This window comes from Colletotrichum fioriniae (genome assembly GCF_027942845.1).
Source record: "Colletotrichum fioriniae strain IMI 355084 chromosome Unknown scaffold_14, whole genome shotgun sequence".
NCBI classification, from domain to species: Eukaryota; Fungi; Ascomycota; class Sordariomycetes; order Glomerellales; family Glomerellaceae; genus Colletotrichum; species Colletotrichum fioriniae.
In genome coordinates this window covers 1237474-1360804 of record NW_027076850.1, presented here as the reverse complement: position 1 = coordinate 1360804, position 123331 = coordinate 1237474, and the positions used below count along the sequence as shown (strand labels likewise).

At 53.5% G+C, this 123331-nt stretch overlaps 21 protein-coding genes and 1 non-coding gene across 22 annotated transcripts; 10 read left to right on the top strand and 12 right to left on the bottom strand.

The window, feature by feature from the left end:
* Positions 1–19777: 19777 nt before the first annotated feature.
* On the bottom strand, positions 19778–21242 carry ETR1 (mitochondrial 2-enoyl thioester reductase; the record flags this gene model as incomplete). Its single annotated transcript, XM_053197071.2, has 3 exons — positions 19778–19839; positions 19932–20956; positions 21037–21242. 3 exons carry the CDS (start codon positions 21240–21242, stop codon positions 19778–19780), a joined length of 1293 nt encoding a protein of 430 aa, XP_053045560.2.
* Positions 21243–22780: 1538 nt separating this feature from the next.
* N0V96_010481 (uncharacterized protein) lies at positions 22781–23479 on the bottom strand (the record flags this gene model as incomplete). Its single annotated transcript, XM_065758965.1, has 1 exon — positions 22781–23479. The coding sequence occupies one exon, from the start codon at positions 23477–23479 to the stop codon at positions 22781–22783; it is 699 nt and encodes a 232-aa protein (XP_065612488.1).
* Positions 23480–33899: 10420 nt separating this feature from the next.
* Positions 33900–38551, bottom strand: N0V96_010480 (uncharacterized protein; the record flags this gene model as incomplete). Its single annotated transcript, XM_065758964.1, has 2 exons — positions 33900–38271; positions 38394–38551. The coding sequence occupies 2 exons, from the start codon at positions 38549–38551 to the stop codon at positions 33900–33902; spliced, it is 4530 nt and encodes a 1509-aa protein (XP_065612487.1).
* An 800-nt stretch (positions 38552–39351) lies between these two features.
* On the top strand, positions 39352–39983 carry UBC35 (Ubiquitin-conjugating enzyme E2 35; the record flags this gene model as incomplete). Its single annotated transcript, XM_053197068.2, has 4 exons — positions 39352–39404; positions 39465–39553; positions 39607–39738; positions 39805–39983. The coding sequence occupies 4 exons, from the start codon at positions 39352–39354 to the stop codon at positions 39981–39983; spliced, it is 453 nt and encodes a 150-aa protein (XP_053045557.1).
* A 520-nt stretch (positions 39984–40503) lies between these two features.
* Positions 40504–40584, top strand: N0V96_010478. Its single transcript has one exon. It is a non-coding gene; the product is annotated as a tRNA-Gly (tRNA).
* Positions 40585–45813: 5229 nt separating this feature from the next.
* On the bottom strand, positions 45814–47186 carry GPI2 (glycosylphosphatidylinositol anchor biosynthesis; the record flags this gene model as incomplete). The annotated part of the gene is made up of 2 exons (XM_065758963.1): positions 45814–47103; positions 47127–47186. 2 exons carry the CDS (start codon positions 47184–47186, stop codon positions 45814–45816), a joined length of 1350 nt encoding a protein of 449 aa, XP_065612486.1.
* Positions 47187–54638: 7452 nt separating this feature from the next.
* Positions 54639–55268, top strand: N0V96_010476 (uncharacterized protein; the record flags this gene model as incomplete). The annotated part of the gene is made up of 2 exons (XM_065758962.1): positions 54639–55180; positions 55229–55268. 2 exons carry the CDS (start codon positions 54639–54641, stop codon positions 55266–55268), a joined length of 582 nt encoding a protein of 193 aa, XP_065612485.1.
* Positions 55269–57547: 2279 nt separating this feature from the next.
* On the bottom strand, positions 57548–58228 carry N0V96_010475 (uncharacterized protein; the record flags this gene model as incomplete). Its single annotated transcript, XM_053197064.2, has 1 exon — positions 57548–58228. One exon carries the CDS (start codon positions 58226–58228, stop codon positions 57548–57550), a length of 681 nt encoding a protein of 226 aa, XP_053045553.2.
* A 5936-nt stretch (positions 58229–64164) lies between these two features.
* FUM1 (fumarase fum1) lies at positions 64165–65633 on the bottom strand (the record flags this gene model as incomplete). The annotated part of the gene is made up of 2 exons (XM_053197063.2): positions 64165–64354; positions 64411–65633. The coding sequence occupies 2 exons, from the start codon at positions 65631–65633 to the stop codon at positions 64165–64167; spliced, it is 1413 nt and encodes a 470-aa protein (XP_053045552.2).
* A 2054-nt stretch (positions 65634–67687) lies between these two features.
* Positions 67688–69873, top strand: N0V96_010473 (uncharacterized protein; the record flags this gene model as incomplete). Its single annotated transcript, XM_053197062.2, has 2 exons — positions 67688–69484; positions 69550–69873. The coding sequence occupies 2 exons, from the start codon at positions 67688–67690 to the stop codon at positions 69871–69873; spliced, it is 2121 nt and encodes a 706-aa protein (XP_053045551.2).
* Positions 69874–72351: 2478 nt separating this feature from the next.
* Positions 72352–79668, bottom strand: MYO1_2 (class II myosin; the record flags this gene model as incomplete). Its single annotated transcript, XM_065758961.1, has 4 exons — positions 72352–72813; positions 72872–78533; positions 78556–79148; positions 79207–79668. The coding sequence occupies 4 exons, from the start codon at positions 79666–79668 to the stop codon at positions 72352–72354; spliced, it is 7179 nt and encodes a 2392-aa protein (XP_065612484.1).
* Positions 79669–81085: 1417 nt separating this feature from the next.
* N0V96_010471 (uncharacterized protein) lies at positions 81086–84814 on the top strand (the record flags this gene model as incomplete). The annotated part of the gene is made up of 5 exons (XM_065758960.1): positions 81086–81752; positions 81812–83542; positions 83596–84200; positions 84254–84515; positions 84606–84814. The coding sequence occupies 5 exons, from the start codon at positions 81086–81088 to the stop codon at positions 84812–84814; spliced, it is 3474 nt and encodes a 1157-aa protein (XP_065612483.1).
* A 1051-nt stretch (positions 84815–85865) lies between these two features.
* RTA3_3 (Envelope glycoprotein gp160) lies at positions 85866–87121 on the bottom strand (the record flags this gene model as incomplete). Its single annotated transcript, XM_065758959.1, has 2 exons — positions 85866–86498; positions 86555–87121. The coding sequence occupies 2 exons, from the start codon at positions 87119–87121 to the stop codon at positions 85866–85868; spliced, it is 1200 nt and encodes a 399-aa protein (XP_065612482.1).
* A 1284-nt stretch (positions 87122–88405) lies between these two features.
* TGL1 (cholesterol esterase) lies at positions 88406–90571 on the bottom strand (the record flags this gene model as incomplete). The annotated part of the gene is made up of 3 exons (XM_065758958.1): positions 88406–89851; positions 89907–90202; positions 90271–90571. The coding sequence occupies 3 exons, from the start codon at positions 90569–90571 to the stop codon at positions 88406–88408; spliced, it is 2043 nt and encodes a 680-aa protein (XP_065612481.1).
* Positions 90572–91598: 1027 nt separating this feature from the next.
* On the top strand, positions 91599–92049 carry N0V96_010468 (uncharacterized protein; the record flags this gene model as incomplete). Its single annotated transcript, XM_053197057.1, has 2 exons — positions 91599–91623; positions 91682–92049. The coding sequence occupies 2 exons, from the start codon at positions 91599–91601 to the stop codon at positions 92047–92049; spliced, it is 393 nt and encodes a 130-aa protein (XP_053045546.1).
* A 3694-nt stretch (positions 92050–95743) lies between these two features.
* N0V96_010467 (uncharacterized protein) lies at positions 95744–96974 on the top strand (the record flags this gene model as incomplete). The annotated part of the gene is made up of 2 exons (XM_053197056.1): positions 95744–95827; positions 96123–96974. The coding sequence occupies 2 exons, from the start codon at positions 95744–95746 to the stop codon at positions 96972–96974; spliced, it is 936 nt and encodes a 311-aa protein (XP_053045545.1).
* A 1654-nt stretch (positions 96975–98628) lies between these two features.
* Positions 98629–99830, bottom strand: N0V96_010466 (uncharacterized protein; the record flags this gene model as incomplete). The annotated part of the gene is made up of 2 exons (XM_065758957.1): positions 98629–99770; positions 99827–99830. 2 exons carry the CDS (start codon positions 99828–99830, stop codon positions 98629–98631), a joined length of 1146 nt encoding a protein of 381 aa, XP_065612480.1.
* Positions 99831–100899: 1069 nt separating this feature from the next.
* Positions 100900–104519, bottom strand: N0V96_010465 (uncharacterized protein; the record flags this gene model as incomplete). Its single annotated transcript, XM_053197054.2, has 6 exons — positions 100900–101181; positions 101406–101860; positions 101934–102001; positions 102599–103785; positions 103839–103932; positions 103999–104519. The coding sequence occupies 6 exons, from the start codon at positions 104517–104519 to the stop codon at positions 100900–100902; spliced, it is 2607 nt and encodes an 868-aa protein (XP_053045543.2).
* Positions 104520–104989: 470 nt separating this feature from the next.
* On the top strand, positions 104990–106583 carry mtg1 (Mitochondrial GTPase 1; the record flags this gene model as incomplete). The annotated part of the gene is made up of 2 exons (XM_053197052.2): positions 104990–105001; positions 105366–106583. 2 exons carry the CDS (start codon positions 104990–104992, stop codon positions 106581–106583), a joined length of 1230 nt encoding a protein of 409 aa, XP_053045541.2.
* Positions 106584–107133: 550 nt separating this feature from the next.
* Positions 107134–109206, bottom strand: CTI6 (Histone deacetylase complex subunit; the record flags this gene model as incomplete). The annotated part of the gene is made up of 4 exons (XM_065758956.1): positions 107134–107825; positions 107877–108115; positions 108163–108456; positions 108632–109206. The coding sequence occupies 4 exons, from the start codon at positions 109204–109206 to the stop codon at positions 107134–107136; spliced, it is 1800 nt and encodes a 599-aa protein (XP_065612479.1).
* A 2354-nt stretch (positions 109207–111560) lies between these two features.
* N0V96_010462 (uncharacterized protein) lies at positions 111561–113535 on the top strand (the record flags this gene model as incomplete). The annotated part of the gene is made up of 2 exons (XM_053197050.2): positions 111561–112320; positions 112643–113535. The coding sequence occupies 2 exons, from the start codon at positions 111561–111563 to the stop codon at positions 113533–113535; spliced, it is 1653 nt and encodes a 550-aa protein (XP_053045539.2).
* A 4852-nt stretch (positions 113536–118387) lies between these two features.
* N0V96_010461 (uncharacterized protein) lies at positions 118388–121890 on the top strand (the record flags this gene model as incomplete). Its single annotated transcript, XM_065758955.1, has 2 exons — positions 118388–118393; positions 118465–121890. 2 exons carry the CDS (start codon positions 118388–118390, stop codon positions 121888–121890), a joined length of 3432 nt encoding a protein of 1143 aa, XP_065612478.1.
* Positions 121891–123331: the final 1441 nt, after the last annotated feature.

Here is a 123331-nt window from a genome sequence, read left to right as displayed (position 1 = left end):
CCCTCCAACAGCAGCCGATTCCGAATCATTTTGGCAAACGAACAGAGTAATGAATGCATCGGCTAGGTCAGCACCGACCCCCATCCCCCCTCCCAATTGCTCAGCCACCCGTCATTGGGGAAAGCTGCTGCTGGCAGCCCCCACCAAGAACGTTTGCTACAGAGCAGAAGAGAGAGAAAGAGAGAGAGAGACGATGAGTGCACCCCACCCGACGCCTCCAGATCTCCACAATCGTCACCTCATCTTCATCCTGCTTTTGCCAGGGAAAGGCCAGTCAAAGGTGTAGACCACTACGGATACCTCGACTCGAGTGTGTTTGCCGTACATCCACAGACAGAGCTCATCACCTAGAATGAGCTCTCTCTTCAGCCGATATCTTTCGGCTAGCTTGTGGGATTGATCATTTCTTTTTTCTCCTCGCTCTGACGTGTACATCATGACAAGAAGGAGCTCGTGACACTCCCATCTTTCTTGGTCCACGTGAGTGGTAGGTAGCGGAAGAACGGGCCCAAGGAAGAGGACGGTAACGAGGGGGAGGCGTACAAAGTACACGCTCTCTCTCGCGCGCGTACCATAGCGTAGCTCAACCTCACTAAGGCTTAAAAAGCTGAAAGGTCGGTACCCGTTGTGCTCGAGACAACACTAGGCATCTGGGCAGGCCCGGGAAGCCGTTGGCCGCCGTTTTGCCCTGCGTGGTGTCCCTCGTTTCCAACGAACCAGCCACCTCTTGGCTTGGTGCCTGCGCCATTGATTCTCGCCTTGTCACCACCTCTGTGGAAGACGAACGACATGAGGAACATAGCGATGCAGACAGACGACGCAAATGCAAGAGCCAGCAACAAGAGGAATGTCGCGATTGCTGTGGCTCGCAAGGGGTGCGCGCGCCAAAAGGCACCAGGCTGCACCTCCGCGTGAGACCCCGGTCAACAGCGCGAAGACTCGACCATAGACGGCAGAACCATGAACGTGTCTCTGGGAGCTTTCCCAAGGTATCCAATGTTCAACCAGCCTCCCGGAGCTTGAACCAGGTTGGGTAGCACTCACCCTGCCCTGCCCAACCCCGGCTGGTTTGGTCTGGCTGCCCACCTTTGTCCCCTCACCCTCTCTCCAACTTTCCTCTCCCCCAACTTCAACAAGCAAAAAAATAAAATTCAAGATAAAATAAATTCAAAGTGGTGCAAAAGGGAATAGCGTCGTAGTAAGCTGGTCGGGAGGTCCCACTCATGTGAATGGAGCCTGCAACGGCCCCGGTCATTGGTGAAACAGGAGCCACCCTGCCAATCTCACAGACTTTTTGGAGTCCTGACCTGGTCAAGCTTGCGACAGCGTTGCCATCTTCTGGAAGCCACGGGAATCCTAGGAAACTCATCTTGTCGACGCCAACCATGCGCGTAGCTCAAACCCTATCCACGTTTGACCTCTTCTGCAACTCCCGCTTGAGAGCTTCAGTCGAGGTCCGTGGTGACCGCCTGTCACGACTCGCCGTCCAAGCATGTAGCCGAGTGACGAGTCTTCCGGCAGCTAGGGCCAGCAAGCGTTCAAGCTGAGGCAGACACCCTTATGCGCGACCAACGGACTTGAGTAATTGAAATGGGGACAAGGGGGATAAGAAAAAACGCAGAAGGAAGCGACTTTTTTTTCGATACCATGACAACAAAAGGAAAGGATGTGTAGAATAATGAAAAGGCGAGACTTACGTGATCAGGCTCCTGCTTGTAGCCACCTGAGGGCTGCCTGTTCTGCGCCATGGCTCTGACAGTCATGAGTTGATATTGATGTTTCTGTGCGTCTTGGTTAGCATCTGTCATCTGTAGCTAGTGAACCTTGAACCAGGCTCTTCCAGGCCTCCCTGGAATCAGAACAGACTCCAATTCATCCCAACGGGGATGTTCGATGTCCCTTACCAGCCAGGCTGGCATGATATGAGATCGCCGAGAGATGGCCCATCCTGATGCCCAACCTTCGCTGAATTCCCCGCACCTCTTGGTGCAAGGTTTTTCCATCAAGTCATCACGGCCGATGGACGCGTGGGTAAGGAAACAGGAATATCCGTGGGAAGAAAGGGAGGTTGGCCAGCGCTTTGCTGGCGAGGAACCGACTGGGAGATGCCTGTTGTCCGCGTACGTACTCACTTTTTTTTTGTTGGCTTAGGTAGACTGTTCTAAATGTCGCGATCGCTGCGTTCCGTGAACTTCAGTTCGTTGCTGGTGCGGGCGTAAGTTGAGCAAAGATTGAACCCGTGATCTTGGGCAGGTGTGTCCGAGGTTGGCGATGTTGTGAAACAAAGGTATCCCAGCTTGCTGCAAATCGACTCAAGTCAGCATCTTAAGTGTTTTGTTTTCCCAACTTTGATCGGAGCAAATTCATGCGACCGCGTCAAGAACACGCGACCGGGTCCCGCGAGAGCCCCAATAAAATGGTGACCCCCCTCTCCCCTGACGGCAATCACACAAGGAGAGAGGCCCAAGGGGGATGCGATGAGTCGTGCAGGCAATGTTCATGCGCAGACTGCAACATGGGACGTTACCGAAATTGAAACAAAGACGCGCTTGGGCGTAGTGTAAACCCCATGCGGACAGGCGCCGAACAGCAACGCCTTCAGATGATGCATCTCGAAATGCAATTTCGGAGCCCATCGGAAATACGACTATTCGTAAAGGCTGGACAAGATTCGACACCGTGGCGGGGAGCACGGAGAGCAAAGGAAAGACGGAGATTAAAGGCGAGAAATCACAAACCTTTTGGATGGAGATTGGGACGTGTTGGAAACGCGTTGACGGGTTGCTGTCTTTGATGACCCGTATGAGCAATGACGAGGAGCGTCTGCGCCTGTATTTGGATAAGGCTGGCTGAGCGAGGGCTACGAGTGGATTCTGGTGGTTCTGCAGCGTCTGCTTAGTGTGTGAGTGTGTGTGTGTGAGTGAGTATAAGTGTGCGTATGTGAGTGTCTGTGTGTGTAGTGTACACTTGTGCAGGGGAGGGCAACCCAGTGATGCACGGAATTTGAGGCTGGCGCAGCTTGGGTGTCCTGACCTGGAACGAATGCGGGAGAAGAAGGCTCTGACAGCGGGGTCCCGAGGAAGAAGTCGACGGTTCTTCTAGTCCTTCTGACGGTAGGTAGCGTATCCGTAAGGGGCTTGATTAGTGTATCTGCTTCCTTGCTCAAATGGAGCTATGCCTCAACGCTGGCTCGGTCTGTTTGGGTGGTGTGTGACGGTCTCCCAATTCTCCGGGGATGGACCAGGGAGCTGGTCGAACGTTGTTCGCCGGGGCCGTGCGGTCGAAATCTGGGATGTGTCTGCAGGCCTTCCTGTGTCCCGCTACTGGGGGACCTGACTTGTGTGTGGTTGTTCTAGTATATCTGTATTCTGAATTAGTTCATGCAGGCCAGCCTTGCAAAGGCCACAGGTGCTGGCAGCGGCGTCTTTCCCTCTCGCAAGGGGAACCAAAATGTACATCTGTCAGGCAACTGGGGAACGTACTTGGAAGGTGTTTCTGGGAATTGCCTGGTCAGGGGGTTCTCGTGCTGAGGAGTGGCTCAAGCTGATTTATGACGCAACGCAGACCCTGAAGGAATAGCGTAGGGTTGCTAAGACGCTTGTCAGGCACTGCGAGGAACGAACGGCTTGCTGGGTGTGACTGGGAGGCGTGTGAAGCAAGGGAAAGCAGAGTCAAGAGGCAGACGGCGTCATGGAGAGAACGCCGGATATTTAGGCAGAGCCAGGGAGACTCGAGTGATTGGCAATGGGCCCTCAGAGGAAGAAGAAAAAAGAGTAAAAAATAGGACCAGCGATAACGCCAATTCCCAAGTAGGTCGACGTCCCTTCAGTTGGCCACTCGGCACATTGATTAAGGAGAAGCTGGGGTGGGATGGGCTGCGTCCAGGGGAAGTCCATTGGATGATGTCGCGGCCCCCCAAGAGAAAATGTGGACGAAAGAATCCCGGCTAAATGAATCGGGTGGGCAGGTGTACGAAGTACTGCGTAAGGGGAGCCAGCGAGAAGAGAGGTGTGGACGGAACCGGTCCCCCGGTGGGAGGGTACGAAATACCTAAAGAGACAGGCCAGAGGAGCGAATGCTGAAGAATATCGACGTGATGTGCAGAGCCTAGACCGAAGTTCATCCTCACCGCTCCGACAGCGGCAGATACACCCTGATGAACATCCACAGTATGAACACGGGTGGCAGAGTGCGTACCGTAGGTCCATCGATACCTAGGATCCGAGATGCCTGTTAGCGAGCCTAGAAGAGCCAGGGTAGGAACTGACAGGCGCCCCGTAGAGAGACGGTGGCTCACTTGCCATGAGAATAAGCTTCTTCGGCATCCATAGCTGAAGTGGCAATGTCAGTATTAGTTTGCGACTTTGCTAAGGTAGCCTAAGGTAGCTTCAACGTCGAAGCCGTCCGGGGGAATGGCTGCGCTTCTGAGCCAGATCTAGAAGCCCGAAATCCCCTGCCGCCTACGAGGAATGGGACGGTATGACCAAGGTAAGCAAAGTGCTACCTCAAGGTAGTTTGGTGGACCGTTGCCTGTCAAACAAAAAAAAAACACCGGTCACGGTTAGCATTGAACGATCCTTGCCCACACACGAAAATGCCTAGTCGACCCGAGCGTCTCACCCTGGGTTTTGGGGGTTGGGGGTTGAGCGGGAGGCAAGGGGGTCAAAAACGGTGCCAACCTCAAAGAACCACGAGGTTGCTTGGACTCCTCGTGCTGTTGCTTGATGTGCCGCCTTGGAGTGTGCGCAGTCGACGTTGCTAAATCGCGACACGACGACAATTCTATAGAACGCACGGTGTAGTTCTAAGTCACGGCCGCTCCGAGAGAGACAATATTCCCAAGCCGCTCCAGTTATGATCGAGCTCGAACGTCAGAAGCTCTCTTAGACCAATAAAGTGATAAAGCGACTGGCTCGAAGTGCTCCTTCAGTGACCGCTCAGAACGCTTGGTGTCACAGGGTCAAGTTCGATTATGCATCAAGTACGATGCGAGAAAGACGCCGCTTTTTCCACTGTTAATTGGATGCAATACGCGCTGTGTGCAATATTCTGCATCCATCTGCCGCGTTTGTGGCAATGTCTTGTCTGATCTTGTTGCTATATCTGCAAGACGGCCCGGACTCTTGGGTTCTCAGGTCGCAGTTACACTGCGCAGGCATAGAGGTGTGTCGTTGTGTGCGCGGTCTCTCTTCTCCCCCCGCGGGGTCTATTCGCCATGACACTAGATAGCTGGGGTCCTCCCTGGTTGCAGGTCGCGCAAACGCTGGACAGCTGGTGTTCGAGAATGTGAGCGGCAAATTGGATGGGATGAATTGCTGTAGAATCTTGGGTTGGCGACACAAAGCGCGCAGGGATAATCGTGGAAGCCCTAGGTTTGATCTCTTGCCTGTTGCACGATTGTCATAATCAACATCGTATTGACCTTCCCAAAATAAACCGCGAGAGGTGGGCGGGTGCAACGGGGATGTGCGCTGGATATGGACAACTCCTAAGAGTCCAAAGAGGAGTGCAATACCTAGTGCCTGGACAAAAAGACGCAAGCTGAGGGGAGGATCGTCGTTCCGTGTTGGATTAATCGCGAAGTAGCGGAGGGGTGACATCGGTCAAGAGAGGCGCGGTTTTGGCTCGCGCTCCTCCAGTCCGCTTCCTCGTTGACATGCCACATTTCGCTAGGGCCCGCCCACATCGATCTGCCAGCGCATATTGCGCAACATCAACGACGGGCGGCTAGCGAAGCAGACGGACCGTCTCGAGAATATTGCGTGGGTGGCGTGAGTTGGCTCATGACAAGCATCAGGGTAGACGAGTTCTACAGTACCATACTCGGTAGAGAACGAGACTACTTAGATAGGGAAAGGGGCCACGATAGAATCTGAAGTGTGGGAGCTTGGAGGGGACGCCATGGCGCCGTCCGGATCTGTAACTCGGGCGAGAAACAGCACGACTCACATTGGGGAATGGTGTGTGGAGAAATCGAGTCGAGGTCCCCTGAAGACCCGGCCTGGAGGCTGGAGACGAACAAGCTATGTTTCAGTAGAAGGACTGGCTCGTCGGGTCGTCCTTCTTTCCGTTTCGTCTCGACTCGTCTAGAAGAAGAAGAAGAGGGCAGGCCACGTCGGTCCAGGGATATGTCTTGCTTGTTGGTGTGCGTTGCACTAGTATGGGAAGACAGATATGCGACGAGACTATGACGAGTTCGAACTGTCGGCCGGGGCGAACAAAGTTTAGACGGCGACTTGTTGATGCTGCCATAGTGTTTGAGGATAGCCTCGCTAAAAAGACGAGGAGACCGGGTTCTCGCGATGCCGCCAAGGTGGTTAAGGCAGTGTCGCAAGTACAATTGCCGGGTGTGAAAATGCAGGAGCAATAAGCTGCTGGTGTCGATGGTGGTGGTAGTGGTGGTGGTGATTGTGATGATGATGATGATGATGACGATGGTGTCGTTGAATTCGGGAAATTGACGTTGAAGTTGGAGTGAACGTTGGTCAGACTAATTGTTGTAAGGTTGTCATGCAGGGAAGGCGACGGGGGTCGGCGGGAAGACAGGGCAGGGAAGCAGAGGCGCGATGGCAAAGGTAGTGTAGTGTACGAAGTAAGTACTCGGTAGGCAACGGGAGGCAAGGCAGGACGATGCATCTCACGAGCCAGGAGCCAGGAGGTGGAAGCTACCCATTCCGTAGTGTACAAAGTAGGAAGTAGGGGATGGGGATACTCTCCATAGGGCAACACCAGGCAACCTGGAAGGGACAGGAGCGTGGGAAGGTAAGGTACATACATACCTTCCTTACCTTACGGATACCTTCCTGCGTGTAGTGTACGAAGTACGAAGTACTGGGCTGCGGGCTGCAGGCACACGATCGTAGGTGGTTGCTCACCTCAGGGCTGCCAGGATTGGGAAGTCACGATGGTACTGGACCATGCCCCAAGCACGTGGAGATGTTGTTGCCAAGCGGGGGGTTGTGAACATGGACGCACAAAGTTGCCAGAGCTAAGGCTGCCGGGGTTATCTTCAACCTCATGTCATTCAACTTCATGTCATTGATTCGTATACGCAAAAAGAGCCCTGACCGAGGCATCTACTGTACTTCAGCGATGTCTCATTCGCACTTGATCGTATCTCAACGTTGCCATGGAGCATCACATCGGCCCAGTCTATTCACACACTTGAGGACCGACTTAATTATGTTTTTTTCTGCCAATAATCGCCTGTGACGAAATTGCATTGGTCAGTTCCAACCTGCCAATTCCAATCAACCGGCCATGTCTTCCGCTTTATGACGCAAAGTAATTACCGAGTACTCTGCTCTGGTAAAAGCACAACCATGTTTGCTTTGCGCCTGCACATCCAATCCAATTTTCGACAGATCCGAGGCACGATGACGATTTTCCCATGTTCTGAGGGTGCAGCGCAAATGAATTTGTCAACGTTATGTATGGTACATCCTACAGTCCCTTCAGTTTGCTTCATGCGCCCCTAGCCAAAGTGGCTGGCGTGGCGGTAATTCTGCCATACCAACTGGACATGTATCTCTTTTTCCGACATGTCGCCAATAAAAGTCACCGAGAGAGAGAGAGAGAGAGAGAGAGAGAGAGAGAGAGAGAGAGTGAGAGCGCATAGTTTCCCGAAGCACAATCCATCAATGCGAATATGATCCAAACGTCTTCCCTTTGAGCAGATATTCTGACCTGCCCATACCCATATCTGAGCCACCCTGCTGGTTTTCCATGTCTTCAGGCTTGCAACGGTTGACGTTTCTCGGCGGTGCGATGCAATGCGGGAGGCAAGGATAACGGCACCGTCGAGTTGGTTCCTGGGCCATGGTGGAATGGGATGGAGCACACCACAGGGGGGGGCATTCAAGCGCGTGCGGGAGCACCTGCGACCTGGGGAGACGACGGGCCAGGAGTCAAACTTGGGACAAGGACCAAGGGCAGTGGTGCAGACTGCAGATTACATATGGCAAGGGAATGCCAAAGGGTGTCGTGATCCCTGCGCTTCCCTACCACAGCCTGGGTATGAAGTACCTTGCTCTTGGGATGCTGATCTTGAGAGTGGCTGCAGCCCGCGTTTTCCAGGCACAGTGGCACTTGGGCTCCCCAGAGTCCATCGCCAGTGGCCCAGCCTTCTTGCCCTGGCAGGCGCGCCAGTCGGGAACCCAGGCTGGCAAGCCAGGGCGGGGGCTTGTAGATGTTGGCCGTGTTGACCGGGTCTGAACGGTACCATCCCACCTTCCATCCCATGCTCGTTGGCCTAATTCTTAGGGTATCAGGGTACCTGGCGGCAGCTGTCCCACGGTCCTGGAGGAGAGAGACCCCAGCCGCAGTGAGGATAACTTCTGCTTTACCTCGGGCTTGAATCCTAGCCAACCGGCCCGCCATGCTGTGCCGTGGCTAGGCAAGTTACTAACACCAACAAGCGCACTAGGTCATGGTGTTGGCATTTACTCAGAGCTACGGACTCCTCGACGCGAGGAGGATGTCTCTTGGTAGACATTTTGCTCGACAACAGTATGAATATCCCGCACGAAGTCTGGCTATCCGTACCCGTAGAATCGAGTTCATGGATCTGGTAGGGAAGGAGAAAACGGAACGAGCTAAACGCCCCTTTAAGCCGTTTTGTGTTCTGGTTCACTTGGTGGTTCGAAGTCCTGAAGTATCCAGGCGTGCCAGGTACGGGAAAGGATACAGGGACTGGGTTTGTGTGCAGGCCCAACGGTTCGTGAGCCGGTTCGAAAACTGACAGGAGATAGCGGGGCCAGCTAACATAGCGTGCTGCAACTTGGGAACGCCGCCTAAGATAATCACTTTTCGAACCTTGGCTTGTCTGGGTGCTCGGGTAGCAAACAACTCGTCTTTTTACTGCTAATCAATAACTCGAGTCCTGACTGATTGCAGCAGAAACGGCCCACTCGAGGACCACAGCATGTTCTAAAGCGAATAATTAGCGTCGCATTGGCGACGGAATTCGCCGCGCCGCGCAACTGGCTACTCGTGTCATCCCGACGGCTTCTTGAAAATTCGATCCCTCAAGCAAGTCTACCAATGAACGCTACTGCGAGATGCTGGTAGAATAAGTCTTTGCTAACAAAGGTAGTCCAGCAAGTACCACAAACCTGATTTCAGCTTTACGAAATCATAGGTACCAGCGAAAGGACACCTCAGCACGCGCCGTGGCATATTGGGCACTTACCTAACTAGTGTTGGATGAAGGAAACCTGCTGCAAAGTGCTGAAGGCGGTGACACTGGACCAATGAGCGTTGAGACGAAACCTTCTACCGACACGCGGCGGAAACCCAATAAGCGATCGCCCATGGCAGTATGTGAATACGGGAGTAGGCGGTGCGCCGGCGCCAGTGACAGGCTGAGAAATTTGGGGGCGGACTTCGAAATGTCCGTCAAATTCAAAAACCATCGGGCCAGGAAGACGCACAGTCTCTGTCAGTGTTGCCAAGCGTTTCCGCTTCGACGTTAGTGAAATTTGGCAGCCCAGTGTTGGACCGCTCATTCATATCGGCCACGCTCTCAATTGGGGCATAGCTAGCTTCGAGAAGCTGTGGGCGAGTCGTTGGGTGCGGGAAACGTTGCACTTCGGGTAAAGGTTCTTTCGTCACCCACGCATACGGGGTGTATCGTTGACATTGTTCTCCTTCTCGGTAATGGCGAAATCAGTCTGGCTTCAGACGGTTCGACGCCAGGCCGTCGTTTAGATTGGACGTACGTAATGCCGCCTGCGGCCTGGCATTTGGATCAGTCGCTGATGCTGATGGGGGCTTGTGACCTATGTGTTGATGTACCAGAAACTCTATTGCGGCGGCGGCGGTGGTGTACGGAGAACACAGAGAAGCCGGAGATCGACATTGTTCCAGCCACATTGGCCCCTTCCTCCAGCCCGTAACCGTCATCCCCTCGATATCGAGGTTCTCTTTCTATCTCGAACTAGGGTTGAGGAACGAGATACCTTATGCGTGCGCCGTATGCGAAGGTCCCCTGAAGAAACAGGGCTTCCTGGAAGTGGCTGGTGAATGAATGTCGACGCTCCACGAGGCGACAGGATGTGGTGCCGGCAACAAAGACATATCTTCCCAACTTGGAGTAGTCTGTACTGCGTTGCGTCGGGTCAGTCGCGATTGGTTTGATTGGTTATACAAAGTCCTTCATTCCCCTCCTGTGCCACCCACCAACGTCGAGGTACGTAGCTTCTCGTAACAGGTCTGCCTGCGTTTGGTGGTTGCATTGCATCAAGAGATGGTCAGTCAGTCAAGTGCACCTATTTTTGTTCTGCAAAAGCTGGGATTTGAACCATCCTATCCAGCCCAAAGTTTGGCGTCTCATTGTTCCTCACCAACAGGGGCTATTTATAAGCTCCCGTATTGTGATCTCTTCAGCACGGCGTCTGATACAACGCAACAGAATGCTGAGGACAAATCTCGCTTCTTGACGTCAAAAATAGTGCAAATCTTCAGTTGGGCGCTCTTCGTATCCCTATCAACTAGTGGAAGAGGGAACATGAGTCTGATGGTAGTGAGTTGGAAGTTCGGACGGATGCCGCGCCGCGGAAGTCACCCGGGTATTCCATAATGGAAACCTGAATCCTGACGGGGTCCGAAGAGGGGAGCGAAAGCGAAAGGGACGGACGTAACCTCTGAAGTCGAAGGCGGAAGCCCAATGTCAAACACCATCGGAGCTGGGTCCTCGCCAGGTTCGACGCGTCATTGGCGGTTTATTGCAACCGAGCTCGATGTTGTGGCTCCAGCCAACCGTGAGCTTTCTTTTTCCCAGCAGCAGTGCGTACAGCCACCATATGCATGGTTGTTTTGGTTTCTGAATGCCAGAGGCGAGTTTGTCGACTCGTCCCAACCTCTACCCAGCTTCGTCGAATATAATGTGATGTAACGATTGAAGTTTAGCGAAAAGACGAACTGTGAAAACCGGATGCAGCAGGCAAGATACAGACGAGGTGCGGGCTGTTGGAAATGGGTGGGGATGTGAATACTACCTAGTGTTTGGGTAGGCCCGTACAGTAAGGTGCGCTCGTATGGAGGATGCATATGCATGCAGACGACGTCCCTGCGTGCTCAATAATTGTCAAAGGTCCATTCAGTCGGGCCTCGCTTGACATTTGACTCACTGTCATCCGGTTGTAACGGATTGCGGTCGGCAGGAATCATATGGCATCACGGTGCTGGCGTGCTTGATTTTGGGTACCTCAAGTCGTGAATTGGGTGATGGTGACGGGTGAGAAACAAGGAGGCCCGATTGTGGCTGAGGACGAGGCTGGTGCGTTCAATGTTCGCATGCAAGGCGCACCTGCCAATCCATCACGTCGCCAAACCGCGACTACTTCTTCGGGTGGAAAGAACATTTACCATCTTCCTTCCAGATCCCGTGTCCTCCCTTGAGAGGAAGGCATGTGCGGTCTTTCCCTCTGAGAATCAGGCAGGTAAGGTAGGGACGCAGGGTATCTAAGCCCAGGATGATGCCTTAGGTTCATCGTTTGCCTTCCCTTGGTGACAATCCTCGACATCTCGAACCTGTTGTGATTGTCGCTTTTGACATTCAACATTACCATGTCGGAGAATTTGGCTTCCCGTTTATGGAACGACCCGTGGCGGCCCTTGTCAGAGCTAGACTATACGAACGGTGGAATTACACTTGAGATTACCTACCACCACGATAATACTCTTCCATCAAGCCGTCCACCAGCGCTTCGACACGACAACAAGCCACTGCCGAGACACGATTGCGGAAGCGAAAACTTCATGAAGTCCATCTTTGGACCGCCAACATTGCTAAAAGCCACTGTAGTGGAGTGGGGTCGTTGCCGGTACAAAGAACGCCCGGTCGTCTGTACCTGACCTGCAATTTCTTCGGCCCTCTCTCTCCAGCGCCACACAATGTCCTGGGCTCCGCCTTGGTGTTCGCTAAACAGTCGGTCAGGGAATTCCTTACCCGCGCCCCAACCGTCTTTGCAACCCAACTGAGTGGCGCGAAACCGGTCCTGCCACTGCGTCTCTGGGCTGGGACCGTTGGTACTGGCCAGGGGTGTGGTGGGCTGAGCTGTGGGCAGCACTGGCACGCCTGGGAAGTGGGCGTGGCTGCCGCGGGTGGGCGTCCAAGGGGCGCCGTCCGGCATGGGCTACCCGTTTGGACGGTGAAGAGGGAGCACCAGGCTAGACCAGGGCCGGCTTCTCCAACGTCGCTGACAGCCCAGAAAAACCTGGCAAGCCTGGCAGACCCCGCGAAGCTTGAGCGAAACGGGTCTCACTTGACATTGTCAAGGCGAGCGGGTTTCCTGGACATTGAGCTTAAACAGACTAGGTATCCGTACGCATACGGTGGTCATTACGACCCGGACAGGTTTGATGACCTCGCCCGGCTCAGCCAGATACTTGGAATGCGATCAACATCGGCCTGGAGAACGTGAAGGAACGCTCACCGACCTCCAATTCGACAAGCTGGGGGAGGATGATGACCCTGGAGGTTCTTAAGCTACCCTGAGCTCTAGGAGCTACCTGGTCGAGTACCCGCTCACAGGGCATCCGGGCCTAGGAATCCCAGGATCCCAAGGGCCAACTCGAGCCTTGCGGGTATACTGCAACATTTGGCAACGTCTAAACATTCTTTCAACGTCAATCTCCACGTTCGAGGCAGTTGTGTATCCATTCCTGCCAGCGATCGCATCTGACGCTGACCGCAGTCTGCGCAGTATGTCGACGGCGACATGTCGGGCAGCGGGCTTCTGTCCCTCATCGTCTCGGGAATTGCAATTTCCTTGCTCATCATACCACGGCAACGCCGTCACAAGAAACATTGCAGGAAGAGCGAATACCACTAGCGTTGCGAGCGGACGTTCGGATTACTACCCACAGAGGTCACAGTGCCATCAAAGATCCACAGAAGCGCAACAATGCTCAGGGCTCGGCGGCCCCTCCAATCACGCCAAAGGCACTGCACCCCCCCTTGGACGCGGCACGCAGTCGATGACAAGTCCATCTATCCGTATGCTATCAGCATAGGTAACCTCGTCGACGCTGGCGCATTCCAGGGAGACATGGATATTCCCTTCACATTATAGACAAAAGCTGTCAACGGCCACAACGTTTTTCTGCAACGCCATTCCTGCCACGTTAGCTGCCAGCCCAGCGGGAGTTCCACCAGTCAACGCCAGAAAACGGCGGCCAGCCCGGCTAGCAAGTATTGCCTTTTCCGGTATCGTCACGCTTCGGCTCAACGGTGCGGAGCAGCTCGCGGCGATGCTGTCGGCCTGCTCGACCTCTCCATATCGTCTCCAACTCACTGGACAGGATTTGTGCCGGTTGACGCGTGTGCCAGGATCTGATGGGGCCCTACGTGGAGCCTTTTATCGGCAAAGGAGGACCAGGGCTATTCATGGTCCTTTCAAATCTCATTTCGTCCCAGTGGGGCTTCTGCACACTCGGGAACTTCGAGATGTGCAGCATGTCAGTGCGCACGCATTGCAGGCACCACAAGACTTGTCGGCACCAGGCTGCGCTGCACGGCCAGGGAGGTGGACGACCGCAGGAATCAGGGGAGGGGACGAACCAGGGCTGTCTACCCTTGTCCCTCCCTCCCCCGTGTGTCCCTTTGCAGCCATTCACAGACGACTGCAGTCCTCGTACCGAACCAGTCGTCTCTCCATGAACTGGTCGCGCGAATCCTTGCAAGCCACGCCGCTCCCAGACTCTAGAGCCAACCCTGAAAATTGACGACATTCGGTCAACGTCACGTTTGTCAAACCATTCGAGCCATGTAGGTTCTCGACTCAAATTTGACTTCACATCAAGTTGTTTCTGCGCCCTCGAACAAGTGCACAAATTACGTTTGATTAACCATCGTATGTCGAGCGGTTGCCCATAGTCGTCTCATAAGAAAAGGCGAATCTCAAGATATCTTCAGAACGCCTCATGGTCCTTTGTCTTCAGCCACCCCTGTTTGACACCGTCCAACTGCCTGAATGCAGCGAGGCCTCAGTGACGTAAAGTATTTCCTGGTGAATAACGTCTAGGCATGAATCTGTCTGCGCTGTTTTGACCCTGACGAACGCATACTGCATGGTTAAGAGACACCTTGCCAATATACGCCAAAGCGACTGATAGTAGGCTCTCTCAAGCTACCATAGTAAAGCCAGCCAGATATAACTATCTCGACCGTTCACGGTAGCTAGTTTGTCACTCAGATCGAGCCTGGTCCAAGCCCTCGACGATTTGATTCCGACAAACGTCGGTCGACAACTTGGATCCAGAATTTGATAGACGTCATGTAGGTATAATGAGATGTGATGAATGTTTTGGAAAGCAAACGCAACTAGCCCTTTGTCATATAATCAGCCTCGGATGAGGTGAATGATCGGGAGGCGGTCTGGCACCTCGAACGTAATGCACCTGTGTCCATTTGTTGCCAGTGAATCTACTTTCTCGACGACTGCCTCAGCGACTTACAACCATGGCAACTGTCGTGAGAATCTCGCACATCCCTCGGTCAACACTCTGTAAGACAACCTCCACGAGACATGTCAGACATTCGGCGATTATTTCACGGTTTCTCTGATGCCACATGCGCTTAATCCTTCACATGACATGATACGGACGTCGGCGGGGTGGCAATTCGCCTCCAGGTAGACCAACAGCGGCCGTCTGAGACATTTCGACCGTTCATGGGGTATTGGCTCATTTGCTTTCTTATTTTGAACGTCTCGCGCGGGAGCTCGGAAGGGATGTGGCCATATGCGTGGGTCCTTTACGTTTTCCCAATCGTTCATGCAATGCCATTTTGGCAAGCATACGGATACCTACTCCAGTCTCCGCGAGCGTGCGCGCATGTCTCGAAGGTTTTCGAAGTATGTAGGTTTGGGACGTTGCGGCGGTTATCTTGGATGGAACCGACTCACCGCCTCCGCTAGTCCACGACTCAAGACTCGCCTTCACCGCCCAAAGGCGCAGCCGCGCGGTGTCTAGGCCGGTCTTTGGACTACCAACGAAGTTCGGGCGGTAAAAGTTGTTATGGATATGTTTTGTTGGAGCAGACGAGATATTGGCTTCACTCGAATTGCTCACTGCGTGGCGTGCTTCACCATGGTTCCAACGCGTTTAGAGCTGTTGGGGTGGATATGAGATGATTATCACACGATTGAGGCTGTTTACTCTCGGGCATTGCGATCAGCCATTCTACAGACGTCGAGTAAGAGCAGTAAAGTTGGTGTCGTGAAGGCCGGCGTCAAGAAGAGGCCATGTCTTCATGTTTCGTATACCGACTATTCTTGCTGCTGGCCTCGTCAGAGAACTCTGCTGTCGAGTCGCAAGGCGGCTCAAATATTGAGACGGAAGTTAAACTACTTATTGAAGAGACGCTTTTATTTCACAGGCCTGAAAGCTTTCCTGATACTAATAGTGATGAGCACGACTTGAGAGCAGTATCGCCCCCAGAAGACGGACGAATATGAAGTCCTCGATACTTTGCTTCGATCCTCTGCATCACCTGGTCGACTCGGTTGATCTACTCTTCATACCAGCTCTCGACCGACACGATCGCGGCTGAACCAAACCAAGGTCCTGGTCGCGGAAGCCTGATCATCACAAGCCATCACTGAATATGCTTCACTTCGCCTTGCACAACTAGTACTGCTCATATCTTCCAAGACGCGACCTCAACTTGAAGTTATCCGCAATCCGAGCAGGGGAGGCGCGAAGCAATGACAGTTCAAAGAAATCGCGTCCAACTTCCTGGCAAGACCCCCCCGGTCATACAAAAATCCCACCAGCCGGTCGGATGGAACTCAACCACTCAAACCCGCCGCCGTTCTCCGCCGTTGAAGAGCATCAGCAGGCTCCAGGCTCACCCCCTGACATATTTGCTTTGCCTACCGGATGAGGTTTAGAAAGGGTGAGGAAGTAGAGAATGGAGGAGACAGTGAAGGTCTTGGAAAGCAAACCCGTGGATACTTCCCCTTTGCAACTTCCCCCTGCATCATGCAGTGGTATCGGCGACAGGCATCATTCCACTATATTTAGAGGCCATGCGGGCAGGTCCAAGGTGCGAGAGAGAGAGGAGAGTGCAAGGTTTCAACACCGGTGCCGTTCAGGGAATAATTCATGGTTGGTATTTTTTCCTTGGCATGGATATCCATGCCGGTTCTGGATTGAGGTCTCCAAAGCATGGGGGCAAGGTTGGGCAAGTAAGCAAAAGCCGCCGTAAACCTGGCCACAGCCTGGGCACTCCTTACACTCTCTCTTTCTCCAATCTCCACGTGGGGGCGCCTTTTTCTTCCCTTTCTCCTCTACGAATGCACCAGTATCCCGACTGCTGTCTCGATAAAGCAAGTCTCCGGGATAAAGCTATTTTATCATACCTGCCGCCGGGGCCTGGGCGTTCGAGAACCGTCCCGCCGTTGGACCCGTCGAGGAATGACCCGGCACCAAATCTTGTGAAGGGGTTCATTGGGAGTGGAAACGGGCTTGGGTAGTACCGTATCTTCGTATATACATGAATGAATGTCCAGTGGTACCTTATTCGAGAAGACTCGAGGCAAGCCTATAACTATAGGACCTAGGTACCTATAGCAGAGGGAACGCTATTGAAACCCTTGATGGGCAGAAAGCCATTTGTGTGGAACAGTCCCGGTTCGGGTAACCAAGACTGCGACCTTTTCGGCGTGGAGAGGGCGGCGCACGCGGTTGACAATGACACCTCGATGTGTGTCGATGCTACTCTACGTCAATAGAAGGACTGGAGGGAATATCTCCCTCCATGCCTCCGTACGAAGCGGTAGAGGACGCGGCGCTAGAGAGAGAGAGAGGAGAGAGCACGAGTTGGAGAAGTACAAGTGAACAGGGACCCGGGAGTCGGGGGGCAAGCTTGGGAAGAGGCGGCAGGGGAGGTGGGAGGGAATTCTGAGGTGGATACTGGGCAGGAAGTTTGCTTGGGTGCTTCAGAGGGAGGAGACATGGAAAAAAGGGGTCCTGGGGCTATTCTCGGGGCGAGGTTGAGGCCTGGTCGGCGGTGAGGTGACGATGACATGGGGGACGACGCGGTTCGTGGTTCTTTGAGCGGGGCGAAGCGCACGCGTTTGGCAGGGTCCCTGGCTGGGTTGAGAGACGCGTCTAGGTCTTGGAAGGGTGAGTTTGGCGATTGCTCGCGAGGTGTGAGTTGCGACCCATGGTTTGGGTTAAGGAAAGAAAGTAGAGTGAAGGTGGAGAAGTTTAGCCAAGTCCCTGAGCCTGTGAACGAGTTGCTGGTTTTGCTTTTGGGGAAAGGAAGTAGACTTGCCAGGGTACACATCGTGACAACTGCTCCTTGATGTTGAATCTCTCAAGCCTTGAACGTTTTCAAGGCTCAGGTAGAGTCTGAATCAAACAAACGAGTTGCAAACAATTCTATTACTGTATTGATCTCGCGCTGGGCAATTCGACGAAAGTTCGTTAATACCATGCCTGTGATGAAGTTCCCATTGATGCAGGTTGATCAGAGACGACGTGGCTGCTCTGTTGCCGAAGATGATCCTGACCCGAATCTCCCGTTTCCATGTTCACGAGGGCCAAGATCTGGATGACTTCCTGTAAGTTAATGGCCTCTCTACTGAGCTGCTAGATACACTGCTTGCTGAGTTCATGCGGCTGGAGACCATCCTTCTCGCTGCTCTTCATAAATGGCGTTTTTGTGTTGGTGGCCATTTTCAAGGACCAGAGTTCTCTATGGGGGGGCATTTTGCTCTCAGTTTTGGAAGCCAGACGAAAATGCTGGTTTGCAGAATTGCCAGGATCTCTCGTATCACACCATGAACATCGCCTAATGCGTGACGTTGGCCTTTGATACGGCTCGGGCTATTGCTAAGTGAACGAGATCCTTCAACGTATTGCTTGTCATGGCTTCTATAAAGAGTACTGCTCGCATTTCTCTGCGTTTGAAGCAATCGGTGATATTATGTCCTGCTTTCACATAGCGCAAACAACCCATTCAATTTGCATCAATGCTAGACCAGCTGCGATAATCATTGGCCGACTCTAATCGTTCACTGGCAGTTTTCTTCAAATTCTTCTCTTTACTTCCCACGTCGTTGCTTCCGGTTTCAGCTAGTCCTCCACGGTGGCACGTTCTCGTTAGTATTGAAGATGTCCACTCTCTTCTGGATTCCATTCATCATCGTGGACTGTTTCGGCCTGTTCCTCCCCCCAGTAGATGCCGTCCATTCTGCTCGATAGCCAATCGTCCTTTCGCCGCTCTGGCTCGCGTCGTATTGCGAATGTCTGTCTCTTAAGCACCATGCGCTGCTTGTGCTTCTATTGCAAGAGTGACTAAATGAAAATGGCTACACAGCTGAAGGCAAGGTCAAATTACTCTCGTAGTGCCCGCATCTCCAACTTTTTTTTTTGGGCCCGGGAGACGAGATTCTGCCGATCGATGATGGTGTTATTGTGATTGTTCAGTATGGTATGGCCCAAGCGAGCGAGTAACTGATGTAAGATGAATACCATCGATACCAGACTAATGCTATTACGACGGAACGATCTGTAGACTTTAGACTGAAGGGCTTCGACCCATAATCCTCATAACCATGAAATGATACAGATGAATCCTGCTTGATTTCAATCCTGAATGTGCCAGCAGGTACTCATATAGGAGATCCGGATATCTGATATTCCAACCCTATGTAAAACCTAGCATCTGCCCCTCCATTGATGTGAAGAGCATCCGTATATTCCAGGCTATCGACTAGACAGTCTACAAGATAATTGCTTCACCAACACAGCTATATCTTCTCATTACAAGAAACTTTACACACGTGAGTTTCGTTTCTCCATCTTCAACGAAGATATCCCTATCCATGGTAACTTAAGCAAGAGGGGTCCTTTACGTCAAAAAGGTTGCAAGCTTTTCAAACCCAGGCCCCGTGAAACATCCACCTAGCCCGCTCATACTCTATCGTGGCTCGATGGCGTGACTGAAATCATATCAGGAATCATTATCTAGTGTATCGCTCCAATCGGCCTTCTCATAGTGTCCAAAGGGGCACTAAGATCGAAATCTCAGGGTCCAAAGTAAACGTCTACATCCCACCATCACGGAAATCGAGACATTGCAGACGAGAGGGACTCGGTACTGGAGTAGGATTTCTGATACGAACCCAAGTATTGACTCAAATAGACGCAGACAAGTCAACATCTTGAATAGGGAACTCGAAAAGCAAAAAAAAAAAAAAAAGAAAAGCATGATTACAGTCGCCTCGTTGTCTGTACTACCCTTTTCCATCGTCTTCTGCGTATAGTCCCAAAGAAGACATCCCCCCCTTCGGCAGGGGAAAAACAAAACGCACCTTGACTGGCGGCAAGTACTAAGTAGAGTTCATATGGCTACTTCATATACTCGCGTGCCATACACCGCCAAATCACAAATACCTATTAAGTGTATTTAATAAGCTGTGGGCAACATCAAAGGGGCAAAATTCTGTGCGTGAAATCCAATCCTCCGTAGAGCGGGATGATTTCCGTTTATATATCAAAAGTAACGCCATATTGAGAAACCCCAACGTCGACCCTACCCATCAAAAGATACTCCTAGTCACACTCGTGGTAGATCCGAGAGTAAAGAATTACTATGAGTACAGATACCTCCATCTCTGATGCTGTTCCAGTAACATCACGTATTTCAATTCCCATATTCACGGCAATGATAACGATACTCGAGGCTGTAAGTCGTGAACGTGGATCGTCAAAGCTGGCCTCACTAATTGGTCTCCCGTCGTGAGCCACGCCCGTATTCAATCTATTCGTATGATATTTCCTCTCGCTGAACACCGCCAGTCATCCAGGCTTCATCTAGAACCTCTATCCCATATCCTACAACACTTCAAACCTCACCCACCGCACCTCTCATGTCTCCCCAAAAACAAAAACCCCCTTCCCCTTCCTAAACCCACCAAGCGTCCCCTGAACAGCACTCTGCAAAACCCCCTCCTCAGTACCCCAGCTCCAAGGAACCTCCTCAACAGGGACATCCCTAAACCTGCCCTCCCTAATCATCCCCAACACGTCCTCAATCGCAAACTTCCTCCCCGTCGGGTCCCTCTCGTTCCACTTACTCAACCAGAACCCGACAAACCTCACATCCTTGAAGATCAATAACCCCGTAGGCAACATGACGGGTTGCCTCGCCATTCCGCCATACGAAACCATCGTCCCGCTCTCCCCCAGACTCCGCGCCACCGCCGTCGCAGACTTGCCGCCCACGCAGTTCAACCCGAGCCCGACCTGCTCCCTCCCGCCCCGCGTCAGCTCCGCAAGCCGATCGCGCCACTCCCTCGCCAGAAACTCCTTCTCCGTCACCACGACGGTGGCGCCAAGTCCCGTCAACTCCTCCTTTAGCGCCTCCGTCTCGGCAGCCGTCTCCCGCTCCCGGATGACGTTGATACTCCTCAACCCCCACAACTTGCCCAACTGCACCGCCGCTCTCCCGACACCGCTATTCGCCCCATTCTGAATGAACCACCCGCCGCTACCCGGATCAAGAGCCTTCATTCCCCCGTCCCCGCCCGCGCGAATCTCCCCCGGCCCATAGGTCCTCAGAATCCGGTACGCCGTGCACGGGTTCACGCTGACGGTGGCAACCTGCGTAGGCGTCAACCCCTCCTTGCTAACCTTCATCACATCTTTCGCCTCCGCCACGGCGTGCGTGCGCCACGTCCCAAACGAGCTGGCGTTGGGAATCACCCAGTCGCCCTTGGCCAGCCCGGAATCCTTGGATCCCACGGACACGACCTCGAAGACGCCCTCGTTTCCCGGGATCGCAGAGGGTTCAGGGGTGCCGATAAGTTGTGTAAAGGGGGGCTTGGCGCCGTATGTGCCCTGAATGGTGTTAATGTCGGCCGGGTTGATGGGCGCCGCGAGGGCGCGGAGGAGGACTGCGGAGGAGGGGATCGAGGGGGAGATGGAGTGTGTGTGTAGTCTGTTATCACAAGCGTCAGTTTGGTCCGTTCGACTAGAGGCAAAGTTGCGGGAAGGATGAGAGGCTGCTGGACGACATACTGCAAAACGTCGCTGGGCTCGCCCTCCTTGGAGAACACAAGCGCCTTGGCCTGGGTATACCCGTACGGACCGGACTTGTATCGTCGCGCAACACGGGGGATGAGGTACTGCGCCGCCGCCGCCTGTCGGCCCGCAGCCGGTCGCAACGCCGAGGTCAGCGGCCGAAGCGCCGTCGCGGCAGTGTTTGTGCGCAAGCTCGTTGCCATTGTTGTGTGATTGTTTCAGTTGTAAACAATAAGTCGGCAATTGGCACAATGACGCAGTGTGGTGGTTGTGGGAAAGTGACGTTAAAGCGCGGGACACCAAAAAAAAACAACCGTAGCTCCAAGCTTCAGGTCCCGGCTCTGGCTCGGCAAACGGGCGACCGGTAGCTGGAGCTCCTTCTCATAATGACGTCCACAGGTCCCTCCCATTACGACCGACGAATCAGCCCACTAGCGCCGTCCCCTGGAAAAGTGCACGCCGCACGCCGCACGGGAAGGGGGTGGTGGTCCCCGCCGTTTCCGCGATTGGCTCGAGCTTCCCACCACTACACAGCAGCTCCGGCAAAGGGGACGGACGCCGTTCAGGGCTTCAAAACATGGACGGCGGCGGCTCCGGGTATTCAACGGACTCACGGGGAATACGGCATGGTAGTGTACGACAGATGGTCCGGCAGCACGCTATTCCGCACAGGTACAAGCGAGCTTCCAGCGGACCGTCGAGAATGCATGGTGACATGTTCTAGCGATCTGCTTTGCTGCAGCATCGTTCTCCAGCAGAAAAAAACTAGCCATGGCCTTGCTAGGCTCTTCTGCGCGCTAAAACAACCTGCAGATGCAAGTCTCTCGCCACATGATGCGTTCAAGGGGCCATAGCGTCAGGTTCGGATGACGCGGGGTCCATCTGCTATCATCTTCTTTTCTCACCAAGTTTCGCTTCGTTGTCTGAGACGTTACGAGCCGACTGATATCCTCACCTATTCAAAACGTGGCGAACATCAATGTAGGTCGTAAAATGTAGTCTCTATTACTGCTGCGGTTGCCACATAAGCACCAGCGGCACCAGGATGCACTTGGCCAACTGCTCCGTGATATGGCGTTTTCAGCCATCGTGGCTAAGCCCAAAGCATCTTCGCCAATTGATAGTTGCATAGGTATTGCCTCGTGCCATGTGAAAGCTGACGCGAGCTCGAGTTTTTCCTCGTTCCTCCATCGGTCGTCAGTCTCGCCACCGTTTCTTAACCCCCACAAGCTTCTCCATCAAACCCGTAAACACAAACATGTACATTGGAAGGTAAGTCGTAGAGTAGGAAAGGGTTTGACCAATAAGCCCACAAGGAAAAGAGATTCGGGGTCCATGGTGCCTGTATCTTCCAGACAGCGCAATGAGATGAAGAGAAACACACAAAACAAAGAAAGTGTAAACAACGTATGTCAGAATGAGCCCGCGGCGCGAGCTGGGTATCTTGTATAACTTCTTCCAATCTTGCCTCTGCTCCTTTTCACATCTGCTCCGTTCCATCTCCGCCTCTTTGTCCCCCAGCTCTGGCTCGAAATGAAGTTCAACTTGAGAAAAACGCTAGGAAATCGTATTGGTGCATCCGCTCGGATTCGGTCGTTCGCTCGTCGGCGCATATAAGGTGGTTTTAGTTTTCTTTTTCTTTCGTATTCGACAAAGAAGCCGGTTCCCGACTCCAAAAACCAGCAGCTCTGTAGATATTAGTCATGACTAGTGTCGGGGTAGGTCCGCATCTAGTCAGTCATTATTTAATGTTCTTGAACAAGTCGTCTCCGAGACTGCCTCCGTCTCCTATATCCAGCCTGGCCTGAAGGGCGCTTAGCTCGGGAATCATGGGCGGCGGAGGTCCTTGGACCTGAGGTGCGGGTGCTTGTGCCTGCGGCTGAGGAATCTGAGGCTTGCTTTGCGTTTGGCTGCTGGTCTCGCTGACGTTGGGGTGCTCGTAGACGACACTGGATCGTTTTTGTGGCGGAGAGGATTCGCTGGTCCTCAGCCTCTTGAACCAGCCGCTGCTTCGTTTCGATTTCTTCTCGTCGATGATGCTGCCCTGACTTCGGCTCATGGGACGGTTGTGGGCGGACTGGGTTTCGCCTTCTGCATATGCTTGGTTCAGTAATGTCCGGCTGAAGAGACGACGGATGCTGCCTTGTCTGCTTGACGCTGCTGGAGAGAGTGGTGTGTCATCCGAGAATCCTTTCGTACCATTGGTGGTGGCAGGCGAGCCTGGCACTGCTGCCGTATGACCATTTGTCTTGTTCTCGGCCTTTTCCTTGACGGCGGAACCGGAGTCCTTGGTTTCGCTCACACGCGGGGTCTGGGGAGGCGTGGGGACCTCCTGGACGGGGCTGGGGAGCGGCGGGGGGATGTTGGTTCCCTCGGTCAAGGAGCCGAACTTGAAGTCCAGCTTGGGGAGCTCAAATCGTTTCGAACCGGTGGAAGGCATGGTGGGCGATGGTGCGGATCAGAAGGTTTGTGTCATGAATTGACTTTGTTGATGCAAAGGCGAGGTTGGGCCAGGATGGGTCCGTTTGAAAGGCGAGGTTTGCAAATGGCAATTGTAGGATCCGCCAGCAGCCAGCTCGACAAACGAACGCGTGACAGGCAGTGCGTGCGGTTCGCCCCGTGGCGTGTGTTGTTGGACGGAGCAGCAGGGGGAGTCGAATCGGACCCAGTGCGAGTGCGGGTTGTGGTCTGGTGGGACAGCGTAGACGTGGTGGACGAGAAGGGAGCGAGTGCGACGCAAGAGAGTCTGGGAGGGAGCAGTGGTATCCGTAGGTAAGGATCCGCTGATCTGGTGGGTTTTGTATGGAAAACGGAGCCGAATTGTGAACGGTTCTGAGTGAGTGAATGTCGAGGTTGGTGACAGGACGGGCAGCATGCAGGGTATGCTTCAGAGCGAGATTGGGTATTCGTCTTGTGCGGTGGCGCACGAAAGGAGCAGGCGGAATGGTGGACAGGCGATGCAGTGTACAGTACCAGGTACTCGTATAAATGCAGGGTTCGCAGTACGGAGTACCTTACGAAGCCCGGTAAGGTAGTGTACGGAGTAAGGTAGGTGGTGCAGCAGGTTCGGGCTATGTATTGCCGCCGTGCTGGGATTCGAATTGGGTCTCTAGGTATCGGTACCACGAGCTTGAAGGCGGTCGTATCGAGCCACGATGGTGTTTGAATTGGCCTTGAATCGTAGCCATAGGCTGAGCAGTAGTGAGCGCGAAGACTGAAAACTCCTAGGCAAATCGAGATGACACAAAACAGCGGTGCTGGCTCTACTTGAAGTCGAATCGAGTTGGGCTCCAAGGACGTGGGGAGCTGCAGTGGCCAGAGACGAAACGACACGAGACGGCGATTGAGAAAGAAAGTAAGGCCAAGAGAGGAAGAGAGGCCCGGGGACGGTGGAGTAGAAGAATGGAACGGCAAGTCGGGGGTCAAATGGGAATTGGATGGGCAGTCTTAGACAGTAATTAGTAGACTGGACGATTGATTGCCTTTGGTTCGTTCCCTACCGGTATGCTTGCCCAGTGCTTCTTCTGCTTGGTGCTTGGTGCTTGGTGCTGGCGTGGGCGTTGGATGGCGGGATTGTGCAATGGGATTGGACTGTCCCGGGCTGGGATGGGTGAATGAATGGATGGATAGGTTGGATTGGATTTGAGATGTCCTGCAGGGGTCCAGCACTTTGCGTGTTTGTCAGTGACCAGGACTGCCAGGTCGTTCCCCGACGGGTGGGATGGCGTCGCACTCACCCTGGGGCCCCTAGAAGTGTCCGGGTACGCAAGTGCGGTCGTCTGACAAGGATGCGCCTGCCAACTTGGTGTTTTCGTCTTTTCTTCCGCTGTTCCTTTCCTTCCCCCTCTGCTACCTCAAGTGATCAAAGCCCGCACGAAGTAGAATTGCGGATTATTCCACGCATCGTCCGGATAGATCCCCTTTGCTTTTTTGTTCTTCTTCTGCTCCCTTGGAGTTTCCCTCATAGACAAATGAACCCTGGAGCCCCATTGCTTCAGGTTGGTATTCTGATCTTTTCGGGAAGCGACCTGAACCTAGCATTCCGCATTGCTGGGATGGCAGTTTGAGATGCCAGATTGAGGCGCCGGGCTGGACCTTTATCAACATCTGTGCCCCCCCATTCTGGATAGCTCTGGCACTCTGCTTGTTTACTTACATAAGACAGACGTCCGTCCTTCCAACCGTGCGAAGATTGACCACATTACGGCAGGCAAGAAAAGGTGAAGAGCACAGGTGCAGCTTGTCAGCTTTCAACCTAAGCCTCTAAGGTACCTTAAGGTAGGTAAAGGTAGCTAAGGCACAAGATGAAAACGGGGACCGAGAGCCCATGTGAAAGATGGAAGTAGCACTGACATTGACAATTGCACCTTCGCCTGCCTGCCTGCCTGCCTGCCATTTCTAATGCACCAACCGTGCCTGCCTCTCTCTCTCTCTCTCTCTCTTCCTTCCGCGGCAACATCCACTGCCCGTGGGATCTTGCCCGTCATGCCCCCGTCCGTCGCTTCCCCTCCTCTATCGCGCCTCCCAGCTTGGATGCCACTGCCTGCTGCATGAACATTGCTTACCTAAGTGCATATTTCCCGACATGCAACACGTAATCTTAGAGTTCGCATTATCGACTTCTCCAATCCCCAAACGTTGTTACCCTATTTACCACTGGAAATTCATCTCATTCGACTGGACGTCAAACATTCAGCATGATCGGCGCTGTCTCTCGAGTCACAGAGCCTGTCATTGGCAGCAGGGGCTTTCTTTGCTCTTCCAGGTCTGCCCAGTAGTGTATGTGATTTGGAACTGCAAGCTCTCAACTGCCCGTACCTTACTTCGTACACAGTAGTGCCATACTCTCGACTGTGCCGTCCATGGTTGTTACACTCTTACGGTCTTACCCTCAGCGCTGCGGCAAAGACGTGGAAAGCTTGGCTTCACAGCCACTGATATGCAAGAGACACACGATCCAAGATGCACCAAGTCGACGCCTGCAGGAAATTGTCCGTGAACCTGCACTAGCACAACTTGCACTACACCCTCCTAGCTGCACTACACGCTGCACACTGCTGCAAACCATACATATCACGACCAAAGGTCTGTTGGATGCATATCGGCGCGTCTCAACAGCTTCGCCTGGCACGCAGTAATCCCATCCGCCACTCCCTTCTACTCTAATACGACGTGCAGATTCACGTCGCCCACATCGGATTGTCATCTACACGAGCATTCCTCGGAACAACGCTACAGTCATTTGCCAAACATTTGCGTTCCTCTGTCTCGACTTTGCTGGGTCCGGCGAATGTCAAACCATGTCTTCCAAGTTTTCTCTCTCGGCCATTTCTGACTCCCATGTCCACGCCGCCCGCCGCCTAATATCATGATTTGGGTCCGTTCCTGAGCTAGCAGATCACACCCAACCAGCACCGCCAAAGAGATGTCCTCTTCTGTCTACCATCCTGGCAATCCGGCCACGAGCAGGCCTTCGTTTGAAGCTCCATACCTTCCCTACAGAGACGTGACCCCGTCTCAATTGGTCCGGTATGCTCGACGGTCCGGCAGACCAAGCAAACGCTCAAGGCGCCGTTGCGCCGAGCCGTGTCGCCAATAATCCCGTTTCAGCACTCGAAGTCAACCGGGGTTCATCTGCCGCAAATGGGGACACTCAAGGGAAGCTGCATTACAGCTCGCCGCCTTTTCCTACAAACGTCAAACGCCCCCCTCCGCCCTCCCGCTTCTAATCCGGTTTTCAGTCTTTGGTTCAGCGAGGCCGCCTACGGATACCGTCGACGGCATGGCTATTCGGCTAGGTATCGGAGCTTTTTTCATGTGGCGATCGTCGCAAGCCTTAAGACGACAACGCTATTCAAATTTCATGCGGCGGTCACGGCCTTGGTACGCGAGAGATCGTCATCCAGCACGAGTCAACGACACCTATAGACCATCACCTTACGCGATGCTTACTGGCTACTCTGCCCTAACCCAGTCTCCCGTACGGTCATTTATCGTGTTATCGACTTCTCGGTCAAGCGAGAAACATTGGATTCCCAAACGGGAAACCGGCTCCATTCCGAATCTCCTTGCATGCAGGCAGGCCGCTAGCACCAATCCCCACGACCATGGCCCACGATCCTTGATCCTTGAGCGCGTGGTGGTCCCTGGCCGCCCCCATCCAACGAGAAACCAGACCAGGCAACCCCTATTTCGCGTTTTCCCGTCTTCTTTTCATCAAAGATTCAAAGGTCCCGCGCACAAGAAGCTTTTTCTGCTCTAGCCCAAGACCAGGGACGAGAGATTAGAATTGGGCGAGAAAATTCGAACTTTCCCACTTGATCGCATATCCGTATCGTGGCTTATCAATGGATAGTGCCTATCAAGGATACGGACAGTTTCATGCAGCCCACCCTAAGAGCCTGGCACGCATCACGAGGCAAGAGAGTTCGTCCCCGCTGCCTGGGTCTGCAAGCAAGGGCGTTGAAACATTTCATGGAAACACATTCCCTTTTGTCGGTACGAATATGCAGGTACTTCTGACTTTTGTTTCCTCCAGGCTGTATCCGTATCAGCCGCGCTTATCGTCAAAACGTGGCATTTCCATCATAGGTCTGTCGTGGGTTTCTTGAATCTTGGCTCTGTTGACCTCTTTGGGTCTTTTTAATATCCGATTCTTCGCAAGCAGACGAGCGACGATGTCACACCGTTGTCCACTTTGGCTAGAAATGTCAGAGCGTTTGCGCCGAACGTGGCTCCGGCGCGCTGATACACCCAGAAACGATCAGGCATGACCCCATTTCTCCTACCCTGGTTCGAACGGTGCTTGCGTATCATGGTTCGCGCATCACCCGGCGTCAGGCACGGAGCCCAAAAAGATTTCCAGGTGCACACGAAAAAGAAAAGGAAAGCACATTCTGCTGACTCGATCGAGAACTGCCCGCTGCTACCTTCAAGATTACACATGACGGTGACGGTGCCGGCGGGGCATTTTTCGGAACGGTGGGAGTTCGGGACCTCACCCCAGCCGGAAGAGCAGAGAATATCCATGGACGAGGAAGTATACGGACTCTCACCGAGGTCCGAACCTCAGACCCTTTTGCCGTCATGGGCCCGAGTTGCATCTTGGCTTCGCACTGGCCATCGGCGGGCCGGCACGGAACCTATCGGACGACGATTGGTCTTCGAGACGCGGAGGCAAAGCTGGCTATGCGCCAATCCTCGACGGTGTTGTTGTCCGCGGCCCAATGCACAAGCGTCAGCACTCTCACCTGCATGATGTTTTGTATTATTGTGAACGAAGAGTCGTGGCCTCGGAAAACCAAGCGCCGCTCGTTGCTTTCCGTGCACAATTGTAGGTATGGCGGAACTTAGAAGCACATGCCGCGAGAGGCTACATTCAAGCTCCAGATCGTGATTCTTTACCCTAGCACGACAAATGGAGAACAGAGCTACCACAAGATGCAGGATTCGCAGTGTATTCTTTCCTCTGCAGAGAAAGAATACGATCCGGCTAACATGGCACTCAAATACATACATACGGACAGTCAGACTCCAGAGCGGCGCAGGACGATCTTGTCCAATGCCAATGCAATAACACTTTTGTCGTCACAACAAATCTTTGCAGTTGTGGCCGTAAGAACCGCAGCAGCAACTCACATTTACACCAATATGGGTCGTGGTGGCCGCCGCTTGGGGCCGCTGCAAGGCTACCTGGGCATCACGATGCCCTCTATCTGTCACATACGACCATACCCATTGGAAAACTCGGGATCCCGTCCGCTCTCCCATAGATAAGCCAATGAGGGCCGGATTAGTAGTTGGGTCGGTGACGACCAGCGAATACCTGGTGTTGTATGTTTTTGATCTTTTGTTTATGCTGCTTTTTTGTGTTTGAGGTGGGCGACGTGAGGGATCGATCTGGGGTGGATATCTAATGTCGGGCGGGATGGACCGGTTGAAATCGGAAGACTTGGTTCAGGGCGAGGTAAATGGCGTGTCCAGGGTAAGAAGCTGACCCGTTGACATCGCGGTGGCTGTTGTTGTGTCTGTTCAGGGCCCATACTGCCTCCATGGTACCTCGGCTTGGTGGTAAGCCCAGTTCATGAACAGACTCTTGTGCACAAAGATACCAGCAAGGAGACTTTGAGCGTTTACAGCGAACCGGGGCTCGCGGTTTCGTCGTCATTGTTCAGGCACAGTGCAAGAATAGGTCAGAGGTGCCGTGATCGTAGGGCTGAAGAGCAGACGGCAGCCTCAGCGAAGACGGGTTACAGTATTGAGGGCTTGTATCACAAAATCCAAACCATGAGACTTTATATTCTAGGAGTCGCCCAGTTGTAAAGGATTAAAACGCCTCTCCAATTTGATTCTCAGATGGTCTATAAAGTGTTGATAGGCTCAGGGGCTTGATCTTATCGTGGCGCTTGGCGTCTGCAGGCCTACTCCCTGGCGCCGTGAGGTATGTCATGTTGTATTGTTGTAATAATATTCGATGCGGAAACCTCTTCGTATAGTCTTTCGGCTAGATTGTCGTCGCTGTAGAAGACGTCCGATATGTCGGCCTTCTATGCGATGGCCTCAAGATGTACAGCTATCTGGAGATGCTTCACTCAGTAATACGTACTGGATTGGCACAGTTCGTTGAGGAGGAAGCTGACAGATTCGGATTTTGTGGAAAGCAACAGGGTATTGCTTGGAAGAGTACTATTTAACCGAAAAATCCTTGGAGGAGTTTTGACCTTCACTTTTAACCAGCCGAATATCGTCTGGGGCTCTACGCTAGAAGGGTAAAAGTGCTGGCTACGGCTAGTGTTTTCATGACGTACCTTGTGATACTTTGAGATATCATGAAATTCTGACCAGGAAGGTGATTACAAGACGGCCGGTCCGCACGTTGAGCAGTCATGGGGGCTAAGGCGTGGGATGCGATGGCACTACGGTAGAGCATCTCTCTTTCTCATCTCGATAGAGAAACCTATGGAAATATGGAATTAATAGTGAAACTACCGTAGGGCAGCCTAAAATATTGAGAGACATGGATAGTATTTTCCATAGATCATTGCCACATCCTTTCACTATGCTACGTGGAGATGAAACGTGGTGCCATCTGGGGGAAGAATAGGTAGGATGTTTCTTATCGAAACCATGAGTCTGTGACTCTTTCTGTGCCAGAAATTATTCACTCCCCGCCGTCTTGTATACGCAGGCACCCAAAAACGAAGCCTCGGAATGAGAGAAAGTGACTGGAGTGAACCTCCTCCCGAGCTGCCCAGCCCATCGTCACCACCACATTTCTCTCAAAACACAAAAAGAACTTTATACGCACGCAATCTCAGCATTACTTAATAGAATACGATAGAATAAGACTATTGAAAAAAAAAAGATCTCTAGAAAATTTCTCCTAAAAGTTCGGGCTCAGGGTGTTGAACCATGGCCCTATGAAAACCCCACCCCCCTAGGGGAATTTTCTGCTCGGTATTTTACCGCTAGGCTAAGGCGTTCCCGGGCGTCCCCGGGGCTGGTGAAAGTGACGGAGGAGAAGTTGTAGATAAAGGGTCTGATAGGTGGGCGGTGGGCGGTGTGGCGGAGGTTTGGCTATCCAGGTGACTGTGAAGTGGGTGGTGATTCAGGCCCTCGATTGCGGCTTCAATCGTCTCACCCACCCCTGTGGACTTCTTTATTTCTAGGTTGGCTGAGCGTACCCACTGTTAACGTGACGATGGACGTGAAATTCCCTTCCCCTTTCACCTCATGGTCACCATTCTCTTTTTGTTTTACTTTTGCTTCCTTTCTCGTCTAGGTCATATCCCTTTTTGCCCCGAACAAGGAAGAACCCAGAAGATGCAGTGTAATAATATTCGTCTCACTACTTCCATGCACCTGATATTCACCTAAGAGGTAGCCCGTTAAAGTGACTCGAGGCCGTGACGGATTTCGTCACATATACACAAGGGATGTACAGCTGCCAAGGTACTTGCTTGAGTTGGCCATCCTCGTCCAAGACAGACAGGCCGCCTAGGATTAATAGGCAGATAAGATCATATAGAAAGCCAAGGTAGACGTATCCATCTCTATGAGAGAAGCCTCACTGGGAAGTACCTGGGAAAGCGATCTCGTTGTCAAATGAGTTCAACATCATGCGTTGGGCTACTAGACTAGAATTACCATTTCCAGGCCCTGAACGCAGCTAATTTCTCCAAAGTATATTCTCTTGTTTGACGAATTTCTGGGAAATTCTGTTCACAAAGATGGCTGAGCTACTGACGTGTAAGTTGGACAGCATCCGGAAGGAAGCCGTGGTGATCGCTACACAGACAGATACCTCCGTTATGAATCAAATGAAGAAAAAGTAGCAGCACAATTCAGACAATTTAAATCAAATCAAGCGGCCACTTCAGAGAATCACATACAAAAGGTAAGGTAGCATAGGCGTACAGGAGAACATCTTCACCTCCATCCTTCACCTGTCGTCTACGACCGGTCCTCTTATTGGCTCGCAGGCACCTGACAAGGGTAAATCAGGGTGGGGCCCGCTCGGCCCCACAGGTCGGAACACCTCGATGGGTAGCCCAGCCAGCCCGACTTTCAAATAAACCTTGCTTTTGTAAGTCTCGGGCGGCCTTACATGACTGTCAATCAAATCCTTCCTTTCCCTCTCTTGTTTTTCTCTCTCCCCTCTTCCTCAACACCCTCTTCTTCTCGCACTGCCTTGGGGCAGCCTTCGACATGGAGAGTCTTGTTCCAGACCATCCCCATCGACGAGGTAAACGCAACCTCCCCCTCCCATGCTACATCGTATTCCTTGCCCTTTTTCAATGAGAAGACCGAGGCAGCTTTTTCGGAGAAGGAGCAGGACGCCGGGCTTCCCCAGAAAGCCACCCAGCCCGCTGGAGCCCGAGAAGTGGCCTAAGGAGAACCCATCCAGCTTTCAAGGAGGCTGCTCCCGCCCCCCAAAGAGAAGGATGATATTGATGACCGCAGAGTCTGTGGCATTGTATCTCCCCCACCCTTGTACCATGTTGACACTGAAGATAGAAACCAGGAATGGAAGGCCTGTAAGTGGACTCTTCCCGGGAGTTGTCTGACGATCCCAAGTGCGGCCTCGATCGGTTTCCCTCGTCGGCTCTTCTTTATTTCTCTGGGAAATGCGGCCATCGTGATGAAAAGATACCTAGATACGCTGATGCCATATTCCCTTCTGTCTCGTCATCCCTGTCCTCATCTTCTTCTTTGCTTCTGTTTTCGCGACCACTCTTTCTGCCTTTTTCGCAAAAAGATCTTGCGACATCCCTTCCTCCAGAAGGTATAAGTCAGAATTATGGGAGGCAGTTCCTGAATCTGTGTCTTCTCGCTTTTCATGTACCCGGGGCAACCCTACACACTCACTCGGGCAATGATGAAACCTTCACATACACACAAGGGACAGTGGGCCACTTTGCCTGGCGTTACTGACATGACTTGCAGAAGAATACTGAGCCTATAACTTTGCACCGGGGGAGAACCACATCCTACAGGGCTTCATGTCACTTAAGATGTCTTACAGAAGATGGCGTGGGAAAATGTATCGCCGGGGGGCCGAAGCCTTGCTCACGTTTGTGATCGTCATGTGGTGGCTCGATGGTCCAAGACTCTGACACCACAGTGCACCGCCGCGCATCCATTCACTGGTCGGTGCTGAGCAAGCGAAATTGATCTTGGCTCAAACTTTGGTTATGAGACCACCATTGAAAGGTGGCTCATAAGACTAGCGGCCATTGAGAGGGACAGTGATGATTATTGACCCTCGCAGGTCTACATTTTGAGTCTCGAGCATAAGACAAGCAAACATGCATGGGGGAAAAGACGGGGAAGGGAGAAGGGAACTGTGTTTGACATGATAGTCTGGTGTTGAAGAAGAAGAGAGATAGAAGAGCCCTGGGAGAGGGATGTGTTTATGTATTCCTCGAACTGGACACCGTCCCCCCATCAGGAACGCATTCGGTTGAAAAAGATATGTCCTTTCTTCTATGCGTACTCAGTCTGCTAGTCTCTCCCTATGAAATGCAAATACTGTAGATATGAATGATCGAGTAAGACACGATGCCCTTATAACTGTGAATTCTGACGGTCTTTCGGCGTCTTTTGGAGTCAAGGTAACCCCCATTCAGCACCACTTCAGTCTATTTTCAAGATGATCACAACTATGAAATCGCCAATGCCCCAATTCGCCAAAGTCATCGGCCTTGGATGTCGCCTAATGCCAACCATGGTAGACTCTCCATCCTCAAAGCGGAGGGGCGGCGTAATATGGCCATGAATAGACGTAACGATTCACAAAATTGCTATACAATGACAAATCACAACGCAGGATCTGTAAGAATATCGTGTTTCTTGCAAAGATCTTTCTTAGAATAATAACAAAATAGTCATCGCTTGCGAATACGAGCCTACAAACTACAGCTCGGTAGCTTTGCACTTCAGGATTAGGGGTATAACCATCTTAAGCTTCTGGGCAAGAGTCCCTTTTACTGCTGTTGAGAAAAGTGGGAGGTAAACCAGTCTATATTCGTCACATCTTAAGCTATGTGTAACTGTACCGTGCACACCTATCTAGTCAGGGATACAACCAACAATACGCCCACGTCACGCACCCTGCGGACCATCCTTATGGCCAAAAGTTGTTGTGTTTTGATCTGACCCGGTCGACTCCGGTATCCTTCACAATGAATCTTGGCTAGACGATTACCGCATTATCTCATGGCTTGACCGTCTCGAGGCCACAGTATAAACAACACCAGTCGACGGTTTAAAATTCTCTCTTTGAAATCATCTTGGTATTCATACAAACACCCATCGCTTACAACAATAATACAAAAAGCTACTAGAATCATACATCCAAATCATGTCGCGCTCCTCCAAGTCCCACCAGCAGCCCCGTTCCCGCTGCCCAGTCCGGAGCCGGGGCCAACCCCAGCTCCCGGATGACCACCCCTGCCCTTCCTCAAACTAGAAGCGCGGGACCAAGCAGCCGCGGTATCGCCCGCAGACTTCTTAAGCCTATTCCCCAGACTGATGCGCGCGGCACTCATCACCGCACCGCTGCCCGCCCCTCCCCCTTGCATCCGGCTAGGAATCCCCGCGGAGCTCGCCACGCTCTCCCAGTCACCCCTTTCAACCTCCTCGTCATCCGGCTCCTCGATCGCAGGCGGCGGTAACACGAATCCGCGACCCATGACGCCTCCCGAAGGAGCAGGAGAAACACCCGCGGCGGGCTGTTGACCCTTCCTCAGCGCGCCCATCATAGCAGCCCACGACTCGACCTGCCCGCTCGACGCCTCTTCTACGCAGTTACACTCGTCGCCAGCAGGACAGGTAACCTCGCCGGCGGCATGCCACTCTGCGAGACACGCCTCGTGGAAGGCGCAGCCGCAGCCCAAACACGGCGGGTACAGTGCGTCAACGGGCTCGCGGCAGTATACGCAGAGGAGCTGGTACTGCGGGCGGCGACAGCGATCACACGCACCGACGGCGCCGCCGGAGCGAGTCGCGGAAGCGGAAGTATATTTCAGAGGCTCGAGCTGGGTCTCGTGGACGCGGCATACGCCGGTAACGTCGAGACCGCGGCCGGAGGCAACGAGAGCTTGGAGCTGCTCCTTCTTTCCGAGGAGGATCGGAGAGGTGTTATGCGGTTGCTGCTGGTCGTGATGATGCTGCTGTATTGTTGTCGAAGTATCGGCAATACTGTAGGTGTCGTGGAAATCGTCAATCGAGCCAGTCCCCCCCTGGCTTTGCTGAAGCACGTTGAACTTCATAATCTCCAGGCGGGCCAGAGGCTGGTTCCACATTTGTAGAATCTCGGCGTAGACATAGCGATACGTGGCGTACATGTCAGCGCGGCTCGCCTCTAGAAGCGGCGTGGTCATCCATCCGTCGTCATCGAAGATTGTCTGATCCTCCATATGGACAGACACTCCAATAGGTACCATAGAGAATAGATCGTCGCGATATATCTCATCGTCCGAGAGAGAGGTGCGAGCCGTGCCCGAGTCGCCCATGATGGTGGAGCCTCCCCAAGTGACAGCACCGGGTGCACTGGGGGCGAGGGTACTCAAAATAGTCTCCGCTGGACTCGGTCTCTTACGACCATGGTTAGGCGGTGATGATGCTGCGGTCGTTGTCCCCGTCGCAACACCGCTGAAGGGCCGAGGAAAGTTGATAGCGAAGCTCGACGTCAGGCCTGAGTTGGCTCTCGACAGCGTCCTTCCACTTGGCGACGTGGAGAGACTTGGCGTTTGATCCCCCTCCCCAAGATATTCCTTACCCCTTGGTGGCGGTGTCTCGCCGCACGAGTAAGAGTTTGAGCCTGGGTCCCCAGTCCAAAGCATTTCTTCAGCAGAACCTTGTGACCCAGAGTATCGGATCGGTGTATGCAATGTTCTAGGAGTGGTGATAGCTGAATTTGTCTGACTCCTGGTGTTGTAAGTCCAAAGAGACGCATCTGTGGGGAAGTAATCGAGTGAAAATGCTGGAGTCTTCATCGGCAGCGGCGTGTCTGGCTGCGTGAGGTGCGATTCGGCGTAGGCAACACTGTCTTCGGTGAATGCTTCACTAAAGATACAAGACAACATAGCTAGCATCTGGATATCCGCAGTCTTCTCAAAGTAATCAAAGAGATCGCTGATGAAATCCCTCGCCAGCGGATGATTGCCCCACTTCACTCTCCCGTTGAAATCAGCAGTGTCTTTGCCATTAATCGTCTTGGTCACCGGCGAATCCTCGTGACGAAATCGCGCAAGAGCGTCCCTAGCAATGATCAGAATGGAGTTTTGGTGGCGGTCCATGTTTGACAATTCCAGTGGGATATCTCGGCGGAGAATCAGTGAGAGGTAGCGCCAGACATCCACGAGATCTTGGCAGCCATGCTTCTCTGCGACCTGAGCATTGTGCTCACAGACCTCAGCACCATCCCCAAATATAGCATAGTCTTCGGCGAATTCTTTCTTTGCAGGGAGAATATCCGATAAGTCGTGGAGGGAGACGACGTTCTTCGATTTTGCGCCTGGTCGCCTTCTAAGCGATCCTGTGCCGGTTCCGGTTCCAACTCCCGTGCCGCCACCGCTTGATCGAACAGAGCGATTGTCACTCCAAGTTCGCTTGAAACGATGTCGGGGCTGATACCATAGGCTCATTTTGTTGATAGATGTTGATTCCGAGTCACTCGAAGAGGATGAACCGGTGGAGACATCAGAGTCGGACTGCTCGTCTGTAGCGGACATCTCGTCGTTACCATATCGCTTTCCAGGCGGAGAATCATGCGCAAGACGGCCGAAACCGGCGAATACAGGCTCCCCTTTTGACCTCTCACGCATGGGTTCTGCCGGCGTGAATAGCAATGCCCTTGCCTTTTCTTCCTTTGTTGGGAAGAAGCACACCAGCCTCCCGCCGTTGGAAAACCGGGCACCGCAGAACCGTGGCAAGGGCGGAATTGTGGGCCTGTTATTCGGGGCCAAGGTGCTTTCGGCCTCTGCGTTCGGAGGCAATTCTTGAGACATGGATGCTGAACCGCCGGCCGGAATATCGTTCTCGTCTTCGCTAGAGCTCTCGGAGCCAAGTCCATCTAAAGGATCGTCAAGATCCTTCACATTTTTGAAGAAATTCGTGCTCGCCGCCAGGTCGATCTCGCCTAACAGATAAGAGAACGCCACATCCAAGCAGTTCTGTTTTCGCTCCAGAAATTGTTGGCAGAGCTCATGAATTTCGTGCTCGATCTTTCTATGCGTCTTGTCCGACATGAAACCGGTCTTCTCAATGTAAAATCGTGGTGCTTTGGCCTTAGGATAATTAGATGGTATGTCGACTGTAACTTTGATGAAGATGGGGTCGCCGTTGGCGCCCCACGGGCCGTTGAGAGATGCATTGAGCGTCAAGTTATCCATGTCAATATGCTCCCACTTGACCTTTGGCAGCTGCATGCTGATGCGGAGGAACTCCTCTTGAATAGTCTCTGGTTCTCCCCACTTGTCGTCGTCCATGTATCCTGGGCTGAACATGCTGGAGTCCTTTGAATCTGCCCTTCTAGGGCTATCTGTAGATGTCTTACGCTTGTTCATCATGATTCCCTTCATCCAGCCGATATGTGCCTGGCTACGATCCATCTCTCTGGAGGTGCTTTTGGCTTTCATTGATGAGCCCTTCCAAGCCGCACCAAGTTTAGAGTAGGTTGTCGGCCCAGACCGCATACCCATAGTCAGGGCACTCTGACGGTATTGCGCGCTGTTGCGGGGATCGCTCATTGTGGCACTCCTCCTGTCTCGGCTGACTGTATCCTCAACCGTTCGGAAAGTTTTGTAGGCAGCGCCTTTGCGTGTGAGAACGACATTCTTGTTGGCCGCCATCCCCTTGACATATCCTACCGACTCGAGAATAGACGGGTCGACTTGCTGCAGGCGCAGCTCATTGTCCTCTCCCCAAGAGACGAGCTGGAAGTCTCTGTTATCTAGCGCATCTTCGGTGATGCTCCCTCTACTTCTCCACAAGAACTCCTTGGCCTTGTGATTGCCGTGGCCAGAGAAAACCGCTACTGGCTCAGTCGGCCCTTCCTCAGGGTCCTTGGGAGGTGTTCGCCAGTCGTACAGGTACAGGTCGCCTGGTTCGTTCTGAGGCATCGCAAGGAGCCCCTGGCCAAAAGGGGTATGACGAGCGCGCCACACCGGGAACTCGGTACGTATGACGCGATCCGGGACATCTTGATCACTTGCATAGTCCCAAAACTTAATGTGCTTATCCAAAGAACAAGTGACAATCTTGGTAGACGTGGTTCGATTCCAATCAATCCCATAGATCTTTGAGGTGTGTGCGCCGATTGATTTCAGAGGCTCACTTGGTCGTCTCTCGTCCCAAATGTGCAACCACCTGTCGTGAGATGAAGCTAGAATGTGCGGGTCCTGACGGTTGTACTTGACTTGCGTGGCGCCGGCAAACCAATCGCAGAAAGTAAGGACAGGCTGTCTCGGGCGTCTGAGATCCCAGCAGTGGACGTAACCATCGACGGCGCACGAAGCGAGCTGGTCGGGGTGGTGGGCGGACCAGTTGATGTCGGTGATGGCTCTGCTGTGGCCTTGGAGTGAATGCTCAATGGCCCCCGATGTCGAGTCATCTCTCAAGTTGAGGTTCCAGACAAGCGCGCGATGGTTGGCAGTGGAGACGACCCAGTAGTCGCGAACTGCAAAGGGCGACCATTGGACGTCTGTGACAAGCCAAGGGGAACCATGGCTACTGAGGCGGCGAGGAGGATTATACGGCGAGTCCAAGTCAATGATGGATAAACCCTCGGGTCTGATGGATGCGTCAGCTGGGGACTAGTAGCTCGGAAGCCTCACGATAAGTTCACTCACGATGCTAATGCAACATCCCTCTGAGAAGGAGCTATCGTCGCCGATCCTACTAGACCAGCGACGTGAATCGTGCCGTCCGCATCAAAGCTCTCGCTGTCGAAGGCTGACTTGATCGGCTTCCCCTTCTTCGGCGCATCAAGCTGGTTGAAGTGCGGCATGATGGCGGTTTTGGCTCAGATGAGAGAGATGCCTCAGAAAGGCATCTGTAGGCACTATGTCTTTGCCATGATCCGATGGCACGCGACAATGGGAGAGTCTTTCCACAGTCTAGACTGCTCTGATAGTTGCTATTTGACTGATGAGATGTACTGATTGGATGAAGTATCGCAACTTGATATTGAGGGTCTTTAGTTGAGGTTCAGAGGCCGATGCACGCGACGAGATCAGGTGCATCCATCGCTGAGCATCCTGGGCGGACGCTTGTGGATGGACGGGATGACAGTTGGAGACCCACAATCGCGATGATGTACCTTCGTGCAGCAGGTCTGCAGTTGTGTACTTACTTCCCGCCAGCACCTCTAGGCCAATGATAGCTCGCCAATACCACCACCAGTCTCCACCCTTTTACTGTTATCGGGACAGCGTCGAGCCAGGCCTGGAGTGTGTCATGCTTCTGGTCCCTCCCGCGGGGCAATCCCAAGCAAGGCTTTCCCAAGCACATGCCCACCATACCCAAAGGTTGCCTTTCGAAACACTCCACCAGTTCCGCCTACTCGTCACCTTCGTCGCCGTCGCTCCAAACCGATATCCCGAGCATCCGATTGCGATTTCGTTTGCGACTTTTCCCCCTTCTTCGGCGAGTCGAAATCCAGGAAGCTCCATCTGATTCACCACTCACTTAACCCCGCCATCGATTCATCAGCTCCTTGGCCTTGAACTTCGGTTTCTAGAGGAAGCTCAGACACCATTCCTGTCCTCCCTCACCCTTGAACAATCTCCAGAGCGTTTGTCGCCCAGCATGGCTTTGCCTAAGCGTATTGTCAAGGAGACGGAGCGTCTCATGGCTGAGCCGTAGGTTCCTTGCCTAGCTAGCAACATCTCGATGTTCTGCTAACAAAGACCGCCTCAAAGGGTACCCGGAATCAGTGCCGTCCCTCACGAGGACAACCTCCGCTACTTTGATGTCGAAATTCACGGACCTACACAATCTCCGTATGAAGGTGCGCAATATATTCACGGAAACTTGACTGGAAAGAACTAATAGGTATTACAGGCGGTGTCTTCAAGCTCGAGCTCTTCCTTCCCGACGACTACCCCATGACTCCCCCCAAGATTCGCTTCCTCACCAAGATCTTCCACCCCAATGTCGACAAGCTGGGCCGCATCTGCCTCGATGTTCTGAAGAGTGAGTAGCGGTCCATGAACAATGGAGTTTTGGCGCAGGATGGCTGACAAAGAAACCTTCGTTTAGACAACTGGTCCCCTGCCCTTCAGATCCGCACTATTCTTCTGTCAATCCAGGCCCTCCTCGGCGCCCCCAACCCCGATGACCCCCTCGCCGCCGACGTCGCGAAGAGCTGGAAGGAGGACGAGCAGGCCGCCATCGCGACGGCCAAAGAGTGGACCACGAAGTTCGCTGTGCCCAAATAGAGGAGGAAACACTGGAGAACCGGGAGGCTATGCTGCGCTTTGGAGGAAAAGGCAGACGACGGCGCGTGGAGGAACGGCTACGGCAGAAGCCAATGCAAACACACTTTCCCTAGACCGAGTTTTAGGCGGATGCTGCAAAGACGACACAGCCCTCCTGCTGTCTTTGACTTTGTAGAACGGAGGCTGATTTGGACGTTTCAGGACCTGGAGTTGCAATCTTGAGATATGGCATTGCGGTCAGCTTTTCTGGTTTCACGGGAGGACCCATGCATTATGCCCTTACGACTTTCCACAATGAGAAGGATTTCTTTCATTGCATGGTGCACTTGTGAGATTAGTGTGCGTGATCTGACTTCAGGCTGAAGCAATCCCTTTGGCTGCAAGTCTTGACGAAGACGGGATATCCTCTTAGTCACAAGCCGACATAATCCAGTGAGGAAGCGCATCTCTTCTTGAGATTGATCGACGAAACCATCAATCAATGGTTTAAGTATAACCTATGATGATGGAATATCAGAAAGCGTCGATGGTTTAGTGGTAAAATTCTCCGTTGCCATCCAGCAGCGTCGGGGAGCCGGGGGTTCGATTCCCCCTCGACGCATTCTCTTTTGCTTTTGCTCTATCCTGCTCCTGATAACAGATGTCTAAAGGTCTTGTATCATATATCTATCTGTCTGGCTCGGAAATGGGGCCAGGTAAGTCGGAAATGATTAGTTTATGTTCTTATTCCACTTGTTTGAATCGAGGGGTTGACACTCCGACTCCTACTTTATATAATGTTGATCTCCTCGTATTCTTTCTTGTATGTGGCGCACAGAAGTCAACTCGCTAGAGTAGACATCGAAATCAGAGAGCTCGATGTCTCCAATGTAGCGGAATACTCGAGCTTGGGTACCCCCTTTGCCAGTATTCTGGGCAGGTGTAACTTCTCGCAGAATGAAAGGAACAGAAGCACCTCCTGCGAACCAAATTTGATCATGCTCCGCTGCAAAATGAGAGCCCAGCCCGAAAGCCTGTCGAGAAGTACGATAGAAACATTCGTTATCAAGCTCTTCCCAGACTTGTTGGTCTACGCATAAACAAGGGAAACGAGGGAAGCCAAGAATCTGGAACCGCTCAACCCACGCATAGATCTCTCTGCGGATGAAATGTCCCGCCTCGGACCCGTTAAGTCGTGTATGCACAAACTCTCGCTGTCCCGGGACGTAATATTCGACCCGGTGTGACTTATCAAGGCCGCAATCGGACAAAAGTGGCTCTAGATGCAATGCGTATAGCTCTAAACATTCGTTCAGAACTGCTGCTGCTAATCTGTCCCACAGGTTCAATTGAGGTTGACAGAGAGGCTCAAATGGTCTGGTTCAGAAATAACCAACCATCGTCAATGCCATCTCGTAGCTAGACTCTGGGGCAAAGTGCTCATGGACTTTGCTCAGTATCGTACCCATCCTCATACCATGCAAAACAAGCTTTTGTCCGATAACAGATGGCCTTCTCAGTTCGCGACACCATATTTCTCCCTCGCACCGTCCGAGGACCTTGAGAGTTACCCCGGTTCGAGGTAGTCCCCCATATCGTGTGTGGCGATCCGTTTTCGACGCATTCGGTACCGAATAATCAGGTACCCACGATGGTAAGGCAGTGTAGCGGCGGGTCTTCTCCTTTCCAACATGTCTGAGTTCTGATAGTAATGGAAGCCGTTCAAGAAAGCACGCAGCGACAAATGCGAAGACATCCTCCACGGTTTGATCGTAGTCAGGAATGATGGGGCTCGGAAATCCTTGGGGTAGAAGCATCGAGAGCGTGCCCAGGCTCCCGTGGATATGATCGCGGTCATCTCCAAAGTGAAAGGAGCGGAGAGTGGAAATGATGACACTGGCACATGCGAGCCATGCGGGCTCCGATCTCATGCTCCAGCTTCCGATTTCTGTGTAGAGCAGAAGTTCGCTTAGCAGATTGCGGACTCCGTTGATCTTGTGTAGACCGCCTCCAATGCCAAGATGTCTACTGCTTAGACTTTGCGGCATGCTCAGAGCTTGAACGTCGGTGAATACTTCAATATGTTCGAACGACCGTTCGATGTGTGTTTCAAGGGAGTGGCTCCATCGAGACTCATGGAGAAAATGCACGAATGCCCCGAGGCGCTTCCAATTCAAGACAACTTTTCCACACATGATATGGGTTTGAGCTGGATCTGCCAAAGCAACTTCCTGAACAACCCAACCGCGATCGAACCAACGGCTTTCCTTGAGGAACTTTGCAAGAATGAATCACGACGTTCCCCATCTGGAACATGTGTCGGGCCCCAAAAGATCGAGAACTTCAGGTTTGCTGCAGTAAGGGTCCTTGTATAATTGAGTCCTCACAGACTCCGGCTTCCTCAGCGCCTGAGATAGACGAGGGATGAACTTGTCGCGAATCCACTGGACCTCCGGATCAGGCTCCGATAGCCCCAGCCACACAAGAACATTCTGTGCGGCACTGTAGATGCGGTGGATAAGGAGCACTTGATGTTTCTTCTCCTCGTTATTAGTCTGGTCGATGCAGAACGCGTCTATCCATAGTGGCATTGTTTCCAGCGCAGACTTGACTTTGGGCGGACACTTTGGAGTCGTGGAGGAAGGTTCATCCGCACCATCCTTTGCTGGGCATCGGAACTCGAGAATGGTACGGAGGAAGTTGAATAGATTCTCAGATATTTCTATCGATCTGCCGTCGCAGGCCATCTCAAACGTCCTTCCTGGCCCTGGCTCCTGTGTCTGTTCAGAGTTGCCATACTTGGGTAGCTGCCAAGTATAAGACAGCGCGGCAAAGATCGGTTCATCATCCAAGCTGACCTCCTTGAGCGAGAGGCATAGTCCATGAGGATGATTGTCGCCTCGCGAGATGCTGAGGAGGCGTATGAAGTCGATTGTTGAAAGAGCTTAGTACTGGTAGTCCGCCCGTGACGCCGTCATAGTTCGAAGATGATGCAATAGAGCAGAAGAGGTTGGATCAATTGGTGTATGGTTTAGGTTTAGGAAGTGCACAGTCAAGTCAAATAAGGAGGTGAAGGAATAATTAAGAGTTCGCAAATCAGGCTGCACGCTTTGTTTTCCAAGCAGGTAGGTATGTGTCACAGCCACATGACCTGCATGTTGGCATGTACGTAGTTCAGCGAACAAAGTAATATTGGTGTAAGCACTAGACATCTGGTCACATGTTTTTCTACTTGTTATCAGAGTCTCTGCACCGCCTCGTGGTTGAAACGAGGCGGGAGTTGATCGTCTTAATGATATTGTAGGGTATCTATTCTGCACTCTAGCGTTGTTACACGCTCAATCCATGATCCCCTCTGCCAGTTCGCCCAATATATTTTCAAGTCATCTCCCAACTACCTTCGCATGAGCTTCCTACATGACCATCTCAATGCCCCGTAGAAAGCTTCTCCGTCTTTTGCCTAGATCCACCTTCATTGTTTCTCCTATTTCTCTTGTCTCTGATCTCGCTGGCAGCAAACGCCACAAGAATCGAAAGAGCAGTCGCGAGCACAAACCCACTAACAACGCAGTATGCCATATACGAATGAAGTTCCTGACGCCTTTCCACAGCTTGAAGACGTTTCAAAATCTCACTCTGGTCTGTAGGCGGCTTATAAATCTCCACCACCCGATCCGTCCATCGGTTGATTGCATATTCTCTGGGGTTGTCGAGGATCACAGCAACATGCGTGAATAGACTTCTGAAACCCCCAAAGGATGATGCAGATGACTTGGAGGTGGTCGGCGATGTTGCTTGTTGTCCGGTTTTCCTCGTGGGTGCCTCATACCGGTAGGACATCTTGGTCTTTCTTGAACCCTTCATGAAGCCTTGAAATGGGTTGTCCTGGTGGGGGCTTCCGAATCTGCTTTGGTTGTCACTAATGGAGGACTTGAGGATATCTTGTGCTGATGAGGTAGGGGTTGTGAGGGACTGGGTGGCGTTCATTGGGCGGCGGTTGAGTAGATCTAGAGTTCGTGCGGTTCTGGATTGAGCCTGGAGTTGAGGCAAGATCATTCTGCTAGTATCCAGGTGGCTGGAAAGCCGCGGTGTTGCTTGTAGGATGGTGTTGAACATGGTGTTGATCGTTGATGGTGCTAGCCTTTGAAGATATTGACGGTTCAAGATGCCGGTGTAGCTTGGGATTGATATCTTCAGTAGCATTACTCACACGATATCAACTATGAATTCATTTGAAGGCGAAAGGTTCCCCTTCTAAACCACGAGACAAGACCATTCGGAGATAGGTCGTCGAGTCCCGCTTCCGCTCCCGCCTTCTTCCCATTTCCATAACATCCGTATCTTTGGTAGGGTTGGCAAGGTCCTCGACTTCTCTTCATCGCCCTTCCATGTATAGATGGATCAAAACCTCATGTAACACTGCGAGACTTTATGGGAGCCACGAAATCACACTCGTTCACACAGAACTAGAAACAAAGCAAAATCATATCCGTACAGTTTGTGATACAAAGTTTCACTACATGATACGGTAGAAATATTAATGGCGGCAAAATTGAGTAATATTAAAGGGATGACTCTCGTGTTATCAAGGTATACCAAAAACCTTGACGACCATCTCAATAGCCTCAGGCTCATACCAACTCCGTCACATACTTTAACATCCTCATGACCACAAAATCTTTCCTCGCAAGTAACATATCAGACATCATCCTCGACAAGTTCAACCACAAACCGAACAAAACCGAACCAAAACAATAATCACTATCACATAACAACCGCAACAATGGCTTCTCGAAGCCTCTTTCACACTCTCCAGAGGCAACTCCCTGGAACAATCACAAGACCATCACCCTTCACAACCACAACCACAGCACTACCACAGACCCGTCTCTTCTCACACACATCAACTCTCCGCGCCAAGGTCGTACACCCCGACATTGACAGGTACATCCGCTACAGCCTCCGCGACGGTCCCTGTGCACATCGCGACCGAAACCACTCTTCTCGCTCGCACACCAATGTCCATGGCCAAAGATCATACCGACAACAGCAGCATCCGCGAGTTTCACATCAGCCTTCCAATCTACATTGCCACAGCGAAGAGCATCCTCATCATCAACAACAACGTCCCTCGACGCAAAAAAGCTCAAAGACGAGGAAGACAAAAAGGAGCTCTCCCGACAGGTGCAACGGTACAAATCACAAGTAGATGCCCTTGACATTCTCACGGAGGAAGTGATAGACAGAACGAATCATGTCAACAAGTGCACGGGAAATCTTTCTCATCACCGAGAGCGTCAACGGCTCCTATCTCACCTCGAAGCCCTGAAGGTCATCGGGGAGCGTATGAAAAGTAGAGGCAAGGTCCTCATCGAACTGGAGAGAAGGTCCGAGGCCGGCGAGACCATATTCACTGGTGATGATGATGATTAATACGACGGCGGCGGAGGCAGCACCAAGGAGGATATTTCCAACTCTGTCACCCAACTTCTCTACGAAATTTGTCTCGGGATCGTGGCCTGTTTCATTTTGCGGCGTTTATGGGACATCTGGTTCCCCAGGAAGTCGAGTAAAGGTCCATGGACCGAGGAGGTGGGAGAAGGAGAATCGGCGTCGGATAGTAGCCCACCTCGCAACGCCGCAGAAGCAAAGTCAGAGGGTGGCGACGAGGAGCTCCCAGAGCTGCAATATCTCGCGAAGCCATAGACTCCAGTAGTACACCCATTAGCCAGTACCACATAGTAAAGAAAGATCACTTCTCCGCAAATACCGTAATCCAAACTTTTCAGAACATCTCTTCATCGAATTACTTTACACTACATTACTACTCATAAATGCCTACTACCTGACCCTACCCGTCATCCCAAAGCCGTCGACTCATAATAATAGGCCTCGCCGGATCCCACGGCCCATAAATCTCATTCTTGTACTTTTGCAACCCAATCAGCCACCAACTACACCCGCCCATGGCAATCGCGGAGATGAGCACGCTGACAACCATGCCCGCGACGGCGCCCTTCCAAGGCCAGCAGGATATGCCCATACCGGCACAACCACCAGCAGCAACACCACCGCCATTGTCACCCACGATAACCCCGACACCGGCACCCGCGCCAAGGACGAGAAATACTGTCATGGCATAGTGGTAGCCCCAGCTCCGGTGGCGCGCGTACCGCCGAAATACGGGGAAGAGCCCAAACACCTCGATGCTGAAGAGCGTGAGGCTGAAGACCTGGCCCGTGGACGGCAGCCGCGAAGCGAGTACCGTCGAGGCCATGAGTGCGGCGTTGGTGGACAGCGAGGCGGGGATGTTGACGCGGACGCCGCCCGAGTAGTCAAAGAAGAAGATGTTGATGGTCAGGAGCCAGAAGGACATGGCCCAGATACTGTCGCTCGAGGTCGACTTTGTGAGGGATTTGAGGATTGGAGAGAGCCCGAGAAGGGTCGAGTAGATGAGAATAGCGCTCTTGACGGTGCTGAGGCGCTGGTTGAGACGGCTGTTGTCGTCGCCGGGTAAGGGGAAGGAGGACCGCCGCGGGAGGGGCATGCTACTACCAACTTCTTGGCTGTAGCGGCGGTAGACGGACTGCGAGGTTGCTGACGTAGAAGAGATAAGGGAGCTCGCGGAGGCAGAATGCGAGTGCCGCGCCAGACGAGGCCGCTCGGCGCCAGCAGTACTAGACAGATTCGTCGCGGAGCTCGTGGCCGTCGTAGCCGTAGACGAAGCCGCGGCGGCACCACCATCGTCATGCAGCGGCGGGCTCCGCTGCCTCATGCTCCCCGTCCTCCGACTCGGCTCCAACCTCCGCCCCGCGGCCGTCGCGCTGCTGCTGCCGCCGCCCGCCAGACCCAGTTCCTTGCGCTCCTCGTCGGCCTCCCAGCGCTCCCACAACAGCCAACCCAGAAATGTCGCCATGCTGCTGAACGACACAATGGACACGGGCGACACGCGCTCCTGGGATATGAGGACGAAGCAGACGATGAAGAGGATGACGGAGCAGACGTGCTGGACAATCACCGTCGAATCGGCGACGAGGGGCCAAAAGTCGTAGGGCTGCAGGCGCGGATTGCGCTGGAGGCTCTCGAGAAAGGTGTTTTGGTCCGTGTAGTTGTCCGGATAGCTCTGCTTCACCCACATGAGCTTCTTCCAGGTCCGCTTGCGACTTCTGCGGGAGCGGGAGCGGTGGCTTCCCGCGACGGCGGAGGCGGAGGCGGAGGCGGCATTGTGACGGAGGCGGGCACGGGCGGCGCGGTGGTCTGCGCCGAGGGAGGAGACATCGGGGAAGGAGGGCACGGGTCGTCGCGGCGGGGATGTTGCTAAGAAGGCATCTTCGGGGGCGAGGCGGGATCGGTCCCTGGCGCTGCTGGTGGAAGTTTGTGGTGCTGTTGTTCGTGCTGCTGTTTGTGGTGCCGGTGCTGAGGGCCGTCGGGAGGGTGGAGGAGCGGGTGAGGGCGGGGGAAGGAGCCAAAGTCCGTTGGTGTTGTAGGGGACATGAGGCGCGGCTTGCCCTTGAGGGCCTCAATGTAAAGGAACGACAAGAGTACGAGGACTCAATGGGGCGTATTGGTGATGGCGGTTTGAGGCGCTTGACCGAGACCTTTCTCAGCCTCGCGATCGCGAATGCACTGAAGTCGGCGCAAGGCTGGAGACCAAGTTGATTGGAGCCACGGAGAATTGCGCGCCAGGAAGGCAGTGGCAGTGGTGGCAGAGGAAGTGAAAGAAAGTGCCAAGGGGGGCCAGGCCACGCCAGGGGGGGCACTTTGGGAAGGAGTCAAGGACGACACAAAAAAAGGGTGCGTGCACGGACGGGGAAAGGACATTGGTGGGGAAGGTTGGCCGAGTCAGTCGATTTCGACAAGGGTGCGTCGCCCGGACCAAGTCGCTGGATTCGGTAACTTTAAAGGAAAGGAAAAAAAAAAAATGCATACGAAAGATAGTTAGACTGATCGGTGGCCGAAAGAAGCGCCTTCCGCAGTCCAGCAAAGGAAAGGTATGTCTACTGCTGCGTCTGGATTCTGAATGCTGCATATGCTGCGCATTGCTATCGCTCCGAGATCATATCAAAAAGGAGGGTAGTAACTCTGGGAAAATATCCCGTCCGTCCAACCACAGTTGCTACCCCAAGCTTAATTCTTTCTTCTGTCCGAGTAGGCTATCTATAGTTCCGTACTGCGTCCGCACCTAGTAGAGTCTCGGAACCATCACCGAACTCACAAAGGTAAAGATTGTTATCCAAAGCATCGCCCGCAGTAGTCTAAGCTTCATGGATGCGTGGACAGATCGTGGATAGATCATGGGAAGGAATAGATGCATGCCTACTACAACCCTGCCACGGATTGCGTCTACATCCGCGTCGGCGTCCGCGTTCGCCTTACCCAGAAGCTAAAACCAAGTTAACCGTCTTCTTCATGACGCTGTCATGGACACGCAGCTCCCGTCATGAACCACTTGCGATCCGCGGCCCCTTTCTCGACACATGACAACCCAGTATTCGGAGACTTTCCCATCCTCCTGGAAACCCAAATACCACGGTAGCTTGCGCGTCCATGACCCATGGACCTCCAAAAAGGGAGCTGTCGTCGTTCCTAACTTTCCGTGGCGATGCAAGACATCAGGCATCACTGTTAGTAATGCATCAGAATACCTCCAGAATCGCGACCCGCGGCATCCCACGCCCCGGATTCTCAACACCACCACCATGGTCCAACACCAGTCCAACGACACCACACCTACTGTGCAGTAGGTAGTGACCTGACCACGAGGCTAGCGGTGCACTAGCATCCGTACGACAGGTGCCCGATTTCCGAGAGAAACGGGGCCTCTTTACGGTGTTCCACCTCGCCATCTTTTGCACCGCCTGCCTCTGCTCAAAGGGTACCACCGGCAACACCGTTCCCCGCCAAACCCTTGTGCCCGGGGGAATACGAAGAGCAATTCCAGAAGCATTTTGAAGCCGGGCAGTCTCATTTCTCTCTGCCTAGATGGCCCCGAATTTCTCTGCAGGGAGGCCCGCACCGGCACAAAGCTTGTTCGTTGCTTGTCCCCTGGCTGATTGGCTGTCTTACTGGGGAATCGACCCTCATGCTGCGTTCCTAAGGGCTGAATGGATAGGTATTCCCGTCCACCCATAGCCAGTCAATGGCGACATTGTCCTGCATCGCTTTGGTGGTTTAGTGGTCGTGTGCTCGTTGGCAATCCTCAGATCCATACGGATACAGGTAGGCTGTCACGCTGTCCATCGCCCGTCCCCCTTTTGTGCTGTTACCAATTTTCTGGGCCCCTTCCCGTGCCATGCGCCCCTCCACGTTGGCATGGTCGAGGTCCTGTGGTCCAGACTCTTCGGCGCGCCCTACAGGGACTAGACCGGAAATGTGGCAGGCTGCAGCGATGGCAGGCATGCCCTGTGTGCACTGTGAAGACTGAAAGTTCGCCTGGAAGGGACTGCTTATTTTGGAACTTTAGCGGGCCGACCGGAAGAGCTCCTACGCTGCCTTTTGCTGGGCGATGCTAGGTGGCTAGGCAGTGGGCGCTGCTCAGATCTGACTCTGGTCCAAGGGGCTCGAGTTACTGACGTTTCGGCGGTACTAGTGCGAATAGCCTCACCATCAGCTCGATGGGACGATTCTGGGTGAGTCGGGGCTGGCATCGACGATCCATTTTCCCCTTTCCTCCAAACCCAGGCACGAGAGCAACATGACATCAACAAGCGGGCGATGTGCGACAATTCGGCTCGACCTCCTTGGTTAAAAACGTTGCCTTCCTGTTGCAAGTCTTGCCGGACGGGCTTGGCAAAGCAAGAGGTATGCGGGTTCGGGGTCCATCAAAGTCTCATTCCCATGGCATCCCGTGCTTTTGCGTGCCCATGGACGGTGGGCTGGTCTGAGAGCATCTGTTGAAACCGTTTTGACGTTCAGACAACCTCACCATGAAGGGCAAGAAGAAGCGGGTTTCGCAGCTGCTGCCGATGTGGGCCTCGGTTGCAATGGAACGAAACAGTCCAAACTGTCGCAAAACTCCCCAGGAGGCAGGCTCCAACTTCCCAGGACGGGGATTTCATGTTTCTCCTTCGTCAATGCTTGCTCCGTTTGGTTGCGGTCACCCTGTGATTGTGACCCTGGCGACGAGCCGGCGATGTTCCCAAACAAGAGAGACAGCTCCGCGGTGTCTTCAGTCACCACATTGCAACCAAAATGGCGAATGTGCACACTATTTGATAGCGGCTGGCATAAGCTATGTCGGCATCTGCCGCGCCTGTGGTGTGGTGATTCCAAAAAAGAAAGTCCAAGCAATGGAACCAGAGCGCTAATCAGTGGATCCATGGCGTAGATCCATTGCTTGGGTTCGCCAGCTGCGATTTGCCTTTGGCGCCAATTCCCACCTGGCATTGGACAGAGAAACCGTCGCATTAGGCGTTGGCTGGTGTTGTCATGATGGTGTCTCTGGCGTTGGTAGAGTGTAAGTCAATTTGGAACTTTTGCCGTACCAGCCCCGGAGCAACTCGATGATTGCATGAACTGAGAAGACCATTGCTGACGGGCGAAGTGTTGCTGACTTGCTCCCTTCATTTCTTGGAAGAGGCAGTGTCTTGGCGCTGGTCGAATGGCCGTTGTGTGCGGCGTGCTGCGTGCATATCCGTGGCATAGGGCGCAGCTGGGTGCAATTTCGTCTGTACGAGGTCTGCAGCCACGGAAGCGCCAAGCATCGTGAGAACTGGCTGGCTGGACAGAGGCTTGACTAAGCATCCTAGACACGCCAAATCGACAGGGGCCATCGGCATACGATCCAAGGTGATGAATGATTCGCTGAGTAGGCCATCGACAAGGACGGCGACCGCGGACAGGCAGGTGTAAAGTGCGCTATAGTCCATAGCTTTATCCGTAGAGGAGAGGCGGGATCCTGCGTGCCGTGCGCAATTCCATGGACCCATTTCCGTGGGAAAGCGTGCCGTGAATATGGGCCATTAGTCTATTACCTGGGGACCATGGAGGAAAAATAGACCGAATAGTCAGCGTCCATTATCGTGGCTTGGAAGAAAATGGTCGACTGGGTTCCGTCTTCTTCATCTCTGTGGTCTCGGTAGATGACGGAAATTTCCTTCAGCTGCGGCAGAGCAGGGGGGATGGTTTGCGTGCTTGTCTTCTTTACACTATTTCTATTCGCTTTTGCTGGTCGTTTCTGTTCTGTCCGCGAGATTCAATGGCATGGGTGCCGGTGGGCCGTGGCTGGAGGCGGCGATACCGGTATTTTGGTGCAAAGACTCGAGAGTCAAGGAGCTGGAGAGAGGACACTGTAGGAAGTCCGGTGGTGACGGGGGGTGGTATTATGTGATTCGCTCTCTCGTACGTCTTAGAATCGCCAAGAAAGGCAAGGCTCCTAGTGTTCTTTGATCGCTGCCATGTCTTGAGAAAAGTCGAGAGTCAAGACTCGCACAGGGTCAGCTTTGCCCACGTGCTCCCGTTGGCACTTGTGGACGGGCAGAAGGTGGGAAATGAGAGCTGAGGGGCCCAGAGGATCCAGACGGGGACACTGGTGGTTGGCCAAGCTGCGAGGGATCACTCGAGGAAAGCTTGATTCTCTTCCTTTTGATTCTGTGGCGCCGTGAGATGTGAGGAGTGGGAAAGGGAAATCCCTTCCTCCAGTACGAATATTCGGACAGACCCAGGTACAAACTACAAAGTACATCCATCGGGTACCTACCTACCTCGCCTAATACCTAAGGTAAGCTGGGTAAGTATGGAAGGTAAGCATCGGTCCTGCCAGTAATTACCTTAAGGTGATGTGCTTGCGAGAGAAGCTGCAGCCTAGATAGAAACTATTGCAGGGAAGGTGGGAATCATTGGGGGAAGCACAGCTGGAAAAGCGCACCCACGAATCACAGCACACAATCGGCCAATGCGCCGTCCCGATGGGGGCATCGCTTACACTACTTACTTTTGTTACTTTTGTACAGAAGTTGGGCTGACCAGACGCAGGCGCAGAGCAGATGCGGGCTTGCATTCTCAGCTTCAATAGCTTGCTTTATTCATTCTCTCACGATGTTACTTTCCTGCACTTCTCCTGCCTGTCCCCTCCCTCTTCCAACCATTGGCAAAATTAGACGAGACAACGGAGTGGAAGCTTGACTTGACAACCTGGCTTCACTCCCGCAGCCTGTGACGGCAATCGTCGAGTCTTTCCCCTGACATGCCAATTGGAATCCATACAGACTCCATAGGGAGGCGCCTTTTTCGTCTTTCGTGTCTTTCGTCTCTTCTCAACCTCGGTCGACAACCAAATCTGCGCATGGAACCCCCCGTCCGGCTTTCGGCCGTGACACAAGAGATCTACTGGCCAGGGTTGCGTCCTCGTTACTTGCACTCTGGAGCCTCTGGGATTCTGCCAGGTTGTTGGGCATTCTCTTTCTCGCATTCAAGTCTGACTGTCTCTCCTTCTCCATATTCTCGCGTCCCTCGAATCCCGCGGCCCCTTAAGCTGCCCGTGCAAACAATGACCATCCCTGGCCACAGTCGTGTGGGTGGGTGCCCTACCTATGGCCTGCAGAAGCCCCGAAATGCATGGGCAATCCGCAACGGAAGGGAAAATCCAGGGGACCTCACCAAACCTGCCTGCCTGCTACGCAGTAACCCGCCAACTAACGCGCCTTTTGGGTTTGGGCGAGGTGGTAGTGCAGACGATCCAGCTCACCCCCCGCGTCCACCTTGTCTCCAACTTGCAACCTCGTCGTTCGATCCTAAATCGGGATACAGGAGAAAAGATTTGGAAACCGAGTTGCTCATGGTTATGGAGTCGTGCTCGAGGTGGCTCTCCATGTCGCATCTCACTTTTCCATTTTTCACCGATGATGGATGATGGAGGGGGCCGAGCAAACCGGGTACCGAAAAGAATGCAGACAAGAACCAGAGCCGCAAGGCCCGGCGGCCTATCAACTCTATGCAAAGAAACGAAGATCGCCAGAACAGAGCGCTCGAGATCGGCTACTCGGCAGGCTCTCTCCTCGTTCTTGTTACAGGCCTTCAGAGTCAGTCATCATTTGAGTGTGCCGCTACTGTTGCCGTTCCGTGCGTGCCCATCCCATTCAATCTGTCCATTTCGGAGAGAGTGCAGCAGCAAATCACTCGCCAGTCGCCCTTGCTTCTTCATACTGGGGGCCGGAGCTTAAAGACAAACGATCCTGGGCGCACCTCCTCACCACAGTAGTGTAGGCATGCTGCTATGCTGTGGTACGAATGGACAGGACAGGCCCTGGCGAGGTCCAGGAGAGAAAAGAAGCTTGCGGCCGACCATGTTTGAATCGAGACACCCACTTGCTGCATTAAACAGGGTGCACCGCAGCCCACAGGGTCCAGACTATCCCTGCATCCCTGGCTGAGCCTAGATCCTGGTCCTGGCCTGCCGCCCGAAGGCAGAGGGGGGGGGGGGGGGGGGGGACAGCGGCCGGTCCCCCAGCACCCGCTTTTTGTGAGGGAAAGCAGAGAACAGACCAGAGGGGATCCGAGAGAGACGGGGACAAGGAGGACGAGCATGGCCCTGGGCCCTTGATGGCTGGCTGCAGTGGGCTGGCTAGGTCTCTCTCGAAAGAAGACGGAGCGAGGGCAAAAAGGTGCGAACAGAAACGCCGCCGTCTTGGGTGAGGCTAATGTCATGTTAATCCCAATGCGTAAAAGGTTGGGTTTGCTCTCCTTTCTCTCTGTCTCTCTGCTCTGGATCATACATAATAACATTACCACCTCACCCGCCCCATGCCTCTTGTCTCCTGCACAAACATACTTGCAGCTAATCACGGATACCCAGTCCCATTTCTGATCAGACCCCATCTCTCCTCACTCCGGACGAGTCGAGGGTGTCTCTTATTCTTCCTATATTACTATCAGACCTCGCTCGCCTTGGCACGTCAAATCCCACGAACACCTACCTCTTCCGTTCTGCTCTCAGCCGTCTATCCTTCCGCTCCTCCTCGCTGCACCCGGGTCTCACACCTCTCCCATTAGTCGCCCCGTCCCATCTTCTTCATTCCTCACAACTTGGGAACACACCAGAGCCCGTTACTTGTTTTGTTTCACTCGCCTGCGAGCTTTCCCACCCTCCATTACGCTGACTTTTTCTGCGCTCGGTTTCGCGCCTCGACCTGTCTCTGGTTGCTCTGCCGCTGTCACCGGATCTCTTTTCCTCTAATAAATTGGCTTGCCCAGACCTGGAGATATATCCCTTCACGTCTCGGCACACCCCGCATCCTTTCAAGCATCTCAATACAACACCACTGCCCTCCACCTTGAATTACCACATCCACCACTGGTAGTTCACAGTCATTATAACTTGCCGAATACCGCCTTGGCTTGAGAACATTGGTGGAATCGTTACAGACGCAGTAGTAATTGGAGTCTACGTCCAGCACAAGTCAATAGGCTAGTTGCACCAACTCAGACGATCTACTTCGTTGGAGGAAAGACAAACAGGAAAGGAACCCGGAGGTTCTCTTTTGTGGCTGGATTTACTTCGACGTCGACAATCACCGCGGGGCATAGATCACCAGACGAGCATCCCTGAATCTCATCCAAGCCCTTTAAAACCAGAATTGAGAAAAGGCACGACGACAAAGACGGCATCTTTTCGCGCAGTAAAACACCAATTCTTGTACACGCCACAATCACCTATTGCCAAACATAATTACCGACAAAATGAAGCCTTCATCACTACTCTTCGCCCTGGGTTTCACCCAGTTCGGCTTGGCTGCTCCCGTTCCATCAACCATTTCAGATATGGTCTCACACGTCAAGACCGAAGCACGTCGTCTAACGAGGGTAACGCGCGTGTCCATGCACCGCACACGACCCGTCTCTGACGTCTATGACATCGAAACCGAGTTCAACAACGAGCCAGTAACACCATCCGAGGACATGCCCCCGTCAATCGTCCTCGCTGCACCGCGGCCCCTGAAGACCAGCTACCTCCAGTCCCTGTCAAGGCACCCGGCACCTCACGGAAAGGACAGAGTGGTGGACGTTGTGGGCGACGGAACCCCCGAGACGATCACGCCAATGTCGCTCAAGGATGGTCTGGCGGAGCTCTTGCCTTCTAGTCGTTTGCCGTGTTGGAAGCACATCACCCGGCCGACGATGAGGATCTTTGAGCAGCACCCCGATCTGATTGTTCTCGGGGCTGTGATCGCTCTGGTTCTCGTCCTTTTGGTGCTGGAGTTTGTCGGTACTACCTTCCAAGGGTGAGTTCATCTGCAATGACAACTTGCAACGTGCAATCGACTAACAAGAAATGCAGAGTACGCCAGCACTATGATCCGCAAGGAGTGATCCGGCTAGAGGTGGACGAGAAGGCATGCAAGACACCATCATTTCGATGTGACTCAATGCCTTATCACGATGAGGAGGAGCAGGATGCCGAGGAACCGAGACCATGATCTAATGGGATGGTTGAACCCAGGAAGGGAAACGAAAAAGAAAAACGAAAACAACAAAACCAACGAGTCTCAGGACTCACGGACTATTTTAATGTGATCACTAGACATTGCGATACCATCTTCTTGCTAGTATTGAGCGCGGCGCTGGTTAACGGCATGATTAAAAAAAAGAACAAAGCCAATAAAAATTCATAAACAATCAACCTATCTGTACCCTTTCGGCTCTGTGGACTTTGAGTGCGGGAAGGAGAGGACTTGGGGCATCGTATCAATGTTGGAAGAACTTCCCGACAGAAAGGGAGGCGGCTCTGGGTTTGAGACGGCGTCGGTGAGTTGGCTGAAAACCGAAGATGACCCAGAATCTCCGAGCATGGACGGACTGATCTACTCAATCCGAAGTCTTGCAACCTACCTTGATGGGGAAGGTTTTTCCAACTTCAAAGTATGAGGCACGGTTGAAGAATGCTCTGGACAAGAGTTGCTGAGGGCACAGGAGAGATTCCAAGATACCATGTCTGCACCATATCTGCACCTCGAATACCACCTCAAATGCCAGAATGCCAGTATTCTTGGAATTGCACACGCAAACAATTGGAGTTGAAGTATAACCAACTACCGACCTTCTCGCGCAGTCAGATGGAGTGCTCCGGCCTACGTTCCCGGCGTCTGATGAGGTAAATGGTGATGAGATAGCGGCTATTGCGGCCCGTCTACCTTATAGCAATGTTGCCGAAGTGCCGTGATCCGCCATCGACTACTCCCCCCACCTCCCGGGTTGACAAGTAGCTTTAAGCCATCTTTGCAGTCGAATTACTTGATACGGAATCAACACTAGAATGAATACGTTCACGTTCTTGTGCGTGTTGTTGACGAACCCGGGATTTGAGTTCCGCCTCGGTAATGCGGCTCAAACATTGCAACGCGATGATGCTCCAAGGTACGAACTACCAGACCCGTTCCTAGAGGTTGAAGCGCGCTTGCGATACTACAAGCTCGTACACGCGTCTCTTTTTTTCTTATCATTTCTTTTAACTCACTTACATAAGTCCGGCAACGGTGGAGAACGCGAAATAAAACTGGTGCCGTGTCCGTCCAAAGCGTGAACCGTAAGCCATCATCACGACACCCCTCATGCGGCCGTATTAGAGAGCTCCCCGGTCTTTGCCCCAGCACCACAACTTCGCTCCCAATTTTTCAAATGTAACTAACAATGTGGAATTCCTCTCGAAGTCTTCAAGGCAATTAATAGTCAGGTTTTCTTGAGTTGTTGTGTCGGCCACCCGCCCATAACCCCCCAAAAATCTCACGATATGAGCTTCTCCCCTTCACCTGACAGCCACATACGACCATACCCATTGGAAAACTCGGGATCCCGTCCGCTCTCCCATAGATAAGCCAATGAGGGCCGGATTAGTAGTTGGGTCGGTGACGACCAGCGAATACCTGGTGTTGTATGTTTTTGGATTACCTTTTGGTCAAGGCATCGTCGTTTTGTTGTGGTTGGTGACGATGGGTGGAGTGAGATACGGTTGGGTGCCATTTGGTGGGTGAAGGGTGAATGAGACAGGTCTCGGGGTGAGTGGTAAAGGGTAATCCTGTAGTGAATAGCAAGTTCAGGTAATCATTTGACATGGCCGCTGGTAGTTACGTCGAGTCGTGATCGTCCTCAGGGGAAAAGGCGACGGGTTTGGCTGTGAGGTGAATAAGATGGCAGGCTAGTGAATGAGAAAATAACCTGCGCCTTGATAGTCCCTTGCTTGATACATCGAGGAGATGAACCAGGCAACATCTGCGGGATAAAGTATAAAGAGAAGACCGGGTTACCGACATACGTCAAGCCCTATTTACATCGCAACTGCTTGGAATCGTAGTAGAGGGGATGCCTTTTACTTTGACTTTGACGACATCGGTCTAAGACTTAGCCAAGTCATGAGATGAGGCTCAATGCTAAACCCATCGTATACTCTCTTGATATTGTAGGCCTAGAACAGGATGGATGACAGTCATTGACCCTACACGAGACTTACAAATCGTAAGGCGTGCAAGTGAAACTACAATTTTGTAATATTTAATACAGTAACGATGGAATTACTGCACACCAATCTGAATATCTGGTCCGGCGCCTCTTCATACTTGCTCATATCTCAACTCAGCCACCCCACGCGTGCCTTACTAGTGGTAAAACAACGCAAATGGATACGATCCATCGTTGAGTACGCCCGATCCAGGCGACATGGAATGCCCTTGCTCCCACAGTTCCTGTTTGTATCTTCTCCAGGCCTCGTTTTCCTCTGCGATTCTCTTCTTCTTGGCCTCTGCCTCCAACATGGCCTGGTATTGCCCGATGGCGCCGTAGGTGCCGAGGGAGGCGAGGGTCGTCAGACCGGCGACTTTCCACATGACGGGAACGGCGTTGACTTTCGTTGCCATCTTGAGTGTTCCGTTATAGCCGCTGGAAATCCTGTCCTTGAGGTCGGACATCTTTATGGGAGACGCGGGGATGATTGCGCTCTGCATCGGCTCCGTCTTGTTGACTTTGTTGGCGCTTGGGTTGGGAGCCTTGGCTCTTAGGGGATGAGTTCTACTGAGGAGGCTAGATCTGACGCTTTCGTTCCCGCTCGTCCAACGAGGCCATGTGAAGGCGCTTGGCTTTGGTTTGGTGAGCGTATTGCGTTCCTCGCGGGCTCTGCTTATGGAGCAGCGGTACTCGGAGGGGGCACGCCTCTTGTTCAGGGCTGCGGTGGTTGACAGGAGACGCGACTGTTGGGTGCCGAGTCTGGTAGCTGAGGTGATTGTGGCCATGAATGTGGGCATAGCGAGTCGCTGGATGGCGAGGTTGATTTTGGATGCCATTTTGTAAGTGATGAGTAGTGAGGTTTGGCTTATGTTAGATTATGTTCTTAATAATTTGAGGTTGGTGGAAGGTGGAATGAAATGATTAGGAATCTGGGATGGGTTCCAAAAACTTGGCTTGACTTATATCTATGTCTGAAGTATCGGAGAAAGGTCGAGGAACTGAAGTTTGATATTTTGTCGGTTAGCAATGTTCATGACTGGGCAGCGTCAAGTTTCGATGACCTTAAAGCCCTTTCCTTTAGTTTGATAGATGGGGGCATGGTTTGTGGCATTTCAGGGAAGGAAGCGGTCTTTTCAAAACTTCCTTTCCATTCATGACAAATTTCTGTCAATTACACGGGTTCAGCTGCATCTCTTGTTCAAAAACTGACTTCAGTGTGAAACGAAAAGCACGTGTTAGTACGAAGTAGCTATGGCAAGATGGTATCGTTTACTAGCTTTTATATGTTCTTCTCGAAATCTGAGGGCGAAGGACAACCCGACCATCATCGCTAGTAAAGGGTTGTGCTTTGTCTCGACATCACTCGGTCCACCAAGGTGCTCCATGAAAACGCAGAGGTCATCATGGTGTAATATCAGGATTCCTCCGCCAAGAATGAAGTCTTTGCCTCTAAATCAGCGATCATGGGCGTTAGTAAAGCGTAGTGAGGCTCATCTGCCTCATCGACTCCGATTCAGACTACCAACCACTGCAAACACCTACAAGTGGTCGACAGATATGAACCCTGGTCACCACCCAACCCCTCCTGACCCATCTCTTTTGGTACGCATCTTTTAGGAACACCACTTTCTGGGAAGAAACAGCTACTTTCGCCTATGAAACGACTCTAAAAGAGCAACTGATAGTCGCGTATATATACTCGCAAGCCGCTATCCAAGATTGTGATTATCGGCAGGAAACATATGGGTCGATGGCTTCTCGTACAATCAATCATTGGACGGCAACTTCGTGTGATGATGCAGGCAAGTGCTGCAACCTGCACGTACGGATGCCTCATGACCACTCTTCTAACCGAATATATTTTTGGGCTATTAGCAGTACCCAGAGCTATCACACGACCCAGACTCTTTTCATCCCCTCGCCTCCATGCCACGTCTGTCTTTCGGGTAATGTATTCGCTCAGAGGCGTGGTACACGACAGACCTCTCATCCCGATCGTAACCTACTCTTTGAGTTTCTGCTGCCAAAGCCTCACGTACTGGATGTACCACTCGACACAGTGCTCATTGCAGCTCTAGGGCAGCCACTCTCGATCCCGAGTCAGCAGTGAGAGCCCTTATGAATGCAATCGGTCCATCTGAATCTTTGTCCGACAGGGATTCGCAATGACAGAAATCAACCCCTCCGAGGACGCCAAGCCCGGCTGCATTTCTGCCTTGATCTCTTGCTTCGGTCTCGGATCAAAGAAGAAAACGCCCATCTCAACAGGACCGCCGTCAAAGCCAGCCCCAACAAGCAACCCAAAGTTAGAGGCGCCGGTGAAGTCTGCCAATGATTCCGTCTCGAATGGCATGGCGGGTCCAATCTCGTCCGGACAAGTAGGTGCTGGAAACGCAGACACCGGGAGCAAACACACCAGAGAGTCTACCGAAGCTCATGTTGGAGCGCCCTTATCAGACACTCAGCTAGCCAAGCATCAGCCGGTCATGGTTGCAGAAAACACCTCAGTCGACCTGTGGCATGAGGCGCTCAACAAAGTTCACAAAGACACCAAGTCTTGGATGGGAAAGTTCGGTATCAATCGCTCCGGTACCATTCAAGTCCAAGAGTTGAAGAAACTGGTTAGGCAAAGTGAAGAGAAATGCCACGACGCCAGTTCAGGCTTGAAAATTGGGGGACGAAATATCTTGTGGAGGGACTACGCGAACCGTGTCGTGGCCTGGGTAACTATGATCGGCGACATTGCCATACCATTCGCCCCTGCGCCGGTTTCACCGGTGTGGTCGGCACTCAGAGTGCTCCTGAAGGTAAAATCATTCAAGCAGGCCCAATAACTCTCGAAGTTTGCTAACTCGCAAAGGCGGAAACAAGTCGAGTCGAACAAAGCACCGCTGCTTTTGGTGCCGCCGACCGCATTCTCAGTATTGTCAGGCGGGGTCAGATATACGACTCTGTGTACGGCCTTTCTAGCGGGGCTTTGACAGAATCCTCGAGAAGGCTCCTAAGGGACTCTATCATTGAGCTGTACAGATCCTCACTAGACTTACTAGCTTCGACATCCACTCAGCTTGATGGACAAGAATCCTGGGCAACGCAATTTGTCGCGGCTCTCACTGATCCAAACCATGCGGAATCGATGTTATCAGACCTGACAGACGCGGAGAACGAAGTCTATAAGAACGTAGAAACTTGCGTTTGTGAGTCAACAGAGAGAAATCTCGAGCTGTTGCAAAGTCTTCACAGCCCTCTGCGACGCATCGACGATAGGGTATTGCAGCTTCTAGATTGTTTCGAGGGAATGGAAAGGCAAGACAGAGAATATGCCATGAACTACATAAGTGACGTCAAAGTCGATGGGATCCATGTTGCAAAGAAAGAATTGAGGACCGAGGGCACCTGCGAGTGGCTTGTAAAGCATCCGGGCTTCCTTGCGTGGGAAGAGCCAAGCTCGTTATCAATCTTATGGCTCAACGGTCAAGGTACGTCAAACATTCTCCTTGTTGTGGGAATCAGTGCTGATAAACAGAAAATAGTGGGAGCTGGAAAGTCTTTCCTGACTTCTAAAGTAATTGATCGCTATCGGTCTCGTCCTGGCGATGTTTTAGGATCATCACAGAACGATGAAGGATTTGCTCACTTTCATTGCGATCGCTCACTAGCTGGTCGGAAAGAGATTAAATCCATTCTCAGCAGCTACATTGTGCAGCTCTTGACGGTGTCACGCCACCGCGACCGATGGCACAAGAAGCTTCTCGTGTTTTGCAAAGACGCTGCGGCATCTCGACGAAGCTTAGAAATATCCGAATGCGAACGATTCGTACGCGACTTGGTCAACACGTACCCACGATCTATTCTAGTGCTGGATGCTCCGAACGAATGCGATCAGAGCTCGAGAATACAAATTGTGAGCTTCTTTCGAAAGTTTGTCAAAGACTCTGACCGGCCCGTCAAAGTCTTCATATCTAGTCGCCCGGAGACCGATATACTTGAGCTGTTGAAAGCGTCGCCTTGCATCCAGATCAGCACTCTGGATAACCAAAAGGACATCGAGAAATACATTGACCTTAAGCTCAGCCAAGTCGGTCTTAGCCCTGTTTGGAAGAGACAGAGTGTACAGGAGCTCGTAAGAAAGACTCTTCTCGAGAAACATGGTGGAATGTGAGTAATTTTTCTACAGCTACAAACATCAGAAACAGCTATTGACATTCGCTGTCTGACCAGGTTCAAATGGGTCCAGCTGCAATGGGATCAGTTGGAGCCATTGAATACAGAGATCGATGTGAAGCACCGACTCAAGCAGCTTCCGGAGGGCCTCGTGGCCTCTTACGAAGAGATCTGTTCCCGGCAAGACGGCCACGCATTGGAGATTCTCATGAGAGTCGCCATGTGGGTCAAATGGGCCGAGTTTCCGTTAGAGACACTGGCTCTTCTCCATGTTGTTAGACTGCCATTCTGTCAGACACATGAGCAGCTCAACCCTACTTTGGAGGAAGAAATCATTACAGAGACAGAATTAGGCAATATATGCCGTCATCTGATGATCGAAGACACATGGAACTCCCGATGGGAATTTGCACATGCCTCAATCGCAGAATTTTTTCGACACTAAGCTCAGCTACTGGACTGACAGCAGTGAATTGTACGTTGCAGCGCTGTTATTCCTACATGCATCTTTACCAAAAGAACAAGATCTTCCTGAAGAGACCGCGAAAGATAGCATGAGCGTCGCTTTCTCCGAATATGCCCACAAATACTGGTCAAGGTCTGTTGGGAGAATATACAAACGACGTCCCGAAACAAAGGAAATCTCGGGTATTCTGGGTTACTGTCTGGGCCTTAGTGATGTTGCCGATACTTCGAGCTTTCGACACCAAACAGCCCTTGATGAAAAGGGGGCTCTGAGGAGAAGGTGGTTGGTGCATGACCATGAGGATATGCAGCCATGGGACAATCCTGTCTTTGCAGCCTGCGAATTAGGGTCTCTTGACTTACTAGATCATCTGCACCGACTTGGGTATGATCTCACTCAAGCAAATGACGGGGGACGAAATTTGCTGTTAATGGCTGCTTGGCACGGATACGATGAGATTTGTTCATTTCTCATTGATCATGGGGCAGAGATCAACACTCTGAACCATGTCATGACCTATCGCAGAGGCTCCTCTGCACTACATGCCGCCTGTCTCCAAGGCCATCTTACTACCGTCAAACTACTTCTTTCGAGGGGAATCGACCCAAACTTGAACGGAGAACACACGCCTCTATGTCGCGTCATCGAAAATTACGACTACACCGAGATTTTTTCAACGTTGTTGGATTGGAAAGCGGACCCAAATCTTCCCTGCCAAAGCGGCGGATTCATGTGCTGTCTCAAGTCTGTTTTCCGATATGACGCAGATGAGGCGCTGATATTATTTCTGAAACATGGACTTGATACAACAAAATGGACGGACAATAACGGAACGGCCCTGGATAAAGCAGCTTATCGAGGGGCAGCAAAATGCAGTCGAGTCCTAATTGAAGAGCTGGGCTACGACGCGAACAGTTCGGATGGGGGAATTTATGGCAGCACGCTGGGAGCTGCAGCATGCGGAGGGTCAGTAACAATGCTTCAATACTTGATTGAGGAAGTAATGGTCGATCCGAATATTCTCATCTCTAGTCCTCCGAAACCTTCAGCATTTCGGTGGCCTGCGGACACGGCATGGTACTTCTTGAAACAACAACATTTGACGCAGGGGGACCTCCTCAAGATTGGCATACCTCTAGAAGCGATACAAGGAGCAGTTGATTTTATTGCTTCGTCAACATGAAGGTCTCATCTTTTCTATTCTACCTAATTCTCAATCTCTATGATCTTCGTAGGGTCGCCTTTTTCTTCATCACCACACGCCTTGCCGCGATTCCTCTTCTTAGCTATCATTCCTCTCAACATAACTCTCTGCGTAAACTTTGTGGTCCAGTGATGATAAAAGTGAGCAAGAACGTGCTGGTGGCGGATCTTTCTGTTTCTTGTGGTTCCCGGCCCTGTGTTTCCGCTCAGCCAATGGCATCACTGGACCAGACCAAAACCCGTCTCGATTCGGCAACTCGTATGGTATCACGAAACTCAAACCCGACGTCCACCACTATCTTCAAATTCTTATGACCTCGCGACTCGATTTATTGGCAAACAAACTCCCTGGGAGTGTGTCTCACGGTCACTTACAAGAAATACACCTCAAAAAAGTAGCCCTCAGTGTTGGCCCCCGTTTGCGTCAGGTCATGACCGCTTAAGACCATGCATACTCTGTACTCTACCTTACACACCTGAACTTCCGCCAACGACACACGTCGTCTGGAAAATTGTTGAGACGGTGCTGCGCTCAAGCTCACGCATGCGAGATGAACCCTCCCATCCGAACGGTGAGACAGCTTCTTGACAGCCATGCGGCGCGCGGTTGCGCGATGTGCGGGGTACGGGATTACATCACATGTGAAATGGCGGGGTCATCAAAAAGACGACATGCTCCTCCCATTCTGTGCAAAAACAAGCGATTTTGAAAATGTTTTCTTTTTTTTTGTTTTATGATTTCAATTCTACAAACACGGATCGCTCAAGACCGCATTGTTTCCCTTTTCACAGGTAACAGGATATCGTTACGCAAGGTAGGTAGTTTTACACAAGGCGTGGGAGGGGGAGGGTTTGGTGGGTTTTGGGGTTAGCTCTCCACGTTATATCAACAAGTAACAACAACATCATTTAACACGACCGATCTCCAGTGTGCCGCTTCTACTGCTTGTAAGCGCTGGGACCGATCATGAGCTCGGGGCGGACGAGCTTGTCAAAGTCCTCCTCGGAGAGGGCGTTGAGCTCGAGGGCGGACTCCTTGAGGGTGAGACCCTTCTTGTGGGCGTTCTTGGCGACCTTGGAGGCCATGTCGTAGCCGATCTTGGGGTTGAGGGTGGTGACCAACATGAGGCTGTTGGCTTGTTAGCAAGCAAAGACATAATCTTATAGACAATAATGGTAACTTACGACTCCTTCATGATGCTGGCAATCTTTTCCTCGTTGGCCTGGAGGCCGACGACAAGGTTCTTCTCAAAGGAGCGCATGCCGTCGGAGAGGATGCGAACGCTGTGGAGAAGGTTGCGGATGACCAGGGGCTTGTAGACGTTGAGCTCGAACTGGCCGTTCATGCCGCCAATGGTGGTGGCGACGTGGTTACCCATAACCTGGGCGCAGACCATGGTGAGAGCCTCGCACTGGGTAGGGTTGACCTTGCCGGGCATGATGGAGCTGCCGGGCTCGTTCTCGGGGAGGTTGAGCTCACCAAGACCGCAGCGGGGACCACTGCCGAGGTAGCGGATGTCCTGGGCGATCTTGGAGAGGGAGGCGGCGAGGGTGTTGAGGGAGCCGTGGGCCTGGACGATGGCGTCGTGGGCGGCGAGGGCCTCGAACTTGTTGGGGGCGGTCTCGAACTTGGTGCCGGTCATCTTGGAGACCTCCTCGGCGATGCCCTCAGCGAAGCCCTGGAAGGTGTTGATGCCGGTACCGACGGCGGTACCACCCTGGGCGAGCTGGCGCAGGTCGGGCAGGGAGGACTCGACTCTCTTGATGCTCTGGCTGAGCTGGGCGACGTATCCGGAGAACTCCTGGCCGAGGGTCAGGGGAGTAGCATCCTGCAAGTGGGTGCGGCCAATCTTGATAATCTGCTTGGCGTCGAACTCGTCAACCTTCTTCTGGAGCGCATCGCGGAGGCTCTTGAGGGAGGGGATAAGCTCCTGCTCGATCTCGAGGACGGCGGCGATGTGCATGACGGTGGGGAAGGTGTCGTTGGAGGAGGCGGAACGGTTGACGTGGTCGTTGGGGTGGACGGGCTTCTTGCTGCCCTTGACACCGCCGAGGATCTCGATAGCGCGGTTGGAGATGACCTCGTTGGCGTTCATGTTGGACTGGGTGCCGGAGCCGGTCTGCCAGACGACGAGGGGGAAGTGGTCGAGGAGCTTGCCCTCGGCGACCTCAGCAGCAGCCTGCTGGATGGCCTTGCCAATCTTCTCGTCAAGGCCGTAGCGCATGTTGACGGTGGCGGCAGCGCCCTTGAGAATACCAAAGGCCTTGACGATCGGGGGCGGCATGCGATCCTGGGGCTGGTTGATCTTGAAGTTCTCGAGGGAACGCTCAGTCTGAGCGCCCCAGTACTTGTCCGCGGGGACCTGGATCTCGCCAAAGGCATCGCTCTCGGTACGGGTTTCGGCCATTCTGGGAGCAGTGGTGTGAATGCTTCTCTGGAGGGAGAAAGGGCTGGTGAGGTTTGCTGATCTGGAGTTCGTCGCGGGGTAAATAGCTGCGGGGGAAGAGGAGGTGTATCGGGTCGAGCATGTGGAGAGGCTCTTTGCGCATGTCCTCGGCATAACGGTAAGCCGTGTGTTCGCCAGGCCGGAAGCGGCGCGACGAGCTGGTGCCGATCGAAGCATGGCGGGCGTTTTTTTCTCTGTTGGTAGTTGGAGAAAGGGTCTTGGAGAGTAGAAACAGCGGTCTAAGTCGCAATTCCTAGCTTATACGGAGCCAATTGAAGCTTTGAAGACCTCGATGGGTGATGAGAAGGAGTACGTGAAGTTATTGCCAGATCAGCCAAAAAGATCTCCAAGGACAAGAGAAAGGAGAAAAAAAAAAGGTCTCGTTTTTGCCGGCTCAATAATTAACAGGAGTTCCATCACCTCCGAGTTCGTTCCGTTGGGGGGAGCTCTGACACTGTGGAGCTTGATTGTGGTCCGTGCAGCCCGGCTTATCCCGATAACCCGATTGCACAGCAACGACCACCGGCGGCCCTGCCTTTGGCCGAAAGTCTCCGGTTCTCCATGTCTTACATAATCAACCAAAAGTGGAGTGCTGTCAGTCTGTCAAGGAAGATTATGTAATTAATGTATCTGGATGCACGGAATCCTTCGGCCTTTCATCCCACCCGCCGTGTCACACTCATCCAGGTCCTGAGCCGAAATCGTCGACCGTCGACCGTCGACCATCGACCAGATTCCCAGCGTGTCATCGTCACTGGTGCAGCAGCGGCAGCACGCACTCGTTCAGCCCCCAGAGGCCCTTGCATCGTCCGCAGCGGGAGCATGTTGATAGGACAACTAGGGCAGCATGGCGGGGATCCCGGCCCCGCTCCGCTGCAGCATGTCATCACAACACAAGACGGCCCGTTGGGAATTGCTCTCGAGTTTGCAGAGGCCCACCGTCCACCCCTCTTCGCCGCCGCCGCCGGCCACGGGGTCGGAGAGCTTAGCTTCCCTGGAGGAACCCGTTGCCACGGACTTGCCGCCGTTCACAGCCTTCCTCTCATGCCCACATTGACGGTCGACCCCAGCCCGCCCCCCTGGTCCTCCGGGGGCTCTGTCTTGAGGGTCTTGGTGCACGCAGGACGCAGTACGACAGAAAGGCGGTGTTGGCAATCTTTGAGGGGCCCTTAGATTTGAGGCCATCGCGGCCATTGGACCAACCGGCGCAACCACACAGCCATTAGCGCCTGACGGTCTAGACGGACAACTTTGATCAGCAGATCCAAGAGACACGGCTACCTCATAATGCCATGCCAGTGCTGCAGGTAATGTCGCGAAGCATTACTCGCCAGTAGCTCATACGACACATTTCCCGCCAAGCTAGGTAGTCACCGAGGAGTCAGAACAGGGGATGTAGACGATGCGAGCTCCATTAGCTTACTGCATGGTACCGCAACTGCTGTTGCTAACCAACTAACTTGCTACTGATGCTGATGCTGATGCCGTTGTGGTCAGGATGGGGAAGAGACGCTATGCAACTGGGTGGGTTTCACATCCTTCAGCCCAACTCTTCTCCTTTTGGGTGGCTTGCTCATTGCTCACTCACCCCATTTTCCCATGCCTACCCTTACATTAGTGCATCTATCTGTCTCCTTTCCTTTCTTTTACATGCATCCACAGCCTCCTTGTCTTTCGTTTCGTATCCAACCCGATTCTCGAGGCTCCAAGATCTGTACAAGTACTTGAAGTCAGCCGCACGCTGCTCAATTGAAGCTAAGAGAGCACGCGACATCTCATCTCTTCTCTCTCCATCTGATATATAAGAGCAAAAAAAGAGGAGCTCCCATCGCTGTCCCACACACACGTACACTTGGGCCAGAGAGAGCCCCTCATTCCCTGTCCCGCACGTTTTGTCTCAACTTCGAGCTCCAAAACCCCACCTCGGTTCCCGTCAGCTCGCATTTTCGCAGTCAAGTTCAGATTCGACAGCGACAAACCCAGTTCGAGTGTCCAAAAGTCTCCAAGCAACTACCATGTCTCTCCAGGTTGACGACCGAGGCCGTCGTACCCGTTCGCGCTCACCAGGCCGTCGCGAGCGCAGTCGGAGCCCAGCGGTCCCCGCCATGGTTGATCCCCCGCGCGAGCCAAGCTATGCTTACCCGGAAGACGACCTCGATGGTGGTAGATATGGACGCGAGAGAGGAGGCGCCAACGTCGTCACCGCAGAGCCAGGCGCCAGCCGCGCCATGTCGGGAGCTATTCCTTACCCAGAGGACGGCAGCGACGCAATGTTTCCAGGCACCAGGTCACTCTACGACTACGACGACCCGCGCGGCAGCAATCCTGCTTACCGTCCGCCCCCATCCCCGCAAGACAACTACTACCGCAACTCGCGCGAAAAGTACGACGAGCCCCGCGACGACGACAAGCTCAAGTATCTGCCCGCAAAGTACAGCAGTCACGGTCGCAGTAACAGCAAATACGGCAACGAGGCCGAATACGCGCCTCAAAAGCCGCCTCGCCCTGACGCGGGCGACCTGTACCCCCCAGCGAAGCCCCCTCGCCCTGTGTCGCCCGGCGGCTACGCTTACGCTCAGCCGCAGCCCTACGAATACGCAAAGACCGACGACAAGGCCAAGAAGAAGGAAGAAAAGAAGAAGGCTTTGGAGGAGAACCTCGCATACGGCTTCGATCCCAATGCTTCTAGACCAGGCGGCCTCGCCCCTGAGCCCCGATACTCTGGTCGCGCACCGAGTCCAGGACCACAGATCTCGGCCGGCGCCGCGCAGTACTACGCCAACGACCCGCGCGTCTCGTCCAATGTCCTAACCGTCGAGCCCGGCAGCCGCAGGCGGGACAAGTCGCCCCAGCCGCCTACTCACCGCATGTCGAACCTCTCTGTAAACACTGGCCACCACTCCATGAACGTGAGCATGTCGCTAGCCAACGCACCGGGGTCGCCGCTGCTGGAGTCGTACCACGGCACCTATCAGGACATGTCACCCATGCCGTCACCCATGCTGCTCCCCTCATCACACGACCTGCAGGTCATGGAGCCCCTCTCGCCAATCGGCTCTGACGACGAAGGCCGACGACGCCGCCGTGCGCGGTTCCACGACATTGAGGACGATGCGTCGAGAATCGCAAAGGCGCTACGCAGTGACAGGAAAAACCCGGACCCGGAGCCGCTTATTGAGATCCTGCCCGGCCTCACACACGACCAGGTCATGGACCTCCGCAAGGAATACAAGGCTCTCGTCAAGACGGGCGCCGACCGCAAGGGCGTCAACGTGGCCAAGCACATCCGCTCCCGCCTCAAGGACTCCGAACCGAACCTGATGAAGGCCTGCTACGCCACGGCGCTCGGTCAGTGGGAGAGCGAGGCGTACTGGGCCAATTTCTGGTATCAGGGCGACAAGACGCGTCGGGAGCTGCTCATCGAGTCACTCATGGGCCGCACCAACCACGAGATCCGCCTCATCAAGGACGGCTTCAGCGATAAAAAGTACGACAACAGCCTGACAAAGTGCATGAAGACAGAGCTAAAGGAGGATAAGTTCAAAAAGGCCGTGCTGATGGTGCTCGAAGAGCGCCGGATGGAGGAGTATGATCCGTACGGCCGCCGCCTGGCCATCGACTACCACTCGGTCGAAGATGATGTTTCGGACCTGCGCAAGGCCGTCAAGTCGGAAAAGGGCGGCGAGTCGCTCATGATTAGCATCGTCGTGCAGAGGAGCGATTCGCATTTGCGCGAGGTGCTCAAGTTGTACGAGCGGACGTACCGTACCAATTTTGCCCGCGACGCGCTCAAGAAAAGCGGCAACCTAGTGGTGAGTAATTTCCATGGTTACACAAACAAAGATAGACACAGAACTAACACATGTTGTCTTCATAGGGAGAACTCCTCGCCCACGTCCTCAACGGCGTCATCAACAGACCCGTCCGCGACGCCCTGCTAGTCCACCACGCCCTTACAGCAAGCCGTAAGGACGACCTGCGCCGTGAGCTGCTCATCTCCCGCCTCGTCCGCTTCCATTGGGACCGTCACCACCTCGAAGCCATCAAGCGCGCCTACCGGGAGCGGTACGGCCGCGACATGCAGGAGGCCGTCCGCGAGGGCACCAGCGGCGAGTGGGGCATGTTCTGTAGAGAGCTGTGTATCTACCGTATGCCCGACCAGGTGAAGAGTTACGAAAAAGTGCCGGCGCAGGTGCGGTAAGAGGTTTCTGGATATCAAAACGAAGAGTGAAAAGGGGAGTAACTTAATTGCATGAAGAGATTGACGATGGGATGTAATGAGATCATGTGAGATGGGAGGTTATTTGAATGAAATATTATATATCATATTGCTGAACTCGAGATCACGCTCTACACATGGTCTTCCGCGATTTTTTGACCGTAAAGCTTGTTACTCAAGTTAAAACCCATCCCACGATCATCATCATGACCGCGAGTGACCCTGAAAACGAACCGCCTTCACCACCTCATCCCTCCTAGCAACAGCCGTCTCCCCCAGAGCATATGAACTCCCCTGCGACCGATCATCCATCTCCCCAACCCTCTCACTAACATCCGACCTCCTCTCCCAGCTCCTCGCCCGTCTCCTACTTCCAGGTTCGACACTACCCCTTCCTCGATCATCACCGCGCCGTTGCTCATGATGATACCCGCCTCCACGATTCAAACCACGCTCGTCACCACGTCGTCCGTCATCATATCCGACACCGCCCCTAAACTCCCGTACCCCTTCATCCCCACGACCGCCGTGCATGACATACCCATCCCTCCTATCCCCGCTCACCCCCCTCCTCACACTCCGACTCCGACTCCGACTCCTATCCCTACTTACAGTCCTACTTCTGCTCCTGGTTACACTCCTACTCCTGCTCCTCCCCATCTCACCCCTCCACCTCCCATCATCACCCTCGCGCCGAACATAAACATGTCGGACCCTCTCACGAAAGTACCTCCCTCCATCGCGAGACCTACTTCTTGCCTCATAACGCGGCCTACTCCACTCACCGCGAGATGAGCTTCTCCGAGGAGGAGGAGGAGGAGGAGAAGCCTCATACTTCGCAACCGGGAACAACAGCCACCTACCCCGCGAAGGGCTAAAGACCTCTTTGTATCTCTGGTCAAGGTCTCCTCCAGACAACCCAGTGCGATAACGCCTCCTCGGTTCGTGACTTTGTGTATGCCGTTGCCCTCTTCCTCCTCGCCGGGGTTCTGTCGCCATGTACGGCCGTCTTGAATCCCCGCACGATCCAGTACCGGTACAGACATGCTTCGTCATCGTATTCGTAGATCCCGAGAGACATCCTCGTGACCCGCGTGGTTTGTCGTCGACTTTGAAGCCCCATTTCTTCGGATCTTGCTATTTGACACCATCAGCACAGTCACACATCAACCTCAACTCCGGCTGCTCCCAAAAAAAATTACCCAAAGTATCATTTGCAAGCAAAGAGAAAGGAAAGTAAAAGGCGAAGGTAGATAGATCGAGATACTCACCTCACCAGGACACCTCGACACCCCAACAACATCACCACCCCACTCCCCCCAACTTCTTCACAGGATAAAGCTTACTCCAGAACCCTTTCCCCTTCTTCTTCTTCTTCCCCCTCTTCTCACATGCCTTGCACTTCTTCCTCTGCTCAAACTCCTCACACTTCTTCCCCCTCTTACCCCCACAACCACTTCGTGTCGTCCCCCTACCAACATCACATCCAAATCCAAACCCACAACTTTCTCTCATACCTCCTCCTCTAGTCTGACACCCATACCCACCGGAACAACACTCCACCATCTCAAAGCAACACTCATCTTCCTCCCAACACCCTCCACACCCACCACACCCGCTACAGCCTTCCTCCTCCTCTTCCGACGTCGTCTCAGATTCAGAGGTATCTTCACTCCCATCATCATAGTAATAATACCCCCCACCACTACCGCCACCATCACCACCAACCACGCCGACATCAACACCTTCCTCAATAACCCCATCATCATCGAGACAAATCACATCGCCTCCGACATCACTAAGTCCCCCGATCGGTACTCGCTGTCGAAGGTCCGTCATCTCCAAAAAGAGAGTCTTTTTCGACCGCGATGATAGAATGCTGTCTTATAGATCGTCGTTTTCGATTTGTATCAAGTCATCCGAATCCCGCCTCCCGGACTTTGAATGATGAGGCAGATTCTGCTTTGTTGGAAAAAAAAAAGACTTTTAAAATAACAGAAAACAAGTAAGACAAGCAGGCGCGGCTACCCGCATATCCAAGGTCACCCAAGTACAACCACCAAGGCCAAACAACATCCACGACGAATCCAGCGGTGAGGACACGAAACAATTTTCATTCACATGAACTTAGATACACATGTGGATAGCAAGTCATGGGCTCCTCTTCTTAATTTCCGAATCTATTCGTCTCATAAAGGCAACTGAAAATATGTAATTTTGACCACAACAACAATAAAACAAGCGCAAACCCGATGCTAGACACGCCGATGCTGTACGTATACAACAGGAAAGAAAAACACCATAACACGCCCTTCGTGACCAAACGCACGCTCCGTATCCCCAGACCTTTACAGTCTGTGGCTCGAACGCCAAAACAACCCGTGCTCAGTCAATCCCATTTAAACATTACAACGTCTTTTCCCCAAACATCGACATCATACTCTTCACACCCCGCCCCTTTCACAAGAACCCCTTGGTGAGACTCGGGGCCCGACTAAGGCTGCTCTTCCGCTTGGGTACAGAAATCATAGAGGCGGTATCATCATCAACGCTGAACCCTGTGCGCCACGCGCCGCGGACGCTTCCCATCGCGGACGCCGCCCCCTTTTCGAATCTCAACGCCTTGATGCCTTCGAGCTCACGCTCCAGGCGCATCGACCTCTCCTTTTCCTCGCGGAGTTCCCGCTCAGCACGGCGTGCCTGAAGCTGGTTCTCCGACTCGGACGACTGAAGCTCCTCAATCGTTTGCAGGAGCTTCTCCGCCTTGTCACGCATGCGGGCAACGTCGTCCTGCAGCTGTGTGTTTTGCTTGTCCTTGCGGTCGATCTGACCTTGGAGGTCCTTGACGATCCGGTCAACATTGCGAACCGATCGCTGGGACTTATTCTTCTCATTCTCATGCTCCTCAAGCTGGGACTCAAGCTGATTGATGTTGTTAGCTACTGTATAAGAAGCGTGTCTTGTAATTGGCTATTCTTACCTCTTGGATGCGCTTGTGCAGGAACTTGATATCTTGGCTGGCGCTTGAGTAGCCCTTGGTCTCAAGGTCGACCAACTTGATCTGAATCTCATTCAAAGACTTCTCCAGGGTGGCCTTAACCTTCTGGAGCTGTGTGCTGGCCTCGCGCTCAACCATGGCCTCCTTTTGCATTTCCGCAGCCAGTGCCTCGGCGCGTCTCATCTTCTCCACTGCAGCAGCTGCAATGTCTTCATGCTGAGCCAGGCTGGACTTCAACTCCAACATTTCCTTGTCCAGGTTGGCGGCGTCACGAAGTGATGCGCTGTCACCATTGGTGAGATCTTCCAGACCAGCCTTAGCTTCTTCAAGGCGAGCCTCGATGCTGCGCTTCTCCCGGACAAGAAGATCTCGCTCAGAAGTCACTTCATCCACAGAGGCCCGGAGAGACCGAACCTGAGAAAGCAAAGTCACGACCTTGCCTTGGGCCTCGCTGTGGGCGTTGACCGCCTCATCGCGTGACGATACGACATCAGCCAGAGTTGACTCGAGGCGGGCCTTTTCCTTGGACCAGGTCGAGCTGTTGAGAACTTCATCGTCCCACTTAGAGCGGAGCTCATCAAGCTCCTCGCGCAACCGGGCAATCTCGGCTTGCTTGAAGAGTTTCTCCTCGCGAGCCAGATCAAGCTCCTTGGTCAATGTGGCGAACTCGGCTTGGTACTTCTTGCGTGTTTGCTCCATACTGGTTTCCTTGTCCTCGATATCGTTGGCTCTCTGGTTCCTGTAGTCCTCGAGCTCGTGCTGAAGGCGCTTCTTAGCTTGGCTTGCGGCATCCAGATCGGTCGAAACGTCCTCGAGCTTCTCTTCAAGCCTCTGGTTCTGGCGTTGAAGGTCCTCAATGGTGGCGTCCATCTTTTCTCTTTCGGACATGACTTCGGCGTACGTCTCCTCGGCCTCCTTCGCCTGCGTCTTGGCGAACAACTCTGCCCGGTTGGCCTTCAAAACGGCAATCTCGGCTTGCTCTAGTTTACTGAAATACTCATCAGCACGACTCTTGTATAGGTTCAAGCTGGACCCAACGTCGGCGAGTTTGGAAGTCTGGTTGTCAAGTTGAATCTGCAGATCTGAGAAGTCCTGCAAAAGCTGGCTGCGGCTGGCAGCCTCTTGCTCGCGAGCCAGGCTCATTTCCTCGAGTTCGGATGTGGTGTCACGAAGCTCGACTTCAAGAGCAGCTCGATCGTGGCGCATCCGTTCGAAATGGTTCTTGACATCCGAAAGTTCCGAGATGGCATCCCTGTGACTATGCAGAAGTGAGCGACGCGCCTCTTCTTGGCTGTTGAGCGCGTCCAGGATCTCTTCGTGCGATCGGGTCTGAATATCACGCAGAGACAACTCGCCGGTCCTCACGCTCCGCTCCAGAGCCGACACCTTCCTTGCGGAGTCGTCCAGCATGTCGTGCAGGCGGCTGTTGACTTTCTCCAACTTCTGGACTCGAAGAACAGATGAGTTCTCGTCGAATTCCTCTGGGGGCGAGGAACCGCGCTCGATCTGGCTTTGGAGGTGTCGATTCTGCATCTCGGCAATCTGAAGCTGGTTCTGCAACTCCTCAACCTCGGCCTTGAGATCCATGCGGTTGTTGAAGCTCAGGATGTCCGCAGTCTTATCAGAGCGAGCCGAGTCCATATTCTCTGGCTCGAAACGGCGGGTGGGCGTCGAGTTGTTCGAGTACTGACGATTCTGCATCTTGGACCGCCTGAAGGTGGGCGAGCCATTGAAAGGGGCCTCGTTAGGGCTGATCTCTTCCAGCTTGGGCCTCATGGGAGACTCCATGCGAGAAGAGCGCAGCTCAGCCAACTGGGCCTCGGCATTTGTTCTAGCAGCCGTTTGGACCCGAAGGTTCTGCTGGAGATCTTCGACTTTCCTAACCAGATCGAAATTCTTGCTAAGCACGCCCTCGTTTGTGCCGTCTGCTTGAGGCGGGACAACAACGTCGGGATCGACCGTCTTAAGGACCTTGAGCATCTGCGCCCTTAGCTCTTGCAATTCCTTTTCCCTACTTTCCATGGTAGTTTGCAGAGTTCGGACAGTAGCCTGAGCCTGTGTACGAAGCTGGCGCTCAGACTCGATAGTGCGATTGGCCTCCGCGAGTTGCGCAGTAGCTGTTGATGCTGTCTTCTCGGCATTCCTCGAAGCCTTGGCTTCCCGGGCTACTTCATGGTTGAGATCCTCCAGGTTGAGCTGCAACTTCTCCGCCTTCTTCTCGAGGCCAGCGATGGTGAATTGAGCTTCGCCAAGCTGCTTGTTCAGCTGAGCGTTTTGTTCATCGGCTCGGGTCTTTTCACGTTGCAGACCCAGCACTTGACTTCTTGAAGCTTCGCTGGCTCTCGAGCTTGAGCGAGCGATTTCCAGCCCCTTCTGCTGGAGCTTGTTGAGAAGCGCACGGTTGTCATTCTCCGAGGCTTTGAGGCGACCCTTAACAGTGACCAGCTCCCGCTCGAGTCTCTCCTTCTCCTGATCGTTCTTGAGACCAAACTCTCCAGAAGACAGGATAAGCTTATTGAGATCCTCGACTTGATGATTGAGATTGGCGCACTCGTCGTCGAACCACTTCAACCTTTCCTGGGCGGCCTCGAGATCCTTCCGAAGGCTTTCCTCCCTCTCTCGAGCAGCCCGAGAAGCAGCCCGTTCACCTTCAGTCTCGGCTTGCATGCGAGCTTCCTCGGCTTGAGTCTTGGCGACCCGGAGACGTCTGATCTCCTGTCTCGCTTCGTCGCGTTCCCGTTCGGCGGTGTCGCGGGCTTCCTTGGTTCGACGCAGGTTATCTTGCTGAACGTACAACTCTTTCTCTATAATGATCTTCGATTCGTTCAGATGATCGTACTCTTCTTGCAAGGCGTTGAACTTGTGCTCGCTCAGTAGGAGAACGTCGTCGCGTGATTGCCTCTCCCTGCTAAGCTCCTTTTGAATATTAAAGAGCTCATCCTTGAGGTCCTTGATCTGAGCTTCCAAGACTTGGCGGTTCTCGTCTGCCTGGGCATCTTCGGAAAGCCGTGTTTCAAGAAGTTTCTTGGCATCCTCGGCTTCCCTCTCGAGCTGAGACTGCTGTGATTTGATAGCTGTAATCTCGGCCTGAACTTCACGAAGCTTGGATGCAGCGGTCTCCTTCTCGGAGACGAGAACCTTCTTTTGCTCCTCAAAGGTACGGCGCTCCATCTCGAACTTCTTGTTGTCTCCCCGAAGAACGGACAATTCGCTCTCCTTCTTGCGGACAAGGTCCTCGTAGTCTGTCGAAGTCTTGGATAGTTCGGAAAGTTGCTGCTGGACCTGACGGTTCTCGAGAGCCAGTTGGGATTCTCTCGACTTTGACGATTGCAAATCTTTCTGTGCTGTCCGCAATTTGACTTCGAGGTCCTGGTCGATCTGGAGGAGTTTGCTCTCCAAGTCCCGTGCTTTGCGATCCTTGAGATTGAGCTGACTCTGCAACATCTTGATTTCGTCCTCGAGCAGTCTCTCCTGTTCACTGCGCTCCGATTGCTTCTGCGAAATCTCTTCGATAGAGCGCTCCAGCTCCTCGGTGCGTTCCGAGAGCTCTGACTTCTCCTGCTCCAGCCGTGCGATAAGTAGTGCTGCTTGCTCCAGTTGAGCCCGGTATTTTTCAACGTCGTGCTCAGCCCTCTTCTTAGCTTCTAGCAGGTCGTCAAGTTGGTCCTCCAGCCTCTCTTGGTCTTCTATGGCGCCAGAGAGCTTCTCTTCGAGTTCCGCTTCTCTCACTTGTAGACGCTTGAAGATCTCTTCCTTGTCCAAAGCTAGGGCACGTTCACTCTCTAAGGTCTGTTGAATCCGGACCATCTCGTTGTGTACGTTTCGGCGATCCTCTTCCAGCTTGTGGCGATCATCGGATTCTTGTTTCATCTTGTCCTGAAGCTGGCGGATCATCGCATCCCTCTTCTTGACCTCTGTCGCGCTACGAGTAGCGCCCAGGAGTGGCTTCATCTTGCTGACAAGCTGCCACCACGGATTTTCCATCAGGTCAAGGTAGGTGTTGAAGTTTCTCTGAATGATGCGGGTGGCCTCCGTCCGGAACAGTCTTTTGTAAGCGACTCGTCGCTGGATGTAGCCACGTGCAACTGACTGGAATCGAGACATGATTTCGGTGATAAGGGCATCACGCTGCTCTTCCAGTTCGGCTAGTACACCAGCTCTGAAGAAGACCTTCGTAAGGCCCACGCGGTACAAGCTCCTGTCTAGACCAAGCTTCTCGAGCATCATTGCCGCTACGGCTTGACCCTCTTGATAGCCTTTGGGCATGTTTCTGCAGAGTACCTCATAGCGTTGACGGAACTCAGCAAAAGGAAGACGATTAGGAAAGCCAGTGCGGGCAATGCGAATACCCTCGAGAACACCATTGCATCGCAGTTGATCAAGAACGAGCAGTTTGTTGAACTGCTTGGGCTTCTTCTTGTGGTTGGGCAGAATACAGCGGACGAAGTGAGGGTGGGTGGAATGAAGCTGTGCCATCAGACTGTGGAGCTGCTCCTTGTGGCGCTGTGCGACAGTTCGGAACAATCCCTTCTTGACCCGGTTGCGGCTGGCACCTAGATCGTCGTCGACATCGGCGCAGTCGGCGAAGAGATCGGCAATGTGCTTGTCAGTAGAGGAAGCAAGGAGACGAGTGATGTTATCATTCAGCGGATCCTTGTTCTTCTCCAGCCAGCTCTCGGTGGAATACTCGACCTCCGCCGCGTAATGCGTGAGGATGAAGCCTTGGCCGAGTCGTGAAGGGCGGTATTTGTTCGACTTCTTGTCCCACAAGGAGTTGAGCTTTTCGGTGAATGACTTATCTGTAGCCTTGGGCATGACACAGTCTTCGTCCAAGCAAGAGAAGATACCAATGGGGTTGGGTAATTCGATGAGGTCAATCGTAGGCTGAAGGTCGCGTCCAAAGTCAATGAACTGCCATTCAATCTGTTCCCTCGCGTACTCTTCTTGCTCGAGCACGAACATGTGATGGTTGAAGAACTGCTGGAGCTTTTCGTTGGTGTAATTGATGCAAAGCTGCTCAAAGCTGTTCTCTTCAAAGATTTCGAAACCAGCAATATCCAGGACACCAATGAACCGTGAGTCGTCGATGCCCATGCCTGTACGATCTAGTTGACGGTTGATGCGAGTTACGAGGTTGCCGAAACCTCTTTCGTAGATACCCTTGGACAGCGCGTCCAGCCCCAGTCGGACCTGCTCGGGCGTCTGAACCTTTTCAACCCATTCGCGGCCAGCCTTGACTCTGGGGTGAAGCAAGCCCTGCAGGAATGGTTCTAGCGGAACACCGAGGAGCTTGCAAACCTTGGCTGCTTGTTCCTTGGCATCAGGTGCCAGTCGAGCTTGATCTGCGGCACGGCTTTCCTTGACGACAGAAATGTTTCCGAGATGTAGCACAGCGGCGATTGTGCGGATGATTGAGTTTTGGTCCTTGTCTGAGAAGCCCATGACATTGAATGCCTCCATCAGCGAGTCCCACTCCTCACGGTCGGAGACGCCGACGATCGTGTCGTGGCCAGCGCGCGTGTAAGCAAAATCCTCGACATCCAAGCCGTCAAGGAGAAATTCCTGCCTCAGCTTCCTGTCTGCGCCCTTGAGAAGCTGGTAGAAGATGTGGTAGTTTCTCTCATGCCCGTTGATCCTGACGACCCTAGACTTCTCCCAAGAGGTACCAGTCGATAAAGGCGCCAGAAATGGCACCTGCCTTGTTGAACTCGATCCGGATGAATTTACCGAATCGTGAAGAGTTGTTGTTCCGCACCGTCTGAGCGTTACCAAAGGCCTCAAGAATAGGGTTGGCTCGGAGGATCTGTTGTGACAGGTTGGACTGCTGAGACTTGTTCTTTACGGGGGATTCGGAGTGCGCGACGGCGGCAAGGTACTGGATCACCTTCTTGGTGTTCTCGGTTTTACCAGCACCGGACTCGCCGGTGACAAGGATACTTTGATTCTCGCCTTCATCCACCAGATTGCGGAAAGCGTGGTCGGCCATGGCATAGATGTGTGGTTTGGTGTCTTCCCTACTCCTCCCCTTGTACATATTGATATATTCGTTTGTGTAGATGGGTAGCGGGCAGTAGGGGTTGACTGTGACCAAAAAGAGGCCGGAATAGGTGTAGATAAGGTCGGCTTGGTATCTCATGTGGAGGTTATGGACGACGGACGCCTCGTTTAGATGGGTCAATTCTGCCATATCGTTTGCCTTGTCGAACTTGGCGGGATTGACCTTGTCGACGCTTTCGGCGTCGACTTCTCGTTGCTGAAGCTTGCATGTCAGCTACCCATGTCATGAAGGCACGAGTCGGTCAGATCAGAGCACTCACTGTACCATCGTCACATTGAACGAGTATCTTGTTCCCTCCTGTCTCCTCAACCACCCAACCTCTCACGAAAGCAGCTTGCGGGTCCTTAAGCCACACATAACGCTTTCCTGAGAAGTCGTTCTCGCCTTCGATGCCTTTGACTGTGTCAGAACCACGGCGCATCTCCTCCGTCTTGATGAAGGAGGGCGCAAAGGTCCCGGAACCAGAGCCACTGTTTCTCGAGTCGGAGCGATTGTGGCGGAAGTGGCCGGTTCCTGAGAACATGATAGGGGCTGCAGGTGCCGCAGATGCCGCAGCTGCTGCTGCGGGTGCTGCCGAGGCAGTGGAATGGTTTCTGACGTGCGATACGGGCGTGGTAACGGCTGATAGCGGAGACGGTGATGAGAAGACTGCGGATTTCGGCCGGCCGCTGCTAGGACCGGGCGAGGTCCTAGCAAAAGGATTATTCCGTGGTTGCGCCATGATTTGAGGAATGTGTGAAGGAGTAGGGTATCGTCAGAAGAGCGCAGCCCTCAGGGCGGCGTGTCGTGTTGGGTTCGTGTCTTTCGTCGCAAAACGTCGCTCATAGAGTACACATTAAGATAGAGGCAAAGCTGACGAAGGGCAACGAAAACGACGAAACTCTGAAAGAAAACAATATGAAAGACGTCGCGGGATCGCAGCCTCTTGGGCGAAATTGCCAGTGACGAAAAGACGAGATCAAGGCAATGTCGGGGAGGCTGGGAAAGTGGAGGATTTACAATCGACGTAAGGATGGATATTGTATTGTTGACTCTGGACTAACAAAGAACAGGGATTCAGGAGTACGGTTGCTCAGGGTACGCCTGAGCAAAGTAAACAATAGAGGGGGCCACTGGGGGGGCCCCCCACGTGACAGACGCCAGCGACAAAGGTGACGCGAGACCGTCTCAAGTCACACTAGCCGGATGAGGATTAGAGGTAAATGGAGTGTCTCCTCACTGTTGGCCACGGCCATCCTTGCAGCCTCACGGCCTTGAATTTCCATTTGACTCGGGCCTTCCAGGTAAGGTACCGGTAGGTTGTTTGGATCTGCCTGCCCACGTTGAGGTGCCCTTCCGTGCCTGCCACTTTTGCCCCAGTAATCCCGCCCGAAATACTCGAAAGTCGAGAACTGCCCGAGAGCCGTCCACCCGCCCCAACCTCCGTCCGTCGCAGTCGCTGTCGCAGTCGCACTTTGCAGCTACTTGGAACCTTCAAAGACATCAACGTTCCAAAGCTCGCCCAAAGTCGCATCTTTTTGTGATGCGACGGCTCAATACAGACAGACCATTACGAGATTCTTTTTTTTCTTTCGTCGCTTTCATCTGCCAGATCTCCTCTTCCCTGAAATCTATCCCAATTCGGAGATTCGGATAGCCGCTGCTACGCGCCCACCGCCCACCGCCCACCGCCCACTGCCCACTGCTGACCGCTGTACGGAGTAAGTGCATGACGATTATTTTTCCGACGAGAGCTTTTTTTTTTCGCGCCGTGAAATTCTCCCTCCTGTTGGCGCGAGGCAGAGCAAGTCAATTCCAACATCACACTTGCCAACCCTGACCTCCCACCAACACCACCCCAGTCTCCCTCTCTCCACCGCGAATGCGAATTGCCATGCTCCTTTCGCCCTTGCCCACCGACTCGACTCACCCAGATCTTTCCAGCTTGCACCTTCCATTCTAGCGCACCAAGCTAGAGACAATCTTCCTCCACAATTGTTGAAGGACTGGCAATCAGAAGCACCATCGCGAACACACTTGCCCGCCACCACTCCCTGCCTTTTGATTTTGGGCTGAACTCTTTCTTTCAACGTTCGAGTACCTCTTTGTCGCAATTCACAAGGTAGGCGGTCCAGCAGTCACAGTCGCAGGTATTCGCCATGAACAATTACTACCCTTTTGGGTACCCGCCGTACCCAGGTCAGCCGCCTGCTCAACAGCAGCCGCAGCAGCAGCCCTACTCCTACCCGATTGCACCGCCTTTCGCTCAATATCCTCAGCACACGGAAAACAACTATGATGGTGTCATGCACTCACAGCCCTCATACGAGCAGAATCAAAACATGATTCCTGGCCTTGGCGGCTACGGCCATCTCCCTCAGCTTCCCCAGCTTCCTCAGAGCTTTGGTTGGCAGCAACCTCAGCAGTCGCAGGAACAGCAGCCGGCTCTCCAGCATCACTGGCAGCCCCCGAGAGAGGGTCCCAACCTCATCCCAGCATCGCAGTACTATCACTCCGACCAGGCCCCGAAGCCCAAGGCCCCCGTCGCCTCCGGCGCTCTCCCTCCTATCGCGCCGAAGCGTTCCACGAAACAAACGTCCAACGATGCCGAGGAAGGCGAGCTTTCTGACGGCGAACTCGATGACGTGTACGAGCCTCAGGAGATCCTTCCAGAGGCGAGCTCACGCCAGCAACGCCAGAATGTTCCTACTACCACATTTGCGAACGCGCGCAATGGCAAGAGCAGTGCCGGTCATCCCAATGCCAGCTCCTACGGCGGCCCGAGAGATGGCGGGATGAAGCGCCCTGCAGTGGCCGGCGGTGATGGTGCGTATTCCTATTTTAAAATGAAGATTTCTTGTCGGTTCAGAGCTAACACGCAGCAGATCGAGAGCATTCCGGATCATACTCTCCCCATCTGTCTCCCCACGAAGTTCACCCGCGCACGGCGCCCAACCATCAACACGGCGCTTCCTCCTCGCAAATGCCGGTTTCTAGCGGACAGTTCAATCAGCCTCTCGCAATGGGTGCCGGTCAGCAGCAAGGCAAGAATGCAGTCGAGGAAGCTCGACAGAGGGCCCGGTCCGCTATTGGCAATCTCTGGCCCCTGGGTGTCCGCCGTCAGGACTTTGTTGATGAGGGTATCGACAAAACCATCGTCGACAACCTTTTGACTGACTTGAAGCTGGATACCAAAGCACCCAGTCAATTCTCTATTCCAGGCCTTTCCACTGCTACATCCCTGCCCGGGCTTTCTTATGCCTCTGGTCAGTCTGCCCCTCAACAGGCCAGAACGACAGGTGCAGCGCTGCCCCCAAAGCCCCCGACTCAGCAACAGTCATCGCCTTCAGCAGTGAAGTCGGCTGGTGAAGAGAGAAAGGATCGGATTGCTCGTCTGTTGGCTGCAAAGGGTGCAAAGGCAGCAGCATCCTCGTCCATCGCCACTGGTGCACAAGCTGGTGTGCCGAACGATAAGGAACTTGTCCAGCAACAAAAGAAGGATGCTCTGCAGAAATCCCGTGAAGCACGTGCTCAGAAGGCAGCGGAGCGCAAAGGCTCTTTGCAATCCTCTCAGTCAAAGGAGGCTTCCCCAGTTGAACCTCCTCGCAGACCTCAATCAGCAATTGCCAACGTGCCGGTTGTGGCGCCTGCTGCAAACCAACTTGCTCGGCCCAATGCCCTGCAACAATCAGCTGATCGTCAGACTGCTCCAGCTTCGGCCATTCCTGGCCTTTTCACATCTGCTCCACAGCCTACACCTCTCATCAACCAGCGCAAAAGACCTGTCGCATCCGATTTCGTGGCCAACACCTATGCCAACAAGCGCCCATTCGGTCATACTCAGCAAGACACTCGGTTTGTCATTGATGTTAGTGACGGGTCCGATGACGAGGATGTTGAGATGGAGATTGGGTCTCCCACAGATGAGCCGTCAAGCACTCAGCAAGACACGCCATCTCTGAGACCAGCGTCTTTCCGGGACTTTCCACCCCTGTCCAACGGCCTTCCTCAACGCCAGCTCTCAAGCCCTGCTCCAAGTAACATCACTACTCCTCAGTCTGGCGCTGTAGGCCAGCCAAAGCAAGCTCATATCGATGTCATGGATAAGCAGATTGAGGCCATGAAGCGCAAGATTGCCTTGGCTGAGGCTCGCGCCAAGCTCAAGGCTGCCATGGGTGACAAGTCAATCGGCCAGAAGTCGGCGGGCCAGACACCGGATACTGCTCTTGATTCGGATGGCGGCAAGCCAAGCATGCGCAGAGTCCAGTCAATGGGTGACTCCCATGCATCTGATCCGCCCAACGGCCAGCAGTCGCCCGCGATCGCTGAGCCCAGCAGTTCACTGCGCTTGCCCAAACCATCGGACAGCCGCATTCAAGGTGAATCCAGTCGTTCCCAGAAGCTTCGGACTGCCAGCACCAATCTTCCTCTCCTCGAGAACAGACTTCAGACGAAGAAGAGCAAGCTCCGCCTTCTGCAGATTCAAATGTCTCGTCTAGAGCAAGAGATTCAGGAAGAGGAGACTGAGAAGCAGAAATTGAGGCAAGAGATGGAACAGCTCGAACAGGACTCGGATGAGTTGTCCGAGCCTCAAAACCAGTTGAAAAGCAATTCCGGTAAGTCCTCATCCTGCAAACATTATTATATACTCAATAGTAACTCAACAAAGTCGACCCCGTTGTCACTGCAACATCGATGGGCCCTCAGTCCGAGTTGCAGACTCCTTTGCCTGCTGCCGCGGTCGCTGAGCAGAGTTCCAGCAAAGTGGCTGGACAATCTAATGCTGCAAGCGTGCGTTCCAGCAAGTCTCCTGCAATGAGTCTCGACAAGGACATTGCCAACACGGCAGATGATGCCGAAAATGCGGTCACTGGTAAAGCCGCAGCGAGCCCTTCGCAAGCCCCACCTTCCACAGAGACCCCCATGCCTGCGCTTCATGAGACTCCCAGCAACCCTGAGACTGTGGGTGATGATGATGAGTCGCAGCCAATCACCAGTGATGATGCCTCCGATGTTGCCATGGCCGAGTCTGATGACTCCAGCTCCTCGGAGCAAGAGCCTGAAGACGACTACGAGCCCGCTGAGAATGTTGTTCCGGCAGCTGCCGCGAAGTCTCCGTCCATCAGCCCAGTCGCAGCAGATAGCGCTGTTTCGCTTGTCAACAGTGACACTGACTCACAGCAAACGAGTGCCAGAGCCTCACAGATTCCCGAGCAGATCTCGCTGGGAGTTAACGAGTCGACCCCTGAGCAGGGTGTCAACGCCGTGAGAGAAGTACAATTTGTTTTGCGCCAAGGAAGCGCTTCGGTTACTGACTTGATTGCTAGGCCCCGCTTGCCACACAGAGCACTGATGAGGCATCATCGTCTGGAGAACGCTTCACCCCTTACGAGAGTCCACTGCAGTATTTCCGTGCTTACCGATACCATCCCAAGTTTGCTGAAACCGTCCCTGGCGGGCTTCGGTCCCTCACCTACAGCAACAGGATTGATCCGAACCTACCCATCTGTCCAGACCAGCTAGCCAGCCGGGACTGCCCTCGGGGTGCTGACTGCATTTACCAGCATTTCGAGTCCATGAAGCTGCCGGGTAGGTCGCCTTCACCCCGCAAGGACTAATAACCACGTTGCGTGTCCTCGAGGCATGTCGAGCGCTGACGGTCGCTCCCCCGCGGTTTAGACGACCAGATTCTCCTCCAGTTGGGTGGCACGACCCTGGAAGGACCCGAGAAAACGCAGTTCAACGATGGATTGCGTAGATTGTTGCAAGAGATGAGATCCCAGAACATCAAAGACTTCCCCAGCATTGCAAAGGGCATAGTCGATTACCACAACCGCTTCAATGGCGACCCGTCAAAAATTCTGCCTCTTGGCAATGTTTCGATCTGAATGGCGGACGAGACACGAGCTTGATGAAGCTTCGTTTGTATCTCCCTATGTCCATGTCGATTGGACTGTTTGAGTATTGGCTCATCCCCTTTCCTTTCCTTTGGCATCAGAGAATTTTGTTTCCTTCCCTTCGTCTTTACACACATACCCACCGCATACCTCTCAGCAGAGGCCCTTTTGGCCAGCTGAAAAGAGTCTTGGGCGGCGTTTGCGAGATACCCCCTCCTTGCGTTAATTTCAGAAATGATACGGCCTGAGGCAATCAGGAGTGAGGCACAGGTACAATGGAAAACGGCAAGTAGGCAAAGAAAAAATAGTGTTGGAAAAGAGTGGCTGAGATCACTCCCATGTTTTGAGTTGAGACAACTGAGGGATAGCAAAGCCTTTGAGTTGCTTGCTGTCACCTCGAAAGAGCTGTTCAGGTGGCCCGTAGTGGGTCGTACGTATTCAAATCAAACTCCATTGTCTTCATCTCTTGCTCAGATGGCTACTTCATGTGATTATGGATGTGATTATGGTGCGCTCATGTGTCAATGTTGAGAACCCAGTCAAAAGGGGCTGGGGACCTTGCTTCGGTACGTGGAATACAACTGAATTTATTTCTAACGGAAATACAGTCATGTTCTAACTACGTACTGACGGACCCCAAACTCTGCATACCACCTCTGATTGAACCCTTGATTAAACTCTCGTGCCCGCCCAAAAAGCCACCTCCTCCCAGCTATGTAGTATTTGCAACCAAGGCAGGTTGAACAGAAGAAGAGAGAGAAAGAAAAGAAAGAAGAGAAGAGAAGAGAAGTGAGAGAAAAGAGGAAAGAAGAATATGAAAGAGAAAAGAAAAAGGCGTCCGTCCATCCATCCATCCATCCATCCATCCATCCATAATATTGAGCTTTTTCAGCAAAAGAAAATAAGCAAAAAAAGGGGTAAGCAGTCGGTCTATACTACTGACGCCTAAAGCATGGAGGAAGCGTCTGGAACAGTATTACATGCTTTTTTTGGGAGAAAAGATACAAGGACATTGGGAAAAACTCGGCATAAGCCCAACCCATTAAGCAGTCTCGATGGAGCTCCCGTGACTCTTCTCGTACGAATCAAAGTTGACCAACCTCGGTCCCGAAATCACCCTCTTACGCCTCTTTGGCACACCAGCCGTACGATCAGCCGGCGGCTCAAACAGGTGCGAGCTACACAGCGCCGGGTGGAAGAAATTCAACACCACAACCGAGACGACGATCATGACGCCCTCGAACGCGATGAAAAGATCCTGGCGCGCCATCAGGGGGCCCGTCCAGCCGCCGCTGAGCTCGATGACGCGGAAGACGCACCGGATGAAGATGCAAACGGTGGACACCACCAACGCGCCCAGAAACCCTTTGAAGCGCGAGGAGCGGCGGAGGCGGACCATGTCCGGGTGGTTGTCGAGGGCGCAGGAGAGGTTGGGGAGGTGGGCGTGGCGGGAGGCGCGGTAGGTGCGCAGGGCGAAGTCTGCGGCGACGAGCATGAAGGCGAACATGGTGAAGACTTGGAAGGCGAGGCCGGCAATCATGACGGCGTCGCCTTTTGCGGTGGGGAGGTCGCGTTTGGAGGCGACGGAGGCGAGGGCGCCGCCTACGGCTTGGAGGGCGAGGGAGATTAGGTCGCAGGGGATGAACTGGGTGAGTTCGTTAGATTTGTCTTTTTGCTTTTCAATTGTAGTGTTTTCCATATAATCATGGAGAGCACGTGAGGGTTGCTTACGATCCTGGTGTACCATTTCGGCGGGATCCTCGAATTCTTGGGCCCAAACGCAGTGACAATTTGCCGCAGACAGAGATAAATCCCCGCAGCGAGGAACGCCGGCCCGACAGTCAAACAGCAAACCTGCACCAAGAAAGGATTCTCGTTCCACTGGTTCTTCCAGCTAAAGATGCGTCCCGCGTACCCAATCATCTCGGACACGATCCCCAGCATCATGGCCACGCTAAACAGGTTCGCCCGGCGCGTGCGGGCCATGGTGTACGCGAACCCGCCAAAGGACAGGGCAAACAGGACGAGAAAGGTGACGTTTGCGGCGAGGGAGACGCGGTACGAATAGAAAGAGATTACCCCCTCTTTGCAGTACTCGAGATCGGGCTTGAGGAAGCAAAAGGCGGGCAGCCAGCGGGCAAAGTCAATTTTGAGCTGGTTGATGACGGGTGGGGAAGGGGGGTTTTCTATGCTGTAGCCTGTGGAGGCGAAGATGTAGTTTAAGATGCGGTCTGGGTCGATGCTTGAGGGGTCTTTGTGGGCGTCTTGGACGATTTCCATCATTTTGTTGTAGTCCATCTTGGGTGGGTTTGCCGCGGTGCTCGCGGTGTGTGCCGGGGAGGAGAGATGGATATGGTAAGATTGATGGGAGGGGGAAAGGGATGAGCCAGAGGGGCTTCAATGTCCTTTCAATGGCAGGATAAGACAAGGGGAATGATGGCAAAACTCTCAGAGAGAGAAAACATATCGAGAAGGAAGAGGGAAAGATTCGGAAGGTATGATATACTTCCAACCCCTCAGGGTAGACGGGGAAACTATTCTTTCGTGGGGAGAGCAGAAATCATGATCGAGCTCGTCTTAGGAGCATTTGGCATGTGCAGCTTAGGTCAAGGGCAAACATAACATCTTGATACGGGGCAAACGCTCCCCGTTCAACATCCTCATCACTTTTCCTTGGCTCATCCCCAGACATATGAGGAACCCTGTTGGTGTCATCTCGTTCGACTTTGGCAGCGTTGGGTCTAGACACTTACACATGGCGCCGCTCGCCATGCAGGGGAAAAGACTTAAAAGTCGGGGGTAGAAATGAAATACCTGTGAGGTCTAGCAAGCAGAAGCGCACACTGCATGTTGGATAATTCGCTCATCATAGTGCTTTAGGTAGCTCCGTCATCCATGACAGTTCGTGGCGCCTCAAATAATTGAATCCGTATTGATTCGGGCTGAAAACAGTTATCCGGGGCATACCCACTCGCTCTTCAAGCGGAAGAACGTCCGGAGGATCTTCCATCAAGATCAAGACTCGCCGTTGACGTGGAATTGGGCCTGTCCGAATCATCCCAGAAGTGCGATAGCAAATGCCATCCTTCTTATCCGTGGTTAAGAACACAGGTAAATCGAAGGAAACTATGCTGAACCGTCAAATTGCTTCAAGTAACCAGGGGCGGTGAGGTTGCAAGGGTGTTCGTCCAAACTCTCCTAGTTTCGAGCTTAATCCAATCTTCTACATAGCTCTCCGCAATCCACAAGGTAACTGATCCTATCGGCCCGCAATCCAGATATACTTTTGCTAGGCGAGGGGGAGCTCCCGGTCGATGAGCACGTGCAGAGGTTGCATCAAACGAAGAGCAGGAAAGCTTTGACGCTTGGTCAATAATTGAAATGCGCGTCTTCACTTGTTGGGTACAGACTTGGTGGAAGGACCTCAGAAATGATGGAGAAAAGTGAAGCACCGGGGATCAATTCGCCGTCTGGTCCAACCAGGACGAATCTAGTGAATACATTACACTACGAAAGATGTACTGTTTTGCCGCCTTGATCCAATCCATATCCTACACCTCCCAGGTCCTTGGCAGTCAAGGCCTACGGCGCAACCGTTACACGCTTCTTCTTCTTCCCACCAGTCTTGCTCTCATCAGGAACGACATTCGCAAGCCCCTTGGGATCGATGGGATTCTTTGTGACCACGCCGCCTAGGGCCTTACTCGTCCCGAGACTGATGCCCCGTCCTTCGCGCATACTATCCAGGCTCAGGTGGCTGCCTCCACTTCCCCGCCGAACGCCGATGCCCTTGAGCTTGGACGTTGGAGACTCACGATGGCTCAACGAGCTGTCCGGTCGCTCTTCGCCTTCGGCTGCACGGCTGGAAGGCCTATCTGGAGAGGGCGACGGCGACTCGTCGTCGGCTGCAACTTGGGAGTATGGAGTACGTAGGCGGGTGGTGTTGTACGGGGAAGGAATCCCAGAAGGACGGTCTCGGGTCTTATTTTGGGGAGCGGGCGTCTCCACGGTCTCGACACCGTTACCATTCCGGCTCTCATCCACAGCATTCGAAGCTTCGCTGGCAGAGACATCGCCAGAAACATCGCTATCCCTATAGGCGTGTCTCTTGTATGCATTCCCAGAGCCCATGAGACTCTCTTGCCTCGCTAGCTGGTACCGATCGTATTCCTCCTTTGTGTGTTGAGCATCAGTGAAACTGTCGAGGGCATCGAAAACATGAGGGAACACCTGGACATTGTTGTCTTTGCCCCATAGGAAGTCAAGGTGCTCATAATGAGGGATCTCGGTGGCTATTGTTTGGGTTGGGAGCTCCTTGAGCATCACCTTGATGTCGACCAACGAATCGCTACCGCCGTAGACAAGAACGATGGGCGTCTTGATATTTCGTGTGGGGTATTTGGCGACCTTAGTGTACTTGCTGGAAGAGCTTATCGACATGGGTGGGTGGACGTCGTCATCGTACATTTGGAACGACTTGTTCCGGATGATCTGGAACCAGTGAACCACACTCTTTGTGCTGGTGAAGGAGTACAGATGTGGGTATGCCGCAAGTTTTTGGCTGAGTGTAATGTTCTTCGTCTGCCAATTGAACAAAAAGGAAAGGCCCATATCAATGACTCTAACAAAGATGGGTGGGTAAAGAATGGACTGCCACATGGTGGCGGAGCTGAGGATGGATCGGCGGCCGAAGAGGAGGAATAGAACCTGAGGTGAGGCTTTAATCAGAGCGTCGACGATTCCGTTGGAAAGACCTGCTGGTGACATGGCCGGCGCCAAGGCAATGAAGACATTGACTTGTTGGTTCAGCTTCGGATGAATAGCAAGGGTGGCAAAGGCTTGCGCAGTTCCCTGGGAGAAGCCAATGTACGACAAGCTCTCCTGCGAAGTTGTCTCCAGGATGTATGAGATGCTGTCCGGAATATCGTGGAAGGCGAACTCGTCGATGGAAAAGTTCCAGAAATCAGTCGACTTGGGCGAGTGATGCACCGACTTCTTGGAATACTTGTTGCCACGGTTGTTGCCAAGCTACGCGGATAGTCAGCATATGCGCCCTCAACTTATCGCAAGGCGAAACACCGACCCAGACATCATAGCCCTTCTCGACGAGCACAAAAGGAAGACATCGCTGCTCATCGGTCAAGCAGACCCAAACCTCGGAGTTCATGAGCAGCCCATGGTGAAGGTACAAGACCTTCTTCATCAAACTTCCCGGTCCGCTGTTGATCTTTTGTTCCTCCTCGCCCTTCTTCCATGCCAGCCGGTGCAGACCGAGCAGGTATCCATCCTTGGTCTGGAGGACATGCTCCTCAGCTTCATATCCGTACAGGCGGCAAAGATCCACAAAGTCGGAGGCGTCTCGCACGGAGGTGGAGATGGCTGCGCGGCATCACGACGGGTTAGCGCAAGATGAATCACACAAAGGAGGGTTGGGACAGCCGCCAGACATAGACGAACATTTCTTTTTTTGCTCGGCGCGTTTCTGTTCCGGGGTCGAATATCGGTTAAATAAGCGACGGGATGCTCTATAGAAGAGCGAGATAAGCGGCGAAGCTGTAGAGAAATCGAGTTAGCTAGCTTGGACGCCACCGCTCGGAGGGAGGCGCATTTCGTACGCAGAGCCAAGGTCAGGATACGGATGATAGCCTCGAGCCCGACAAGTAAGAAGGACCCCACTAGAGCTACATATTCGACGCTGCGCAATGCCATTAGTGCCAGGCCAAGTCTTATCCGCGAGTTGCGCTGCATTGGAAGGGGAGCTCGAGCTCGAGCGAGGGACCGAGGGGAAAGGCCAGGAACAGGGAGGAAAGGGAGGGAAAAGAAAAGAGGACGACAGGCAAGCAAGGCGGGCAAGGAGCATCTCTTACATGTTCAATCGCCCAATGAAAGGAATAGCCATGGTGGTTGCGCGATTGGAACGAGATTAATTTAACGTAGAAGCCGTGGCGCGGCAGGAACGAGTATGTCTAAGAGAGAAAGAAGAAGAAAAGGTTGCATGGGGATTTCAAGCCATCATCGCCGAATGCGCAGACGACGAAAAGCTTAAGTGATTTTACGCCTGCGTAGTTTGTCGACAGGCAATGGCTGGGCGTAAGAATGCGTCAGCGGAGAGAATCTGGAAGTGAGTGGTCCGCGGTGTGTGGGAAGTCTGAGGTTTCTAGAGGGAAGAAGATGTGCAAAGCTAAGGTAAGGTAAGGAAAGGTGAAAGGTACCTTACTGCATCTTAAGGTATGTGATGTCACATGTGAGGATGGATGGCATCCCATCTGGGCTGGAAGCTCCCAAAAAGGTCCAGGTCCAAGGTCACAGCACACCTTCCCGACTTCTCCCATGCGGGCCACGCCTCCTTGGGCCTCCTTGGCCCCTCTTGTACTCCCCAAATCATTCCAATCAACCGATCTGACAGTGTGTCAGTGGCAGGGACGCTGGCGTGTGAGCACGCGGTTGGACGGAGGAGCCCGCATCCTTGCCAACTTGCTCCCCAAAGTGGGGTTTTCTTATTGAAGGACTGCAGGGACATCCAACTCTAGCGGCCCTACTCTTGCCTCTGCGACTCTCACACCTTGCAGAAGACCGCTGCACAAAGGTGGGTCTTATCCTTTCCATCTTGGCCAATCACAACTGTGATGTTTTTTTTTCCCCTTCTTCCCCGGGGCCCGGGGGACCGCTCATCGCGAACTCGAAGCTCCGACAGGCGACAGCTCCCAGATAGTCGCACCACTTCCGTGTACTCGTCGTCTCCAAGGTACCGAGGGAATGCCAAACCACCGTCACCATGCCTAGCTCTTGCAAAGAACTGCGTACGCTCTCTCCTCTCTTACTTGCCATAGTGACAGCAAACTAACTCCTTACCCCCAGGTGAGGCTCTCGCGCAATGCCTCCAGGAATCCGAGTGCGTCATGGTCCAGCGTAACAGCGCCTCCGACTGCCTCCGATCGCCTCTCGTCGAGGGACTCCCAACAAAGTGCCAGCAGCTCAAAAAGGGTTTCGGCGAGTGCAAGCGCGGCATGGTCGACATGCGCAAGCGCTTCCGTGGCAACATGCCCGTCAACTACAAGACCATGAATGACGCCGAGAGCGGCAAAGGATACCAGCTCTACGCCGGACGGCCCGCCTTTGCCGGCGGCAGGGGCGAAACCGACGGCAACGAGCCCGCGCCTAGGGACTGGCGCGAGGTCGAGAATGAGCAGTACCGCAAGGAGCAGGAGGCCGCGCAGAAGAAGTGAATTGCATAAGGGCGAGAAAGACAACAGGGGAGTCAACAAGAGGAGGATAACCGCTGACAGGCGCGGTTGTTGGATACAATACTTGTACAAACTATGTGTATGATCTGAAGAGCAAGGCATAGGGAGGCGTCATGGCGTTCTCAAAACACATGAAAACGATGTGGCCTTGTTTAGGACAGGCCCGAGCTGCATCTTCTTGGATCCTCACGACGGACCACGAGGCAAAAGCATACTTATGTATTCAAAAGGAATTGTAAGATTCGCACGGCCATAGAACTTCTCCACTAAGAAGATTGGAAACTAGAGCGTCTATTCTTGATAAAGTACGGATCTGACTTTACGGGATGTGAATAGCAGTACAACGGTAAGGATTATGAGCAAGCCATTCTGACTCTATCTAAACCCCCGTTGGGTTAACACTGTATCAAGTCTTGTCTACAGCCTAGCCCAGATCTTGGTATCAGCCCTCTTCACTCGGCATGGGAGATACATCGTCGGCATCGCCACTGTTAATAGCCTAGTACTCCTTTGTGCATAAGGGAGCTTGATGCCAAGGGCATCTAAAAAAGAGTTCACCCCCCCGGTGCTGAATTGGGGGCTACATCTCTTGGTGCTCATGCTGGGAAATTCATGGTGCTCATTCCGGGACTCGAACTCGGGTACTCTCGTATGCGCTAAGCCTGTCGTCGAGTAGGCTGGTTGGCGATTTTAATTGTTGACCATGAACCACTCCACCACCCAGCCAGTTTGACCTGACCAACCGACCTAGGAAGGCGCCTGCTGTGCTGGTGACAGGAATGGACTTGGAGGGGTATATATGGGCTTCTCGTGTATTCAATCAGGTGTGTATTCGGGGTCGGGTCATTACATCACCCTCTTGGCTCATGAACGAGTCACTTGGAGACTTTTTGTATGCTACCAAGAACTAGCCGTGGGTACTCATACAAGCTCACTCTTCGAAAACATATCTTGCATACCCAGTCATATTTCAACGTACGTCAGCATGGCTACAACCATCCCTATCACGAAACATGGAGGTGTGGGCTCTCCTTTCAATAACACAAAGATGCCTATGACTACACAGTGCCCATTTCTTGGAATCATCTTCAGTACTGCACTAGACGATGGACAGAAGTGTTCACCAGGCGAAGCTGACTGAATCTCCTTCCTCTTTCATGGACATTGTAATTTCCTGGTCGCGGTTACGGAAGGATATATCGTTGGCAAACTGTAGTTGGGCTTGGGCAGTTTAATTGAAATCGCCTTCGACACAGTCATCAAGACATATTGTTACGTGTGCAAGAATTGGAGGTCCCTGAAGTCCATCAAGGATGGCTGACTCTACAATTTATCTGCAGTCAAATGATAATGGAACGGGACCCTTGCTGAGAAAACAATAGATGTGATCAATTAAGATTATATTATGAGGCTGGTTCAGTTGCCCTTAGATATTAATTCTTCCGTAACCCATCGGACCTTGCGTATAGCCCTCGAGAGCCACCTCCAGATATCCGTCACTATGCGGCCCCGTTAATCGTGTGAATCATCTCCACAGCCCTATGCCCCGGATTCTCCCCCTCTCCGTGGATCATCTCCATTAAATTGTTTGGGTCTGGTTGGTCGGTACTCTCACAAGAGCACCATAATCCCTCGCACCAACGAAAAGGTCCAGACTTTGCAAGGGACCCTCCACGCAATTTCGGACCCGCGCCAGTTCATTCCCGTATAAAGACGGACTTGACGACGCGGGCCCATCCCGAGCGCTTCAGCGGGCTTGCCCAACTCTCGGCGTTATGATGGGCTGACATGAAAAAAATAAGAAAAAGAAAAGGTTGACGCCCCCCTCCCACTCTGTCACTCTCCTCCTTCTCTAACCCGTCCTCATCTCACGGAGAGACCAGGCCAGGCGGGTCAGGATGGAACCCCCAACCTTCTCAGCCCTGTTCTCTATCTCGACGAAGAGACCAAGCCCAGGCGAGGCAGGCAGGAGACGTGTAGGATCGAGCGGGAAGGGAAGAAAAAAAGAAGCGCCGTCGCTTCAGGATCACGCGGCTCTCTCCAGCGGACGCTCGTCATCCGCGGCCAGCCGCGCCGGGGTGTTCATAGTTGTGTCGCACGTTTTCCCCGGCGCGTGGACTCTTTCGGATGGATTCATCGACGCTTCAGGCCCATGCGGATGCCTCCCAGCGGGTTGTTGTAAAAGGTTTGGTATGAAGAATTCGATTCTCGACTGGACTTCGGCTGGCGTCCCATTGCCGCGTACACAGGAAAATCGAAAGGTTGAAAAAAAGAAGTTTTGCTCTACGCTTCCGAGATCAAGTCTCACCTAGAAGGGAGACGACCTGGCCAGCGGAGCAAAAGAAGAAAGGTGCACTCCTGGCCTGCTCGACGTCGCAAAATGACGGTAGGTTTGTGATCGTGGCTTGGTTGGCGGTCATGGCGGCGGAACAAGGGAGGCGAGTTGAGACGATGTGGAAAGAAGAAACGCAGGAATCTTTGGATGAGTTTGGCGGAGAGACTCGGCTACGTGGCGAATTCTGTGAACGAGGGTAGAATTGCGCTGAAGAGAAAAGAAGGGGAAAAGACTGGTAGAGATGAAGGACAGACGAAGACTGCTTTATAGAGAGCGTGAGACAGTGTAAGTCATGCCAATTTGATATCCAATGTAGTGAAGGGGTGGAGTTGAAGTTGAGAAAAGGTTTGGGGCGGTAAAGGTGGAGGGGTCAAGCCGCGGATTCGGTGTGATCTGCAGCCGTGACACCCCTCCACCAGGGAAAAGGGCGCTAGCGGGCGTTGGTCCGCCTTGTTCCGGGGCTCGGAGGTACCTACCTCACCTTGCTTACCTCCACTAGGCTACGTCCTACGGATAGGTGGGCTGCGGGCACTTTGGCCCCTCCTTGCTGCCCCTCCAACCCCCCCGGGCAGTTTCCAGCTTGAAGGGGACGTGGAAACGTCTCAACCTGCCCACCCCTTCCCTTTCCCACTCAAAGGACTAAACCCCACGGAAACCTGTGACAATCTCACCCTCGTCAATCAACGGTCCAAACCCCTCGGTGAAACTACGAGCGACTCGCAAATCCTCCCAAGAACTCGATGGCCTGATGTCTGAAACTTGATTCTGCAAATTGTCGATCCGTCACCCTCATACGTCGCCGGGCTGCCCGTCTGCCAAGAGCACAACATAGTCAAGCTTACCTCACTCTATCTACCGGGTCTTACTCGCTTGCAGCTTTGCATCCTCACTCCGCTTACCTTACCTCACCGAACCCCTGTCGTCCAATTGCTTCCAGTCTTACCCACGACGCTCGTCTCGGTGTCCTTGTCGTCTCGTCAACTTCTCAACCGGCGACAGCGGGGCAGATAGCGTGTCAAAAGACGCAACTTCAGCTTGTTGCCAATCTTTAACCTTATTCAGGGTTTCTTGGCAGGCACATTTCATCCCTCCTTCCGACGACAAAGCCGGGTCTGGATCTTGGGCAGATTACCAACACCAGAGACAGAGCAGGCTGAAGTATTGCTGCCGACTCTTCAAGGAAACCCTCCTGCCTCGGGTAAACCTTCGTCGAGGCTGCAGGTTGCGTCAACAGAGGAAGCAAACGGACGGGCATTAGGCACCGCGAGAAACCAACCAGTGTTTCCAAGTCCGACAAGCATCCTCGAAACACCCAGAGACTGAGGGAAACCACCGATCAAGATGGCCCCGACTATCATACAGTGGATCCTGGATACACGGCATCTATGGCCGGAAGCCACTGAAACGAAGCAACTCGAACAAGCCGTACGTACTGCACCCCGTTCCCGATCGAATTTGCATTGCCGTTTGCCCGTTGCCCCATGCCCGTTTCGCGGCTCTGTATTATTCAAACATGTCCCGGCGAACCATTCCAAAACTGCTCGTCCCAAGTCATCCCCCCTCCCTCCCTTCTCTATGCAACAGCAACTTCGAAGTTCGAAGCTCTCCCACCCCCTGCGTACCATTTACCCCTGGAATAATGGGGACCTGGGTGATAGAAGAAAGAAGACAAAGAAGAAATTGAGAAACAAACTGACACGAAACCGAACCCGCTCAAAAGGCATCCCGAGCTTTCGCACTCCTCACCGCCGATGAGTGTAAAGCCGTGCTAAAGTACTACCACGTCCGCGACGCGAAGCTGTCCCTGGGTTCGCACCTCCTGAAACGTTACGCCATCAGTCGCTTCTGCGGCGTCCCCTGGCACGATGCCACCGCCGTCCGCGACGAGCGCACCAAGCCCATCTTCCGAACCGCTGACGGCACCAGCCCGCTGAGCTTCAACGTGAGCCACCAGGCAGGGCTGGTCGCCATGTTCGCAGTCCACGGCTACGACATCGCCGCCAGGGGCCCCGTCGACGTCGGCGTCGACATCGTCTGCACCTCGGAACGCCGCACCAGGGACCACGGCATGCTCAGCAAGGAGGGCTGGCCCAAGTTCGTCGATGTCCACGCCGATGTGCTTTCGCCCATCGAGGCCAACTTCCTGAAGTGGCAGGTCCTGGCGGCGATCCCGCCGGGGTTGAAACCGGGCGCCTCGCTCGAGGACGCGGCCGACTTTAAGCTGCGGTGCTTTTACGCGCTGTGGTGTCTGCGGGAGGCGTATGTCAAGATGACGGGCGAGGCGCTCCTCGCGCCTTGGCTGGGGGATCTGCAGTTCAAAAAGTTCCGGCCGCCGACGCCTGCGGAGAGCTTTGGTGCCGAAGGCGAGGCGGTCGCGGATCATGAGATCGTTTTCAAAGGGGCCAAGGTGGAGGACGCGAATGTCTCCCTGAGGGCCCTGGGTCCGGATTACATGACTTGCTCTGCTGTCCGGACGCCGGAGCACAAGGAGGATGGATTGGCCTTCGAGTTAGGGCCGTACAAGATGCTGGATATAGACGAGGTGCTCGCTTTCGGAGAGGAGCACCAGTAATTCAAACTTGCTTGTATATCTCTTTTTATATAGATGTTTGTAGATCTATCTCATGATTGAGTCTGTTGGCTTCTCATGTTGTAGCACTGGCTATAACTGAGCTCAAACTTGGATTGCTCCCAAGAGACCTTTTCCTGCTTCGTATCTATGTTATCTTTCTTTCTCCCCTTATTCTGAGGGAACGAATTGGGAGTCTGCCAATTATCGCCCAGGTTGAAGCTCTCTTACAAATCTCGAACCAGCTTCCATTTTCAATTTGTTGTTTGTCGTCTTGAGAGACTGTTGCTTATCCAAGACAGCCTTCTTCCCTACCACTCATATCATCGGTTACAGGATCGACCTCCAAAACAATGCTGACGTTTGCTCTGCACAACAATAATCACAGTCACGCATTTCATTCAACATGGACACGCGAGATTCACTAACCTCTTTGGACCTCGGTCCACCAAAGCCCAAGATTCCATGCAACTCCTTTGATGCCTCTTAAGCATAAGTACTGAGCTACTTACATCCCCCATCACAGAGCCACGTATAAAGGCAAGTGCGAAGGCTGCCGTGCATCCAACCTCCTCAGGACCCGAACTCCTTTGGGACTCCAAACGTCTCTTAGAGCTGCGGGAGCCTTGGTTTACTCACTCTTTCTCTCGACGCAATCTTGTGCACGTATAGCTAGTCTTGCAAAGGAAATGTCCTTCCGACACTATCGTCTTTCACGTTCTAGCGCCTCAAACGTATTCGTTATTAATTCGAGATGAATACGTTAAACGAGATGAAGACAAGGTAACGATAGAAAGTATAAGTTGGGCAATTTCGATTCACCCATTATTGTGGAAGAGGCCGCGCTTGTATCTGTATGGGGCAAGTGTAACTTAGCTGAAGAACGGTTGTGCGCTGGGTTCTTCATTGCGTGCTTCTTTCCGAATAGCCACGTCCATACTTCACGTATTTATATGATTTGATTGCCCATCTTATTGCTGATTACTCGGACGGAAGGCGATACTCCGTAAACATGCTAGAGATACTCAATATGAGTCGAGGTTTCCACTAAGGTAGCTCGATGCAACTCATCTTCTTTTTTGTTTTTCTAACATCTCTTCAATTTCCCCTCTCATAAAGCTCATGACCGCAGATTGATTCTATCAACGGCGGAGTTGGGCGCGTCGCCATCTTATAAGGTTAGGTGTACCCAGCCGATTTTACACCGTCCCTCAAGGCTGCGGTAGATTGGAACCATGGCATCGGATATACCCTCGTCGCCGCCATAAAAGGTGATGCCGTCGCCCCGAGTTACTGATGTATGCCACATTCCATACCAAATCATACACACATTACACATCCGTTACCTCGGTTCTTTTGTCAAGATCAAGAATAGCTACAGGCTGTGACTATCCGTATTTACATCATGTCTTACGTCGATTATCTCCTTCATGTCTTCACCGATACATTCGTCAATTCCGTTATCGACGATCTCGTCGATTCCTTCGTCAACGCCTTGTTTGGCAAGTAATGTATGATTGCTTTCGGATTCGCAAGCAATGAGCGACTGTATGTACTCACTCATGATGGATGAGTGTCTTGACGTCTCTTGTTCTCAGTCATATCAAACACTCGATACACCAAAATGACCACTTGAATCATTCGCCAAGATCCAGCATCAACATACGTCCGCCAGCGCAAGTTCAGGCCGATGCGGACTCAGGTCCCATACCCACTTCACCTTCAACCAATTGCTCGCTTCTCCCTCCTCACTCGGAATCTCCCCAAACGCCTCGACAGGGAACAACCAAAACCCAAGGGCCGGTCTCGGCGCCGCAGCCAACACTTCGGGCCCATCGAACTCGGGTCGCTTAGCCTGCAACCCCGATGCCGTTGAGAAACATCCTGCCGGTCTCTCGCCGCCGCCACGTCCTCCGGCCGCGGGCGTGTCCCACCCGTGAAACCACCACTGCAGCTCAAGCCACCGAAAGTCCTCTTCATGTAGAACCCTCGCCGCGTCCTCGCGGGTACGAATGGCATCCTCCTCGCTCGAGGCGTACATGATGCGGACGTCCAGATTTCGGTTCTGGCCCCTGTCCGCCATGTCCTCAGGCCGTAAGCCAGCATCACGAAGAAGCTTCCGCCAGCCGAGGGGTCCCTCCCTCGGATCATACACGCTCCCGCCAATCTTTTCAAGATCCCGCACGATGCCGGCCCTTGGATCCGGTAGGGGTGCGTCGAAGAAGGTGAAGCTCGGAAAGACGGGGACGCCATAGTTGAAGACGTGGACGTGCCTCCACTCCAGCACGTTGAGGGCGCGGGCGCCGCGAGGCGTGCACTTGAACCACAGGCTTTTGAGATCTTTTGTGACGGTGGCTCTGAATGCGTCTAGGGAGGGGCCTTCGGCGAAGGTGCGTTTGGGTGACGATGGGTTGTGGACTGATGTACGATGGTCGGATCCTTCTACGACTAGGTGCTGGAGGCCGCGGCCTTTGGGGTCGTGGGCGCGGAGGTCGTGGATGAAGTCGAAGAAGATGTTGTGTGCTTTACCGTAGGAGACTCGCAGGTAGTCCCAGTCCAGGTTCAGCCGGATAATGGATGTTGTTTCGCTATGTTTGTCTCGTCTAAAGCGGCATGGCAATTGCGTTGAATAGAACGATAACACGGCGTCTCGTGCTTCCCTATTCACTCTGATAAGATCGGGTAACAGGGGCCGTCGGGTGTCGATGATAGTCTTGTAGTGGTACCCGGAAACTTGACGACCAAGGCTATCAATGAGAGCGTCCCTTCCGTCAACATTGCATTCATCTTCTTCTTGTTCTCTCGGCTCGTTTCCCTTCTCAAGTAGGATATATATCATCCGATGACGGTGCAACGCATGCTTCCAAATCAAAAGACGGACCTCTACTGGGAGCTGCTGGAAGACCTCGAAGCTGGCCTCTTTGGTTATTGCAGGGCCTGGATTGAATAGCTCGAGGTGCGGTCGCCTCGGCATCGACATCTCTACCTCAACGTCTTGGTCGACCCAAGGCCCTCATGAAGTTCCGGGAGCCGAGACTCAACAACTCGGACGATGGTTACACACGGCAAAGCGACGGGAGCTTTTTGATTCCTGACGTAAGGTCAGGCAGGAATGCGGAGGCTGTAAATGTGGCGTCCAACGATGTCTCAAATCGTCGAGGCGCAGCTGTCATTTTGGGGTATGGCCATTTACGTCTTTCCCGATTAGGAAATTCGATGAAGTGAGGTAGTTGCGATATGTCACCGAATCCACTCCGGTCGCTATCGCGGCCTGATACTGTTGCCGCTGGCTGGCCGGAATCGTTACTAGGAAGATAACATAGAAAATTCCGAAGTCAGCAACAGGCCGTTGCAGCAGATGGTCGAGGCCGACGCTGTTTAAGACAAGAATACTGTCGGCTGTTGCTCCCCACGGTGCCCAGAAGCATAGCCGCAGGTTTGTCGTGCTGGATTCTCTCTTGAACCACGTCTCTGGTCATTTGGGGCTCTGTTTTATTGAAAAGGGGGATCTTATGCCCGTACTCCAGAGCTTTGTAGACGATATTGAACCTTGAGAAGACTAGGATCTTGACTGCTGACCGGCGGCGGGCAGCAGTTATGAGGCTTTGCAAAATCCTTCAGACAGAATCACAATTCACATACGGATGCCCTGGGATTGGACTAGATTATAAGTGACGCAGCGCTTTTTGGGGGTTTCAATGAAGAACAGGCTATGAACGGGCAAGGAAGCCTCCGGGCTTTTTGTCCGAGTAGTCAGTCACTCGCTAACACCTCTGTGCTCGAAATGGAAAAAGAACATCCTGGAGACACTTATGGACAGAATCTTCGATCATCCCTCTTCAGAGACGGCTGTGCGGTAAAGAGGCAAAAGCCAAGTGGAAACTAACGTTGCATTGATGCCTCCTGTATACCAGCCCTCTGTGGTAGATTAAATCTTCAACCCCGGCCCCTCAAGTTTCTTCCAGACCTTTTCCGCATTCTCAGCCAGCCTGGGCAAAACAACACCAACACCACTAGGCGGCTCGGCCCGATATAGAGGCACAACGCGCGTAGCCCCCTTGGAAACCTCCAAAATCGTCCCATTGCCGTACTCTGGATTCTCGCAAAGCTCAAGCATACCTCTGGCAACCTCCTCCGGCTCGAGGAACAGCTCAACGCCCTCACCCTGCGTCATGTGCTTCTTTCCCGGGTCCTCCGACCACATTGGAGTCTGCAACCCGGCCCGTCAGCAACCATTCTCCTGCTGAAAACCCATTCCACGTGAAATAGACAGATGTAACTTACCATCACGGCCCCAGGCGCAACGGCACTACACCGAATCCCCAACCGATCCCTCATCCCCGCCATACACCTCACAAACCCGTGCAACCCATGCTTACTCGCAATATACAACGGCGACCCGATCCCCGCCGCGTGACCCGCGATACTGCTCACGTGCACCAGACACCCGCCTTTCCCCTCCTGCGTCCAGTACCCGATCGCAAGCTGGCTCAGCCGGATCGGATGCGTCAAGTTCACGTCCAGGACAGCGTAGGTCCCCGGCTCCGCGTCCGCGGCGTCTCTCGATTCACTGTCCGGGTTTGTTCCCGTCTTGGGAGGGTGCCAGAAGGAACTCCATGCTGGTTCGAAGAGGCCTGCGCCGGGGACGACGATGTCGATACGAGGGAAGGAGGAGAGAGCTTTGGACCAGAGGCGGGATAGGTCGGGCCAGGATGCGACGTTTGTTTCTTGAAAGAGGGCTGAGGGGCGGTTAGTGTTGTTATCGCTGCCGGGTTGGGGGTGAGAATATTGCTCTAAGAGCTGCTGTGCTTCGGGGCGGAGGGCAAGGTCGCCTATCATGACGGAGCAGCCCTTTTCTAGGAGTAGCTTTGCAAAGGCGAGGTTTATGCCTGTGAGGTGTTAGTATGCGGGTGTCTAGAGAGTAGCGTTGATGTCGGAGGAGGGGGTTTGGAGAGGGATGACCTGATCCTGCGCCGGTGATGACTGCGTATTTTCCTGCCACGGATAGAGACATGGTGCTGACGGCCTTTCTGGTTGACGAAGCTGAGGTATTGTGTGAAAGTCTGAATGAACATGTAGTCGTCGCGCGTAGTAATGTCAGGCACCTGTCATATCAAGTAACCAAGCAGCCGTACCGAGGTGTCTTATGGGGGCCGCCCACTCTCCGCTCGACTCAGCGGCGTCTGGGGATGCAGCCGTTGACGGGTACCATCATCCGAAGCGACATTTCAAGCTGTATTCGGAAGGGGCTGGATGTTGTCGGACTGGGACGTGGCTTGAGGGGTCACTGGATGTTTGGCGTGGGGGGTAGCTGTCTATTAGAAACCCCACCTGTTCATATAGACTTGGCATGTGTACAGAGCTTCGGGGTTTCGTTCATGTCACAATGCGACACAATCACAAGGTACCGGTACCAATGTGAACAGAGAGCGGTACAACATATAAAGTACACCACTGGTGCTAACCTATCACCAGGAAACAGATCCGAGCCTCACCCCGTCTTGGACCCCCTTTCCTCATCAGGAACCCGTCTAGATGTCTCACTCGACGCAACCAAACCCTCCCGACGCCGATCACTCTCATTATCCTCGGGCTTCCCCTCTCGAGTCGCCCACCCATCAACGTACCGCAACGTCTGCCGGCTCCAAATCTTATTCATAAAGAACAGCCGCACAGGCACCAGAATGATGATGATAATAGGGAATCCGGGCGCGGCAACAGTCAACGTGACGCCAAAGACTATACCCGTAAGCACAATCTGCGCGAGCGTGTAGCAATGGATCCCCATCCAGCTGGCGCCGTGAGGCAAGGCAGGCAGCTCCGAGATGGGCGTCAGGAGCTGCCAGATCCTCGTCAGGATCGGGTTCACAGACAGCGACTGGAAGCCCATGAACATGAAGAGCCCCGCGAGGACCGAGGTCGGCGTGAAACCTAGCACGTGCTGGAAGGGCGGCGAGATGAAGAGCAGGATACCCGCTGCCTGCAGAAAGGCCGAGTACCGCTGCTCATGGACGCGCTGGACGGGCTTCGCGGGGGGTCCCTCGCCAGGCCCTTCCTCCTCGGCTTCTTCGTCGACGGGCGGCGGGTCCTCGTAGACGGTGTACATGAGTGACTCGGAATGGAGCGGCGCCTGCGGGAGGAGGCCGTTGGCGGGCGGGATGCCAAGGATGCCGCACATGATTGTCGTGATGCCCAGGAGCATGACGTCCCACGCGTACCCGCCCGGCTTCTGGGTGCCGTACCTCTTGGCCGTACAGATGATGCTACTGATCTCGTGGTCAAAGTAGAAGAGGACGGTGATGATGATGCCGGGGACGATGGCGATGAATATCCAGCCGATGGGGAGCTTCCAAAATTCGACGAAAAAGTACTCGCGGCTCGGGGACGACGGTCGGAACGACTTTGAGACCTCCAGCCTGTTGTGGTCGAGGGTCGCCAGGTCGCCGACGTATGGCATGCCGATGAAAAAGACGATGGAGATGGCGGCGGCGTACTCGGTCAAGCCCATGCGGACGTACCGGTGGAACAGAGGCTTCCACGACACGGCCGTCGACAGGGCAATGGCGAGGAGGCAGGTGCCCGCGGCACCGATGATGGAGTAGAGGAAGGCGGCGAGAGAAACGACTGCTTTGGTACGCTGGAGCTCCCTAATGGCCTTGTGGAAGTAGATTACGCTGTTGAGGAGGGAGAAGATGTCGGCGCTGAAGTCGGTGACGTATTGCATGGTGTAGTCGTGGGCATTGAAGATGGCCAGGAGGAAGTGCATCCAGCCCGAGTGGATCAGGGACCAGGCCATGAAAGGTAGGAAGGGGATCTGTCCGTCATTAGTCTGCTGGTCATATACGGTTCTTCAGAAGGATGTGATACCTTGAACGAGTTCTCACATAGGGTGTAAATGTTCTCTGCCAACACCGAAAATGGCCCCGTAACACCAAGAATCGTCAATGGTTGAGCCGAAAATCTGGGGGAAATGTGTTAGACGATGCCTCGGGCTAAATGAGGCTTTCAGGTGAACAAGACAACTCACAAGGCAAAGATGATGCCGCAAAGCCCGGTACTAAACACCACCTCAATCGTGCCCCACGACTCCCCAGTCAAGACATACAAGTCGCTCGCAAACGTAATGCCAGGCAAAATATTGGTGAAGAAGACGTATACCGCGCTCGCCAGGACAAGCTGATTGAATACGGTCCAGTCAGAGAGGTACCTCAATCTGAAGTTGCCAAAATCCTCCTTTAGCAGCCTGAACGGCCTCAACTTGCCATCTTTTTTGATGTAGCCGCGCCACCTGTTGCTGTTGCTGTTGCTGGTGCCATCGTTTCTGTTTTCGCTGTGTCGTGCGCCACGACGGCCTTCTGACCCCGCGTCATGGGCGGAAACTTCCTCCCGATCTTCTGCTTTTTCGGTAAACCTCCTCTCCGCCTTGTCGCTCATAAGGCCGTGTGACTCGCGGACCGGTGTTATGACATCGTCCTGGTGTCGAGGTGATGTGGCAGAAGGTGGTCCGCGGTCATTGTCTGGCCCCGCGGGGGCGAGGTTTGGTGGCATGTGGGATGGACTTTTACAATTATCAACACAGAACGAGCCTGTGCGAAGTCGTTAGATACCCAAGAGATGGCGACCCAGCGTGTTGGTAATGAGAACAAATGTGCTAGGCCGATCTAAACGATGTAGAACTAATCATATACACGATCTTGAAAGCCAAGAGATAGAACACAACCGAAGATTCGTACTGGAAATAGACAAGAAACACTCGACAAAAGCCAGAACGGTTAAACGGCAGAGGCGCAAGAACTCAAAACACTACAAAATACCGCTAACGCAAACTCTTGCTCATCCCAACGAACTCCATCTTGCAGCCCAAGGTCCATGGATTCCCTTGACTCGAACCAGTTTTCCCAAGCACTCATTTACCAGGGCTTCTCAAAAAAGAGAAGGTTCGGGCCCCGTTTCGACAAATCGACATCCCACCGTTCCCCACGTGCTCATTGGCCAGTCTTGGCAGGCCATGACCCCACATGCAGCCAAGGGTACGTAGTGCGCACGGTCCAAGCTGCGATAGCTCTCAAGGCTGACGTCATGGCCTGTCGGCGTCGGGGCCAGCAGATTGCCCCTCCTCACTTTCCAGGGATCACCCGTCTCCACAGCCAATCAGACGATGCGATCGCTGCGAGGCTATCGGACAATCGGCGCCAGGCTGAAGAAATTTCGACACAAACCAACCTTCATGCTCTCCCGAAATTACCAGCTTCAACCACCTGCAAGTGTCAGCCCCTCCCACTTCTAAGCACTTCTTCCAAGGAAGTCAATTATCTCACCCAATGATGAAAAGGTGATCGCTAGGAACGGATCCTTAGCACAAGGGTGCCCAATTCTCCCCAAAGCCAGCCGTAGCCGTTCACGTTCCCGTCCCCCCCCATCCCTCCCCCACAAACCCGGCCATGCTACTCCCTGACCGCCGCGCGCTGGAGCGCAAACACGGCCACCACCGCCGCCGCATTCGCGCCCCGCCTCCGCTTCGACGTCTCCGAATCCATCCCCCGCTCCTACTACCTAGGCCACCACCACGCCGCCCTCCGCGAAATCTCCTCCCGCCTCTCCGACGTCGGCCTCGTCCTCGAGTGCCGCGACTACCGCGTGCCCCTAACCAGCTGGAACCCCGTCCTCGACCGCGCCATCGCCGGCCGCGAGCGCATCGTCGTCTACACACACCGCGACCTCGGCGCCGACAGCCCCGCCTCGGTAGAACATGCCCTCCGCCGCTTCCACAATGGCTCCGGACGCTCCCCCACCGGCGGCGGCGGCAACACCTCCACGACCCGGCAGCGCGTCGTCTTCTGGCGCAAAGACGACCCCGCCACAACCAAACAACTCCTTTCCGAGATCCGCAACGTCGCCCGCTCAGTCGACAGCCTAACCGGCATGCGCGCCCTCGTCGTCGGCATGCCCAATGTAGGCAAAAGCACCCTCCTCAACAAGCTCCGCGTCCACGGCATGCACAAGAAACAATCCGTCGCAAAAGTCGGCGCTCAACCAGGCGTGACGCGCAAGCTCTCCTCTCCCGTGCGCATTCTCGACTCCGAGAACAGCAACACCAGCGGCGGCAACGGCAACGGCAACGGCAACGACACCATGGGCCTAGGCGAAGGCGTGTTCGTCCTCGATACCCCGGGCGTCTTCATGCCCTTCGTCTCCGAAGCCGAGAGCATGGTCAAGCTCGCGCTCGCCGGCTCCGTAAAAGACGACCGCATCCCCATGGAGATCCTCGCCGACTACCTCCTCTACCGCCTCAACCTTGTCGACCCGGGCGCCTACGCCAGATACTCGGAGCCCACGAACGAGGTCAACGAGTTCCTGACGGGCGTCGCCCGCAGGACGGGCAAGCTCAAGAGCGGCGGGGAAGCCAACGCCGACAGCGCCGCCGACTGGATCGTCAAGCAGTGGAGGGTCGGGAACCTGGGCAAGTTCGTACTCGACGACATTACGGACGAGGCGTTCAAGGACAAGGAGCTGGCGAGGGAAGGGCAGGGCTCGCTCAGCATGAATCAGGCGCGGAGGAAAGAAAAGGAAGCGAGGAAAGAGCGGGCAATGAACAAGAGCAAAGCGGTTTAAAGGCACCAAAAGGAGTGATAGTAGAATTGTCCCGTGTGAGAATTATAGAAAGATACCCCACACTCTGTATCAAAATACATGTAAAATAAAGACGTTGCCTCGTATGAGAGCAATTTTTTGTACATCTTATCCTTCAAGAACCTAGAGAACGAGTAGATCAGGTTGGAAAATACTCGAGATAAGAAACCAAATTCAACTGAACCTGGGTGCATCACTAGCAACGTCGCCCGCAATCTTGGAGACTCGCAAGCGTCCGGGTATCCGACAATTCTCCTCAAACCTGACATTATCAACTGAAAGTAGAACCGCACAACCAGTGCGTACATGAGCAACAATTCGTGATTGAACTGCCTTCAAGCTTTTTGTTCAAATACCATTTTCAACACCCCAAAACAGACCAAACGCCAAGAAACATCAAACCGTACAGAGTCGCCAAGTGCCGTCGAGGGCAGACTCTTGATATCGTACTCCGAAACGAAAGCAACCATTCGGCTTCAAGTGAGCGACTATTCGCTTATATAGAGGACAGCTACGGCCAATCCAGGCCTGCTCATGACGCATATTGATTCTGCCATCGCAGCAGGTCGCGCGTCAGGGCATCCATCATTTCCACGCAATTCAATGCTTTAAAATCTTTCGACTCGGGCCCATTCCCGTCTGTTGCCGCAGTACCGATTGGCGAGTTCTTTGCTACTGCGGAGTCGCCGTTGACGCTAATCTTTGGCGCATCTGGCGCAGCCGTTGCGCGAGGACTTTGTTGTTGGGAGCTATTTTGGCTACTCCTGGATCCCGGTAGTGCTTCGCCAGCCAATTCCACTTGTGTTTTGGAAATGAAGTCGAGGAACGCCGAAACTCTGCGTTTCATGTCGTTCATTGATACTTTGCTGTGGGCACTGTTTGCTTTTGTTCGGGTGTGCTTGGGATGGTCGGAATGTGAGTGTTTGCTAGTGCCAGCGCCGGTATGGTCGTCATGATTCCGGCCAATATCTCTGGACATTGACCTCGCTGGTGTGTCTTCGTTATCGTCTCGATCTTTTGTGTATTGGTTTCGACCCTTGCCCCTCTTCTGGTTGTTACGACTTGTCTTCTTGTGTGAACTCCCGACCGGTGCCTGATTTGCAGGCGGAGTATCCGGGGTCGGGGCAGAGGACGGGGGCGCCTCGACAGGCACCACAGGCTCGGTGGTCGGTTTGACAGCAGGCCGAGCTGTCGCGAGGGGGACCTCTTCTGACGGATCCGATTCTGCGCCCACGTGAGCTTCAGATTCCTTACCCGGATTTACAGGAGTCGTACCCTCAGCTCTCCTACGATCTGCACGACCCTTCCGTCGATTGGCTGCTTCTGCTCGCTGGCGATCGCGCTCTTCTCGATCCGACTTTTCACGTTGCGTACGTGTGCCGCGAGGCTTCTTCGACTGGCCATTTCTGCCATTGTTTTCTTCGTCTGTTTCATCCTCGATGGCTTCGGTCTTCTCTGGGGGCGGTGACATTGATGGCGAACTGGTTCGCTGTCTCTTGAGGCTTGCCGAGTTCCTACGACTATTAGCGGGAGTCAGCGTAGTGAAAGGTTGGCGACTCACTCAAGACTGTCACTACGACCTCGCTTGGTTCGTCTTGACGTAGTCTCCGTGGGCTCCGAAATGGTTTCTTCTTTGCTAGCCTCGATGGCCCGCCGCAATTGTTCATCCTCATCGTATGCGGCATCCCGGCTGTTCATTGTTGACCTTCGCTTCGAGGCCTGGGTAGCAGAAGAGGCGCGGCCCCCGTTCCTGCCTGATTCTTTGGGCGATCTGGTGCCATCCTTCACTAAGGATGCGGCTCGGGATGTTGCGCGCGACGGACGATTGAGAGGCAAGTAGTTCGAGTACCGTTGTCTGAGGAGAGAAAAGTCAGCATTGTCAAGATTCCAGAGGCGACATGGATTGAGCCTCGCCGTATCCAAGTCCGATTCCCCCAGTCACCTCGCCGCCGACCGACGCTTTACAGTCAATGGCGGGTATGTGGGCGACAAGACACCGAGAGCTCCTCGACGGAAGGTGGAATGCTTACCCGTTAGCTGCTGCGTGAATCTTGTGTAGATCCTTGCGACACTTTTCGCAAAAGTACTCATCGGGAGAGCTCTCCTCGGTGAAAATGCCGACGCAGGCACCATGTTGCCAGACTTTGCAGACGTCGCACTGGACGAAGAGACCAGAGACCTCATCTGACAACTCGATGCTAGCGAAGAAGTCGGCCTCTGGGTTGTGTTTCCCGTGCTTGGAATCCTCTTCAAAGGGCGGAGGTCCCGGGTATTCGTCGAAACCACAGACGCAGCGTACGGACTCGTCGTCCTCTTGGACGTCGTCACTGCCGGTGGCCATATCGTAGGGATCGACACGAGGCTTGTCGCGAGCGTCTTCTTGCGCGCGGGTTCGGCGCCGTGAGGGGAGGGCGTCCTCCAGGTCTTCGGGTGGTTCCGAAGAGAGCGAGGCGCTCGGGGTGGACTTGGCGGAAGAGGTCTTGTTGAGGGATCTGGTCGTTCGTTCGCCGCGACTCGAAAGACTCGACGTTGTCGAGGATTGCTGTGATTGAGAGACTGTGTTGCCTCGGGCTCGTGAAGAACGTCGAGGGGAGGGTGGTGCCATTGAGGCAGCGTAAGGGGACGGCGGAGAGAGAGGAGGAAGGTGAGGAAGAGTTCGGAAGAGTGAGGAGGAGGGGAGGAAGAGTCGGCGGCAGCGGCGTGTGAGTGACGCAGTACAGGATGTCGCAGTCGCAAGAGTTGAAGCCAGGAGGCAGAGAGTAGAATTGGGATATCGGGGCGAGGGGGAAGATTGGTAAGGTAAGGTAACGAGAGTGGGCAGAGAGCAGGCCGGGTGGGTTGTTGTGGTTGTAGTGGGAGGGCAATCGTGCGAGCGAGAGAGTAGCAAGAAATGGATGGGCGCGACTCGCAGTTCGGGCTAGTGAGAAGGGAGGATTCGGGTACTCGAGCAATTCTTTTGAGGGAATCGAACAGTTCGCATATCTGTCAATCGAGAACAAGGTAGATTCATGTCGTGACGGGTCGGTAGAGTGAAGAAGAGGAGAGAGAGGAGCCGGCGTGGGGAGGTGGAAAAGGTCAGAGAAAGAGTGCGCCCTGGGAGAATGGTTCTCTGGGTGAAGGAAACCGACAGGCGACAGACCAGCAGCACCGCACTTCTTTCGGGCTTGTAAAGTGTGGTGCGGCAGCCTCTTTGGCTCTGGCGTGCAGGACGGGAGCTGCCACTGCCACTGAGGTGCCCTCCGAGCAACGCACCCAGGGAAAAGAGCAGCTTTGCGGGGCTGGGGCCAGGTGCTGCCAATGGGCTGCCGTCTACCTTACCAATGGCTATAAAGGTGATTGTGCTGCATAAGTCCCTGCACAAAAGAAAGAGAGAGGAATGGATCTCGGGGAGCGGAGGTGGGATGGATGGGAATTGTGTTGTGCGTCTTGTGCTGTGCTGCCGTCGGAAAAACCATGGCGATGACAGTCTGTGTACTAGCGACTTTGGGCGGCACTGTGCTTCTCCCACAAATTGCCCTCCAAAAAGGCAGAAAATCGGAGTACCTGAGACCAGCCAACTGAGCAGCGTCAGGGATTTTCTTCCGAACCCACCAACCTACCTACCTTACCTAAGGTAACGGAGTACGGAGTACCTTACATGGCATCTCCCAAAGCACAGGTCCCCCGCCAAAAGCTACAGTCCATGATTTTCCCCTGCCAACCGTGCTCGTCTAATCTCGAAGCCCAATTTACCACCCGCTCTCCCGCTGTCTCTTCCGTTCTGCATTCTGCGGCGAGTCACTTTTATGCACAGCACACAGTGTGTGTGCATCTCTTCTCTTTCCACTTCCACCTCAATCACTTTAACCCTTCCCTACCTTACCTTACCTCGTCACTCTCTCTCTCCCGCCTGTCCGCCTCGAGCTTTGGGTTCTGGATCCATCAGGTAACCCCCCAAAAGGCCCGCCCCAACCTCCCACCCCGGCCAGTCCATCCGCAGCGGAGCCCTGGCTTGCTTATCTAATGCGTTTCGAGCGGCCCTCGTTGACCTACGTCTCCTAATCACACACCAGACATTATCAAATGCTGTCATTAGCAATCAAAGCTGGGGAATTCGATACCAACGCTGACTTTCCCACACTTCGTTCAGAGCTCGAGTACCCTAGCTGTCGCCTTTGCATTTTACCTGAACAACATCTTGCGCCAGACCGCACACTCTGCTTGTTCTAGCTCCTGCGTGCCCAAAGTCGAACACGGAGCAAACCCGGCCGAATTCTGGTGGACCGAGTTGGTATGCCCGCTCCCCTCTTCTGGCGAATAAGTAGAGGTCCGCTCGTACCTTACCTGAGCCTCTTTGTGCAACGCTCCCTTGATTCGCTCAAGGGTAGGAGGAAATTATCGATCGGACCTGGTTGAACGTGCAGCAAATGTTTGTCTGGCTTGTCGATGGGCCAGCTCTCTATTGCGGACATACGCTGATGGTTGGGCAAACTCAGGAATCAAGGGTTACGAGCTCCTCCCGCATTTAATACGGATCCATACCCCCCCTCCCCTCGAATCTCCCAACCCACCACCGAACGAGAGCCTTTTTTTGCTCTAGCAACAACAATACGACCTCCCGTCGCACTGCTAGCAGCCTCAAGCTTCGTAACGTGAATCGCACTGTCCGCGTTGGCCTGCCTTGCATGGCTTGTAGCATGAGGTGTTATGGGTATGCGTCGCTCTTCTCCAAGTTCAACTCCCGCCACCACCTTGCCATATCCACCTCCTCGACCACTGCTTTCGAAGGATGCTGCCACTGTAGCCCTCCGCCGAATGTCAGGCGCTGCTTCGTCGGCGCTCGAGACTTTGGAGCTGGCTGTGGCGGCCGACTGCACAGGTCATGCGCCTTTGAAACTCACCGGCCTGAGGCTTTACCATTCGACCGAGAAGCTTGCTAACCTCGATGGTTCTTATGCGGAAGCAGGTCATAATCGAACAATGTCTCCCGAAAGCGTCTCCTCTCTATTCCCCCAGAGGCCGATTCGTCCCTTGCCGAAGCGTCGCTTGAGGGAACGCCTCTCTCCCGAGGTGGCGGACTCCATCGAGTACCCCCCTGCGAACCACAACAGTAGCCCTCTGTTCTACTACCCAAACATTGTGCGAGATGAGATGCCCTTCAGGGCAGGAGGCGTGAACGGTGCGAGTAGAGGTAATGGAGGGTATGGAGGAGCAGCCCGAGGGACCCCAGCGATTGGAGAGAGCGACGAGGAGGAATTGGCGCTGAGCAGCAGCAAAGTTGTACGGCGTTCGCATCCAGAGATACTCAACCGCGTCTCAACGAAGCCTCCGAAACCGGAACACTCGAAGCACCCCAGCCCTCAGCCGCCTCCTTCGACAACATCCTCAGCGGATGGGTACGAATCGTTCGAGAACACCAATAACAAGAAGAAGAGGAAGATTCCGACTGCTGGAGACTCGACGCTATCTGGTGTACATTCCATGGGTGACATCAACTCCATAGGTGTATCAACAGTCATGTCTTCGTCAAACGACCACGGTGACCTCGCTGGATCGATATCGCCGTCATACTATGGGGCTGGAGGTTTTGTTGGAAACAATCAAGGCATCTCGGGACCAGGAAGAGGCAGATTTGGAAGATCAAGAAATGGAAGAAGTCCACTCAGGGCTCTATCCGACGCAACAAACAATTGGGTGGGCAGGGGAGCCAAGATCCGGCCGCCTCAATGGGCAACACCAAGTAAGTGTGAACGACTGTTCCCTGTGTGTTTGGGGCGGAAATTAGACGAGAGAGGTGGGAGAAGCCTGATGGGATGCTGCAGTGCTTGATGGCGGGGGTGGTTGCTGTTGAATGAAAGGGAAGGCGGCAGCTGCACCTCACAGCAGGTTGTTCCTGCACCTTTCGATTCCAAACGCAGGCAGCCACTCTATTGAGTACAAACAGCGACTCCTCAGCTTCCTCAGCTCAGCCTTTCCCACGGCGATCACAGCATCCTCGTTATCTTGCGTATTTATCGCAACGCTGCGTTCTTGGGATGCGCCGCTAATCCTTACATCCACAGATGAAAATCCCGGCATCATTTCAAGTGCCATTGCGAACGCAGAAAAGGTCCACTCAGCTCCAGGTCAGGAGAACGTGAGCCTCCTCCATCAGCAATCCTCCAGCGTCAAATCTAGCCCCACTGCCACTCAGTTTACCTTCACTTGCGACTCCCCAGTTCCAAAGCCTCACTGGCCCGGAACTGATCCTGCGATCTCCCATCCCGGATATCCCAGACAACCCAGACACGCCTCAATGGCGACACAGACTACGCCAGATGCCGCCGGCACGGATACTGGCTCAGGCGATCCTGCGCCTGCCGGCAAGAAAGCTCCCCGGCCCATGTCGAAGAAGAAGCGCCGTCAGCTTGCCGAGAAGGAACTGCGTAATGCAGCCAAGTCACGCCGCCAGGAAGCCGAGGAGAAATACTACAAAAATCCACCCAAGCTTGAAGATATGTGGATTTGCGAGTTTTGCGAGTATGAGAGAATCTTTGGCTCGCCTCCATATGCCTTGATCCGGCAATACGAGATCAAGGACAAGAAAGCCCGCGAGAAAGAATCAGAACGGAAGCGACTTTTGGAGAAGGCCAAAACAAAGGGCAGAAAGGCCAGGAAGCAAGCCAAGTCGCCTGCCAAGGCGACATCAGTTCAGAACCAAACCGAGGACCAAGGTGCTCATGCTCCTGTTGGACCCGATGAGAGCAACTCCAGTCCTGGCGATGACTATCTTGACGATTATCCAAATGGCAACTATCACAACGACGAAGACTTTGAAGATACATACTCTCAAGACGACCCGCCGATGTTGCTCAGCGACGATCCAGACCAAGAGTGTACTTGCCCACATACAACCTGCAGCGACTGCGGCGGAGACCAGAATGAGGTGGATGATCCTGGCGAGGCAGTTGACTGAAGAGGTCCACTCGCGGGCTTCCTGGGGTGCACAACACTGTGATTTTGGTGACCGCATGTGGTCTCTTTCGCTTACCCCTACTTCACTATACCCGTTGTCGCATCAATCCGAGCACAGCATTGGCCTTAGATGTCTCAGCATTGGAAACTGACCATTGGTCGGTTGGCTGGCAGGTGGAGGGAACACCAACCCACTTGGACATGACTTGATGATATCGGGAGTATCATGACCCATCAACTTGGGTTTGGACAAAGGCGCATTTCAGCCACCCTTTGGAATACGCCCCATCATCAACATGTTACTATCACTAGCCACCACCATTATCAGCAATGAAAGTTAACAACCGAAAACACAAGAGAAAAAAAATAGGCAATACTCGCCTCAGAGAGTACGAGTCCTATGCCACGATGATGGAACCCACCAAGCATTGCCCATGCCTTCTAATAGATCATCGAGCTAAGAATCAAGCTCGTGCTGTTGTCTGTTTGGAAAGCCGTAGAGGGAGGCTTGGAACTTTAATCAGCGGGCAAGCATGGATACTGGTTCAGCCAGGTCTAGACTTTTGAGGCTCAGGAAAGGGAGACGGGAGGTTGTCGAACGCCTCGTGACGGTCACTTGTCAAAGATACATACACACACGCCTTTCCCCTAGACTACAACAAGTCTTCCCCAGCAGAATTGACCACCCTTACCTGAATTCCATCTAATTGTTGGTGACTGTCTCCACCGATTGCTTTTCAGGTGTATCTCTGGTAGACCTCCTCTGCCTCAGCACTCTCAGGCATGAGGTTCATTGTAAAAGACCCGTAGCTAGATGCACCTACCAGGTATGACGTCACGGATCTCTGCACTGACTAAGGTGGTTTTAGCGGTAGGTCTAGCCACCTCCTCCATCGCGACCCTAAGCCAACGACTCGTTAATTGCAGAATATTGCCTTATTAAGCGGCTCCTTCATACTTAGTACCTCATGACCCCGTCATTATTCGGAGTTTCCCAGCTGCTCCTAGTCCGCCTCACTCATGTTGCTTGATTTTGCAGCTTGGCGTTTGTTTCCTCACGAGCCAAGGAGAGTGAATGGTATGAGGAGAATTTGAAGCATCAGAAACAACCCAATACGATTGTTTCCATGTCTGTTTTTGGGCTCTTTCGTGTTTAGAACGTTGAACGTGAGGTAAGGTAGGAATTAAAATAGAGATAGCTTGGCCTACCGGCGGAGGTCGCAGCGTAAAAGACCGGATTCCAACGCTACCCGTGGACACTGACCGCGCTATCCGCCTAGGGAATGTTTGGCTTTCTGGGAGTTGGGTCTGGTTGACTGCTGAGGAGATTTTTTTTTCTTTTTTTCTTTCTGTCTCCTTGTGTGGTTGATCATTGCGGCTTGGGGAACATGCATGGACCTTGGAGATTGATGATGTGTTTTTGGGGAGTGATGGAGCTGGTTGTAGTAGGTGTTATTGGGGTCGGAGGAGGAGGGGCATCTTCGGAGAGTCGCTCCGGATCGCATTGGTGTCATCAAGTATCTTCTCTTTCGATATTTGACAAGTCTAATGATCGCAAAGCCTCAATCGGGGCGGTCCGTCCAAGGTAACTCAGAGAGAATGAGAACAGACAAGATCTGAAATCAAGCTTCTCACCATCCGCTAGAGCCGTTTCCGCGCAAGCCGTCGGCGGGATTGCGCCGGAGAGTTCCAAATCATAATAAGACTTGCCCCCCCAAAAGTGCCCAGTTAGAAATAGCCAGGGGTGGATCACGGAGATTCGGGAGGGAGACTGAACAGAACAGAGCAGAGCAGAGAACTGGAAAAGCTTCGCTGTCAGTCGGGCCAGGCCTGAAACAACCCTGTCCCATCCACCCACCGCACCGCAACGCAAGCCCCCCCCCCAGGCTCAAGGTTCTACGAGGACGTCGATCAACTGCTCCACATGAGGTTCGGCACTCTGGAACTTTGACGTATCCGTCGGTGGGTGGATGTACTCGCGTACTTTTGTACACCCACAGGTGGTGGTGGTGGTGGTGGTGGTGGCACTTCCTGCCGTTGGCTGAGCCGCCTCCATACCTCATGGGAACCACGGAACTTTGGAAAGGGCTTTGGATTGCGAAAGGGAAAAAAAGAAGAGCGGGCTCCTCGGTTGGCTGCCGTGGCTGCCTCACCAAAACAGCCGAGACTCGATTAGTTCGTTCGGTAGGACCTGTACCTTCAAAGACGTGAGACTTCTAGGTTGACCTCTCAGACACGACGGATGGATCGTCGGGGGTTGGACAAGGGGGGACAATGGAAACAGATAGACGTCCCAGATTGATGCGTGTTCCTCGAGTCCATTGCGACACTAGGTAAGTAAGTAATTGTGATAGGTATCTAGCGCGATGTTTCTGTCTGTACAGGATACAGGTGTCAAGACAATCTTTGGCTGTGTGAGCTGTTTCTTGATGACGACGACGGCATTGATGGGATTTCCAAGCATCCAATCCAAAACCTAAGCAACTTCTTGGGCCGATGGTTTGCTTTAATCTTTGTCTTTTCTCGGATGGAAGTGGACCAATGCCTGTGAGACACAGGATCGCCAGGTCATCGAAGCTGTCGCAAGAAAACTTCGCAGGCGTCCCGGCTCCCGCAGTAGATCGTTGTCTACCGCTGTACCAGCGAGCGAAGGAATTTGCCAGCAAAGTTGGTAGCAACAAGCTCCCAACCCCGCTGAAATGCTGCTGCCCAGCGCCAGGCCAGCTCGACATGGGGCATTTTGATTTTAGCAGCAGGGCCCGTCGGATTGGCACCCTCTTGCTTTGAGACACTGGGCCAGACCCGGCATGGCGTCGTCCCAAAGCAGAAAGGCGGCAGAGGCGAAACAAGGGTGATTCCAGCAGAAAGAAGTAGCCTCCAGCCAGCAGCGGTAAGGCGCAGGTCGCTCACTGCCTTTTGCATTGCATTTTTGTTGTCCTGCTGTACCTCTCACTCTCTGTAAGGTAAGGTAGTGGATAATGTACTGACAGGAACGGAATGGGAGGGAAAGAAAAACGTGAAATGAAAGCAGCGCACGGAGCAGGGGGCCCCTCCCACCCCATCGTGGCTGAATCCGACTCACCTCTTCCGTCATCATCCCATCGCATCCCGTCCCATCCACGTCCATCCCTCTAATCCACCACATCTCCCACCCCAGCTCGCCCATTTACCTTTCCTCCCCGGAACATCACCAGTCAAAGGCGCAGACGTCCACCGACACCACCACCCTACGCCCTCTCTCTGTCTCTCGGCCTCCCCAGGACAATCTCCAACTCTCCAAAGTCATCCAACCTACCTCCCCTCCCACCACACCCTGAGGCCTTCGTTCCTCAGTCTACCTTTATTTTCTTTTTACTTACCAACTTTTCTTCCTGCGCTTTCGTATTTCTCCTACTACACCTTTAATTCCATGCAACTTGCTACGAAACCATCTCAGGCCATGCGCCGTTGATCGATATTTCCGAACTCAAAGCAAACATGTTTGGAGGGTCGCGACGGCACCGTCAGGCCAGTCAGGTATGTCGTCATTGTGCCGACTGATGCTTTTCAGCTTATAGTTTTCTCGCCGTACTGGCTTGCTGCATGTTGATTCTTCACCACCACCAAGAGCATTCTCCCATGCGACCTGCGCTGCCTTCGTTCTTGGAGTCTGTGATTTACAACTGACCCTGTTGCCATCTAGCCATTGACAGCCGCAACCGCAAACCCTAATGCTGCTACTGCAGCTGCCTCAGCCTTCGCGCGACGCGCATCCAGCTCGTCTCTATCATCCGCCGCCGCCGCCGCCGCTCTGCGATCGCGACCTACGACTCCCATCAATGTCGCCGAAGTACAGACAAAGCGAACGCAAAGGCGCAGTCGATCAGTCTCCTCGCAGCGAAGCCAGGATTTTCAACGGGACCTGCACCGATCACCTAGTCAGAGCTCCATGACCGAACGCACCTTCCGCTCACCTTCACCACACCGAACACCAGTGGCTGCTGCCGCCGATGCGCCGCCGGTCCCGAATATCCCGGATGACGTGCGATCCATCACGAACCAGAGTTCCTCCCACAAGAGGTCGACGAGCTTACAGATGCAGCCATTCCGCGTAGCGAGTCAGAAGAAACAAGATGGCGCCGGATCGTGGTTTGGGGCCGCACACGAGGGCAACTTGGCCAACGTGAGAACGTCGGATGCCCAGATGCGTGTCGCCTCTCCAGAGTCTCGCCCGGGAGCTGTAAGCCCAACTTCTTCCATAAACTTTTCATATCCGAGGGTGCCAGGCGCATCGCCCCCGGCATCACCAACCGTCGAGAGCATGTCAATGACAAGTAGCCAGCGATATGTCTCACCCCGCCGAACAGAATCAGCGGCGTCACGCAACACCACGGCGTCGGATACCCAATCACTTGTTTATGACCCCAATTCGAGGAGAATGGTTCCTAGGGTGAATCTGCTGGTAAGCGAACAGAAAGTTCGAGATGCTGCTGAGAAACCGGTCAAGAAATCAAAACACCAGCAAGGGTTGACCAGAAGTGGTTCCCACTTGGCCCAAGGTACAATGGGTAGAGCGCAAGGCACTGAGGTAGCAGCTGAAGAGTCTTCGCCCACACCTACGCCCCTACCGGCACCGGCACCGGCCTTGGCACCAGCACAGAAGCAACAACCGCAAGTCCGGGTTCCTACCGGCGCACCTGAGCAACAAAAACAACCTCAAGTTGAGGAGACTGTGCCGCCGAAGACTGTACCCACACATCAGCAACCGTCTCCAGCACCTGTCGTAAGCACCAAACTGCTTTCTCAACGTGAACCAGAACCGGCTCATGCGCAACCGGCAACCCAACCCGAGGTAGAGCAGCCTGTTTTGCAGGATGTACGTAAAAGTAATGGTGCTACGGTTCTACCACATTCGGAATCTCGCCAAGGCGCTCCTAAATTAGGAAGGAAGCCTTCTATGGTGAAGGAGGAATCCGAGGACGACCTGGAGGACTCCTACGATGCCGAAGCTAAGCAGCCGGTAGTGCGCCACGATGTTTCTGATGTTCTTGATGCAGTACCTGTGAGGTCTTCAGCGCCCCCAAAGCAACCATCGCTGTCATCCGAAAGCACAGCTGTCGAAGCTCCAGCACAGATGTCGTCTCAAAGGCAACACAGCCCTCCACAGCTTAAGCAGCATGGCAGTATCCGGAACGGACGTGCGCACTCGAGCAGTCCTGCAAGATCAGCACGCTTTGCATTAGGCGCAGATCAACTAGCCATCAGGCACGAGCCTCCTCCGCGATCCGTCTCTCCTCGAAAGTCCGCCATGAAACACTCAATTAGTCCATCTCGTGGTGCCTCACCTTCAGATGAGGGCTCTGAAGCGTCCGGGCCAAGCCGGTTTGGCAGTGAGGCCACCGCAGTGGAGGCGCCGATGCCACGTAAAAAGAGTGTACGGGTCAGCTTTGACGATGAGAACACCAAGGTCGTAGGACAATCTGCTGCAAAACCCGAGCTGGAGGATTCACCTCTTCCCCTGAGTCCTCAAAGCACGAAGAGACATTGGTACAACCATTTAGGCAGAAGCCGGAAGAAAGATGCAGTTGCCCTCGATGACGACGAAGTTATGCAGCCGCGACCGGCTCTGCCCACATTCGGCAGCGTCCGTGAGAAGATGCCGCGGGACACTGAAGATGAGCGGCCACTCGTCCGTCCTACTGAATCACCGACGGCATCTGGCCCAGATACCCCGGAACGCACACCAGACCGGTCGATCCCACTCGGTCAGTCCAACGATCATAATGTTGGCTCGATTCTTCATCTTCAAGAGCAGACGGCTAGGAACCCTGCAAACATATCCAGATTTAGAGAGCCGTTGCCGCCCGTGGTAACGTCAATGGAAGGGAGCGGCTATTACTCGCCCAGCAGCACGAGTTCGGAAGACGAAGATGAGAGGGAAATATTCCAAGATTCAGAGGTTATCCAGGAGCCCCCGCCAACTTTGCCTCCTGCGCAAGTGAAGGAGGAGATCATTGCCGACCATCCTGACTTGCTCGACCAGCCACAATACTCGACAGGTCCTGTTCATGAGAACCACACTGAACGGCACGAAGACTTTGTCCCCTCCATCTCCGTCATTCAGCCCACACCGACTCCCAGAGAGGTAGTTACCAACGATCCGGCCAGTCAGTCAGGTCCAAGTTACTTTGACGTTCCGGGAGGTTTCCCAAATGACGACAGCGAAGACAACGTCGTGCACGCCCGCGCTGTGCCTACTACAGATGTGACAAAGCACGATGAACCGACGACGACTGCAGTGTCCAATGGCACAGTCAAGGCCCCCGCAAAGGCTATTCCTCACTCGGTTCCCACCGACGAATCTGCGTCCGAAGGCGATAGCATCTACAGTGACGCATACGAAGACCTATCAGATATCGACGGAGATGGTTTCATGTCCCTTGACGCCGTCGTCGCATCACCCGTCTCCGACAAGGTTTCTCAGAAGCTCTACCAAAAGGCTCTGGCAGACTCGCATCAGGAGACTGCTCATGACGCTGATGTCTTCAGAGCGCGCCACACGCCGGACGTTTCGCAGTTGTCAAGTAGCTCGCAACAACCGCAGGACGAGTGGGAGAAGGCTAAGCTCTACTGGAAAGGATTAACGAGTGACAAGCGAAAGCAACTTGAACAAGAGGCGTTGGAGGAAGCTGGGGCCGAAGGCGATCTCGAAGAGGTTGTCCAGCCCGTAAAACCCAAGAGGAAGAAGTCTGTTCGCAAGAGCGACCCAGTTGAACAACAGCAGTCCTCTATCAACCCCGAGCGCGTTTACCAAATCCAGCCTGGAACGAGAGCCCCCGATGAAGAAGACGAAGCAGAGCCTCCAATCGCTATTCGGAAGACTATGCGAGGACGGCAGGGTCAAGAGGCCGCGCCAGCTAATGGCAGACTCCAGAAGACAATGCGCGGTACACCGACTCAGCCGTCCGCCGCTACGAATTCCGGCATGCGAAAGTCGATGCGATCGGACAATCAAGCTCCTCAAAGCTCTCATCAAGTACAAGCTGCGGGTCCTGGAGGCATGAGAAAGTCTATGAGACAGAATGGCTCGTCTCAATCAACAGGGCATGTTCCCCAGCAACGAGCAAATTCGGCATCACTGGCTAGTCGGGATGTTCGCTCTAAGCACCTTTCTATGGACAGCAACATGTCAAGCGTAGAGATGGCGAAAGCCATGCAGGCAGCAATGCAGTCGACACCTCGTCGACGGGGATCCGATTCCAGCGAGACGAGTTTTCGACGGTCTCGACCAAAGCAGGAAGGATTTGGCTTCCGAAAATCGATGCGATCTAACGGAGAGGCCGAGCAGGCGGCAGCCGGTAGGAACTCGCGCTTCAGCCTCCGGTCAATGTCTCCACCTGCATCGCCGTCTCAGCCACCGATCAGTATGGGCAATCGTACAACTATGCGAGGCACGCTGCGAAGTGACTCAAGCGACGGAAGCACGCGTCGCATGCGCCTGCCGTCTTTCGGCAAGTCATCTTCTAAGAAGGTGACTGGAAAACCTGGAAAGAGTCGCTTTGGCGACTCGAGCGACGAAGAAGATGCTGGGCCCTCTGGATTCCACAGCCGATTTGTCGACTCTAGCGACGAAGACGAAAAGACTGCGCCTGCACCTGCGCCGCACAACATGCCGAAGAGCATGCGCGCATCAAGCTCTGCTGCGGCGGCTGCAATGAAGGTTCCCCCTCCACGATACGACGAAAAGGCAGAAGATTCTCCGGATCTTCCCGACAGCAGCGAAGAGGAGGCGCCACCGCCGCCGGTTTTGCAAAAGCCCAAATTGTCTCCGAGAAAGGTCTCTGGCGCTAGCGGCCGCCTGGTGAAGTCTCAATCGGACGGTCACGGTTTGCCGCCTTCCGGATCTCCTCGTGGAGGGCTTATGGAGTCATCCACGGCTCCTGCTGTTAGCACCAGACCGAATCACGAACGCAGAGGCAGCTTCCTGTCTATCCTTCGGCGCAGAAAAGATTCTGATGCCGGGAAGATTTCTCGACCAGCCGCCGGCGAGAGCGGTGCCAGGATGGACACGAAACTGGAGCGCAGCGCCTCGGAAATCTCGGCTCTCCGTGGTACAAATGGGTCGAAGCTCCAGAAGCTACCCATGGAGAATTGGCCCCTTGTCGAGGAGAACTTTGACGAAGAGAAGCGGCCGATGACGGCTGATAACAACAAGCCCGTGGACGCGTCCAGGCCGATGTTTATGAAGCGCCGAAGCACCAACCAGGTACTCACCTCGGGGTACCAAGAAGACCAAGAGAGCGTCCAGTTGGATCCCTCGGGCAAGAAGAAGAAAAAGTTTGGCACGCTCAGGCGGATGTTCAAGCTTGATGACTAGTCGTCTGGGGTATGCTGTTAACTCGGCCTCCCCTACACTACTAACACTGGCCATGCCAATATACAGGCCCTTGTTCTTAATTTTGTGAATTTTCCTCTTTTATGGCATACACAACACAAAGAAAGTTTGGTCGCCCAGCACTTCCACTTTTATTTAATATGAGCCAGTTCGTCCAACCCAAAGAGCGCATTGGCTTTCTCACTCATTTTTTACATTCAAAAACATCAAGTGGGAGCGGGCGTTTTGAAGGAGGCTTCTGGCATAGAGCATGTGCAAAGGAGCCAACCAACTGCTGCTTCTGTGCCACAATACACACGCATGTCATAACACACATCCTTAAACCAAGGCTTTGTTGTTTTTCTTTCCTTTTTCGTACGGGTATGAGAAGCGAGTTCTTGTGCTTCAAGGACGAGAAAACATGATTTGGGGATGCGGGGAGGAGTATCACACACAAACACACACACACACACACACACACACACACACACACACACACACACACACACACACACACACACACACACACACACACACCAAAATGGAGGGCAACAACGAAACGAGGGTGGAGAGAATGGGAATATGTACAAGCACCGGCGACTTGATTTCTTTTATTAGTTTTCTTGCCTATTATGATACCAAACAATAACTACGGGGTATGGTTCGAATGCAAAGATGTGTTTCCCTGATAAAGACAATGATTTCGTCGCAAGCTGGTGATGTATTCATTCCATGTGGCTTGCTGTGATGAGGAGGATTTAGATAGTAGCCCCCCTCTCGGCCTAATGACAACGTAAGGTACCTTATTCGAGATCAAGTACAATGGCACCTCCGCGTAAGTCCAAATGAGCATATCTAGGTATTGAACGTCTAGTTGGAAATAACAAATCAGAGTCCCCTTCTCCCGAACCCGTGCCGGTGACGCATCTTCTTCATCTTTTGGGGGGGGGGTTGCTTGATTTTTCGATCAAGGTAGGTATCTCGATATGTATAAACAAACAATAGTAGGCCAGGTTTTACTTGATAGTCCCTTCACTGAAATGCGGAAAGGTCCGACGTCCTATATTCCCGGACGTAATGTTGAAATTCGATGATTCCTGGTGTTTTGGTCGTGTTGTTTTCTTCTCCTCTCCCCAACCTAACCAAAACTCGAAACCTCCCAAATGCTACTCCCAGAAAAAGAAAAAAAAGAGCAAAGAGATGGGTTTTCTTAGCAGAACTGCCCAGACGGTAGTTAGCCAAACGGTATAAAAAAAGCCATTGGGTCCAAGTTTCCCCCAATTCTTAGTTTCCATAACTCGTTGGTCAGCCTTTACTTCCTTTCCTCCGAGGTCCAAGCGGAAGGAAAGGACTGAGTTTGGAGCTCACACCCACCCTCCTTCCACGATGCCTCGGCCTTGGGAAACGTGCAACGTCAACATCGAGCGTGGACCTTGTCCAATCC